Source organism: Papio anubis, chromosome 11, assembly GCF_008728515.1.
Source record: "Papio anubis isolate 15944 chromosome 11, Panubis1.0, whole genome shotgun sequence".
Lineage (NCBI taxonomy): Eukaryota > Metazoa > Chordata > Mammalia > Primates > Cercopithecidae > Papio > Papio anubis.
The window spans coordinates 95932658-96076836 of record NC_044986.1 but is presented as its reverse complement, the minus strand read 5'-3'; the positions used below and the strand labels follow the sequence as shown (position 1 = coordinate 96076836).

The 144179-nt window shown below is 42.7% G+C and overlaps 2 protein-coding genes, 1 non-coding gene and 2 pseudogenes across 5 annotated transcripts; 1 reads left to right on the top strand and 4 right to left on the bottom strand.

Annotated features, from left to right (window-relative positions):
* Positions 1 to 12691: 12691 nt before the first annotated feature.
* Positions 12692 to 12795, bottom strand: LOC116269566. The gene has a single exon (XR_004177191.1). It is a non-coding gene; the product is annotated as a U6 spliceosomal RNA (small nuclear RNA).
* An 11305-nt stretch (positions 12796 to 24100) lies between these two features.
* On the bottom strand, positions 24101 to 62320 carry MTPAP (mitochondrial poly(A) polymerase). Of its 3 annotated transcripts, none has more exons than XM_003903512.4 (9): positions 61376 to 61582; positions 53713 to 53885; positions 52454 to 52678; positions 48693 to 48917; positions 38076 to 38287; positions 34105 to 34331; positions 27340 to 27432; positions 27185 to 27258; positions 24101 to 25242 (listed from the first exon to the last, which is right to left on the bottom strand). In XM_003903512.4, the coding sequence occupies exons 1-9, from the start codon at positions 61530 to 61532 to the stop codon at positions 24880 to 24882; spliced, it is 1749 nt and encodes a 582-aa protein (XP_003903561.1). In that variant the 5' UTR covers positions 61533 to 61582; the 3' UTR covers positions 24101 to 24879. The 3 variants fall into 3 exon arrangements, with proteins under 3 accessions (XP_003903561.1, XP_031508284.1, XP_031508283.1); XM_031652424.1 differs by lacking the exon at positions 61376 to 61582 and adding an exon at positions 62299 to 62320 and having other exon boundaries at positions 24880 to 25242; XM_031652423.1 differs by lacking the exon at positions 61376 to 61582 and adding an exon at positions 56547 to 57003 and having other exon boundaries at positions 24880 to 25242.
* Positions 62321 to 76995: 14675 nt separating this feature from the next.
* Positions 76996 to 87842, bottom strand: LOC101025654 (golgin subfamily A member 2-like). The gene is given in 16 exon segments (XM_031651931.1): positions 76996 to 77212; positions 77371 to 77381; positions 77467 to 77622; positions 77711 to 77811; positions 77893 to 77995; positions 78084 to 78302; positions 78564 to 78655; positions 79086 to 79161; positions 80511 to 80591; positions 80802 to 81178; positions 81181 to 81186; positions 81572 to 81656; positions 81849 to 81956; positions 82064 to 82150; positions 85368 to 85405; positions 87566 to 87842. Coding segments are annotated over 16 exon segments (1839 nt in total). The 3' UTR covers positions 76996 to 77190.
* Positions 87843 to 93256: 5414 nt separating this feature from the next.
* On the top strand, positions 93257 to 94923 carry LOC101026004 (annotated as a pseudogene).
* A 41293-nt stretch (positions 94924 to 136216) lies between these two features.
* Positions 136217 to 136964, bottom strand: LOC101026342 (annotated as a pseudogene).
* Positions 136965 to 144179: the final 7215 nt, after the last annotated feature.

Below are 144179 nucleotides of genomic sequence, written 5' to 3'. Positions count from 1 at the left end.
TGATCAATGAAAGCAGATCTCAATGGAAAGGGGAGCTGGAAGGGAGATGGCAAGGGCAGGTTGCTCTCCCTTGAAGTCAAGTTGCCTCTTTGACATCCAGCTGCTGTCTCTGAAGTCAAGTCACCTCTTCCCAATGTCCAGCTGCTTCTCCGCTCTACTGGCTGAGCCTGGGGTCTTTGTAGGCACAGGATGAGGGGTAGGGCAGGCCATAGGTAGCTTTGGAAAAGGCAACATTTGATTGGAAAAAAGACATTATTCAGAAAGAACCAATCAGGAGAGAGCGGGCAAAAAGGGATGGAAGTTCTCACTTTGGGCCGCAGGTTTCAGGATTTCCAGAAGGTGGGGTTTTGCCACAGACCCACCCCTGTCTGCCTAGAATTTCTCTGCCTCTTGCCTCTATGAAGATAGCTCCTCAAAATGAGAGGTAAAAGGAAGATGTAAACACCTTGGTAATGAAGTCTCCAACCACAGCACAGTCATTGGATGTTTTTTCTTACAATTTTTTGTTTTCAGAGCTATAGTACATGAAATAGTTACTTGAATTATCAAAAGAATAGCAGTTTTACACAATGAGAAACATACATGCCAAGCAAAAATATAATAGCACTTGGGCATATAGTCCAGGGACCCCTCTTGCACTCAATAGGGGAGCCCAGGGCCTCAGTAGGTGTTGTGGGGGTGCTGGAAGGAGGCCAGTCATGCTCCCAGCTGATGCCTCATCTCAAAGCACAAGAGCAAATACTAGAAAACAAATATATAACACCATGCCAATAATATTAGCACTATTTTAATAAGTGTTATAAAGAGACATGAAATAGAACCAGGAGCTCAAGCAGTGGGACTCAACCTGGGCCCAATGCTGTAAACACCCAAGGGCTTTAATACATATTGTTGCCTTGGTTCTACTTGGAGACATTCTATTCCAATTGGTCTGGAGTTCAGCTTGGGAATCTGAATGTTAAGCACTTTGGGTGGGTCTAATGTATTGATGAGCAGTGACTGCCAATAAGGGCACACTGGCACTTGAACTTTTCACTCACATTTCATTGGCCAAAGCAAGTCATATTCCTAACTGAGCTCCAGGCAAGAGGGCAGTGCCATTCCAGGTGTGCCCTGGAGAAAGGGAATGTGCTTGAGGCCCCTTAATGATGACCACAAGCTCCTCCTCCCTCGTCTCAGTGCAAGTGAAGAACTGTTTCTCTATTAAACCCAATTCTATGACTTTCCCTAACACATTCACACACAAAGTAATGCAATACAGACCCACACACCGGCAGATCGCTACTAGTTGAGTGTGCGACCAGTTTGAGTATCTGGATGGGTCAGATGTTCACAATGGCCACACTTAACCACAAAACACAACAGCCTTCAATGTCCCAGCCTTTGGCCTAACCATCGTTGTTCTCCAAGCATGTGGAGGCTTCAGCTTTCTCACTTCTGGAGCCGAGGTGACATTGTTATGCACTGGCTAGTTTAGCTTTTTTGGATGCAACATCTGGAACAAATGTGTAACTTGATATTGGTCACTTTTACACAAAAATAAATAGTCTGTATCCAACAGGCCCAGTGAAAGGTGCTGTTTGTTTAGACAGTGGATTTGTTGTACATTTCATTCAGCTAATGGGTCTTGGAACTCTCAACATAAACAATCAGGAAACTTAAACCCTTAAGGAGCCTAAGAGATAGGAACGTTTTCTTCAGTGTGAATCATGAGCTAATTATTGCTCCTAAAACTGTAAACCAAATTAATTATGCTTACTCAGCAGCTAGAGAACATGAAGGATCCAGCATCTGCCTTGTGTTCAAATATGGACTATTTAGAGACAAGAGGTGTGTTCAATTTTTCTGCTTGCTAGAACATATTCTCTTTCAAGTTTCTTCAAGTAGCAGGGGTCCCTTGTAAAGATGTACATATGAGTTAAATAAACAGGGATCTCATGGGAACCTAAGAACAGAAGCCGATGGACACTCAGTTTACATATAATTACATATATAATTAATATTCTCAGTGACATAAGAGAAATCTTTGCATCCATGACACAGGAACAGAGTCTTTTAATAAAGGATCATTCAGACATTCAGAAATCAAAAAAGAGCTTTTGGAAATCTAAAATATGATTGCAGAAACACAACAACGACAAACTCAATAGAACAAACAAAAGTAAAAATTGGGCCAGGCGTGGTGGCTCACGCCTATAATCCCAGAAATTTGGGATGACGAGGCGGGAGGATCATCTGAGGTCAGGAGTTCAAGACCAGCCTGGCCCACATGGTGAAACCCCGTCTCGACCAAAATATTAAAAATTAGCCAGACATGGTGGTGGGTGCCTGTAATCTTGGTTACTTGGGAGGTTGAGGCCACAGAATCGCTTGAACAGAGGAGACGGAGGTTGCAGTGGGCTGAGATCGTACCATTGCACTCTGGTCTGGGCAACAAGAGCAAAACTGTCTAAAAAAAAAAAGTTAAATTTGAGGAAATCTCCCAGAGAGTAGTCAAAACCACAAAAAGATGAAAAATAGAAGAGCAAAGATAACAAAATTTGAGGACCAGTCCAGGTGGTCCAATGCTGATATTTAATAGGTATTCCAGAAAAAAATGAGGCAAGAAAATCATCAATGAAATGATTCAAGAAAATTCTCAGGATTGAAGGACTTGAGTAGCCAGATTGAGAGAGCCCACAGAGATTCACACCAAAGCCCATCACGTGAAATTTCAAGTCCTGAGAGGCATGAGATGATCCTACAAGTTTCCAGAGAGTAAAACATAGGGCATGCATAGAATTAACATTCATGGCTTTAGACTTTTTGAGACACCAGAAGATCTTGCTTATATCTTAAAGGAAAATGTCTGACCTATTATTCTATACCCAACAAAACTACTAATTAAATATGAGGGTAAAATAAACACATTTTAACATATGCAAACCCTCAAAACATGTATCTCACATAGATCCTTTCTCAGAAAGCTACTAGAGGAAGCACTCCACAAAAATGAGAGCAAACCAAGAAAGAAGAGGAATGGGAACATGGGAAATCCCACAAACAGAGAGGCAAAGAGCATCCCTGGCATCACAAAGGGAGGTCCCAAAATGACCAGACAGAGGGAACATAGTCCAGACAGAAGCACCATCATCCAGGGATGTCCTGGGAGGTCATGAGCAAGATCCACACTGCCATTTTTTAAAACTAAGGGTCACATGTCCAATGGAGCTCATTGACTACCTTGTCTATGTACTGAGGTTTCTTTTTTCTCCTCTATGACCTGCTACTTGGATCAGCTGAGAATCCTCATTTCACCCTCACAGAAATGTTCTTCTTTGACCTACTCTTGGGAGCTGGAGGTAGATTATGGTAAGTTTGGACCCAGGAAGTTCTGGGTAGCCTACTTGCCTGACCACATCACTGCTGAATCCAGACCCTGCTCCACAAATGGATGCCTCAGTGATGTGCTCCCATGTTTCCAGGTTTCAACAATGGCCTTGTCCCTGACCTTTCCAGAAGGGATGCTCTTTCACATCCAGGGAATTTAAACCCAGAGATTCAGTTGAACTTACCTTATCCCAGGAACCTACTGGCAATTAACTAATTTTATTGCAGTTAAGTTTGTATTTGCTACTCAGTCAAAACTGAGCAATGCATCCTTTGAGGATACAAACATGAGTTGGAAATCTATAAAGAAAGGCAAAGGAATCACTAACACAAAAGTTTGGAGAGGAATTTCCTTGGGGTGGAGGCTCGGGGCTGTCATACAGAAGACTATCAAAGGGCGCTTCTAAGCTACTGACATGATTCTTCTAAGCCTGAGAGAAGTGTATGCAGGAATTAATTTTATTCTTCTTCTGCTCATACATAAATGTTTTCTATTCTATTATGCATGATACATTTCACAAAAAAATTATTCTTTTAATTTAAAAAACAGTCACGGCCAGGCATGGTGGCTCACACCGTAATCCCAAGACTTTGGGAGGCCAAGGCAGGTGGATCACTTGAGGTCAGGAGTTCAAGATGAGCCTGACCAACATGGTGAAACCCCATCTCCACTAAAAATACAAAATTAGCCCGGCATGGTGGCGGACGCCTATAAGCCCAGCTGATGCTGAGGCAGGAGAATTGCTTAAACCCAGGAGACAGAGGTTGCAGTGAGCCTAGATCACACCATTAAACTCTAGTCTGGACAACAAGAGCGAAACTCCGTCTCAAAATAAATTAATTAATTACAAAAAATCAAGTAGCAGTTAATGTTTTAAAAAACAAAGACTGAGGAAGTTCTGTGTACTGATATGGAATGATCTCCAAGATATTTTTCAGGTGAGACAAAAAGGATGTTGATGAGACAATGCGAAGTCAAAAAAACAAAAAAGCACACACACACACACATGCACATGCATGCAGACACCCTTGCCAGTGTCCACATAAAATACCCATGTAAGATTCCATTAGGAATTTTTACTGTAAACTGTAAATGGGCTGCCTGGAGATCAGGGTCAGATCAGGGTCATAGCATGCTCATGCTCATGTTCTATTTTTTTTTTTTTTTTTTGAGATGGAATTTTGCTCTGTCTCTCAGGCTGGAGTGCAGTGGTGCAATCTCAGCTCGCTGCAACCTCTGCCTCCCAACTTTAAGAGATTCTCCTGCCTCAGCCTCCCAAGTAGCTGGGATTATAGGTATTCACTACCATGCCCAGATGGTTTTTGCATTTTTAGTAGTGAGGGGGTTTCATCATTTTGGCCAGGCTGGTCTCGAACTCCTAACCTCACGTGATCCACCCATCTCAGCCTCCCAAAGTGCTGGGATTACAAGCATGAGCCACTGCTCCTGGCCTACATTCTATTTTTTTTATAGTTTTGAATTTTGCAGCACTTGAAAGTTTTACCCAGTCAAAAAAAAAAACTTTTTTTTTTTTTAATAAAAGAAAGAAGCCTGACAGGACCAAAGCAAATGTTATGGAGGATGCAGAATCATATCCTGCTGATAGGAGAGCAAATTGGTAAACCTCCTTGGAAAGCAATTTGGAAATATCTCATCAAGTTGAACCAGCAACTGCTCTCCTAGGCATATGCTCTAGGAAAACGTCGTTCATATGTGCATCGGGAAACATCTACAGGAACGTTCCAACCAACCTTCCATATGATAACTAAAAAGGAAGAAAGAAAAAAGAGCTGCAATATAAGATCCCAAAGAAGAGATTGTATTTAAAGAAATTCTATTATTTCCTTGGTCTGTGTGTCTGCTTTTACTGCAATACCATACTACTTTGATTACTATAGCTTTGTAGTAGATTTTGAAATCAGGTAGTGGGATGTTTTGCTTTGGCTATTCAGATTCTTTTGTGTTTGCATAAAAATTTTAGGATGTTTTTATAGTTCTGTGAAAAAGATTATTGAAATTTTGATAGAGATTACATTGAATCTCTAAATCATTTTGAGTAATAGGGACATCTTAACAATGATCATTCTTTTAATCCATGAACACAGGATCTTTTCATTTATTTGTACTTTAAATTTCTTTAATCAGTGTCTTATAGTTTGTAGTGTACAGATCTTTCATCTCCTTAATTAGATGTATTCCTATTTTATTGTTTTTGATGCTGTTGTAAATGGGATTGTTTTCTTAGTTTCTTTTTTGGATAGTTCATTGTTAGTGTATAAAAACACAACTGGGCAGGGCGAGGTGGCTCACACCTATAATCCCAGCACTTTGGGAGGCTGAGGCAGATGGATCACCTGAGGTCAGGAGTTCAAGACCAGCCTGACCAACATGGTGAAATCCTGTCTCTACTAAAAATACAAAAATTAGCCAGGCATGGTGGCACAAGCTACTTGGGAGGCTGAGGCAGGAGAATCGCTTGAACTCAGGAGGCGGAGGTTGCAGTGAGCCAAGATTGCACCACTGCACTCCAGCCTGGGCGACAGTGAGACTCCATCTCAAAAAAGTAAATAAATAAATAAATAAATAAACATAAAATAAAATAAAAACACAACTGATTTTTCTATGTTGATTTTGTATCTTGAAACTTTACTGAACTTGATCATTCTAACAGGTTTTTTGGTGGAGTGTGCTGGGTTTTATATATTTCAGATCATGGCATTTCATCTGCAAACAGAAATAATTTAATTTCTTTCCAATTTGGGTGTCTTTTATTTTTTCCTCTTGCTTAATTATTCTGGCTAAGATTTCTAGTACTATGTTGAGGAGAAAGCATGAGAGTGGGTACCTTTGTCTTGTTCATAATCTTAGTAGAAAAACTTCCACCTTTTCACCATTGTGAATGATTTTAGCTGTGGGCTTGTCATATATGGCCTTTATTATGCTGGGGTACATTCTTTCTATATCCAATTTGGTGAGAAGTTTTTTTATTTTTATTTTTTATTTTTAGCAGGAGTCTCGCTCTGTCCTCCAAGCTGGAGTGCAGTGGTGTAACCACGGCTCACTGCAACTTCCGCCTCCTGGGTTCAAGCAATTCTCCTGCTTCAGCCTCCCGAGTAGCTGGGATTACAGGCAGGCACCGCCAGGCCCAGCTAATTTTTGGCTTTTTTAGTAGAGACAGGGTTTCATCATGTTGGCCAGGCTGGTCTCAAACTCCTGCTCAAGTGATCCACCGCCTCGGCCTCCCAAAGTGCTGGGATTACAGGCATGAGCCACCGCGCCTGGCCAGGTGAGAGTTTTTATCGTGAAAGGAAATTAAATTTTGTTAAATGCTTTTTCTGCATCTGTTGAGATTATTAAGGCAAACTAAATATGGCCTGAGAAGGACTCCGTACTTCTATATTTGAGTCCTTGTAGATGAACTGTAACCTAATTTAATAGGTAGACAACATTGAAAACCTAACTTAGGAGTATGCGCCTGTAAATATAGCTGAGTATTGGCATTGTACTTCAACACTCATACACTGCCAAGTGTTCAAACTGTGTTCAAATAAGGCAAACGCCAACCTGTAAGCAATCCAGCTGTTTCTGTACCTTGCTTCCGATTTTTGTATGTCAGTTTACATTTTTGTCTATAAATTTGTTCTGACTGCAAGGCACCCCTGGAGTCTCTCTGAATATGACTGTGATTCTGGGGGCTGCCTGATTCGCAAATCATTCATTGCTCAGTTAAACTCCTTTAAAAGTAATTCGGCTGAAGTTTTTCCTTTAACAAGATGATCATATAATTTTACCCTTCAGTCTGTTATTGCAGTGCATCACATTTATTAATTTGTTTACATTGAAGCATCCTTGCATCCCAGGGATAAATCCCGCTTGATAGTGGTGGATGACCCTTTAAATGTGCTGTTGAATTTGGTCTGCTAGTATTTCAATGGGAATTTTTGCATCTGTATTCATTAGAGATACTGGCCTTTGATTTTCTTTTTTTGTAATGTCTTTTTCTGGCTTTGGTATCAGGGTAATGCTGGCCTCATAAAATTAGTTGGGAAGCATTCTCTCCCCTTCAATTTTTTGTTAGTGTTTAAGAAGGATTGACATTAATTCTTCTTTAAAAGAGTGATGCAATTCACTAATGAGGTCATCTGGTCCTGGGCGTTTCTTTGTTTGGAGGGTTTTGATTACTGATTTAATCTCCTTATTTGTTATTGGTCTGTTAAGATTTTCTATTTCTTCATAATTTAGTCTTGCTAGTTTGTACGTATGTTTCTAGGAATTTGTTCATTTCTTCTAGGTTATCCGATTTGTTGGCATATAATTATTTATACTAGTCTATTATCCTTTGTATATTCTGTGGCATCAGTTGTAAGCTCTCCTCTTTCACTGCTAATTTTATTTGTTTGAGTCTATAATTACCATTTCCCTGAGTCTGGTAAGACAGAACAAACACATGTTATATGAAGCAGATGGATTGCTTCCAGATAGACAGCAAGGGGCCAATCAAAAAAGCCTAGGATCCCTTGTGAGCCAGTCCCCCAACATTCATTAAAGCTGCATAGGATGGGATGGATAATATCTGGACTGCATGGTCCTCGTTTGCACCACAGCTGAGGGACCTTGAAAGGCAGCCCACCTCAGGTTACATATCTCAAGGACCACATGACACCCTGGGCAAAGCTTTGAAGGACATCCTGATTCCAGGGGAGGGAGGAAAAAAGTCCAGGCTGTCCCAGGTACTTTCTCCCTAATTTACAATATTACATTCCCTAGGAAGGACAGGACTAAGGTGCAGATTGTTTCAGGCAATTTCTTCCTGCCTCGGGGTAACGCATTCCTACCACATTCTCTAATTATTCTTGAGAACTGCAAGTGAGACAGGGAAAAAACTGGGTGGTTCAAGACCACTCTGAAGAGGCCACTGTCCTGCAAAGTCCTCTCTTTTTCTTAGTCTAACTAAAGGTTTGCCAATCTTATTTCGATTCTCAAAAGACAACTCTTAGTTTCACTGATCTTTCCAATTGTTTTCCTCATCTCGGTTTCCTTGATTTCTGCTCAGATTGTTGTTTCTTTGCTTCTGTTGACTTTGGGCTTAGTTTGTTCCTTTTCAATTTCTCTTAGGTGTAGAGTTAGGCTGTTTTGTGAGATCTTTTTTTTTTTCTTTCTTTTTTTGAGATGGAGTCTCTCTCTGTCATCCAGGCTAGAGTGCAGTGGTGCAGTTTCTACTGACTGCAACCTCGGCCTCCTGGGCTCAAGTGATTCTCCTGCCTCAGCCTCCTAAGTAGCTGGGATTACAGGCACACACCACCACGCTCTGCTAATTTTTGTATTCCAGGCTGGTCTAGAACTCCTGACCTAAGTGATCCGCCCGCCTAGGCCTCCCAAAGTGCTGGGATACAGGGTGCGTCACCGCACCCAGTCTCTTTTTTCTTAATGTAGGCATTTATAGCTATGGACTTTCCTCTTAGAACTGCTTTTGCTGTATCCCATAAGAACTTTATTCCATACTCCTTATCAAATATAAAAATCAACTTCAGATGAACTATAGACATAAATGTAAAATGTAAAACCATAAAACATCTAGAAGAAAATAAATGAGAAAATCTGTTGCCTTGAGTTAGGCAAAGATAGGACCCCAAAATCATGACTTAGAAAAGAAAAAGATGATAAACTGGACTTCATCACAATTAATAACTTCTGCTCTTCAAAAAACACTGATAACAGACTTCAAAGATAAGCTACAAATGGGGAGAAAATACCTGCAAATTATCTATCTGATATAGGACTTGCATTCACAACATACGAATAATACTCAAAACTCAGTGAGAACTCATTTTTTTATTTCAATAGTTTTGGGGGTACAGGTGGGTTCTGGTTACATGGATAAGTTCTTCAGTGGTGATTACTGAGATTTTAGCATACCTGTCACCTTAACAGTACCAATATGTAGCCTTGTATCTTTCACTCCCCTCAACCTTCTCCCTACCAAGTTCCCAAAGTCCAGTGTATCATTCTATGGCTTTGTGTTCTCATAGCATAGCTCCCACTTGTAAGTGAGAACATATGATATTTGGTTTTCCATTCCCTAGTTACTTCACTTAGACTAATGGCCTCCAGGTCCATTCAAGTTGCTGCAAAAGACATTATTTCATTACTTTTATGGCTGAGTAGTATTCTGTGGTGTATATAGGCACCACATTTTCTTTATCCATTTGTTGGTTGATGGGCACTTAGATTGGTTCCATATCTTTGCAATTGTGAGTTGTGCTGCTGTAAACATGCATGTGTATGGGTCTTTTTCATATAATGACTTCTTTTCATTGGGTAGACACCCAGTAGTGGGATTGCTGGATCAAATAGTGGTTCCACTTTTAGTTCTTTAAGGAATCTCCATACTGTTTTCCATAGGAGTTGGACTAATTTACATTCCCATCAGCAGTGTAAAAGTGTTCCCTTTTCACAACATCCATACCAACATCGACTGTTGTTTGACTTCTTACTTATGGCCATTCTTGCAAGAGTAAGGTGGTATCTCAGTATGGTTCTCACCTGCATTTCCCTAATAATTAGTGATATTGGGTGTTTTTTCGTATGCTTGTTGGCCATTTGTACACCTTCTTTTGAGAATTTTCTATTTATGTCCTTTTGCCCCTTTTTGATAGGATTATTTGTTTTTTCTTGCTGATTTGTTTTAGTTCCTTGTAGATTCTGGATACTAGTCCTTTGTTGGGTGAATAGTTTGTGAATATTTTCTCCCACTCTGTGGGTTGTCTGCTGATTATTTCTTTTGCTGTGCAGAAGATTTTTAGTTTAATTAAGTTCCATTTATTTATTTTTATTTTTGTTGCATTTGCTTTTGGGATTTTAGTCATTAGTTTTTGCATAAGCTGATGTCCAGGAAAGTTTTTCTGATGTTATCTTCTAGAATGTTTACGGTTTCAGGTCTTAGATTTAAGTCTTTGATCTATTTTGAGTTGATTTTTGTATAAGGTGAGAGATGGAGATCCAGTTTCATTCTCCTACATGTGGCTCACCTGTTTTCCCAGCACCATGAATTAAATAGGGTACCCTTTCCCCAATTTATGTTTTTGTATGCTTTGTCGAAGATCAGTTTGCTGTATGTATTTGGGTTTATTTCTGGGTTCTCTACTCTGGTCCATTGGTCTATGTGGCTATTTTTATACCAGTAGTACCATGCCATTTTGGCAAATATAGCCTTAGTATAATTTGAAGTCAGGTAATGTGATGCCTCCAGATATGTTCTTTTTGCTTAGCATTGCTTTGGCTATGTAGGCTCTTTTTTGGTTCCATATGAATTTTAGGGTTTTTTTTTTTTTCTAGTTTTGTGAAGAATGATGATATTTTGATGGGAATTGCATTGCATCTGTAGATTGCTTTGGGCAGCATGGTCATTTTCACAATACCGATTCTTCCCATCCACGAGCATGGGATGTGTTTCCATTTGTGAAATCTATTATTTCTTTCAGCAGTGTTTTGCAGTTTTCCTTGTAGAGATCTTTCACCTCCTTGGTTAAGTGTATTCCTAAGTATTTTATTTTATTTTATTTTATTTCAGCTGCTGTAAAGGAGATTAAGTTCTTGATTTGATTCTCAACTTGATTGGTCATGTAAAGCAATCCTACTAATTTTGAATCCTGAGACCGAATTCATTTATCAGATCTAGCTTTGGATGAGTCTTTAGGGTTCTCTACATATACAATCATATCATCAGTAAACAGTGACAGTATGACTTTCTCTTTTCCAATTTCGATGCCTTTTATTTCTTTCTCTTGTCTGATTGCTCTGGCTAGGACTTCCAGTACTATGTTGAATACAACAGAATAGAAGTGGTGAAAATGGGCATCCTTGTCTTTTTCCAGTTCTCAGAGGGAATGCTTTCAACTTTTCCCCATTTCGTATGATGTTGGCTGTGGGTTTGTCATATATGGCTTTTATTACTTTGAGAATTCATTTTTTAATGCAAAAGATTTGACCAAACACCTCAATAAAAAAGATGTAAATATGGCCAGTAAGCAGGTGAAAAGATGGTAAACATCATTAGTTACCAGGGAAATGCAGATTAACACCAAAATCAGACCCCATTACATGCTCATTTGTAATAAAGTATCTGACTTCAATTTTGATTCTGGTAGCTAGCTTTGAAGCTCACCTCTCCCTCTCCTGCCAAACACTGGGACAGCTGATAAGAAAACTGGAGTTCCCTTCTTTAATGCCAGTGGGAAGTTTAAACCACACAACCCTGACCTATGTTTAAGAATCTTCACTTCTAGGCCGGGCGCAGTGGCTCAAGCCTGTAATCCCAGCACTTTGGGAGGCCGAGACGGGCAGATCACGAGGTCAGGAGATCGAGACCATCCTGGCTAACACGTTGAAACCCCGTCTCTACTAAAGAAAAATACAAAAAACTAGCCGGGCGACGTGGCGGGCACCTGTAGTCCCAGCTACTCGGGAGGCTGAGGCAGGAGAATGGCGTAAACCCGGGAGGTGGAGTTTGCAGTGAGCCGAGATCCGGCCACTGCACTCCAGCCTGGGCGACAGAGCCAGACTCTGTCTCAAAAAAAAAAAAGAATCTTCACTTCTTCACCCGCCTCTTAATCACCATTGAATTCCCAAGCTAGTCTCCTTCCCTTCTCTCTCAAGCCATTTTCTTTGTGGTTGTTGTTTTTGAGATGAGGTCTCACTCTGTCACCCAAGCTGGCACAATAGTGGCTCACTGCAGCCTTGACCTCCCTGGCTCAAGTGATCCTCCTGCCTCAGTCTCTTGAGTAGCTGGGACCACAGGCAGATGCCACCATGCCTGTCTAATTTTTTAAAATTATTATTTGTAGGCCAGATACAGTGGCTCACGCCTGTAATCCCAGCACTTTGGGAGGCTGAGGCAGGAGGATCATTTCAGCTCTGGTGTTCAAAACCAGCCTGGGCAACATAGCAAAACCCCATCTCTATTAAAATTCAGAAAAATTAGCCAGGCATGGTTGTGTGTGCCCATAGTGCCAGCTACTTAGGGGTACTTGGGGGGCTGAGGCAGAAGGATTGCTTGAGCCAAGGAATTCGAGGCTGCAGTGAGCCCTGATCGTGTCACTGCACTCCAGCCTGGGCGACTGAGCAAGACCCTGCCTCAAAAAAAAAAAAAAAAAAAACACACACATAAATTATTATTTGTGGAGACAGGGTCTGTTACCGAAGGTGGTCTTGAACTCCTGGGCCCAAGCAATCTGCTTGCCTTGGCCTCCCAAAGTGCTTGGATTACAGGCCCCAGCCATCGCACCCAGCCTCTCAAACCATTTTCTTTTTATTTTCGTTTTTTAAAATATGGAATGCTTCACGAATTTGCCTGTCATCTTGTGCAGGTCTATACTAATCTTCTCTGATCACTCCAATTTTAGTACATGTGCTGCAGAAGCGAGCACTCAAACCGTTTTCAAACCAGCTGGGAAGCCTTCCCTGATCTTCTCAGAGACTCATTATGTAACAAGGCCTTTCACATCTTTTGGGGTGTGTGTCTGTGTGTGAGCGTGGCATTATCAATATTGGAATCTGAAACAAATTCTGGGTGAGGGTCCATCCTTCTTATAAAGAGTGACTATAACATCTTTAAATGGCTAAAATTTAAAAGCCTGACGATATTAAATGTTGGTGAAGGTGAGGAGGAAGTGGAACTATTAATATACATATCATAAGAAAGTGAAATTTAAAACCACTTTGGAGAACAATTTGACAATTTTTTGAAAAGCCAAATATATATATACTATGTGATGCATTACTTCCACTCCTAGGCATTTGCCCAAGAAAAAGGAAGCACATGTTCATATAAAGACTTGTATACGATCGGTCACAGAAGTTTTACTTATAACAGCCCCAAACTGGAAACAACCCAAATGATTAATAAAATGGAACAATATTCGGCAATAAAAGATTGAACTATGCCATTATTATGCCACTACACTCCAGCCTAAGCAACAGAGCAAGACCCTGTCTCAAAAAAAAAAAAAAAGAATTATCAATATATGCAAAAACATGGATGAAACTCAGTTAAGCAGATTAAAAGAAGTCAGACAGAATACATACTGTATCTTCCCCTTATAATATTTTTTAGAATATACAAATATCTATGGTTATAGAAAGCAGATAAGTGCTTGCCTAGGGCCTGGGTTGGGAATGGAGCAGAGGCAGAAAAGAAGAAGAGGGAGGGATACAAAGATGCATCATGAAAACTTTGGAGGTGACGAACATATTTAGTATCTTGATTTTGGTGATTGATGTACACGTCAGAACTTATACGACTGTACATTTTAGATATGCATAGTTTCTGACATGCCAATTATACTCCATTTGAAAAAAGGTAATAATTTCATGGTGAGTTGTTGTTGATAGAAAAGAGCTTCATCCATGGTATCCATGGGGATGGTAAAAATAAAAAAATCAATAAGAAAAAAAGAAAAGAACTTCAAGGACTGTTCCTTGGGCATTTCAGAGATCTCCTATCATATGATATTCTATTCAATTTCCTCCTTTTTTTTTTCTGAATTCCATCTTCCTCTTTCTTGATTTGCTCTTTCATTTTGATGGAAGACACCCCTCAGTGAAATAATAAGGGTGCTTCTGTAAGAATATTTTTTCCTGCATCAATTTATGACAGTTTGGCTAGGTATAGAATTCCAGGTTAGAAGTCTTTCTCCACCAGAACTTTGAAGGCACTGACCATTATCTTGCTACTCCACGATGATGTTAAAAAGATCAAACCTATTTTGATTCCTGATATATTCCTTTTCATACGCCCTTTGGTTTCTTTGTACATAATCTTTCCTTCTCTCCCCATCCCCCATCTTCCTGGAGACCTATAGAATCTTCTAATTGTACCCACCAAAGTTCATGGTAATGTGCTTTAGTGTGAGTTTATTTTTACACATTGTGCTGGTTACTCAGTGAATGTTGTCAAGTTGACAGTGCATATCCTTCAGTTCCGGCAAATTTTTTGTTGATGATTTCCTCTGTTATTCAGATTTTGGACCTACTGCTCTGCTCCTTTAATTTGCTTACTTTTTCTTTCTTGTTTTCTCTCTCCTATTATCTTTCTTTAATCTTTGCTTGGGGGAAATTTCCTTAACTTTATCCACCAGCCCTTATATTGTATTTTAAAATTCCATTATTATATTTCACTTTTCAAGAATTTTTTGTTCTGAGTGTTTGCTATGTATATGTATGATTCTATTCTTTAGTGGATGCATATATTCACTTGTTTTTGCAAGTATATTGTCTCTCCAAGTATAGGAAAAGTTTTCATCCTTGAGAGGTTCTTGTTCTTGTATAGTTTCTGTCCTTCGAGTTACTTTGTTTTGGTTTCTTCCATGTTAAGAGGCTCTTCTGATGTTGAGTGCATTATTTCTCCATTGCTGCACTAATTCTCACAGACTTAGTGGCTTAAAATACCACAAATTCATTATCTTACCATTCTGGAGCCCAGAAATCCTAAAAATCAGGGTATTGGAAGAGCTGTATTCCTATGGAAGCTCTAGAGAATGTTTCTCTGATGTGCCCATAATCATGCTTTTTTAAAAGTCTGTTTTGGAGCATCAATGATGGTTACATAATACTTGGTGGCTCCAATTTCCACAGGGGTTAGCAACGGTGAAACCTTGCTTACATCCAGCTTTCAGTTTTTACAAGACTCAGACATACTTGAAGGAGCCCTTTTCCATCTTGGCAGCCTCCCTCTCACATTTTTTGATGGTTCTTTTGTCGATCAGACGGTGGGCTTGCCTGAATCTACATATCCAATAACAGCAATGTTGATATGATTCTTTGTTTTTCCCATTTTAGCCTTAGCCCATTTATGCCAAAGGTTGCAAATTGGGGGTGGGGGGAGGGGCAGGGAATCAGACCTTGGCAATGACCTTCAACAGGATATAAATAACTCCCACAAGCTTAGCATTCCAGTAATGGAACATTAGGCATAAATGGGTTTAGTGGTGGTTTTCACAATACATATATTTTGGTGGCAAACTTGTTATGAATAAAGCTCTCACAGTCTCCTTTTGGCTGGGACTGATAGCCCTGACTTCTTGTTGGCTGTCAGCAGGAATTGCTCTCAACTTTTAGAAGCCACCCTCAGGTCCTAGCCATATGGCCCTCTTAAACATGGCAGTTTACTTCTTCAAAGCCAGCAGGAATTTCTCTCTCCAGCCTACTAAGAAGGAGTCATATTATATAATATAATCACAGAAATAATTATACCATCACCTTTGCAACCTAATGCAACTCAGTCAAGGGAATGACTATTCCATCAAATTCAGATTGCAATCACACTCACGGGGAGGAGATTTTCCGGGGTGTGTGCTCCTGAGGATAGAAGTCTCAGCGGTCGGTACAGAATTACGCCTAAAACATCATGCGTTAGTTTGAATCTTTCTTTTAGAAAAAGAAGTTTAAAGATTTAGAATGGGGGCCGGGCGCGGTGGCTCAAGCCTGTAATCCCAGCACTTTGGGAGGCCGAGGCGGGTGGATCACGAGGTCAGGAGATCGAGACCATCCTGGCTAACATGGTGAAACCCCGTCTCTACTAAAAATACAAAAAACTAGCCGGGCGTGGTGGCGGGCGCCTGTAGTCCCAGCTACTCGGAGGCTGAGGCGGGAGAATGGCGTGAACCCGGGAGGTGGAGCTTGCAGTGAGCCGAGATCGCGCCACTGCACTCCAGCCTGGGCGACAAAGCACGACTCCGTCTCAAAAAAAAAAAAAAAAGATTTAGAATGGAAGTTGAGCTCCTAAATTTTTCTTGCAATCATTTCTCAATACCTTTAGAAATCAGTAGCTAAGAACATGATAAGGGAAAGAAAGTAATGTGTATTGATTACCAAATATATACCAGGCATTGTGCTAGGTCCTTGACATTACAGTTTATTCAATATCAGAAAAGAATTACATTTGAACCAAGGAGGTACTATAAGAAACATGTAACGAAATCAGAGTGTTCTTAATACTGGTAAGTGCAGCTAAGAAAATTAAACAATAATCATCATCATTACGTTGAAAAGCTAAATCTAATATTTTGAAAATTTCCTGAAAGTATGATTGGGTATAATTTTGATGGTCTTGGAAAACAAATACTCTACATTTCCCAGTGAAATTTGAACATTTTTTCTTTTTAAAGCAAAACAGATTTTGGTTGCACAGAATTTAAAACAGACTGTAGCTTATGTAACTAAATTTAATGTCCTAAAATATTTTCTCCTAAATCATGCTGCACATATTTTATTAATCTATGAATAAAATCTATTCCAGGATGGCACTGTACATATTTAATCATAGTCAAATCTTTCATCTAGAAGATCCAATATAGCTAATATTGCTTAGAAAATAGAAACTACAAAAAGCTTTAGAATTAAGAAACATTTTAAACCACATTTAAATTCAAGTACTGTTTAATGCAACTTTTATCCTGAAGCATCAAGATGTAAATACTGTCTTTGTCCAGAGCAATCAAAATTAAAACATCAAATAATTTCAGTTTTTAACATAATTTTATTAAATATTTAAAGACTTGAATTAAGGTCTCTGACAATACAATAGTGCTAGAATGTATTCAGCAAATTAAAAATACAAGTTGAAAATTAACTCAAAATAATGACAGCAATTTTTGTTAATTTTGTTACTAAACAAGTGTGGGCTACTGAATGTAACTGAAAAACACAAATATAAAAGTCATATATTATAGAGATAACTGACTTATACAAACACCTAAATTATTTCACCTATGTAAAAAATTTGTTTTGTTCATGAATAAGACATCCTAAAAATAACATGCTTAAAGTCCAAAAGAGATTTTTTCTAAAGTCATAAATCATAAAATTTTCAAAAAGCATTTTGGCCTAAAATGCTCCATTCTTGGTCTCAACTCAAATAAGTATTTTGGAAAACTGGAAGAAAAACTGTATTTCATAGCTGTTTCAGGTATCTCAATGTGGATGGGAAAAGGAGATATTTTTCTCATTCTTATTTGGGCATTTTGTGCACTTATTCACACATGGCACAAATTTAAACTTTGAATTGGCATATACAAAATCCTCTCTGAGGAAATCACAGTCTAGATATAAAAGCTGGCAACTTCTGATTTTTGAAGCACAGCAGAACATTTGCAGTGCCCAGCTTTCATTAGTGGTGAACTAGGCATTCACGTTGGCCAAATTTTGTACTGTTATCCAAAGCTTAATTGAACAGGCACCAGCAAGTGAGACATCTGAAAGCTTCTTACAAGGAAGCAAACTAAATAGTACACATTCCTATAAGATAAAATATATATAAAGATCAGAAGCTGGAGTCAAAAAGAATGATGTCCAGTAATGGCAGACTAGGTAATATCCATCAACTCTCTCACTGAATGAAAACCACCAGAAAAGCTTGGCAAAATAGGCCAGGTGCGGTGGCTCACGCCTGTAATCCCAGCACTTTGGGAGGCCGAGGCAGGTGGATCACCTGAGGTCGGGAGTTTGAGACCAACTCGGCCAACATGGTGAAACCCTGTCTCCACTAAAAATGTAAAAAATTAGCTGGGTGTGGTGGTACATGCTGACAGAGTGAGTCTCCATCTCAACAGAAAAGAAAAGAAAAGGAAAAGGAAAGAAAAAGAAAAGATGGAGGGAGACATAGAAAGAAAAAGGGAGAGAAAGAAGCTTGGAAAAACAAAACAGCTGCTTGAAAGCATCAGAATGCTAACAAGGCAGTGAAAAATTACAAAACTGTGAAGGAACAGACTTAAACAGGTGAGCCTGGTATTTGGGGTTGCTTCCCCCGAGGGACATCTGCTGATGAGGTAGATCAGACGGAGCAGAGGTTTCAAAAGACTTGCAGGGATAGGAGACAAAAAGGACTTCAGGGCCCGCCAAGGAAAAGGGGCCCTGGTCAGCACTCCAGGCTTTGGACTGAGATCTTCCCCAACACAGTGCGAGTAACGACGAACTAGAATCTGGAATTGAATCCAACTTGAAAATCTCAAACCCTTTCCGGATTAAAGTGATCCAGGATCATAAATACCCCTACTCACCTTCCAGAAACAGAAGTAAATCCTTTCTGAAGGAAGAGAAAACACCATCCTCCCTCGAAGTAATTCCTACTATTTCTCCCAGCCAATGTCAACATACAAAGCCACCACTGCCACCACCAGGTATACCAGGAGAGAAGTCAAATCATGAAAAGCAGAAACAGACCCACAGGGGAACCACATGATCAAGTTATCAGACACAGGCTTTAAAATAACTGTGTCACACTGAAAAAAAAAAATACTGAAATTGAGAATTCAGTAAGTGGATTTTTAAAATTAGACACAGATGAAAAAAACTGATAAACTGTTATATAGGTCAGAATTCTGGCCGAACACGGTGGCTCATGCCTGTAATCCCAGCACTTTGGGAGGCCAAGGCAGGTGGATCACCTGAGGTCAAGAGTTCAAGACCAGCCTGACCAACATGGTGACACCCCATCTCTACTAAAAATACAAAAATTAGCTGGATGTGGTGGCGGGCACCTGTAATCCCAGCTACTCAGGAGGCTGAGGCAGGAGAACTGCTTGAAACCCGGAGGAGGAGGTTGCAGTGAGCCGAGGTCACACCACTGCACTCCACCCTGGGCGACAGAGCGAGACCCTGTCTCAAAAACAAACAAACATACAAAAAAAGTAGTAAATTCTTGGAATGGAGAGAGACACAAGAGTAGAAAATACAGGAAAATATAGAAGAGACATAGGGAATTAAGCAAAAAGAACTAATAAATGTTAAGTGGAATCCCAGAGGAACGAAGGCGAATATAGCCAAAGCAATATTTGAAAATTGTTTTCTAAAACTAATAAAAAATATTTTCAAGTCATTAAGTAATGTTGAACAGCTCATGTGAACAATGTTGAACAATCATATGTGCTGACATCATCAGCATAATCTATGTTGTAGAACGGGTCCCTAAGACAATCCCCTATCTTCAATAAATTGTAAGCGAAAAAAGAGATGAAGTAGAAACCTGGAGTGTAAGAGAGTTAAGAAACAGACCATCCAATCACAATATGTGCACTCTAATTGGATACTGATTCAAACAACTGCACTAGGAAAAAGCCATTGTGATATCCACAAGACAATGGGGAGCTTGAACAGTAATCAAATATGATTTTATTAGAGAATTACTGTTTTTGTTTGTTTCATTTTGGTCTGACAATGATTTTGTGATTACATTAGAACAAAAGTTATCTTTTAGAAATATTACATATTTACAGATGAAATGGCAGAATGGAATTTGCTTAAAATAATATAGAAGTGGTAAGTTAATAGGGTTATAAATTAAAGGCAATTTGTCATGAATTGTTGAAAGAGGTGATGGATGTGTGCCAAGTTCATTATGGTTTTGTTTACTTTTGCCTGTGTTCAAAATTCTCCATAGTAAAGTTTCATACAATTATTAGTGAGCTTGCTTTCCTTGTTAATCAGCCAGTTTCATAACCCACCTTTTACTCCAGTTTTCAAGACAGGGTAGAACTAGAGAGAAATGTCATATGCTCAGCGACATGGAGCATGATGTAGGCTTAATGTGGAATCTTTTCATAGTTTGCTCCATTTTATTTGATAGCATCCATTACAGTAACTTTTCAATGTGCCACACTTCAAAATAAACCCAGGCAAAAATAACAACCTACAGTTTTTTCTCTAATAATTAAATGTATTTATTTTTGAGACAGAGTCTCACTCTGTCACCCAAGCTGGAGTGCAGTGGAGTGATCTCAGCTCACTGCAACCTCTGACCCTCAGGTTCAAATGATTCTCCTGCCTCAGCCTCCCGAGTAGCTGGGATTACAGGCGTGTGCCATCACGCCCAGCCAATTTTTGTATTTTTAGAAGAGACAGGGTTTCACCATGTTGGCCAGGCTGCTCTTGAACTCCTGACCTCAAGTGATCTGCCCACCTCGGCCTCCCAAAGTACTGGGATTACAGGAGTGAGCACTAGGCCTGGCCAACTTTTCATTAATGTAGACTTGGCCTGTTCCAAATTAGGTATTTTCCCCATGCCATGTATTCATCAGAGTATAGTATCTAGAGTTTCAAGTTAAATGTTTTTCTTTTCTCTTTTTTTTTGAGGTGGAGTCTCGATGTCACCTAGGCTGGAGCGCAGTGGCACAATCTCGGCTCACTGCAACCTCCACCTCCCAGGTTCAAGTGATTCTCCTGCCTCAGCCTCCTGAGTAGCTGGGATTACAGGTGCCTGCCACCACGCCCAGTTAATTTTTGTATTTTTAGTAGAAACGGGGTTTTACCATGTTGGTCAGGCTTGTCTTGAACTCCTGACCTCCACTGATCCACCCACTTTGGCCTCCCACAGTGCAGGGATGACAGGCGTGAGCCACCGTGCCCAGCCAAGTTAGACCTTTTTAATACTCTCTTTAAAATATGCCTTAGCACCACATTCTAGAAGCTTAGAAACTCTGCGATGGGGGAAAATTTTTTCAATATATTCATCTTAGAAACATGAATAATGCTTTTAATCTAGCTTTGACTCCACTGAGTACTGAAAGGGCGTGGATACACACACAGATAACATAAAACACGAGCAATTACATTTAAAAGATAAAGTACCTTTTTAAATAATTTGTGATTTGATATATCCTGTATCACAGACACTACAGATTAAAGATTCTATCCACAGCAGATACTTTCTGAGAGTTGCTACATGGGAATTCCAGAGGAACAATGTAATGTTTATATTCTTTGGAATCTGTATCCACAAGTAATTGAATTCATTGTGGAAACCCAAATAAGTCTTTCAAGTATTTAAAATAAATATTCCAACCTCATACCAAGATGAAAAGTGATTTCTGGTCAAGTTTTCATTTCTTTCCAAGTATATATGTAAAGAATTTTTCATAATAAGGCTTTACATACAATCATACGTAAGCCATGAGCTGTTACTTCCTGCTGATAGCTTCAAACTGCTTAAGCTTTACTTTCTTATTAAACACTAAGGAGAAAGACTCTTCTGAGGCATATGAGAGACAGTCACCTTCTGGCTTTTTGTGGAAAATTTAACAGCCAAATTTTATCTAACTTAATGACAAAACCTATACTCAAGTAACTCAAGTACTCAAATTTGCTTTTTTTTTTTTTTTTGCCGAGATGGTGTCTTGCTCTGTCACCCCAGCTGGAGTACAGTGGCGCGATCTCGGTTCACTGCAACCTCTGTCTCCCAGGTTCAAGCAATTCTCCTCCCTCAGCCTCCTGAGTAGCTGGGACTACAGACACCTGCCACCACAGCTGGCTAATTTTTGTATTTTTAGTAGAGATAGGGTTTCACCATGTTGGCCTGGCTGGTCTTGAACTCCTGACCTCATGATCTGCCCGCCTCGGACTCCCAAAGTGCTGGGATTACAGGTGTAAGCCACTATGCCCGGCCAAATGCATTATTTTCAAAAGAAAGGAATCATGGCTGGGCATGGTGGCTCACACCTGTAATCCTAGCACTTTGGGAAGCTGAAGTGAGCAGATTGCTTGAGTCCAGGAGTTCAAGACCAGCCTGAGCAACATGGTGAAATCCTGTCCCTGTCTCTACAAAAAAATACAAACATTAGCTGAGAGTGGTGGTGCACTCTTGTAGTCCCAGCTATGCAGCAGGCTGAGATGGGAGGATAGCTTGAGTCTGGGAGGTGGAGGTGGCAGTGAGACTGAGATTGTGCCACTGCAGTCCAGCGCAGTCTGGGCAACAAACTGAGACCCCATCTCAAAAACAACAACAACAACAAAAACCATGATCTAAAACTACTAGGTATCAACAGATCAATCATCTAAAAGCATTGCTTTTTTATTATCCCTTTGTACAAAAACCATCAATGGGCTGGGCGCAGTGGCTCACGCCTGTAATCCCAGCACTTTGAGAGGCTAAGACAGGTAGATCACTTGAGGTCAGGAATTCGAGACCAGCCTGGCCAACATGGTGAAACCCCGTCTCTACCAACATACAAAAATTAGCTGGGCATGGTGGCAGGCACATGTAATCCCAGTTACTTGGGAGGCTGCAGCAGGATTATTGCTTGAACCTAGGAGGTGGAGGTTGCAGTGAGCCGAGATTGCACCACTGCACTCTAGCCTGGGTGACAGAGCAAGATTCCCTCTCAAAAAAAAAGTCTTTGTAGATTTAAAGTTAATCACATAATTAAATCTGATTCTGAAAAGTAAAACAGCCTAGTGTCAAGGTTGTCCTACAAATTACCAAAAAGAAAAGAAAATGCTAACACATACACATACTTTATGTGCTTAAATAACCATTTTATACCTAGCACCAACCTAAAAAAGGAAATATCTGACTAAATATCTGTGAACAGAAAAAAAAAAAATTCATTTAGAAACCCTTAAGTGGTTAATGCTTTTTAAGTTTTTTAAATCAATATGGATTTCTAGCCCAACAAAATAAAGAACAAATGGAAAATGGCTTTTAAACACATTGCCTGTACAGAAGAACACTGATATTTGTTTGCTGGTGTCAAATGTGGAATCCAGTAGCATAGACACAAGGACACAGAATTCATTTGCTTCATAACAATGCTGAGTTTCTTAAAATATCCCAAGCAGAACCCATTATAATTTTTGACATAAAATCTAAATGGGAAAATTTTTTAAAGTACTATAAACTCTAAATCTGAATTTTGAGTAGCAAAAAAGGTAATAACATGCCACAAATACCGAAAGGCAACAGTTAGAGAAGTAACATTTACTTCACGCCAGGAAAATGCTCTGAGCTAGCATTTTCCTACATCCCTCGCTTAATCCTCACGTTGATCTGATCATGATCCCCATTTTACAGATGAAACGGGGGCCCCAGGAGACTGAGTACCTCGTCATGGAGCCAGTCTGGCTCAAGTCTGTTTTTAAGCACTATGCTACTTCTTTTTTTTTTTTTTTTTTTTGAGAGAGTCTCGCTTTGTTGCCCAGGATGGAGTACAGTGGTGTGATCTCAGCTCACTGCAGCCTCTGCCTCCCAGGTTCAAGCAGTCCTTGTGCCTCGGCCTCCCAAGTAGCTGGGACTACAGGCGTGTGCCACTATGCCTGGGGCTTACTTGCTTCTTAAATAGAAAGTTACTCCACAGAGGCCAGGTGTGGTGGCTCATGCCTGTAATCCCAACACTTTGGAAGGCCAAGGTGGGCAATCACCTGAGGTCAGGAGTTCGAGACCAGCCTGGCTAACACGGTGAAACCCTATCTCTACTGAAATTACAAAAATTAAAATGCTGGGTGTGGTGGCGGGTGCCTGTAATCCCAGCTGAGGCAGGAGAATCGCTTTAATCCGGGAGGCAGAGGTTGCAGTGAGCTGAGATTGTGCCACTGCATACTGGCCTAGACGACAAGAGCGAAACTCCGTTACTCCACAGAGAATGTAATGGAAATTAAATTTCAACATATAGCTGCCCCTTGAACAACATGGATTTGAACTGCAAAGTTCATTTACACACAGATTTTTTCCAACCAAACTTGGATTGAAAATACAGTATTCTCACCGGATGCAAAATCTGCTTATGCGCAAGGTGGAATTCTCCCATGCACGGGCTCCACAGGACTGAAGGAGTGTGTGCAGATTTGGGTGTACGTGGATGGTCCTGGAACCAATTTTCTGCATATACTGAGAGACAAGTATGTCTACTTCCTACAGGAAGCGGGGAGTTCTCAAAAGAGATGTGAAGGAATACTGGGAATATCACATTTTAGTTAGAAACAGGATTTTATTTTTGGAAACAGAAAAATCAAACAATATTTTTAAAATGCAATCCATTGATGTCATCATATTTGGTTTGGAATACCTAAGAATGCACTGACCGAAATGTCTGTTCTAAAAACAAACATTTTTTGATATCAGTATCAACCCACTTTAATGTATATGTAAGAGAACTTCGCTTGAAAAATACAAATATACATATTCAAGAGCACTACCAAATTTTGAAGCTTAATGTATTCACTGCCAACGTATTGTACATAACTAAAAGTCGTTTTAAATGTTTTCTAAACAGGGAGTGATGTGGATATCAACAACAGTTTCATCCTAAAACTGAGTTTTAGCATTTGTTTAGTATAGTTTACCTATTTAGTTAAAGCACATTACAATAATCTTTCACCCGTTCCTTGTGGCTTATGTTTATTTTCATTTTTTTTAGAGAAGGAATCTTGCTATGTTGTCCACGATGGATTCAAAATCCTGGGGTCAAGAGATCCTCCTGCCTCAGCCTCCCGAGCAGCTGGGACTATAGGTGTGCGCTGCCACACTCCACAGCTGATGTTTTAATAAAGTGCCACTGAGCATCAGGCTGATCAGACTGAAAACATCCCAGAGCTTCAGACCAGGTTAAGGGGGGGCCAATGAGAAGATCATGAAAAGTGACATCAGATGAAAGCTGAGATCTGTGACAGTTTCAAACCAGTTTTTCCAAGTAGTCCACAGACAGTTTGATAGGATAAGCCCAGTTCTTTACATAACGTAGCAGTCATCATGTCTGAGTACTAATTGTTCTCTTCTCATTGGTTTCTGTGAAATTTGCTGTTCTGTTACTTTTTAAAGATTCTAACAAGTTTTTGATGCTTTCATTTGCAGACCTGTTTCTTTTCTTCTTGGTAAGGGACCTTCTGTTTGGAACAGATGGTAGCAATATGGCTGCCAGCCCCCAGGGCTGATGACTTGATACGGAAAGTCGGTCTGTATCTTTCTGTTGTAAAATCCAGGCACTTTCTTGGGCCAAATCTACAAATTTTTGCAGCTGGCTTTGACTTACATTTTTGCTTATGTTGAGAGAAGTTTCAAATGGATTCTGAATGTACAGAGGAGAAGAGTCAGGTTTGTTTTGCTCCCTTCCCTATAGATCATTACACAGAAGAAAAAATGAGTTACTGTACATGAAGGGCTTAAATATAAAAACCGTTAACTCAATAAAATGTCAAAACATATAAAACACCAGCATTAACTTTACACAGTAAAGAATTTCTTTTTCAGGGGACTGAGTATGTATGCATGCTGGGTGTGTGTACTTCTCATTTTTTGTGGTTTTCTTTTCCCAGTTGTAGTTTTATGAGTGTTCTTTGGAGAAATAACTTAGGCTTATCATCTATGGATGATGATGTCATTGCTCAGAGAAGAGGTATCTGGACTAAGTCAACTGACAAAAGCATTTTTAAAATAGTATAACTTTTACCTGACAAGGTAGAGCATGAAAAGAGAAAAAAATGATTAAAAATGTCAGAAAGTAAGATGAAGACATATTTATTTCTGAGACTTGCTAAAAGCATACCAATTATGGTAGAAAAAGAAACACACAAAATTAGAAACCTTAAATTAAATATATTAATTAATGTTTCCCAAGTATGAGATGAGGAAAAAAGAGCAGGAACAAAGGATTATTATTTATTTAAAACACTAAAAAGTTTCCATTATCTTCCTAGAGATCCAACAACAGGGCTCTGCCACATAAGATAGTATCTCACAGAAATAAAAAAGACACCTGTAATCCAAGCATTTTGGAGGCCGAGGGAGGCAGGTGGAACACCTGAGGTCAGTAGTTCAAGACAGGCCTGACCAACATGGTGAAATCCCATTTCTACTAAAAATACAAACTTAGCCAGGTGTGGTGGCGCGTGCCTGTAATCCCAGCTACTTAGGAGGCTGAGGCAGGAGAATCACTTGAACCCAGGAAGCAGAGGCTGCAGTGAGCCAAGATCGTGCCACTGCACTCCAGTCTGGGCAATGGAGTGAGACTCTGCCTCAAAAAAAAAAAAAAAGAGAGAGAGAAAGAAAAGCTAAAGCTATGAATCATATGACCAATATAAGTCATTAGTCTACATATCTTTTCCTCTTTCAAATGATACCATAAATATTACTTAATTAACTATTACAAAGCCAATGGTCAAAATTCCCCAATGTGAGCAGCAACTATTTATTCTCTAACTTATTTCATGCTTAATATCTCTGAGCTTTGGAGTACAAAAAGGGTGACAAACTTTGTATGCTTATGACTTTTTCCTTCTAGATTGCATTTGCAAAGCTTTCTGAATGAATCCTTTCTCCTCTCCCCAATCTTTTATTTTAACAGAGTCCATGAGCAGGGTAAGAGGGAAGGATGAAAAGAGAGGTGAAGAAATAAGGAGAAAGTATATCTGGGTTTGTGTTTTATGAAGCCAATCTTGTAAGATTTGTAATCAAGTAGCCAAATGCTAAACAAAATAAACCCAAACAGAGGGCTATGCCAAGTTATCTCCCACTTGTAAAGAAATTTTGTCTAGGCTTCTGCCTTGAGTTTCTTTTTTAAAAGAAAAAATGTCTTTCATCCCAGGTGCTCAGAAGAATCCAAATCATAAGTTCATTTGCTCTAAAAAAAAAAAAACAAACCTAAATCCTAAGGGCTCAAATTGAGGGAATCACTGAAATCTATCTTTGGGACTTAAATTTATTCCATAGACACAAGTCCAGTTTAAAAACAGCTGTATGTAAATAATATTTTTCAGGAAACTTTCTGGAATGTATTCCATATTGTGAGGGAAACAGTATTACACACTAAGTGAGGACAGAAGTCCCATGGCATAATAAGAAGGCAGATGCTAAAGAGCTAGCTTTTGCTCTTTGGCATAAAGGGATGACTGATCTTAGTCAAGTCATGTAACTTCTCTGGACATCAACCTCCTTGTTACTAGCAATTACTACAGAAAAGAAATAAAATAACATTCATTAGAGTGTTTTGAAAACAGTTAATTAAATATTACTACGGTGGAAGACCAGATACTAATAACTAGTGAAGCATTATTTACCTGTCGAATATTTATGGAATTTTTATTGAAAGCAAAATTGCCGAAGTACTCAAAAAATTCCTTCAGTAGTAATTCTGTAAGAAAATAAAACAAGGACAATCAGAGGAAAGCCTATTTCAATCCAAAAAGGATCAAGTAAACAGAAAGACACTTACCTAATGTTTCCGTGTTCCCTGAAGGTTTAATTCTATTCAAGTCACGAACAAATGTGCAGTTGTTGCCTTCTATTATACATTTATCTTCTGCATCTTAAACACAAACAAAAAACATTTCACATATTTCCCTTTTTTTTTTTTGCCTGAGACAGAGTCTCGCTCTGTCATCTAGGCTGGAGTACAGTGGTATGATCTCAGCTCACTGCAGCCTCCACCTCCCGGGTTCCAGCAATTCTCCTGCCTCAGCCTCCCGGGTAGCTGGGATTACAGGCACATGCCCCCACGCCCAGCTCATTTTTGTATTTTTAATAGGGATGGGGTTTTACCATGTTGGCCAGGCTGGTCTTGAACTCCTGACCTCAGGTGATCCGCCCACCTCATCTCCCAAAGTGCTGGGATTACAGGCATGAGCCATGCGCCTGGCCTATTTCACATATTTCAAAGATATTTCCTACCTCAGAATAAAAATCTATGATTTAAATAAATTTAAGACCGGGCACAGTGGCTCACACCTGTAATCCCAGCACTTTGGGAGGTTGAGGCGGGCAGATCACCTGAGGTCAGGAGTTCGAGACCAGCCTGGTCAACATGGTGAAACCCCGTCTCTACTAAAAATACAAAAATTAGCCAGGTATGGTGGCATGCTCCTGTAATCCTAGCTACTGAAGAGGCTGAGGCACGAGAATCTCTTGAACCCAGGAGGCGGAGGTTGCAATGAGCTGAGATCACACCACTGCACTATGGCCTGGGCAACAGAGCAAGACTCCATCTCAAAAAACAAAACAAAACAAATAAATGTAAATAAATTTCTACTCTATTCTTTATTTAAATCATAGATTTTATGAATGATTAAATAATTACGATTGAATGATTTAATAATGATTTAATCTATAATTTCTTGTCTATGATTTAATGATGTTAATTTCCCTATGGGATAACTGATCTCAAATCTTTTTATCTTCTTTTAATTAAGTTAAATTTAAAAAAAGATTTGAGACTAGTTATGCCACAGTGAAATTAACATTACATTTAATTTAGCAATCTAGAATTATTATCTTTCAACAACCCAATGATTCCTAATCAATTTTTGAGGTAATCAGTTTTCTAATAGTAGATGAAAATATAGGGAGTTTCTCCATCTTTCACCAAACCAAATTTCAGCACTATCTCTAGTCAATACTTCATTTACATACCCAATTCCACTCTTACCATCTTCATACATGACACAAACTGAATGCTAACAAAAAAAGCTTCAGGTAATTTCTAAAATGTAGCACTCTAGAGTAACTGGAATTCAGTAATTAAGCAAAACGAACTCAATGACAGCACATTAGACTCAGGCATTCACCTCTTCTACTAGTATTTATACCTTTAGAGGTAATCATTTTTATAAATATACAACCACCATGAAATCCCTGGCCCACACTATCTGCAACAGATAATATGTTGTTTACAAGAGCAAATTCCCACTTTTCAGAAATCTCATGAATGGCTACTTCTTATCTGAAAGCATTTCATAATTTCAAACTGGTTCTCCATCCTTTTTGTTCCATTCACCATCTGACTTATCTGACTGCATTCTGACTGTCTGTATGCTGTCTACCCCTCTGCCCCAGTCTGGAACTACAAAGGCCACTCTCCTATTCATTACTGCCCAACTCCCCACCGCCGACCCGCCTGCAAGGAGCATCTAGCATATAGCAGGCATATAATCAATAATCTGAATGATTGCTGATATTTTATTTTTTATTTTAATTTTTTTTTTTTTTTTTTTTTTTTTTTGAGATGGAATCTGGCTCTGTCACCCAGGCTGAAGTGCAGTGGCGTGATCTTGGCTTACTACAACCTCTGCCTCCCAGGTTCAAGTGATTTTCCTGCCCCAGCCTCCTGAGTAGCCGGAACTACAAGCAAGCACCACCACGCCCAGCTAATTTTTATATTTTTAGTAGAGACAGGGTTTCACCATGTTGGCCAGGCTAGTCTCAAACTCCTGACCTTAAGTGATCCACCCACCTCGGCCTCCCAAAATGCTAGGATTACAGGTGTGAGCCACCGTGCCCAGCCCAGATATTTGATTTTAAATGCCTACAATCACCAGAGAGATAAATAAGCCTCCTATAAATTTGTCTCCCATTTTTTGTGTTTTTTGTTATTTTTTTGTCAAGACCTGGTTAATTTCTCAAAAATTATTCTAGGTTCTAACATTTTAATAGCACATTTTATGTGCTCTACTATACAATTTATAATATGTTGAAGGAGCTATATAAAATGTGTGTGTGTGTGTGTATATATTTCTACTTAGATCTATTTTTAAGGAACCTGGGCACATGTTTTACTACTTCAAATAATTAACAGTTTATGTTTTTTGTGAGGCAGTGTCAGTCATATATATTCATGCTCTTTTAGCTGCTGTGTCTTTTTTCAGGAAGGAATCTTCAATGAAAGCACTAAGCACAGAAGTAAATGTAACAAAAGTAGCAAAGTCAGAAAGCATGGAAAACACAAGAAAATGAGATGTGTGAGAGAACACAGTGGAAATTACAAGAAAACACAAAGAAACAGGGCAATTCAAGAGGAACCAAATATGAAAGTTAACATCATGGTCCATCTCGCCCAGTACAAACAGCCCTCAACTTTAAAATGTTATCCAATCATTTTGAAATCTATACAGTGAACTCTTACTATGAACCCAATACTATGCGAGGAACAGAAGACGCAGAGATGAAGCAAAGACAGCCAGCCCTAGAAAAGCTTGACAACGCTGGGGCAGGCACATAAAAGAACTACAACAATCTAACAGTTGTTACAATACAGGTGTGTACCACGGGCTTGGAAACCAACAAAGCACTACCCATTGGGAGGCAGAGAGGACGGCGAGAAAAGACCTGACAAATGAGATCCTGTACTGGGTTTGTCTGTCTTTTCTGGCTTAATCTTGAGATTCTCCGTAAAAAAAAAAACCAGGGCCAGGGGGAGGCTGGGAGAAGGCCATTTCAGGCAAAAGCATGGAGCAATGAAAAAAAGCACAAAACATCAAGCATCATCAAGGAGTTCAAGATTGGCTAACGCTCCCCACTGGTACACAGGAATCAACGTTAAGAGAAGAGGATGAAAAGGAAGCTGATAAAGGGCACTGCACACAATGTGAAAAAGTTTGGTCTTTATCTTAGCTTAGGTTCTAAATAGTAGTTTACAAAGTCCTAGAAGTTCTGGAAGGTATTCTAGGAATTCATGCTGCCTTCTATTAATAAACAAGCAAGGAAGCAAACAAAATATTGTTTTCTTTTAAAAAAGAACAGGATACTTTATTTGTATATCAAATGAGAGGTACAGTTTAGAAGAAATGAAATGATTGTACACAAGACTCAAGTCACTTAGATGATTACACACCGAGACTCAAGATGGTTTTGATTGTTTCACAGTTTAAAATTATTTTCTCCCTTAGGTTTAATGTCCACCAATGTTGAATTACTGGTCAAAATTAGAAAGTATAAAAACCATGGATTTTGGAGAAAAAAAAAAAGATAAGGAAAATGTTGATAAATTCTCCTCAAAATGATCTTCACCCAATTCTTAATATTCATTAATCTAAGACAAGTTATTTTGTAGCAACTTCAAAAACCATAGGTGATGGAAGGCAAAAATGTATCAAATTTTGCTTGGCATTTATTGGCAATTAGGCATCTACAATGTGCTGTATGCCGAGACGCAACTGTAAAAACTAGCCTGAAAAATTATCTTACCATATTTTAAAACTACTGCAAAAATTTAAAAACAATCAAATTTGATGTTTCAAGTGAAATATTAAAGAATTCCAAGCTAGTTTTGCCTGTTTTGATGCTATAAGATGTGAACATATTTAAATGTATTTTAAAGTAGATTTGGAATTAAAAACTCACCAGGTCGTTTAAAATTTGTCCACGTATCATATTCTTCTCCTAAAATAATTAGTGGAGGCTAGGCACGGTGGCTCACACCTATTATCCCAGCACTTTGGGAGGCTGAGAAGGACTGCTTGAGCCTAGGAGTTTGAGACCAGCCTGGGCAATATAGTGAGACCCCATGTCTACAAAGTTTTTTAAAAGATTAGCTGAGTGAGTGGTGGCACAAGCCTGTATATAGCAGCTATTGAGGAGGCTGAGGTGGGAGGATGCCTGGGAGGCAGAGGCTGCAGTGAGCCAAGATTGCACCACTGTACTCCAGTCTGCCTACAAAGTAGAGCACAGTGGCTCACGCCTGTAATCCCAACACTTTGGGAGATCAAGGTGGGAGGACCCCGAGTCCAGTTCAAGACCAGTCTGGGAAACATGGCAAGACCCCATTTCACAAAAAATTTAAAAATTAGCCAGGTATGGTGGTGCATGCCTATAGTCCCAGCTACTCAGTACGCTGAAGTGAGATTACCTGAGCCTGGGAGGTCAAGGTTATAGTGAGCTGAGATTGTGCCACTGTAATCCAGTCTGGGCAACCGTGCAAGACCCTTTCTTAAAATAAACAAATAAATAATAAACAAAATTTTAAAAAATTAGTGGACATTTAAAAAAAAGATAATAGAAAGTTACTGAAGGACTGCAAAAAAGAATAATACTATCATATGTATTTGTGAAAATCACTCTCTTAACTAAGAATAGATTAGTGGGAACCAAACTGGAGATAAGGGAGAAAGACAATATAAGTCTTCACAGGCAGAGGACAACAGGGCCTTGACATGGGCAGGGGTACCAGTACTTGTAAGACTGAAGGGAGCAATCAAGATGTTTAGGAGTAGTCTATACCAAGTTCAACTTTCTTCCACTCCTCCTTTTATAGCTTCTACTGTTGCTCAGTTACTGAACTCCAAAAGTTCCGTGATTTTCCCCATGATGGTTTCTATGAGAGTAGCATTAAGCATCACTGCACACAGCAGGAGTGGAAAAGGAAGTGCTACTTACAGGTAGTTTAATGGTGAAGATCTGCCCCATATCTTATGTATTGCTTACCTCTCCACTAGATTGTGAGTTATCTGGGAACACTGTTCATATCCCCACTGCTCTAATAACACCTGATACATAGGAAGTAATCAATAAATACTGAATGACACTAAGGGATGAAATGAGCACAGATATTGATGCTGCCCTTTATTTTAATCTCAAAAGTGAGATAAGTGACCACCACTCTACCCCACTGAAAACTTCCGTTTTCCCTTAACCTATCAAATCTAGCTTTATTTTATTTTATTTCATTTTATTTTATTTCTTTAGGCTAGTCAAGTGAAGCAGTGGGAGTGGAGAAGAAGCACAGAAATTTGTAACTGGCTGTGATCAATTAGTTGTAAACACAAATCAAGCTTTTTTTGAGGTCAATTTCAAACAATATCAACACTTACAGTGCTGACAGGAAGAGATCACTTCTAATATGGATAAGGGAAGGTAGCATGGAAGAAATAATTTAGACCGAGAGAAGAGAAAGCAGATTCCAGGCAGAAAAACAGTGTGAACAAAGAGCTAAGATGAAATGTTCCAAGGGTAATCACAGCACTGGCTGGAATGTGGGACACATAAAGAGGAGTAGAGAAGAGGATGGAAACTGGGCCGTGTCTAGAGATTTTAAACACCAAGCTACATAAATACTTTGCCTTTTAAGGTCATTTTAAACAGGAAGATTCAAGAAAGCACTCAATCGAATTATCAGGCAGCAATTACATAAGATGGGTAGAAGACACAGTATGCATTTGTATGTATGTGCCCCTTAATTACCTTCCCTTTAGCGTTTACAATTGCAAGATTTCATAACATAACTTCTCCAGCAGGCCTCAGCGAGGCTGAGGCACAAGAATCGCTTGAACCTGGGAGGCATTTATAAAATCATTTATAATACCAACGATATAGTATGTCAAATTTAAAATAATGCACCTAAGACTGCTTATAAGCTTTTCATTAAAAACACATTTAGAATCTTTGAAACATCATGAAACAGTTTTAGTATCTCTAATACAAGTTTAAACATAAGTTCCAATTTGAAAGTCATCTCTGAGATTGTGATCCAATCAAAAGTTGTATCTGAACAAGTTGTATCTGAAAAAGGTCATTCTAGACTTGGTCAACTAGGGGGGAAGCTCCAGCTATCACACAACTGCTGTAAACACCTTGCCAACTGATACACAGAAAACAGAACTCTCAAAAAATTTACCTAAAGGTATATAAATTTAGCTAAAGGCATATAAAGGTATATAAATAAAGCTTAAAAAGCTAGCTAGGCCGGGCGCGGTGGCTCAAGCCTGTAATCCCAGCACTCTGGGAGGCCGAGATGGGCGGATCACGAGGTCAGGAGATCGAGACCATGCTGGCTAACACGGTGAAACCCCGTCTCTACTAAAAAAATACAAAAAATTAGCCGGGCGAGGTGGTGGGTGCCTGTAGTCCCAGCTACTTGGGAGGCTGAGGCAGGAGAATGGCATGAACCCAGGAGGCGGAGCTTGCAGTGAGCTGAGATCCGGCCACTGCACTCCAGCCTGGGTGACAGAGCGAGACTCCGTCTCCAAAAAAAAAAAAAAAAAAAAAAAGCTAGCTAAAGGCCCTGGCTTCCCAAATCATCTGTTCTTACGACTCCGGTAGGCTTTAAAAAATAACAATAATAATAATAATAAGTTTAGATTCATAAGGCTTTGAAAGTCAAGACAAATTTTATGACTAATAAACAAATAGATGGGGCTTTGGTAACACATGGTAATTATATTTACTCATAACATCGGAAAAAGAAAATGGAGAAGTTTCTTTCTGGTCTTACCTGCTAGGGTTTTTAAGGAATCTAGTGTTGGAAGAATAGGGGGTGATCTTCTCTGGAGAAAAAAGATGACCATCATTGTAAGGGAGAAATTTGTAATCCATGCACCAGGAATACTACTTGTTAGCGAATGTGCTCGAGCCCAGCATCGTATACCGAACACCAAGGCTCTCACTCTTGAGTCTAGGGTACCATATATATAAAGGAGTTCAGAACTTGTCAAGGCAATCCTTCAAAACATAAAAATAAGAAAAATTTTCAAATCCCCAAATTATAAACCAAGGGTAAAATTAAACATATACCAAGAAACATATCTAAATATCCTACTATATCTGAATGTATTCAGAACATGATTAGATAATCAAAAGCATTATGAATTTGCAATATAAAATTTAATATGAATGGCTGAATATCAAATACATTCATTCCCATTAAAACATCCTCTTAAAATTGATAATTAAAATGTAAGCTGGGCGCAGTGGCTCATGCCTGTAATCCCAGCACTTTGGGAGGCCGAGGTGGGCGGATCACTTGAGGCCAGGAGTTAAAGACCAGGAGTTCAAGACCAACAAGTGAAACCCCTTCTCTACTAAAAATACAGTAATTCAGCTGGGCATGGTGGTGTGCCACTGTAATCCCAGCTACTTAGGAGGCTGAGGCATGAGAATTGCTTGAACCCGGGGGGCAGAGGTTGCAGTGAGCCAAGATCAAGCCACTGTACTCCAGCCTGGGAGATAGAGCAAGACTTTGTTTCAAAAAACAAAAAAAAGAAAATGTGGATCTAGGGCCAGGCGTCGTGGCTCATGCCTGTAATCCCAGCACTTTGGAAGGCCAAGGCAGGCGGATCACCTGAGGTCAGGGGTCGAGACCAGCCTGGCCAACACGGTGAAACCCTGCCTCAAACAAAAATACAAAAATTAGCTGGGCGTGGTGGCGCACGCCTGTAATTCTAGCTACTTGGGTGGCTGAGGCAGGAGAGTCACTTGAACCCGGGAGGCAGAGGATGCAGTCAGCCGAGATAGCGTTATTGCACTCCAGCCTGGGTAACAGAGCAAGACCCTGCCAAAAAAATAAAGAAAAAAAGAAAGAAAGAAAGAAAATGTAGATCTAGAACTTACAAGTTTTATTTATTTATGAATTTTTTTTTTTTTTTTGAGACGGAGTCTCGCTCTGTCACCCAAGCTAGAGTGCAATGGCGCGATCTTCGCTTACTGCAAACTCTGCCTCCAGGGTTCAAGCCATTCTCCTGCCTCAGCCTCCCGAGTAGCTGGAACTACAGGCGCCCGCCACCATGCCCAGCTAATTTTTTTGTATTTTTAGTACAGACAGGATTTCACCGTGTTAGCCAGGATAGTCTCAATCTCCTGACCTCGTGAGCCACCCGCCTCGGCCTCCCAAAATGCTGGGATTATGGGCGTGAGCCACCGCGCCCGGCCTAGAACTTAGAATTTTTAAATCAAAGTTTCTAAACATGATTTAAATAATAAGTAAAACACACAAAGGCTCTTTATACTTATTAGTAAATAGCTGGGCACAGTAGCTGACACCTGTGATCTCAGAACTTTGGGAAGCTGAGGTGGGCAGATGGCTTGAGCCAAGGAGTTCAAGACCAGCCTGGGAAACATGACAAGACCCTGTCTCTACAAAAAATAAAAAAGTTAGCTGGGTGTGGTGTCACACATCTGTAGGCCCAGCTACCTGGGAGGCTGAGTTGGGAGGATCACCTGAGCCCAGGGAGGTCGACGCTGCAGTGTACCAAAATTAAGCCACTGGACTTCAGTCTCGGCGACAGAGTAAGGCATCATCTCAAACATACATACATACATATATATATGTATAATTGATAAAGACAAAAAGGCATTTATTGGCTGGGCACTGTGGATCACGCCTGTAGTCCCAGCATTTCAAAGCAGGAGGATGGCTTGAGCCCAGGAGTTCAAGACCACCCTGGGTAACATGGGAAGACCCTGTCTCTATAAAAATAAAATATATATATATATAAAAGAAAAACAAAATTTAAAAAATTTAATTAAAAAAAATAGGCGTGGTGGCATGCACCTGTAATCCTAGCTACATGGGAGGCTGACAAAGGAGGATTGTTTGAGCCCAAGAGTTCGAGGCTACAGTGAGCTATGATCACACCACTGCACTTCAGCCTGGGCAATAGAGTGAGACACTGTCTCTAAAAAAGTAAAAATAGAATTAAATTAAATTTAAAATATTAATTTCCTACTGATCAAAACGTGTCTTGTAATTTCTCCAAGAACCAACACATGGTATAAAAAATAAGTTAACAGCATCAAGTTAAAACTGTCTCTAAAATGGCATTTACATCCTGAGTTTAAAAAGAATAGAAGAAAAAAGGCCAGGCGTGATGGCTCACGCCTGTAATCCAGTACTTGGGAGGCCGAGGTGGGCGGATCACCTGAGGTCTGGAGTTCAAGACTAGCCTGGCCAACATGATGAAACCCTGTCTCTACAAAAATACACCAGCATGATCGCATGTGCCTGTAATCCCAGCTTGGGAGGCTGAGGCAGGAGAATTGTTTGAACCTGGGAGGCGGAGGTTGTTGCATGGCAGTGAGCCAAGATCCTGGCACTGCACTCTAGCCTTTGCGACAAAACAAGACTATGTCTCACAAAAAAAAAAAAAAGAAGAAACAGCAACTTAGAAATTCATGGTGATTAAGTGTTTTATGTATGAAAATGAAGCCAAATTAAGCTAAAAATAAATATCAAAAAGTATAAGGTATCTGATATAAAGAAAATAACATTAATTAGAAAGATAAATGCCATTTTGTCCTATTTTACATACTATAAAGAAAATATAATAATGATAGAAAGTACAGTATTATATTTTTATATTAAAGTTTGGCAAGAAATCACAGACTTTACTCCATGAGTTTTACTTGAGAGAAATCGACAGGTACTTAGGATTGCTTCGTTGGTGAAGATTCGAGTTTAACCAAAACTGCTCTAGTTTTGATTTTCTGAATCTATTTTCAGTAATGATTATTTATCTAACAAATAACATAGTGAAAATGAACTCATGCAATGAGAAGTTAAGAAATAAACTTCTCAATTAAGAAATTTTCCCTACTGTGGGCCAGGCTCAGTGGCTCAGGGCTATAATCCCAGCACTCTAGGAGGCCAAGGCAGGCGGATCACCTCAGGTCAGGAGTTGGAGACCAGCCTGGCCAACAGGGTGAAACCGCACAAGAATCACTTGAACCCGGGAGGTGGAGGTTGCAGTGAGCCAAGATCATGAGCCACACTGCACTCCAGCCTAGACAACAGAGCAAGACTCTGTCTCAATAGCAATAATAATAAAAAAATGAAATAAAGAAAATTTCCCTGTTGTGAGTCCAGGAAAGTCATCAGTACAAAAGAACTTATTCCCATCCCACTTTTTGAAGCAAACAAATCACTAGGATAATACAATACATATAGGATGAACAAAAGCCATCCAGTCTTGAGCTCTTCCAACCACTTGTGGACCTAAGTAAAGAGGACATATGTCTAGTACACAATATATCTGGAGGCAATTCAAAGGTCAACTTCAAGTTGTTCTTTTATTTTCTAAGTATTCTTAGAAGACTTGTACTATAAATAGGCGTCTTTCTTTCTTATTTTACTTTTTTCTTTTTTCGTCATCAGAAATTTCTTCTAAAAAGCAGGCATATTTCACACTACACACTACCAGTCTCCACAAGTAAGAATAATGAAATACATTTCTTCTCAGAGGTTAGATACGTGAACATTTTAACACAATATCCTAGCACTGTTTAGGAACACCAAATTATCAACAGGTATAATATAAAAGATTTTTTACTTTTCAATCCAAGTGTTCAAATTTTTAAAAAGTTGTTATTCAAGCATGTTTAAGATTACAAAGCCACTGTTTCTGTATGAGAAAAACCAAGCTATTACATTAGAATATTCATATTTAAAATAATAAACGTAAGAGATCATACCTATTGTTTGTAGTCAAATCACACTGAAATCCAGAGGCCTGGTGTGAGAACCTCACGAGTGGACACCGAGCATTTAATATTTTTTGCACACCCACACAACCAGGGCCGAAGTGGTCAAGGCACTCTCCTATCACAGACAGGATCTTCTGAGTTGCAATTCTTTCTGAAGGAACATTTTTCACTTGAAATTCCATCAGAAAATTTCCTGAGGTCTGAAAAATAAACACATTTCTAAATAGGAGCTTTTGGTAAAAAACGATTTTTTAATAAGCTTTTGTAAAAGGATGCTCTAAATCATTGCTGGCAAAGCAAAACAAAATAAGAAAAAAACAACTCACAAAACAAAAACACTTCAAGAAATCACAGCCCAAAGCAAACTTAAAAGATCCCCAGTTGCCTTTTGTTTCTCCAGAATACAGAGAAATACGAAGCACTAACTTGAACAATCACTGGTTTTTGTAATTAACTTATGAACTACAGTATATGAATCATAAAGTAATATGCATAGAACCATTCACTCTATAAATTCAGTAAACATATACTTGCCCCTTCCTAGTTGGCCATTATATTTTAATCTATGCTATAAACCCACAGTAGTAGGTAAGTACAGGCACAAGAATAGCGTATCAGTAGAAGAAAAGAGACTAGGCAGTATAAATGGGCTTGTATATAGGAATTTAATATTTAAGGCTGCAAATTACTAGGCGAAAATTCCTCTTCAACAAATAAGTGGCCATCAAAAAAAATAAACCAGATCCTTTAATACTAAAACTTGCTGGGTGCAATGGCTCACGCCTGTAACCCTAGCACTTTTGGAGGCCAAGACGGGTGGATCACTTGAGGTCAGGAGTTCAAAACCAGCCTGGCTGACATGGTGAAACCCCGTCCCTATTAAAAATACAAAAAAAATTTAGCTGAGTGTGGTGGTAGACACCTATAATCCCAGCTACTTGGGAGACTAAGGCAGGAGAATCACTTGAACCTGGGAAATGGAGGTTGCAATGAGCCAAGATCACACTACTGCACTCCAACCTAGGCAACTGAACAAGACTTCATTTCAAAAATAAATAAATAAATAAATAACTAAAACTCAAGTAAATTCACTGAGCATGGTGGCTCACATGTGCAATCCCAGCACTTTGGGAGGCAGAAACAGGTAGATAACTTGAGGTCAGGAGTTCAAGACCAGCCTGGCCAACATGGTGAAACCCTGTCTCTACTAAAAATACAAAAATTAGCCAGGCATGGTGGCACGCACCTGCAAACCAAGCTACTCAGGAGGCTGAGGCAGGAGAATCACTTGAACCCGCAAGGTGGCGGTTGCAGTGAGTCGAGATCACACCACTGCACTCCAGCTTGGGCAACAGAGTGAGACTCCATCTCAAAAAAAACAAAACTTAAGTAAATTAAACATGGATCAAAGACTAAAATGTAAAAAGTTCATCAGTAAAGCACTACAAGACAATGAGTGAATGCTTTTACAATCTTAGAGTAGCAAAGGATTCTGTAAGCATGACACAAAAGAAGTAATATGATTGCATAAAAAATTAAAACCACCTTATCCCAGCACTTTGGGAGGCCGAGGCGGGCGGATCACGAGGTCAGGAGATCGAGACCATCCTGGCTAACACGGTGAAACCCCGTCTCTACTAAAAATACAAAAAATTAGCCAGGCGTGGTAGCGGGCGCCTGTAGTCGCAGCTACTGGGAGGCTGAGGCAGGAGAATGGCGTGAGCCCGGGAGGCGGAGCTTGCAGTGAGCCGAGATCGCGCCACCACACTCCAGCCTGGGCGACAAAGTGAGACTCCTTCTCCCAAAAAAAAAAAACCACCTTAAGGCAAAGCACACATTACTACTAAAGAACAAAACAAAACAAATAACACATGTCATACAAATGGGGAATGTATGACAGTTTTAGGCAAATGAAAGGGGGAAACCCATCAAATTCTAAAAATGGGCAAAAAAGACAAAAAAAATGAACAGAAAAAATAAAAATGGCTAAAAGCCATAGTAAAAGTTGTACATGTTTTCTAGAAACTAAATAGAAATTAAAACAGCAATTAGATTTTTTATTTTTCAGCTCAGCAAAGACAAACAGGTTGGTGACCACAACTAACAGGTACAGGAAAACATGTATACACTGTTGATAGGAGTGTAAACAAGGGACATACTTCTTAAAGAACTTGTCCATATCTACTGAAACTTGTATACACTAGCTAACTATTAAAATGGTTAGAAATTATGTCAAAGGAATATCTGCATAAATGAGCCAATTCACAAAGACGTTCACTCACTGCAGTACTATTCATGTGGCATACACCTTTTGGGAGCTGTATCTAGTTTAATAAGGTTCCCTATCAACTACTATTCCCTCTTCTAGAATTCATTCCTCCTAAAAGGATGAAGGCTGCAACAATGTTTATCATGGACATCTACCCCCTTCATTCCGGCTGAATGGACTGGGCTAAGACAGCTGATCTAAGCACTATAGGAGTGTACCCCACATTGATTTGGAGATCTCTTCTGGGAACTGGTTACTGGGAACCGGAATTAAAGTTCAGAGGCAACCATGTGGCTAAAATATCTAACTCAGAAGCTTTGGGGCAGCCATATCTATACAAGCATGAAAAAGAAAAGAAATTAGTGGGGGTGGGGAGGAAGGAGTTAAGGACAGAGAGAAAGCAATAAATGAAGCAAAAACATGTAGACAGAAACAGAACATATCCTAGGTTGTTTTGTTGTTGTTTTTGAAACAGGGTATCATAGGCTGCCTGTGGTGGCTGTAGTCCCAACACTTTGGGAGGCCGAGGCAGGTGGATCACTTGAGGTCAGGAGTTTCAGATCAGTCTGGCCAACATGGTGAAACCTCGTCTCTACTAAAAATACAAAAAAATTAGCCAGGTGTGATGGTACATGCCTGTAGTCCCCGTTACTTGGGAGGCTGAAGCAGGAGAATAGCTTGAACGCAGGAGGTCAAGGTTGCAGTAAGCCGAGATCGTGCCCCTGCACTCCAGACTGGGTGACAGAGTGAGAATCCAAAAAAAAAAAAAAAAAGAAGGTATCACTCTGCCACCCAGGCTGGAGTGCAGTGGTGCAACCATAGCTCACTGCAGCCTCAACCTCCTAGACTCAAGCAATCCTCCAGCCTCAACCTTCAGAGTAGCTGGAACTACAGGTACACACCAGCACACCTGGCTAATTTTTTTATTTTTAGTAGAGATGCGGTCTCACTCAGCCTATGTTGCCCAGGCTGGTCTTGAACTTCTAAGCTCAAATGATCCTCCTGCTGAGCCTCCCAAAGTGCTATGATTACAGGCATGAAGCACTGGGCCCAGCCACTTCCTGGGTTCTTGATGGTTTACACTTCCTACTTCTAGTCTTTTCCTAAGACTCATCCATATTCCTGGCCCTGGGTTCTATGATGCCTCCTCTACTTCTTTATTTGTTTAAGCTAGTTCCTGTTATTTCTGTTATGTATAATCAAAGAATATTCACTAACATATAGTTGGCAATAAAGAGGGGAAAAGTTCCCTAGTGGTCTAGTGCCTAGGATTTGGCACCTTCACTGAAAGAGGAAAAAAAAAAAAAAGATACCACCCTCATTATCTAACAAAAAGAGTACTAGTTAAATAAATTATGGTACACCCATTCAATGGAGTATTTTGCAGCCACTGAGGGTGATACAGTAGATTGAACTGCCAAGACACTACTAATGGGGAAAAAAATGAAGTTATAATTTGTGTAGATAAAGTTATTATCTGTAAAGATTATGTTCTGGGTTTCTTCTTAAAAAAAAAAATTTATATACACAAAGGAAAAAAATCCAGAATATATTAAATTATTCGCCAGGTTATCTCTGGAGGCAGTGGGACCATCAGAGATACTTACATTATATATTTCTATATCACTTTATAATCAGAAAAAAAAACAGATTAAATAAATCACTGTATACAATTCCTACAAATAAACGTGGTATTTTCTCTATTGATTTGTCATTGATTTTTATATTAAAAGGACTAAAAATAAATTTCCTTTAAAAATTAAAATTTCAAGATTCTTCCTTAGCCATTTTGTTATAATTTACCTTCATAACCTATTTCCCTGTCCATTCTATTTTAAAATACAAACACACACAATTTATGTTAGGAATAGGAATCCCAACAAAAGCAAAGACGGATTTGGGGTCAGGAAGGCAAAAGGAGGTCAACTGAGAAAGCAGTATTAGACTACATCAGGAGGAGTCATGGTGGACTCAATCTCAGAAGCAACAGAAGGATTAGAATCACTCAGAAGAAAGGTGATAGAGATTTTTTTAATTAAGTACTATAAATGAGAGAATAAAATCCTTGAGGTAACAGAAGTGAAAATGACAAAAAGAAACAGCTCTGAATAATGGAACCAGGTGCAGGAAACTGGTGAACTGTGAACCATGAGTAGGAGTGCGGTAGTTATTGAAGCTGCTCACCAAATGTTCTGTATCACCTTTCTCGGCATTTGGAAGATTCCATGTTCTTGCCCCTCTAAGGTTAATCAAAGTCATGTGATTTGCTTTGGCCAGTGAAATGTGAGCAGGGTTTTAAGTATCACTTCCAGGAAGAAACTTCAAGAGCCAATGCTCAATTCTTCACTTTGCCTTTCCACTGTTCAGTGATGGTGTGCAGGTGGAGATGAAACACTGGTCAGCCTGGGTGCTTGAACTACAGAGTGCCCCTGCTGACCTGCTGTGACATATAACCTCAGCCACAGATAAACAGGTGATGTGGCAAGCCACTGAGATCTGAGAGATACGAGGGTTGTTACCAAAGCATCACTAAGCCTAACCTGACTAAAAATGCAAGCCACGAAGAATCACAATGGACTCAATACAGAAATAAAACACTGCTTTCAGGTAAAATTTAGGTGAAAATTATACTTATTATGAGCAAAAGAAAGATATTCTCAAAAATGACTGTCCTCTATTAAATAAATAAAAACTAGAAAAACTCTTCAGAGACAGATCCATAAATAATTCCTATTAATATGTGCTATTCCTATAGCACTATCTATTAGCAAATCATCTGATAAAGAAAAAACAGAAGCACACTGTCCACAGCAATCATTCAGATAACAGAAAGCAGTACTCAAGACTTAGGCATTTAATTATTACTTTTATTACCTAAGTCCTCTAAGACACAGAACCCTGTAAGAAAAAGCAAAACTGAAGGAAAGACCAAAGGCAGATTTTAGTTTAGTATTTTGTGCTAACATAATCTTTGTGATACGTCAGGTGACATATTTCACATGTAAGCAACTTTTACACACCAAACATTTTATGAACATTAAAATTACTATTTCAGTTAGCGAATAACTTTCCTTCTTTTTTTTTCCTTTCTTTTTTTTGAGATGGAGTCTTGCTCTGTCGCCCAGGCTGGAACGTAGCAGCGCAATCTCGGCTCACTACAACCCCGCCTCCCGGATTCAAGCAATTCTCCTGCCCTCAGCCTTCCGAACGGCTGGGATTACAGGCACCTGCCATCATACCCGGCTACTTTTCGTATTTTTGTGGAGAGGGGGTTTCACCATGTTGACCAGGCTGGCCTTGAACTCCTGACCTCAGGAGATCCGCCCACCTTGGCCTTTTCCCAAAGTGATGGGATTACAGGCGTGAGCCACCACGCCCAGCCGTAAGTAACTTTCATTTATTCATTAGCAAATAATTTCAGTCCCTATTGTGCATAGGATATCATACATAGTGCCATAAGACATGCAAAAAAGTCTAACACACTCTTCCTAACTCCCCTCAGATTGGGTTGAGGAATAAAACACACACACAAAGAATTATAAAGCAAGGTGTAGTGCAAAAAGATACCAAAGAACCAAAAGGTAAGAGAAGAGCTCATGAATGCAGAAAGTAGTCAAAGAAGTTTTAATGAATCTGATGAATGTAAGGTGCTTATATTTTTTAATTGTATTTTATTTTTAATATTTTTACTAGCAAAGCTATTATAATCTTGAACAAAAACATATTTCCAAAAAAACTTTAAATAAGCACATGTATGTTCAGAACAACACTTTCCTAATTTAAACCAACATACAAAATGCCAAATTCTGGTTATTTTTGTGTGTGTGTGACAGAGTCTTGCTCTTTCGCCCAGGCTGGAGTGAGGTGGCGTAATCTCGGCTCACTGCAACCTCTGTCCACCCTGGGTTCAAGCAATTCTCCTGCCTCAGCCTCCTGAGTATCTGGGATTACAGGTGCCCGCCACCACGCCCAGTTTTGTATTTTTAGTAGAGACAGGGTTTCACCACATTGGCCAGGCTGGTCTCGAACTCCTGACCTCAGGTGATCCACCCACCTTGGCCTCCCAAAGTGCTAGGTTACAGGCTTGAGCCACTGTGCCTGGCCGAAAATGCCAAATTGTTTAGTAAGACTGGAGCACTGTCTTTAAAACATCTTTTTCTAAATACCTCTATACCTCAGAAATCTAAGAGTAATAAGACTCAACTAAAAGTTTCTAGGCCAGGTGCAGTGGCTCACACCAGGTGCAGTGGCTCACACCTATCATCGCAGCACTTTGGGAGGCTGAGGCAGGCGGATCGTAGCTCAGGTATTTGAAACTATCCTGGGTACCATGGTGAAACCCCATGTCAACAAAAAATAAAAATAAAAATAAATTTAAAAAAAAGAAGAAGTAAGTTTCTAACTCCTCCCCGTTTCCACCAAAGAAAAAATTTTGCTTCCCACTTACATAACAGTAAAATTAAATTGCTGCTGATGGTGGTCACTTACTATGTGCCATAAGCACTGTTCTAAATGCTTCACACATACTAACTCAATAAATCCTCTCAAACATTGTATGAGATATGTGCTATAACACCATTCCAATTTTATAGTTAGGACAATTGAGGCAGAGAGAAGGTAAATAACTTACCGAGGATCACATTACTAGTAAGTAGAATTAAAATTCTGCAGCTTGGTGCCAGAACCCAGGCTTTTAAAACCATTACAACACACTGTTATGCTCCTTGATTATTCAGTTAGTCCTTTATTTAAGACAGCTTAACATAATTGAAGTGCCCCTGCCAGGAACTTAATACATTTTCAAGTACATGTTAGTCTTAATCTGATCCAGGCCGGGTGCGGTGGCTCACGCCTATAATCCCTGTGATCCCAGCACTTGGGGAGGCCAAGGTGGGTGGGTCACTTGAACTCAGGAGTTCGAGACCACCCTGGGCAACATGGTGAAACACTATCTCTAAAAAAAATTAGCTGGGAGCAGCGGTGTAAGCCTGTAGTTCCAATTACTCAGGAGGGTGAGGCAGGAGAATTGCTTCAGCCCAGGAGGCAGAGGTTGCAGCGAGCTGAGATCATGCCATTGCACTTTAGCCTGGGCGAAAAAGATCTCATCTCAAAATAGTAATAATAATAATAATAATAATAAAACTGACCCATTTAATTTTTATCTCTTTCCTACTCCTGGCTAGTTTCAATTCAATAAGCATATGGTGAGCAAATTAAGTACACAGTACTGTGGAACAAGTATATGAACAGACATGATTCCTATCTGCCCAAGTTTATGATATAGTGGGAGACATACACATCAGCTACTCACTAAACATGACAGAAGAAATTTGAAGACAGATAGACATACCAGCAAGATACTACAAAAAAGGAGTGATTACTTTTGGCTAGAGTGGAGAAAAAAATCAAGGGTGGTTTCAAGAAGGCAGAATTAGAACCAGACCTTGAAAGCTGTGTTAAGAATGACAGTTGGGGAATGGAGGGAAGGTGCACTCCTGAGTGAAGGCACAGAACAACTGTTTGATCATTACGATATTTACAAGTGCCTTCTATTACTGGAAATGGTAATTAAACAGTGTGGTTGGGGCCGGGCACGGTGGCTCAAGCCTGTAATCCCAGCACTTTGGGAGGCTGAAGTGTGTGGATCACCTGAAGTCAGGAGTTCCGGACCAGCCTGGCCAACATGGCGATACCCCATCTCTATTAAAAATACAAAAATTAGCTGGGAGTGGTGGCACGCGCCCACCAGCTACACATGAGGCTGAGACAGGAGAATTGCTTGAACCCAGGAGGCAGAGATTGCAGTGGGCCAAGATCATGCCACTGCACTCCAGCCTGGGTGACAGAGCAAAGCTCTGTCTCAAAAAAAGAAAAACAAAAACAATGTGGTTGGAAAATTGGCTATGTAACAATATATACTGAGAAATGATGACTAAAATTAATTAAGAGACAGAGGATTTCAATACTATGCTAAAGAAAAGAAGCATTCTAAGTTTGTGGGAAAATTCAAACTGTGAGTGAAGGTAACTCCAACAAAGACTGAAGGTTGAAATACCAAGGCATGACACAAGGAATGTAGTTATAATAATCTAAGTGAGAGTTTATAAGGGACTGTGAAATTATGAATACAAAAGATAACAACTTAGAAGCAGAATTAAAAGATGGTTAGCAAAGCTAAAATGCCATTAATTAACATGTGAAACATACAGAACTGTTATAAGAACTTAGCACATTTGTAGGAAGATGAACATAAGCTGTTTCAAAACATTGTTTGAAGTATCAACTGGACATCCACATAAAGACTGATGTTCATTACTAGTTTGAAAGATGTAAGGAAAGATAGAGCCATAGAAAATAAACATTGTATAAAAACACATAGCCTTGGCTGGGTGTGGTGAGTCACACCTATAATCCCAGCACTTTGGGAGGCTGAGGTGGGTGGATCACCTGAGGTCAGGAGTTCAAGACCAGCCTGACCAATACGGTGAATCCCTGTCTCTACTAAAACACAAAAATTAGCCAGGCATGGTGGGATCTGCCTGCAGTCCCAGCTACTTGGGAGGCTGAGACAGGAGAATTGTTTGAACCCGGGAGGCGGAAGTTGCAGTGCGCTGAAATCATGTCACTGTATTCCAGCCTGGGCAACAGAGCAAGAGACTCCATCTCCAACAAAAAAATAAAAATAAAAATAGGATGAGTTCATGTCCTTTGTAGGGACATGGATGAAGCTGGAAACCATCATTCTCAGCAAACTATTGCAAGGACAGAAAACCAAACACCACATGTTCTCACTCATAGGTGGGAAATAAACAATGAGAACACTTGGACACAGGAAGAGGAACATCATATACCGGGGCCTGTTGTGCAGTGGAGGGAGGTGGGAGGGATAGCATTAGGAGACGTACCTAATGTAAATGATGAGTTAATGGGTGCAGCACACCAACATGGCACACGTATACATATGTAACAAACCTGCACGTTGTGCACATGTACCCTAGAACTTAAATTATAATAATAAAAAACAATAAAATAAAAAAAAAATAAATAGCTTTTTCAACAGTGTAATTAAATTAAGGCGTCCTTTATATCGTTTGGGAGGATGGAAGAGATACTGGTTACTTTTACCGTTAGACATGCATGCTAAAGAGAACATAAATGGAAGAAATAATATCCAAACTTGCAAGAGAAAAAAAAGGGGTAAGAAGGAAGTACAGGAATAAAATAGGAGTAATCTAATAAAAGGAAGAAAGAAAGTGAAAAGTTGCTGGGCATGGTGGCTCATGCCTGCAATCCCAGCACTTTAGGAGGCCAAGGGGGGTAGATCACCTGAGGTCAGGAGTTTGAAACCAGCCTGACCAAGGATGTAAAACCCCATCTCTACTAAAAAACTACAAAAATCAGCTAGGTGTGGTAGCAAGCACCTGTAATCCCAGCTACTCAGGAGGTTGAGGCAGGACAATCACTTGAACCTGGGAGGCGGAGGTTGCAGTGAGCCCACATTACACCACTGCACTCCAGCCTAGGCAACAGAGCGAGACTCCGCCTCAGAAAAAAAAAAAAAAAAAAAAAAAACAGTGAAAAGCAAAAGCACAGAAAATAGGAAATAAAAAATAAAACAGGAGAAATTAGTCTAAGAATGATCAGTAGTAACAATAAACATTGAACTCAAAGACTGATAGACTGGAGTAAAAGCATACTGCTATTTATAAGAGATACGCCCAAACTAAAATAACATATATAAAGGCTGAAAATAAAGAAACAGAAGATGTGAGACAAATATCAAGTGGCCATATTAACAAATAAAATAGAACTTAAGACAAAAGCATTTATAGAAATGAAAAAAGCAGGTGTGAGGGATACAACAAAACAGTCCAATAAGGAAATATAATAATCATGTACCTATATGTAGCTAATATAGCCTCTGGATAAAACAAAAATCAAAAGAATTTTAAAAAGAAATTAACAAAACCAAGAATCATGAGATGTAAAAACATCTCAGTAACTAGATTACGAGGTTAAAAAGAAAAAATTAGTTAAGATACATAATTGAATAACAAAATAGGCAACTTAGACCTAACTGAAAAATTTCTGAACCCTTGAAAAGAATTAACTCTCTGATTGCATATGTACAGAATATTCACAAAAATGATCACAAAGAACAATACAAAGAAAGACTTTACAATTCCAAAGACTCAATAACAAATATACCTTATTCTTTAACGACAATGTTTAATAAGTTTAGAAACCAACAGTTTTATTTTATGAAGTTCAAAGATTTTTCTTTTTCTACTTTCTTAACTTTAAATGATTATAGTGGTCAAGAGAAACACACTTACCTTGTGAGTGCTGAGGTTTCGGGTTTCATCTAGATCCAAAAACATGTCCAAATCACACCCTAACTTCCCGAAAGTATTGACTGAGGAGCCAAAGGGTCTGACTACGCAGTCCGGAAAATATGCGGCGGCTATGTCTTCAATGAGAGAACAGGTGAGATATCGGAGCTTAGTGTTCTCCTCTGTTAGCTGGAACTCCTTCAAGAGAGTGTTCAGCTGATCGTCTATCTAGCTAGCCGAAACAAAACCAACAAAATAGAGAAAAAGTACAGGTCATATAAAAGAGTTACCATTTTACTTTGAAAGATTTAGTGGCTTTGGAGACCTAACCTAGAAATATGCAAAGCCTGGCGCGGTGGCTCACACCTGTAATCCCTGCACTCTGGGAGGCTGAGGCAGGTGGATCACCTGAGGCCAGAAGTTTGCGACCAGCCTGACCAACACGGAGAAACCCAATCTCTACTAAAAATATAAAATAAGCCGGGTGTGGTGGCACATGCCTGTAATCCCAGCTACTCAGGAGGCTGAGGCAGGAGAATCGCTTGAACCCAGGAGGCAAAGGCTGTGGTGAGCCAAGAACGCACCATTGCACTCCAGCCTGGGCAACAGCAGCAAGACTCTGCCTCAAAAAAAATAGAAATATGCAACATTTTCTTGTTCAGTCTTAAAAGTGGAGTAAAAAAAATACTCTTAAAAAACCACTGAGGATGCCAGGCACAGTGGCTCATGCCTGTAATTCCAATACTTTGGGAGGCTGAGGTGCATCACATGAGGCCAGGAGTTTGAGACTAGCCTGAGCAACACAGCAGGACCTCGTCTCTATTTCATTAAAGAAATAAATGATATAATATTTTAAAATTTTTAAAAAGCTCTGAGGAATGCCACTAGCAAAATAAAAGTCGGCTAGAATTAAAACTTTGTAAGCTTTGAGTATAAAGTATTGTTTTAAGAAAATGAAAGTAGTAAAGTACTCCAGAAGAGGTTAAAACCACATGTTAGACATTTTAAACCCAAGGGGATGAAAAACCAATGTTAAAGGTCAAGAAAAACTAGAAATATTCAAGTAATGAAGGCTCAAGACCTCTCAGTTTCTCAGAATAACAATCCTGTCTATCCATTAGAAGACTGGCATTAAAACGATCACATACTGAAACTGTGTACTGGAGTATCTGAAGTGGAAAAAAGCTTCAAATGCTCTTACTTGAAACCAACATTGAAAATATCAAATGGCTGGGCACAGTAGCTCACACCTATAATCCATTGGGAGGCCAAGGCGGGAGGATTGCTTGAGCTCAGGAGTTTGAGACCAACCTGGGCAACATGATGAAACCCTGACTCTACCAAAAAAAATTCAAAAACTAGCTGGGCATGGTGGAATGCATCTGTAGTCCCAGCTACTCAGGAGGCTGAGGTGGGAGGGTCACTTGAGTCCAGGAGTTTGAGGCTACAGTGAGCTGAGACTGCACCACTGCACTCCAGCCTGGGCAACAGAGCAAGACTCCGTATCAAATAAAATAAAATAAAACACAACAAAACAAAACAAAACAAAACAAAATAACTGAACTAAGCATTCAACTCAAAAATAATAAAAGAGGCCAGGCTTGGTGGCTCATGCCTATAATCTTAGCAATTTGGGAGGCCAAGGCAGGCAGATCACATGAGATCAGTTCGAGACCAGCCTGGCCAACATAGTGAAACCCCGAATCTACTAAAAACACAAAAAATTAGCCAGGTGTGGTGGCGCATGCTTGTAATCCCTGCTACTTGGGGGGCTGAGGCAGGAGAATTGCTTGAACCTGGGAGGTGGAGGTTGCAGTGAGCCAAGATCATGCCACTGCACTCCAGCCTGGGCAACAAGAGCGAAACTCTGTCTCAATAATAATAATAATAATAATAATAATAATAATAATAATAAAAGAAAGGGAAATAGACTAGAAACAAAAATTTTCTTATTAGAAAAGTAAACCTTGAAAATAGTATTTTGATAAATAAAGTCATGAGTAGATTCTTTGGAAAGACTAGCAAGGTCTGGCAAGTCTAAGTAAGAAACACCAAGACAGGTGGGGCGCGGTGGCTCACGCCTGTAATCCCAGCACTTTGGGAGGCCGAGGCGGGCAGATCACGAGGTCAGGAGATTGAGAACATCCTGGCTAACACAGTGCAATCCCGTCTCTACTAAAAATACAAAAAATTAGACAGGCATGGTGGCGGGCACCTGTAGTCCCAGCTACTTGGGAAGCTGAGGCAGGAGAATGGCGTGAACCTGGGAGGCAGAGCTTGAAGCGAGCTGAGATCGCGCCACTGCACTCCAGTCTGGGCGACAGAGCAAGAGTCTGTCTAAAAAAAAAAAAACAAAAAACAAAAAAAACCCACCAAGACAAATACAAACAATATTTGAACAGAGAAAAGAGACAGAATCTTGGGCCTGGCATGCTGGCTCACGCCTATAATCCCAGCACTTTGGGAGGCCGAAGTGGGCAGATCACCTGAGGTCAGGAGTTCGAGATCAGCATGGCCAAAGTGGTGAAACCCCGTCACTGCTAAAAATACAAAAGTTAGCTGGGCATGGTGGTGCGTGCCTATAGTCCCAGCTACTCGGGTGGCTGAAGCATGAGAACTGCTTGAACCAGGGAGGAGGTTGCAGTGAGCCAAGACCATGCCACTGCACTCTAGCCTGGGCAACAGAGGGAGACTCCGTCTCAAAATAAAAAAGAGAGAGAGAGAGAGAATCAGAAAGAAGACATTTTAAAATTGACAGAAAATCATGTACAATTTTATGTCATTATGCTGGAAACAGAAAGAAAACCTAAATTGTTCAAAAGGCCCAAAACTGGCCGAGCGTGGTGGCTCAAGCCTGTAATCCCAGCACTTTGGGAGGCTGAGATGGGTGGATCACGAGGTCAGGAGATCAAGACCACCCTGGCTAACACGGTGAAACCCCGTCTCTACTAAAAAATACAAAATATTAGCTGGGCGTGGTGGCGGGCGCCTGTAGTCCCAGCTACTCGGGAGGCTGAGGGAGGAGAATGGCGTGAACCCGGGAGTCAGAGCTTGCAGTGAGCTGAGATCTGGCCACTGCACTCCAGCCTGGGCGACAGAGTGAGACTCCGTCTCAAAAAAAAAAAAAAAAAAAAAAAAAGGCCCAAAACTTCAGAAGAACGTGGTTACCTGTGAGTACAAATGGGGCATGGCGGGGAAGGAGCAGACAAGGATTACTATCACTTTTCATTCAACATATCCTGCAGTTTGAATTTTTTAAATACAATCCCATTTATTTATAGAAATATTAAAATTGTAATAAAAATATTAGCACAACAAATGTAATAATGCATTTTTTTAAATACACCTTGACTAAATAGGGTTTATTCTGTGAATGCAAGAATGACTTGACATGAGGAAATCTACAGTGAATCTACAATTCACTACATTAAGACATTAGGAGGGGAAAGAAAAGTCATCAGGAGAAAAACCATATATAATTGCAAGATTATATGCCAGTCATCAAGATAATCTCAAATGTCAAAACTCAACATCTACTCAATGTGTTGAGCATGATGACATTCTTAGAAAGCTAGAAATAGAAAAACTCTTTCATCTCATTATGCATCCACCACCACGATTCATCTCTGTAACTCTTTTCACCTTGTAAAACTGAAGATCTATATCCATTAAACAATAACGTAACTTGAATATTTTATACGAATCTTTATTGTTCATTAAAAAAATGCATATTTCTCAAAGTTGAAGTATACCTAAAAACTTACACTTTCTGCATAACAAAGTAATTCAAAGAGCTTCCTGTTTGAAGGTGGCAACTGATTACTCGACTGTATGCATGACTGTTCAGAAGTCTGGTTTTTCAACTTCAGACTGAGGAAACGTGATCTGAATGGAATTGCAGTCTCCATGGCCATGCTTGGAGTACGAGCTCCATTTTGCAGTGAACCTACACTTTCCTTTCGGCAAAATTCTACAACAGCATAGAGACCCTATACCAAAAACATAAGAAAAAACAGAACACATTTCACAATATATCTAACATACTATTTTAGCTCATATTTTAAAACAATTATAATGCTACAAAATATCAAGTTTTTAAAATTTACAAATGATATGATTCTAACACAGCATTAGTTTTATTCAATTTAAGTAGATTAAGAAAAGGAACACTGGGCCGGGCACAGTGGCTCACACCTGTAATTCCAGCACTTTGGGAGGTAGAGGTGGGCAGATTACCTGAGGTCAGCAGTTCGAGACCAGCCTGGCCAACGTGGTGAAACCCTGCCTCTACTAAAAATACAAAAATTAGCTAAAAGTGGTGGCAGGTGTCTGTAAGTCCAGCTAATTGGGAGGCTGAGGCAGAAGAATCGCTTGAACCCAGAAGACAGAGGTTGCAATGACCCGAGATCATGCCACTGCACTCCAGCCTGGGCGACAGTGACTCTATCTCAAAAAAAAAAAAAAAAAAAAAAAGAAAGAAAGAAAAGAAAAGGAACCTTAAAACGATGTTAGTTAAGAGAAGCTGAAGAGACTGAAAAGAATGAAGCAGAAAAACCCAAAGGCAAAACAAAGATCCCCTCCCACTGGCCTTCATCCGCAAGTTAAAGGGACTCTCTAAAGTATTCAAGCTGGGCGTGGAGGTGCAGGACTGTAGTCCCAGCTACTCCAGAGGCAGGAGGATCACCTGAGCCTAGGAGTTAAGGCTGTAGTGCACTATGATCCTATCTGCCAACAGCCACCACACTGCAGCACAGGCAACAGAGTTGGACCCCGTCTCTTAAAATTAAGCATCCAAATAATGAAACCAGTCATAAATGACTTATAATCCTAAAATACTGCTATAAGAATTTGTAGTCTCATATGGAAAACAAAACTCATTAAAGAAATCCAGATAAGGAAGGTGCAGTATATCAAAGAGAACCTAACTATCATATTGCAAAAGGCAACAGCAAAGAACAACTAATGGAGACCTCCACCCTTGAAAAGCATAAACGTTAAGTTAGATTGTTTTTCAAATACTTACAAAGCTTTCATAGAAGAAATGATTATTAATAGGTCCATGTTGGGATAAATATTTAAGAAACTTGTTTTCACTGAATTTCTCTGGACAACGTATTAAAACAGTCCGCTGTGCCTGTTCTCGTCTTTCATTCTGCATCTCAGAGAATCTCTTTCTAGGAATCTTGTCTTCAAAGCCTATGAATGAGACAAAAACATTTCCACCACACGCACACACATAAAATTTTTAAAATATTTTGATAATGTGTTTTAAAGACTTTATATAGGACTAAAACCAACTTCACGTAATCTATTCTTTTTCTCTTCCTTTATAAGGGTTAAACTATACTACGGTAGTCCCCCCATTACCCACAGGGGTTATGTCCCAAGATGCCCGTAAATACCTAAAACCTTGGATATTACCAAGCCCTATATATACAATGTTTTATCCTATATATAAATTAGGCACAGTAAGCAATTAATAACAATGGGACAGGCTTGGTGGCTTATGCCTGTAATACCAGAACTTTGGGAGGCTGAGGTGGGTGGATCACCTGAGGTCAGCAGTTCAAGATCAGCCTGGCCAACATGGTGAAACCTCATCTGTACTAAAGACACAAAAATTAGCCGGGCATGGTGGCGCACGCCTGTAGTCCCAGCTACTTGGGAGGCTGAGACAGAAGAATCACTTGAAACCAGGTGGCCGACATTGCAGTGAGCCGAGATTGCATCACTGCATTCCAGCCTGGGCAACAGAGCGAGACTCTGTCTCAAGAGAGAGAGAGAGAGAGAGAGAGAGATTAACAACAACTAATAATGAAATAGAACAATTCTAACAATACACTGTAATAAAAGTTATATGAATGTGGTCTCCCTCTCTCAAAATATCATATTGTACTGTGTTCACCTATTTGTGGACCACGGTTGACTGTGAGGAACTGAAACTTGGACAATGGAAACACAGATGAGGTGGAATTACTGCACTTTCAGTGTTCGTTTGGCTACTCTCCCATGACTACTATTAAAACTGCCCACTTTCTCTGTTTTGATTTACTACGCTTGATGCAAAGTGCTGAAAACGGAGTTCCACAAAACTTTAAAAACAAAACCGGGAAAGTAAAATCACTTATTTAATACTTACACAAATAAGCACATACAAAATTGTGCAAATTGTAACATTCCAAAGACTAAAAGAAATTATTACAAGGCTGATTGTAACGAGACAATGAGCTTGGAAATTTGGTGTTTTGAAGTAAGCTATTAAGGCGTTTTTCGTTCTCAAGGGTCTCGATCTGGCTCAAACAATTAACAATGAGTTACCAACTATCATGTGCTCTGTATCAGGGAAATCAAAGAATTTAAAACCTCGCTGCTGCCCATGAAGAGCTCATTGATAATTTCACTAACGAAAGAAAGAGGCTAGGAGTTTTACAATCACAGGGAATCAAGACAAAAATTGTGACAGTCAAGAATTAAATATTAATAACCCACTAGCCATGATGGGAAGGCCAACAAATGAACTAAGCATAGAGAGAAAAAAATTATTCAAGTTCTAAGAGAGTATTAAAGCGCAAACCTGAATGTTAACAACTAAATTCCCCCAAGATTTTAACTTCCAGTTAAGTAGTCTAAGGTGTTTCTTTAAAAAGTCTGGAATGGTAGACTCTAGAGATCATAAACCACCAAGTCTGATATCAATACCCTTAACAAGGCCAGATGCGGTGGCTCACGCCTGTAATCCCAGCACTTTGGGAGGTCGAGGTAGGCGGATCACCTGAGGTCGTGAGTTGAGACCAGCCTGGCCAAATTAGCCAGGCGTGGTGGCGTGTGCCTGTAGTCCCAGCTACTTGGGAGGCTGCGACAGGAGAAACACTTGAACCTGTGAGGTTGCAGTGAGCCGGGATTGCACCATTGCACTCCAGGCTGGGTGACAGAGGGAGACTCTATCTTAAAACAACAACAACAACAACAACAACAACAAAACCCTTAAAATTCCAAAAAAATTAAATAGAACAGAAAATGTAAATGATGGATAGAAATCAGCAGAAACTTTTAGTCTCATTTTCTTCAAAAAGGCTATGAAACTGATGGATCAAGGAAATACTCCAAGCCCACTATCTTATTATTATTTTTTTTTAAAGAGACAAGGTCTCCCTCTGTCACTCAGGCTGGAGTGCAGTGGCACACTCCCGGCTCACTGCAATCTCTGCCTCCCAGGTTCAAGTGATTCTCGTGCCTCAACCTCCCCAGTAGCTGGGATTACAGGCATGCGCCACCACGCCCAGCTAATTTTTGTATGTTTAGTAGAGACGGGGTTTCCCCATGTTGGTCAGGCTGGTCTTGAACTCTTGACCTCAAGCAATCCTCCCTCCTTGGACTCCCAAAGTGCTGAAATTACAGGCATGACACCACCACACCAAGCCTGAAAATACAGCTTTTAACTATGCGCCTTCACCTCCACTCCCAATGACAATTCTTTAACATCAATCTCTTATTTCAGGCCTGTATCACAATAATCTGACTCCCAAACTAGTCTCATTCACTCCAGTTTTGTTTTTCTCAAGCTATCCTCCACATAACTGCCAAAGTGTTCTTTATAAAATGGTCTTTTTTTTTTTTAAGTCTTATTCTTTGGCTTCTCTGCTTAAATCCTTTAATGATTTCCCCACTGCCTTTAAGATCACATCTAAACTCCATAGCATGACTATAAAGTGCTTGTACCATGTCCCATCTCCCCTCTTTCATGTCACTTATACCATTTCTTTCTGTTGCACTTTTCATATATGGTACTATACACACACAATACTATCACATGCTCTGAACTATCTATGTCTTCTTCCTTCTGGTTGGAATGCCCACCTTCTCATTTTCTGTCTGGCAAACTCCCATTCATCCTTCAAATCTTGCTCAGGTCTGTGAAGACTTATGACTCTCCATGGCAGAATCTCTTCCACCTCTGTATTACCTTACTTTAACAACTATGAAAGAATGTAATTCATAGTGTTATATTTATTTAACAATACGGAAGAATACTTTTTTCCATATTGAGGACAGAGGCTATTCTTTTCAATCAGACCTCAGTCTACCAACTGTCCTTCCTCCAAGTGGTCCTTATTTCCTTCTCTTATGCTATAGGCTTTGCCTAGACCACCTTACTACTTTTTCAGTTGTGACTGACACCTACACACTCTTGTCTCTGATTTTTTACCGAGTCTAAACTGATGTCCAACTGCTTAATGCAAAAGTAAAGTCGAACAGTGTAGAATTTTCTTTTTTCTTTTTATTTTTTATTTTTCAGACAGAGTCTCGCTCTGTTGCCCAGGCTGGAGTGCAGTGGTGTGATCTCGGCTCACCGCAATCTCTGCCTCTGGGGTTCAAGCAATTCTCCTGCTTCAGCCTCCTGAGTAGCTGGGATTACAGGCACATACCACTGCACCAGGCTAATTTTTGTATTTTTAGTAGAGAAGGGGTTTCACTATGTTGGCCTGGCTGATCTTGAACTCGTGACCTCAGGTGATCCTCCTGCCTCGGCCTCCCAAAGAGCTGGGATTACAAGTGTGAGCCACGGCGCCCAACCCAAACAGTGTAGAATTTTCTAAAGTAGAAGCATAAATCCTCTCCCAGTCCTCTTACCCTAACAGCCAACCATTAAGTTGTGGTACTTATCTTTTCAGACATTTTCAAGGTATATGTAAACATATACGCTCATATCCATAGATACACATCTTTTACACAACTGAAATCTTACTATATATTCTGCAACATGTTGTAAGATATTTAATATACTGGGGACATTTTCCCATATCAGAAGATACATATTTACTTTATTTCTTTTAAAAATTACATACTCTTAAATATGTATTTATCACAGTTTAGCCAAATCTCTACTGATAAATATTTAGGTGGTTTACCACTTTTTCACTATTATAAACAACACTGTAATGTCATCTGTATGCAATGTCTCTGCACATTTATGCAAATACATCCCTGCAGGTGGACTGCCAGCAAAGAGCAGGGATTACATTTGAGAATGAGATAGAAAAGTTTCATTAAAAAAATGGAGCATTGTGCTTGAGAAGATGAAAAAGGCAGAATCTAAAGCCTTAAACAACAGTAGGTTAAGAATGATGTAGACACAATGACAAAGTTGTGAAGGCGGGAACAGAAAGTTGAGGTAATTTATTGCCTCACCAAAGGTTTATCAAATCTATAACAAATTAAAATGAAGAACTAGTAAGTGCTAATATTTTATCACAGATTGAATGTGCAATGTTCTTGATAATACAATATGGTAAGCACAAACTAACATTAAGAAAGGACTGAATAGGCCAGGTGCAGTGGCTCATGCCTATAATCCCAGCACTTTGGGAGGTCAGAAGTTCGAGACCAGCCTGGCCAACATGGTGACATCCCATCTCTACTAAAAATACAAAAAAGCCAAGTGTGGTAACCGCACCTGTAATCCCAACGGGATTATCGCTTGAAGGCAGAGGTTGCACTGAGCCGAGATAGCACCACTGCACTCCAGCCTGGGCTACTGAGAGACTCCTTCTCAAAATAAAAATAAAAATAAAAAAAAAAGAAGAAATACCATCCTGTATTTAGAATTAAAAACAAAATAAAGATGCATGCATATAATGGGGGAAAAACTAACCTAGCATAGTTTTATAAAAGAGGCCTGAAAGTTTGATGCATCAAAGGAATGTCTTAACTTCTGGATTGAGGATAGAAAGAGAATGAATTCATATAAAGAACTTCAGGCCTTATTAAGACAAATGTTTTTAAAAATCCAAATTTAAGGGGTAATAGCACCTCTTTGCTACTTACTAATCAGGCCACATATGGAGTATATGTTCTGCTCTGGACGTAATGGATATGAAAGATATTAACAAGCCAGACAGCAACCAGAGAGGAATAACAAAAAGTCTAGAAACTCTAATACACAGTTACTACAAATAAAAGAGGATTTACAGTCTGGGAAAAAAATAATAAGAATCTGAGAGCTGAGCACTGGCTTTAAACATAATACATAGCATCTTCTCTTAATAGTTTTCCAAGCACTGTCACTCTTCTGAAACGCACAATAACCTTTTAAGATAGACAGGGTAGGTATCACCGCAGGTGAAAAAACTGCCCAAAGTCAAACACCTAATAAGCTGGGTAGCCTCCTGCAGTTTAGCTGTTGTTTGTTTGGCTGCTGGCATCCAAACAACAGCTAAACCTGTTCAGGTAACAGTTCTGGTAACAGCACACCCCTGCGAGTAAAAAACCACTCTATGTGGTTGTGGTGGAACTGTCACACTTATCCCCTGCCCCATGAGATAGGGATTATCAGACTATTTTGGACACCTCCTCTTCATCCAAAGGGTGGGCATGTGATCAATCAGAAGTTGCAAGCATGTGAACGTGGAGCTGCTGGTGACCATCACCCCCACCATTAACATCCCATGTAGAAGAGCCCAAGACTGTAAGGGCACCAAAAATAGCTAAGGAAAATGAAAATACCTCACACTGACCACGTCAATCCAATTGACCTTGAAGTATAATATATGTCTTTTTCTGGAGTTTGGCTACACAGATTGGTATAGTCTCCCTTTTCTACTTAAGCTATTTTGAGTTATTTTCTGTTACCTGTATCAGAAAGAATCCTGAATAATACACTACATACTTTTTCTCTTTCTACTACAGCTCTTTCCACTACTCACACGAAACCTATGTCAAAACTGAACAACGTGGAAACGGGAAATTAACAGATTTTAGCTCACCATAAATATTTTTCAACCATTAGAGCCTGACCAAAAATGGAATTGACTGATTTATGAAACAATGTTCCTTATTGCTATAAACTGTTACTAGGAATGTTTTGGTAATGAATCTGCACACTGAATGAAAAACTGAACTGGATTATTTCTCAGTTACCTTCCAATTATAAAATTACATGCTTCTAGGTGAATATAAGGTGTAGTTACCTGTCCTTTATTAAAATGGTGAAGACATCCAAATGAGCATTTTGTTATTTGTTATTTCCTGCAAGAATCCCTAAATATTTAGTCATATTATTCTAAAGATACAAAATGAAACATTTGCTTAAAAAAGAAAAAAAAAACAGCAAAGCTACAGTAAATGAAGAGTACAGCCTTGGAATTATAAGTGGGTTTTACTGGCTGGGTGTGGTGGCTCATGCCTGTAATCCCAGCACTTTAGGAGGTCAAGGCAGGCAGATCACCCGAGTACTGGAGTTCAAGATCAGCCTGGCTGGCATGGTGAAACCCTATCTCTACTAAAAACACAAAAATTAGCCAGGCGTGGTGCCACGTGCCTGTAATCCCAGCTACTCGGGAGGCTGAGGCAGGAGAATCACTTGAACCCGGGAGGCCGAGGTTGCAGAGCCCAGATCTTGTGATTGCACTCCAGCCTGGGTGACAGAGGAAGACTTCGTCCCGGAAAAGAAAAAAAAAAAAGTAGGTTTTTTATACTTCTTTTGCCACCGAATAGCTGAGTTTAGCTTCAACTACTTAAGCTACCGTTGGACTACCCTGTTCTCTCATCTAGAAAATGGAATGACAGTATTTTCTTACACACCTAGGCTACGGGGTTGTTTCATGTATCAAAGTGCATATGAACACTCTCAAATATAAACTCCCATACAAATGTTAAATTACAATAGCTTTTTTGGCAGAATCCATACTCAGATTTTCAGCGTTACTTAGAAATTTTCAACAGAAGTAGCTTCCACTAAATACAATCCAATCAATATTTCAATTAAGCATTTTATAAAGATTTCTCACTGCCTGTCAATGTAAGTCTTTTATACAGTCTGATAAAGACACCAGTTTATTTTAGGGAAAAAAATAGCTCCAAGGAATCGTAGAAATCAACACATTTTGTTTAATAATTTGACTAAACGTCTAAATTAACTGAGCTAGTGACCTTGCCTAAGCTATTTACCTCTTTGAGCCATTTTCTACATCTGTAAAATGGACACAGTGATATATTTCTTGCAAGATTGTTTTAAGAACTGTAAATAGAATACACAAGCTCTTGAGTCACAAGAGAGGTTCAATAACACTGGCTTCTCAATACACAAAGAAGCACATAAATGTAGAGCGAACGCGGGACAACAGCCTGTTGTAGTGAATTCAAATCTGTTACCAGATTGATTTGGTTCAAAATGGCCAAAAAGAATAAAGTAAACGGCAGTACTTTATTGGGCAGAACCCCATGTCTAGGAACCAGGAAGCCTCTTGATCCATCAGGCTACACTGTAACTCGGCCTCCAGCAACAACTTCATGTATCAAAATCAGAAATGTACGTAAATGATGCAACGACTGGCTCAGATGTGTAGCATTACTATCACTGGGAACACTATTTCGTCAAACTGTAAAGTGCTAGCAAACTGGGTTCCTGATCCGAATTTCATGGAAGTCTAAACAATTCCATTACTGTACACAGGAGTCGCCCCGAAGAAACATCACACATCTCACTTCTGCCTCAGCAACAGCGGCGACCCTGGGTTCCCCTAGAGAGATCAGAGGAGAGGAGGACAGGACACAGCCCCACTCTCTTGCCAAAGAGTCCACGGCCGTTTCCACAGGCCACGTGTTCCCCCGTGATCCCAGACTCTTCCCCCTTCCTCGCCCGCTGTGGGAAGGAGCTACAGAGCAAACCGAGGCCACGGCGCCATCACCTGTCTCCACGCTCCCTGAAGGCTGCTCGTTCCTCCTGAGGTCTTCGGCCACAGTTCCTGGGCAACTCAAAAGTCTGAGGATAGGCCGCTGGACTCGAGTTCTTCTCTGGGCACACAGGTGCAAACGGGTCAAGAGCCCCACGCCGGGAACCGCCATGGTTAAAAGCACGAGCGCGAAGCTGAAAGGTCAGCGTGTTTTCGCGCATGCGCCCGGGGGGTGGGGGTGGGGCAAAAGAAATGGGAAGCCTCGAGGGTCAAACTACGCGAAAGAAGTTCGGTTTTAGCGGAAGAAAGGAAATTGAAGCCGAAAAGAAGATGCCTGAGATTTCAGACATGGTTTACTTCCAGAGTGGTACAGTTTACCAAATGAGAAGCTCCACAGAAGGAGCGCTCCACGTACTCTTGTAAATAGCGTCATGAAAATAGAGCCAGAGCCCGGGGGCGGTGGCTCATGCCTGTAATCCCAGCACTTTGGGAGGCTGAGGCGGGTGGATCAGCTGATGTCAGGAGTTCGAGACCAGCCTGGCTAACATGGCGAAACCTTGTGTCTACTAAAAAATACAAAAAAAAAAAAAAAATTAGCTGGGCGTGATGACACGCCTGTAATCCCAGCTACTTGGGAGGCTGAGGCACGAGAATCACTTGAACCCGGGAGGCGAAGGTTGCACTGAGCCGAGATCGCGCCACTGCACTTAAGCCTGTGCAACAGAGCTTGACCCTGTCTCCAGAAAAAAACAAACAAACAAACAAAGTTAAAATAATGGAAAGGCTTTTAACCTCTGAAAGGGGCACCAGGAGCAAGCAGGGCATCATCTTTTCTTTGAACCATGTGAGGACATTTTACAACCTCTGCCAATATGCCTCGATTCAAATTAAAATTCAAGTGGTTTTGCCACCCCCTCCTCCAAGTGAGAAGTACGTACCTCATCTTAAAGGCATAGGAAAGGTATTGGAGAGGACTGGTTCAGTCTTCTCATTTTGAACATGAGAAAGTGGGGCACAGATCAGACAAGGACTGGCTATAGGTCACACCTGGGGAGTCAAAGCTTAAAGTCAGAGCTCTGCCCTCGATTCAAGGCTCTTCCTCAGTGCCTGTGTCATAACCAGTGGCCCTTGCTCGGGTGCCTGGGAAAAGGACATACCAAACAATGCAGAGAAACCTGCAACTGAAGGCAGCCCCCCGGGGGTACACACTGCTGCTGGAGGCGAAAGGAAAGCAAGGGGCCTCGCAATCGGAGTGTGAGAGAGGACAAACCAGCACTGGAACTGACTAGCCAGCTCTGTGTTAGCGTGGTGCTATTGCCTTGCAGCTATTTTCTTTTTTAATCATCTCAACAACTCTGGGTGATTAAACCCATTTCATGGATGAGAACACGGAGGCTCAGAGACAGTAAGTAACTAAGGTGGCCTCATTAGAAGTTGGCTGTGCTGGCTGGGTGTGGTGGCTCACACCTGTAATCCCAGAACTTTGGGAGGCCAAGGCAGGAGGATCACCTAAGGTCAGGATTTTGAGACCAGCCTGGCCAACATAGTGAAACCCTGTCTCTACTAAAAATACAAACATTAGCCAGGTGTGGTGGTGGGCACCTGTAATCCCAACTACTTGGGAGGCTGAGGCAGGAGAATCACTTGAACCCAGGAGGCAGAGGTTGCAGTGAGCGAAGATTGTGCCACTGCCTGCCAGCCTGGCAATCGAGCAAGACTCTGTTTCAAAAAAAAAATGTTGGCTGTGCCATTTGACCCCAGGTTGGTCCCCAGATCCTGGGCCTTCCACTCGGACACACACTCAAGGCCACCCTCAGGCCACACAGAGTCCTGCCACTCCCACATGGATGTTGAAGAATCTCGAAGTTAGGTAGAAGTATATTTTATTTTGACACTTCCAAGGAAAGCCCTATGTAAACAATGAGTTTGGGGATGGATGTGAGGACTTTTTATTTTTTGTGGGGGATATTTAATCCCTTTAGCAGAATAAAATGTTCTCCAGCCACTGGCAGTAGCTACTTTTTTTTTTTTTTTTTTTTTTTTTTGAGACAGAGTCTTGCTTTGTCACTCAGGCTGGAGTGCAATAGTGCAATCTTGGCTCACTGCATCCTCCGCCTCCTGGGTTCAAGCAATTCTTCTGTCTTAGCCTCCCAAGTAGTTGGGATTATAGGCACCTGCCATCATGCCTGGCCAATTTTTGTATTTTTATAGAGACAGGTTTTCACCATGTTGCCCAGGCTGGTCTTGACCTCCTGAACTCAGGTGATCCACCTGCCTCGGCCTCCCAAAATATTGGGATTACAGGCGTGAGCCACTACACCCAGCCAGAAGTAGCTCTTTTTATAGAACTATTCTGTTATTAGGTATTACTTCTAGCTCACTGGCCTGCATCTTCCAGAAAAGAAAACTTTGCATTTAATGTTTAAAATGAAATAAATGCTTATTTTTGTAAGGTTGATATGGTTTGCATTTGTGTCCCCACCAATCCATGTTAAGATGTAATCCCCAGGGCTGGCCGTGCAGCCTGGTGGAAGGTGTTTGGATCATGGGGCTGGATCCCTCATCAGTGTCTTAGCGCCATCCCCTTGGTGATAACTGGATGTGTTCTCTGAAACCTGGTTGTTTAAAAGCATGTGGCACTTCCCCTCCATCTTGCTCCCGCTTGCTCCATGTGACTTGCCTGCTCCCCCTTTGCCTTCTGTCATGATTGTAAGCTCCCTGAGGCTTCCTCAGAAGCAGATGCCAGTGTCATGCATCCTGTACAGCCTGCAAAACCATGAGCCAATTAAACCTCTTTTCTTTGTAAATTACCCAGCCTCAGATTTTTTTTTTTTTTTTATAGCAATGCAGGAAGGGCCTAATGCAAAGATGTACTGTTTTGTTTTGTTTTCAAGCTAAGGTATATTGTTTATGCCTTATTACAGATTTGAGGGATATCAGAAACTGGGGGATGCTGTAAGCCCAGCAAGGGGAGGAATATTCTATGGCTTCAAGCCTGGGCTCTCCTGCATATGGGGTTTCACAATGGGAATGGTGCTTAATGTATTCAACTAATACCTTATTTGTAGACATCTGTATCATTTTCAGCTTTTAAAATATGATCAGCTGCATTGTAGCCAATATCCGCAGGTAAGTCATAGCTGATGTACAACTTTATTTCCTTATAATAAAATACTAGAAGTTACTGGTCAGATTTAAGATGTTCAATACAAATTGCTCTCTAGAAAATTTGCTCCAGTTTACCTTCAGACAGCCGTTATGAAAGGCTCATTTTTCCAAACCCTCATGGACATGGCTTGGAAACCATGAGGAATACCTTCATAAAGTGGGAATACCCACACTGACATACTTCATTATATAAAAATCAAAACTTCTGTGTGTTGCAAAACACCAGAAAAAACACATGAAAAGACAGAAGAATTTATTGAGAAAAATCATATCCATGGTTTCCAAATCTCATGTGTCCCCACCAAATCTCATGTTGAATTCTAATCCCTAATGTTGGAGATAGGGCCGGCTGGGAAGTAATTGGATCACAGGGGCAGATTTCCCATGAATGGTTTAGCAACATCCCCTTGGTACTGTCCGCATGATTGTGAGTGAGTTATCATGAAATCTGGTCATTTAAAAGTGTGGCACCTGCCCCCTCACTCTTGCTTCTGCTCCCACCGTGTGAGACGTCTCACTCCCCCATCGCCTTCCACCATGACTGTAAGCTTCCTGAGGCCTTCCCAGAAGCTGAGCAGATGCCAGCCTCATGCTTCCTGTACAGCCTGTGGAACTGTGAGCCAATTAAACCTCTTTTCTTTAGAAATTCCCCAGTCTCAGATATTTCTTTATAGCAATGTGAGAATGGACTAATACACTCACTAACACTGAGTTTGCTTTTTCTTTTTTATTATTACTAGATAAATATTATTTTATATATTCATTGCCCGTTTGTATTTCTTCTTTTCTGATTGCAGGTGTACTTCCTTGACTCATTTTTTTCTATTACTGTGTTTGTCTTTTTCCCATTTGTTGATGAGTACCTTCATATAGTGGGAATACTCACACTGATATACTTAATTATATAAAAATCAAAACTTCTGTGTGTTACGAAACACCAGAAAAACAAATGAAAAGACAGAAGAAATTATTGAGAAAAACACATTTACGATGAATAGAACAATTTTTCTTTATACCTTCTGTACAGTACTGAGCATCACGCTTAGAAAGTCCTTCATAATCCCCAAGATCATGGAAATACTCATTTCTGTTTTTGTTATTTCTTAGTTTGTTAGTATGTTTATAGTTTTATTTGTTAACATCTTTACAACCACTGGAATTAGTTTCTGGCATGAAGTTTAAAGCAGTAATAATTTTAACTTGATTTTTTCCCAGGCAGTTAATGAATTATTCAAACTTATTGAATAATTCTTTGCTCAATGGGGTGTTAACACCACCTTTATCACATGCTAAAAAGTATGTTCTTATAAAAATTCAGATTTGTTTCTGGACTTCCTATTCTGTTCCATGATCTGTGATCTTTTTTAAATTCTAAAACTGTCCCTATTCCAACAAGGGCTCCCAAATTCTCAGAAATAGAGTTTGCATTGCTTTGGTGATCTGTGTTCATATTCTTATCTCTTATGTTAGACTGTGAGTTCCCTGAGGGACGGGAAGTCTCAGTCCTCTTTGTACCCTGAGAGCCAAGTGTGGTGTAATGAAGGGAGGGCAAAACAGCACATGGGGAAATGAGGAAGCCCCAGGATTAGGGTTGCCAGATTGAGCAAATAAAATAGGCAGTTAATCTACAATATCAGATAAACCACAAATAGTTTTTGTATGTGTATGTTCTTTGCAATATTTGGGATATACTTCTCCTAAAAGTTATCCAGACATCTCCACTGAAACACTCATCCTCCTCAGACCTCGAACCTCCACCTACCTTGAGATCCAAGCTGGAAAACCAGGAATGCATCTTTTACATGCCAAGTGCCGCAAGTGACACAGGCTCAAGTTAGAAGGCACCCAACAGGCTGAGCATGAGAGTGGCAAATATGACCTTCCACGCTTGCAGAGGCAGCGTCCCAGGCCAAGAATGAACTGACTCGCTGCTGTTCCTCCAAAAGCCCCCCCTCAACCCCCTGCACCCTGCCTCATGTCCCTGGTCCCCAGGGGCCCTGACCTGAGTGGGGCAGGGCAGACACTGTATGATCCTACAGCTGACTGTTCATCGTCGCTAATCTTTCCTTCTCATGTAAAAGAAAAGCAGGGCTCTCCTCTGATGCTACCCAGCATGTGACACCTGCCTGGACACACCCCGTAGGCACTCAAGCCATGCTGGGGAGGCAGTCATTCTGTTTCTCGTGGCTTTTTGTTGTTGTTGTTGGTTGTTTTTGAGACAGAGTCTCGCTGTCTCACCAAGGCTGGAGTGCAATGGTGAGATCTTGGCTTACCTCTGCCTTCCAGGTTCAAGCAATTCTCCTGCCTCAGCCTCCCAAGTAGCTGTGATTACAGGCACCCACCACGATGCCTGGCTAACTTTTTGCATTTTTAGTAGAGATGGAGTTTCACCATGTTGGCCAGGTTGGTCTCGAACTCCTGACCTCAGGTGATCCACCAGCCTTGGCCTCCCAAAGTGCTGGGATTACAGGCGTGAGCCACCACACCCAGACCTCTCATGTTTATCCATACACTTCCACAGGGGTTGCAAGCCTACACAGCCTATGTACTTGGTCCAAATGGCCCCTAGTTTGTGTCAGGCACAGTGCTAAGTATTGGGGTTACAATGGTGAACGAAAACCAACCTGGCCCTTAATGTCATGGAGCTTACAGTCTAGTTAGGGAGATGACCATAAATCACATGAGCAAAAATGTTTTCATTGAAAAGGTATAAGGAGATATAGGAGGGTATATTGAGGGTCCTAATCTGATGGGGCGGGCAGTCAACACCCCAAATGAGGAATATTTGAGAAGGCATTCACTGTCAAAGAGAAGTGCTTCTGGCAGAGAGAACAGCATGTGCAAAGGTCCTGAAGCAGGAGAGAGAGTGCCTCAGGGATCTGAGGTGAGTGAGAGAGTGAGAGAGAAAGAGCAAAGCAAGAGGAGGCTGCAGAAGCAGGCAGGGGCCAGATCCGGCAGGCCACTGGTGAGTCAAGGCCATTGCAGAATTTAGCAAGAGAGTCACTTAGCTCGGGGGAGGGTGGTTAACCTGTGAGGAGAAGCAGGGCTCTTAGCCACAGAGAGAGTGAGGAGAAGGAGCAGAAGCAAGAGAGCTAAAGCTGAGAACTCAAAGGACCAAGGGAGATGCTACAGGGCCGGCTCACAGAGGTGGGGCAGAAGGCAGTCACTTGTTGCCCAGCTTTCTCTCATTTCAGTCTCAAAAGGATCCCACCTGCTAGGGGGAACTTTCCCCACTTTGCAGGGTAACCAAATCAGATCCTTTCCTAAAATCACAGAGCTGGGACATGAATGCAGGTCTGTGTGACTATAAAGCTCACACTCTCCTCTCTCCCAAAAGCCCCACTTCTGCCTCCTGATCCCTGGGCTGATGAGTTTACATCGAGGCCTATAGCCAAAAAGAGGGCTCAGAGATTCCCCAGCACGGGAGGAAAGTGGCTGGGTGGGAGGGCTAATTCTCAATTCTTGTAGTTCTCCCAGAGCCTGGAGCCTGGGGAAATACGGGGAAAGCAAGGCAGACACACATGGAGACAGCAAAGGGCAGTGTTTCTCAACTTTGGCTACATGTTGCCATCATCAGGTGAGCTCTGAAAACTCTCGGTGCCCAGGCTGTCCCCCAACCAATTAGCTCAGAATCCCTAGGGTGGGGCTTGGGCTCTAGAGCCTCTGGGGAGCTGGGTGTGTGTTCAGGCCAATTGCTTCTCTCTGTGCCTCAATGTTCCAGGTACCGTTGGAGGGACTGAGATCCTGGGGATTCCTGGAGCCTGGCTGCATGGTCTGGCCACCTGATGCCCTTGTGTTCTCCATGGCAGGCCAGCAAGGCTGAGGAGAATGCCTCCGACAGCTTCATGCACCCCACGGACCCCACTGCTGGAGCGGCAAATGGATACCACCCAGAACCTGGTGGACTCCTACATGGCCATTGTCAACAAGACCTTACTGGACCTCATGGTTGGTCTCATGCCTGAGACCACCATGCACATTATGATCAACAACATGCATGCACCGCCTCATGGGGGAAAGGGGCTCCTGTGGCACTGGGGATGCAGGGGGCCATGTTGGCCTGGGGGAAACGCCAACCAGCCCTATGAGACCAGGTCCAGGAAGGGAGGCACCGTCCAGACCAGAGCTGTCCCATAGAAATATAACATGGGACTGAGCACAGTGGCCCATGCCTGTAATCCCAGCACTTTGGAAGGCTAAGGCGGGAGGATCACTTGAGCCCAAGAGTTTGAGACCACCCTAGGCAACATAGTGAGACCTGCTATCTACACAAAATTTTTTAAAATAGCTGGGCTTGGTGCCTGTAGTCCTAGTGACTCAACAGGCTGACATTGGAGGATCGCTTTGAGCCCAGGAGGTTGAGGCTGCAGTGAGCGGTGATCTCGCCCATTGTACTCCAGCCTGGCGACAGAGTGAGATCCTATCTCCAAAAACAATTTAGGAAAAGCTGAGTAGACAGATGTCCTGGTGGCATCATAGGTCCTAGGTCCCCTCCCAGATCTGTGACCTTGGACAGGTGACTTTTCCTCTGGACCTCAGTGTCCTCATCTGAATAAAAAAAGGCGGTGGGGAGGCAGATCTTTGAGTCTAAGCAGTGTAGAAGCCGCATCTGAAAAGCCATACTCAGGGCTCCAAGTCCAGCACACAGTCCCAGCAGGGCCCGACGGGGCAGCCAAGGTGGCACAGGCCATCGGATCCCAACCTCCTTCCCTTTTTGCCCACTCCCGGACCAAGGAGTTCATATTCTCAGAGCTGCTGGCCAACCTGTACTCATGTGGGGACCAGAACGCACTGATGAAGGAGTTGGCAGAGCAGGCATAGCAGCTTGATGAGATGCTGCGCATGCAACACATGCTGAAGGAGGCACTCAGCATCATCAGTGACATCAGCACAAACACCATCAGCATGGTCATGGGGTCCCGTGGACAACTCCTGGCTGCAGGTGCAGAGCGTCCCGGCTGGATGCAGGTACCAGGGCTGAACCCCACAGCCCCACAGCCCACCAGCCTCCATGGCTAAGCCTGGGGTCTCTTGGAACTGACTCCGTGCCCAAGCTGGCAGGCATGGGTGCTTTCTGGAACTATCAGAGAGGGCAGAGAGCTCATGGTTTATGGTGTAGGGGCTGGGAACTTGGAGGGGGTTGTGTATGTGGCTGGACTCAGAGGCGGCCAGAGACCTACGAACGTCATCCTGGGCACACCTGTCGTGCAGTCTGAGTCATGCTGGCAGGGCAGGGGCATCCAGCTCCCAGCCTGGGAGTGCAGAGCAGGGGTGATAGTCAGGGTCCCACCTCCTCTATCTGTCGGCAGTCCAGTGGTGATCTAGGATAAAACCTTGAGAGTCCCATACACATGGTCATCCCACAACACACCTCACAGGCCAGGCAGGGACACACAGCCCCCTTCCCTCCCTTCCAGGTACCATCATAGCTGCTAGCATGTGACTGAAGGCAGGGTCCCTGGCTCCCGCTGAAGCACTATCGCCAGCCAGCGGGCTCATGCACCTTGGCCTGTTGCTCCTAGGGGTCACCTATGCTATCCAGCCAAGGGGACCACAGTGCCTGCTGGCCCAGCTGAGCTCCGCCCTGTGAGTCCACCTGCCTTCCCTGCCATGGACTCTCCCTCTTCTGCTTTTACCAGCAGGAAGGGCCCAGTCTCACCTATGCAACCTGCAGCCCCCCAACCAGCTGAGGCTCCCCTCTTAGACTTACAAGTCTATGGCCAGTGGCATCCGGCTGCCTATTCTCCCTGCCTCCCCCAAGGGTCCCTTCAGAGGGTCCTGGGCTTTCTGACCACCCAGAGGGGCCTCAAGTGCACCCTCCAGCCATCCATCCCTTTAGCTTCACCACCCCGATTCAAGCAGTGTTCTTTCTCTTTCGGGCCTGGTGGCTGTTGTGTGGGGTTCCCCAAGATGAGAGGCGGCCCTGGGCCAGTGGGTTCGAAGACAGGGTGACCAGAGAAGAGGGAAGCTGGAGGGGGTTGAGCATTGGCCTGAACTGTGGGTGCACTGCCTGGGTGCAGGGGGAGAGGCCAGCGTGTGTAGAGTGCGGAGGGCCACCACAGCCCCCAGGACCTACCTGTGAAGCTCTGGCTCCTCCCTCCATCTTCCTCCCCTTTCCCTTCCAGCCCCTCTTTTCCAGGAACCTTGCCACACCCACACCCACGCCCTCCCCTCCCCATCCCTCCCACAGCTGCTGTGGCTTTGCCCCTGCTCTGCGCTTGCCTCACCAGCTGTCTGCTCACTTTTCTCCCGTTTTCTCTCTGCTTGCTCTCCAACTACCAGCCAATCAGATCAGGCAAATCCGTCCCATCCTGAGAGCCTCAGGCCCCACTTCAACCTCTAAACAGATCCTTCCTCTTCTCAGAGACCTCCCTTTCCAAGCCTGCCTGGGCGGCTGTTCTGTGACTTGACAGTGGCTCCCGCAGCCCCAAAGCTAGCCCCCTACATCTGTGACTTAGTCTGTTGTAGTGGAGAGCTGACACATCCAGCTGTGACTGTCGCTGAAAACTTGTGCCCTCTCTGTGGTGTGCCCCTGCCCTGTTCTATAAATATCTATAAATAGGCTGGGCGCGGTGGCTCACGCCTGTAATCCCAGCACTTTCGGAGGCCGAGGCAGGTGGATCACAAGGTCAGGAGTTTGAGACCAGCCTGGCCGATATGGTGAAATCCCGTCTCTACTAAAATTACAAAAATTAGCTGGGTGTGGTGGCAGGTGCCTGTAGTCCCAGCTACTCGGCAGGCTGAGGCAGGAGAATTGCTTGAACTCGGGAGGCAGAGGTTGCAGTGAGCCAAGATCATGCCACTGCACTCTAGCCTGGGCAACAGAGTGAAACTCCGTCTCAAAAAAAAAAAAAAAAAGAGAGAAAGAAAGAAAAAAAATACTCATATGTATATATATATTTATAGATTTTATATATATGTATTTATACACACACACACACACACACCTGGCCAACTGCCTCACCTCTAGTGCAGGGAATCAGTCAGTGTGCTGTCCCTGTGGAGTCTTGTGGCCCAACAAAAGAAAGCTGTCCCCTGACATTGCCCCTCCACAGTGCGCCACCTCCAGTGAGCCTCCTGTCATGCCCAGCCTGTGGACAGCCAGCCCCCACCATCCCTCCTGCCCGCTACCAAGCATGGGGGTGCTGTGCAGGCAGCTGTGTGGCCTGACAGTCTCTACCAGTTCTGCTGTCCCTCAGCTGAAAATAAAACCCATTTCTGGATGACAGGGAATATATCCTCTGCTGGCTGTATTCTCTGCGGAGCTCTGGGGAGGGGAAAGTTCAAGCCACTTCTGGGGTGCTGTTGGGAGCTGTTGGGAACAGGCCCCCCAAAATCTGGCCATAAACTGGCCCCAAAACTGGCCATAAACAAAATCTCTGCAGCACCGTGACATGTTCGTGATGGCCATGACACCCATGCTAGAAGGTTGTGGATTTACCGGAATGAGGGCAAGGAGCACCTGGCCCACCTGGGGCAGAAAACCGCTTAAAGGCATTCCTAAACCAGAAACAATAAATAGCACGAGCCATCTGTGCCTTAAGGACATGCTCCTGCTGCAAATAACTGGGCAAACCCATCCCTTTATTTCGGCCCATCCCTTTGTTTCCCGTAAGGAATACTTTTAATTAATCTATAATCTATAGAAACAATGCTTATGACTGGCTTGCTGTTACTAAAAACATGGGTAAATCTCTGTTCGAGGCTCTCAGCTCTGAAGGCTGAGACCCCTGATTTCCCGCTCCACACCTCAATATTTGTGTGTGTGTGTGTGTCTTTAATTCCTCTAGTGCCGCTGGGTTAGAGTCTCCCCAACCGAGCTGGTCTTGGCAGGGAGTGGTGAAAAGGCCACACCCTTTCCAAGGGACACTTTTCCTGGAAAGCCCCTGGAGCTTAGGTGGCTCTTATCCTGGGAAGCCGGCTCTGGCCACTAGAGGGCAGGACCATGAACTCAGCCTGGAGGGAGCCTATGGGGCAGCTGGCACTCCGGAGGAACAGACAGAACAGGCCACCAGGTGCAGACAGGAGAGGGGGGCAAGGGGACGGAACGGAAGACGCCTGGGCTGGATGGAAGTCAGTGTCCTTGGATGTTGGTACTTGCCTTCCTGGTCACCACTAGATCAAGCTTCTGAGCCTGTTGGCTGTCAGGGCCAGACTGTGACCCATAGGTGTCATGGCAGTCCCCGTGAAATCCCCCAGGTGTCACCAGGCAGCATACAGGTAAGAGGCCTGGAAGGTCCCAACAGCCCAGCTGGACATGCTCAGACACTTTGGGGCTCCTCGTTCAGTGGAACAAACTCCAGGACCCAGTAACGGAAACAGGAACACACCAGGCCAAGCAGTATGGCTAAATCCATTTATTCCAAAATAAAAAGCAAAATAAACAGGAGTCACATCACCAGGGAACCACGACCCCATCCCCACCTCCTTCCTCTGTCCTGTGCTATCAATAAATAAGTTTCCTAGCCACAAATCATTATTAGAACCTCCTCCCCATATACCAGGTCCAACTTCTGCTAGGTACAATACAGGAGGTGGCCCTACACCCCAGAATATACAAAACGTTACACAGATACAACATGTACACTGGGGAAGGGGGGCTACCCTGGCAGCCTGTGCCCTCACCTAGTCTACGGTTAGCCCCACTGTCCTGCCTCAGCTGTGCCTCGAATGAGAAGATGGGAGCCTGCCTAAGGGAAAAGTTGCTTCGGTGAGAATGAGGCCATTAGGCCTCTTCCAAACAAACCAACTCCACCAGCCTCTGGCTCTTAAATAACAATCATCGTCATCCGGAAATGTAAGGACTCAGCCCTGGCCAAGGTGGCAAAGGGTCTGTTTGTTTCCCCCATTAAATAGGGGTGTTGTCTTGCTACCCTAATGGTAAAGGGGTGACTGGGAAGGGGTGGTAAGGATGTGGTGGGGGTGGAGACTCCAGCCCCACTTCTCCAGGCTTTGCTGACAGGGGCCTGCTTTTATTTATTTTTATTTTTATTGTTATTATTTATTTTTTATGTGTTTTTTAATTGTTTATTTTTATTTATTGTTTATTTTTTATTGTTATTGTTATTGTTTATTTTTATTGTTATTTTTATTTTATTTATTGTTTATTTTTTATTTATTGTTATTGTTATTGTTTATTTTTATTTTTATTTTTATTGTTTTTTAATCCCATAACTTCTTTTTCATAACCTTTTTTATAACTTTTCATAAGACTTTTTTCTACTTTTTTTCCACAATTTTTTTTGCCACAACTTTTCCACAACATTTTTTATCCCATAACTTTTTAATCCCATAACATTTTCAATCCCATAACTTTTTGTTAGTTTCTGTTCTTTTAATAAACACACTTGCATAGTTATATTACAATTTTGTAAAAATAAAAACATATTATCTCATGCCAAGCGTTCCCAGCATTTGCAGTCTCAATTCCTTTAATACTATAGTTTTCAAGACACACAAAATAAAATGTTAAGGCAAAAACAGCACTTTGCAATAATTTAATAATTTATTACATTACAGTAGCATCACAGCAGCAGTCAATAATACCAATTAACGCAAACGTCTTTCAGTATTTCCATTATACATTCTGTTTACAAGAATTCATAAGTTGGTAAAAGTCATTCTAAGAAAACTTGGCAAATAAAGCTTTGGACTGGAGTTGGCATTTCTTTCTCTACTTCCAGCCCCCCGCCTCCAACCCTTTTCTTTCTTTTAAACCATAGTATTCATATTTTAAAATGTTTTAACTAATTTCAAAACACTAAGATAGCAGTTACATTTTTTAATAGTTATATTATTTTAAAATGACTCTTTAAGATAAAGTTTTAGAGAAACTGCTATGTGGATAGGGCTGATTTACATTTTCAAATTTTCTAAAAATCAGCTTTGGTTTTAGAACTGGTATTTTTCATTTCTGGAAAACCTATCAGGTTTAATCAAATATTTTTAAAATGATTTTCATATATTGCAATCTTTAAATAGGTATTTTGATTCTTCCTACAGAAATTCAAATTTTTTCAGTTGAACTCACATTTTAAAATGCTATGTTTCTGATGAACTCTAACCTTCTAATGTTGCCTTCTAAGCAAATTGAAAGCTGCCTTATGCTGAGTGAGGCAGAGAATACTTGATTGAATGAGATATTGCAAAAGACTGCGTGCACTTTGAAGAAAGAAAGTTATCGTCATACAATTTTCATTCTCTTTAGCTTTTCCTTAAATATATGACAAAATACCTACACAGAGTGGTATTTCCATTAATACAATAAATTTATTTTCCAGACTGACATCCAGCTTAAATATGCCAGTATGTGATTTAATCCATAGGTACCCGAGGAACACATTATTGTTAGATTGGTTACAGATGCTAAATGCTATCTGAGGGTCGTTCCCAGTCATTTATATTTATCAGGGTAAAAGTGAAGTGATTTGAACCATAAAAATACCTTTGAAATAATTTACCAATGTATTAGATAAACCCAGTTTCAGAATTATAAAGAAAAAATGTTAGATCAAATAGTGTGGCTAATTAACAGTGATATATACAATTTCTAGCCCAGGGGTTTAAAATGAACTTAAAGTAACTGTCTTTAAACTGAACTCAAAGAATGCAAAAGTGGCAAGTTCAGAAAATAAAAAGCAAGAACAGGACTTTAAGTCCATTTTAAACCCTCGGGCTAGAAATCGTACCACTGTTAATTAGCCACATTATTTGGTCTAACATTTTTTCTTTATACTTCTGAAACTGGGTTTATCTGATACATTGATAAACTTATACAATTTGGAAGAGTCAGTTGAAGTCACAAGAACCCAGTATTTGCATTCTTTCAGTGAATGCAGGCAAATCTGTAATTCCATCTGTAAAATCGTATATTTGCTCTCCTATTAAGGTCATATTTATCAAAGAATCATGAGGATGCCAAATGCTAAAAATAGAGACGGTCTAGTAACTAGAAATCTCCACCCCAGGGAGCACACATACATATCTCCCTACATCCTAATAACGTGATGTATTTTGGAACACAGACATTAGAACTTCATAAAGTTTAACTGTTGATTCTTTCCCAAGTATTATGAAGTCATACATTTAGGCAATGTACAACTGAAATCATTCATAATGTATAGGCACATAAACATAAATATTGCGCAAAATATGTCTCTAAATGAAACTGAAAGGTATAAAAATGTATTTAACTCTTCGTAAAGAACTTTGTGTGGAAATATAACTCTGATTGTATAGATGCTTTTCTTGATAATACTTAGACATTCACAAACAGTAGACTTCAGTTTGTAAACATTTTAAGTTGCAGGAACTTCTTGATTTTCAAATATAGTATAATACTGTCTACTAAAACTCCTTTTTGTTTCAACTAAGTGCTTTGGCATGTATTAGTTTATAATAATGTTTGTTATTATTTTTTAAAGTGTTTTCCATTCAAGGAAAAGAAGTAAATTCCTATGTCAGAGTCTTTAACCAATGTGGTTGAAGACTAGGTATTAGCCAGAGAGGTCTAGATGGTAAAATCAATCTTCTAGCCTCAAAAAAGCTCCATGAACAGAGAGGAATGCCAGGCGTCACACAGCTGTCCTTCACTCTAATTCATTCTTGACTAGAGCCTGTATGCCTGTTTCAGGGACATTGAAACTCTTAAAGAATTTCTTATAATCTTTACTAAATACCTTAAGAAGAATGCCAACCAGTGCCCTTTTGTTTTCTGGGACATGCAGTCATGTGATTGAAACAGGTAACATGAACTCTGACTTTAAAATGTATTATAGATATAGATGCTCTAAGCTTGGAAAGGTTTTCCACATCCACAGTCAATGATGGAAGCCTTTCATTTCTCAGAAAGAATCCCTTTTTAGATCATCAAAAAAAGGGTACAACGGCCGCAGCTCATGATGCAATATCGTCATGAGCCCAGAGCACATACAAATCCTAAGGGGACTACCATAGTACAGCGCTCACTCTTGGCACCGGAACAACCGAAACATACTCTATTCTGCACACACCTGCCAGAGCAGGCCATTTTCCTCCTCTGTGAGATTTTAAAAGCTCCCCAAAATGTTATTACTCCCATCCCCAAGACACAGAAAATAAGGGAAGGGCTGTTTACAGTTCTTGGCCTTTAAACAACTCTAAATGTCAGTCCTCAGAGTGGCATATTACAAAGTAATAAACAGTGCACGCTTGAGGGCAAACCACATATTGAGCTAATGAAGACATCACCGTGATTAGAATTTGATCAAACATAATAGCAGAACATAAGCCAATTTTACCTGAATTCTGTAATGAATGTACATGCTGCAATAACATTAAAAAAGCATGGCGGCCTATTCCAAACCCAAGAATAGTTTTGTGCAAATAGTGAGTCTTTGCGTGTTTGAATTCCCACCATGTAAGGGCAAACTCAATATGCATTCTCATGACCTACACTTATCAAATTAAAAAAGAAAAATGCTAAGGGATGCCAGAGTGAACATCAGGGAAAGACCCACTCTCCTTTAATTTTTTACAAATAAATGTAAACTATACATTAGAAACACAAACAATCATGAGTTGCTCTAACGTTCGAATGAAGTAAATGAATTGTGTAGGAGATTAACCCCATCACTTTTTTTTCTTTTTTAATTTCTTGGAGAGCTCTTAGATGATGGTGATGTTTAGCTCCCTGTTCTTGGCAGCCTGAAAAGAATGGCATGAAGGGGTTGCTGTCCAAGTCTGGGTGCTCCTGGGGGTCCTGCATCTCAGGAAGCAGCTGCATGAACTGCTGTGCAGTGGGGTCGTCGTGGGGACAAACCTCCCTGGCCACTCCTGGTGCAGGCTCCAGGCTGTCAGCTCACCTCACAAAAATCTTCGGAGAGAGGAGAGTGGGCATCTGAGTGCAGTGGAGCCTCCCCTGCTCCTGCCTGCCCGCCCCGCCTGAGGCCTCTACTCACCCCGCTGCTTGTCAGCAGCCCCAGGCTCCGGGGGGCTTGGGCACCTGGAGCGCAATCATCAGCAGGGTTCTGGGCAGCGGCCAGGAATTTGCCATGCCCCTCGTTGTGGTTGCCGCTAAGCCGCAACACCAGATCCTGCAGCTCCAGCAGTTTCACCTGAAGGGAGGGGTGCTCAGCTGCACGCCGGTGCCAGTGTCCTCGCCCACGCCCACGCCTACCCCCGCAGAGATGCTGCACACCCTACCTTCATCTCCTCCTTGTCCTGGGCCAGCCTGATGATGTCCCCCTCCTGGTGCTGCATCTTTGGCACTGCCCTCTGGCTCTCCTATGTTGTGATGTACTTTCCTGCAGGAGGACAGGGCTCAGATGCTGGGGCCCCTCCAATGGCCTTACAGCTCCCCCTGCCTTCCCTGGCCTCTCACTCACTGATGGTGTCTGTCTTTCCCGCTAGGTGGACGAATCGAAGCTCTAATTTCTCCACCCGCTCCTTCACGTCCGCTTTCTCCTTCAGGAGGTCCATAAAGCCACTCTGGGGCCAAAATAATGGGGTCACATCTTGAGAGCAACCTGCTCTGCCCTGCCCCCACCCTTCTTGGCCCATGTCAGGACTCACTCACCTGCAGCTTCTCCATGGCCCCCTGCAGGGCCTGGTGGGTCTGCCCACACACAGACTCACCCTCAGTCCCTGGGGCTGGGGCCACTGCCTTGGGCTCCTTCTGGGCCAAGGCCACAAGGTGAGTCAGGCACTGGCACCACACCCTTTGCTCCTTCAGCTGCCCACATAGCCGTGCCTGTTTCTCCTGGGCACTGGCTCCAGCGGAGTTGAAAAATGCCACCTGAAGGCAAGAGGTGAGTATTCTTGTAGGGGCATCTACAGAAAAAACGGGGCAGGGAGGTGGAGCGCAGCCCCTTCCCTTGGGGCCTCGGAGAGTGCACCTGTTGGTGAAATGCATAGGTGAAATGATGTCTGACCACTGGCACCCGGAAGGGGTGAGGGCCCACAAAAATCAGAAGGTGGGGAAACCAAGAGCATAAAGGGGTCTGGGAGGGACCACAGAGGAAGGTGGCAAAGCGAGAGCAGGGGGAGTCAGTCTCACCATTACCTCCCGGCTCTCCAGGTCCTCCAGGATGCTCAGCATGGGCCGAGGCACCTCCTCTTCCTCATTGTCCAGATGTCCTCCTCCATCTCCTGTGGAGGGCGGACAGAGGGGTCCTCAGACAACCCGACAAGGGAGGTACTGCGAGCCCACCTCTGCCTTCACCCTCACTGTGTAACCCTGAACCAGCCCCTCCCCAGAAGGGAATGAGCTGCTGTTCTTTATTTTTACTTTTAAGAACCAAGATCTTGCTATACGGCCCAGGCACAGTCCCACTACTGTCAGTGTGGCAGTTCTGACCTGCTCCCTTTCTGACCTGGACCAGTTCACCCATCCTTAGGCAACCTGGTGGCCCCCCAATCCTAGGAGGTCACACTATTGATGCCGAACTTAGTGCAGACATCTGGTGAGCATAATGACCAGCTGTTCTAAGGGTCTCTTCCAACTCCTCAATCCTATGCTGCTAACAGTCCCCCTTTCCTTCTGGGGCTCTCTCCTCTTCCTCTGAGCGGTCTCCTGTACCTTGCCCAGGGAGTGCCATGAGGCTCAACTGGGCCTGAAGCTGCTGGTTCTGCTGGCTGGTAGCTTCCAGGCGCTCCTAAGGGGTGAGGAACGAGAGTGAGAAGGCACGGAGGTTGCCAGGTCATCCCCCTCAAGGCCTCATCCTCAGCAGTTCCCTCTCCTGGGTCTCCTGCAACTTTCGGCGGGCCATCTCAGCCACCGCTTTGCCCTGAGCTTCATGCTGCTGCAGTTGGTCCATGAGCTGGGTCTGCAGCAGTAACTGCCTGTGCAGCGCCTCCTTCTCAGAGACCAGCTGCTGACAGGCAGCCACATACTGCCGCAGGTGACCCAGGAACTGGTCTCCCTGCTGCTGCAGACTCTGAGCCTCTTGGTTCTTCAACTTCACCTGCAGGAAGACCGTGGGCGTAAGGGTACGCGGTGGCTGGCTTCCAGATTCTGGGCCCATTAATAGGGTACTGAGGACTCTGTGGGGCTCTGTCACCCACCCAGGCCCCTGGCCCCTTGCTCCAGGCCTAAGTGACTGCCTCCCTTTCCTAGAACCCCATGCCTCCTTCACCAGCCTCAAATCTTACACACTTCTTCCCACCATTTAAACCGTAGGCCACAGGCTGGTGGAAAAGCAGAGGGAGCCAACCACCATCTGCTAAGTGTGCTTACATGCCTAATGCTTTCCATGTATTACCTCATCTAATCCTCAGCACCTCAGCAAGGAAAATGCTAACTTCCTTTTGAAGTTAAAGGAACAGAGATTTAGAGATGTAAAGTAGTTGAATGGTGACTAGTGGAACCGAGGCCAGAATCCAGTTTGAATCTAAGGAGACTTTTTTGTTTTTGTTTTGTTTTCTTTTGAGACAGAATGTCACTCTGGCCCAGGCTGGAGTGCAGTGGTGCAATCTTAGCTCACTGCAACCTCCACTTCCTGGGCTCAAGCGATTCTCATGCCTCAGCCTCCTGAGTAGCTAGGATTACAGGCATGTGCCACTATGCCTGGCTAATCTGTGTGTGTGTGTGTGTGTGTGTGTGTGTGTGTGTGTGTGATTTTAGTAGAGATGAGGTTTTGCCATGTTGTCAGGGCTGGTCTCAAACTCCAGACCCCACGTGATTCTCCAGCCTCAGCCTCCCAGTGTTGGGATTACAGGTGTGAGCCACTGCGCCTGAAATAAGGAGCTTCTTATACCACTGACTCTCCCCCTATGATTGGGGAGCTCCATGCCTAGCTGGGATGATGATGTCCACACCTGGGAGGAGCCCAAGGCTACCCATCTCTAAAAGTCAGAGGGCAGGAAGCAAGAAACAGTCACAGGACTGCCCTGGAGGGCACTGGGGTCACCTGTCCCCAGGCTGGAGCTGCCTTTGGCCTTGCACTTCCCCTCCCCAGAGGCTGGTGCTCACTTCCCAGCCCTTCTTGGATGGATCAGAGGTTACCTTCTCCTTCAGCTTGCTCAGCTTCTCCTGCAGCTCCTTTACTTGCTGCTCCAACTGCAGTGCACTCTTATTCTGGTTGTTCTGGACAGAGAGAAGCAATCAGCAGCCACCCACCACAGCTGGAGACCCCAGAACTTGGTGTCTACCTCCCATGGCACCAAGAAGCATGGAGGCAGGTGCCTTTAGAGTTACCATTTCAAGTGAGGGCTACACTTCCCCATTTTACAGGAGGGGAATCAAAGGCCTGGAGGGTTACGGAGGAGGGCAGGCACCCCAGGTGGGGCAATGCACCAGCTCCTCAAAGCTGCTCTGTGGCTCAGCCAGCTGCTCATAGAGCTCTTGGTTCTGAGAGAGTGCATAGTTGACGGTGGTGCGATTCTGAAAGGTTTGCATGCGTGTCTCTGCCTGCTCCTCCCAGAGCCTGGCTTTCTGCTCCAGCTCCAGCAGCCTCTCCTCCCGCTCCCACAGCCTCTCCTCCCGCTCCCACAGCCTTTCCTGTTCCAGCAGACTCTGCTCCTGCTCCCAGTTCAGGTGACTCAAGCCTTGACTGTTTTGCACCTGAGCTTCGACCTGTCCTGCCAGACCCTCCAGCTCCTTCCTCACGTGCTCGGCCTCAGCTTGTAGGTGCTGTTCCACCACAGAGGGCCCTGCTGGGGGCTCCGGGGGTGGGGTTCAGCTGAGAAAGGAAGCAGACAACAAGGTCCTCTGGATTCTCAGAAACAAAACAACAAATAAAAGCCCTTCTCTTGGTGCACAGCTCCTCTCAGGCTCCCCAAACTTGGCCTCACTGCTAATTATTCCTCGCACTGGGATGGTAGCCCATCTTGCAGGCCACTTTCAGATAGCGAGCCCTGTGGGTGGCTGACAATGGGCAGTCCTCCCTGTTTGCTGATGGGGACACTGAGGCTCATGGAGATTACAAGACTTGCCGTCTCCTGGCACAGACCTCTTTCCCTCTGCCTCAAAGCCCTTCCATCCACCCACCTCCCTGGGGCATTCTAAGCCACCCCCACATCCCTCTGATGCCAGTCCTGCTCCCAGGCCATGACAGCCCATCTTACCCATCTAGTTTATGAGTTCAGCCAAGCTCCCCTCCAGCTCCTGTACCCGATGCGTGTCATGTTTCTTCTCCTTCCATGTGCAAACCTGTCCAAAGCATGGGGGAAAGGGCCCTGGAGAGAGGGACCGGTGGCTGGACAGGCTACCATCTCCCTCTCTGCATCCACCTCCACAAAGCCCAGACCCATGACCGTACTGGCTGTACTATTCCTATTTTACAGATGCCTAGAAAGATCCAGTGACCTATCTAAGGTGGGGGGCTTAAGGGTCAGGCCTCACCTCCTCTGACATTTTCCATACCCTCTGCTGCCACTGGGCCATCTCTCCTTTTAGATGTGGAGCATATTCATCTCTCTCTAGCTGGGCTTGTTTAAGTGATTCCATTATCTGCAAGAATGGGCACAGAAGTTAGGAAGGGCTGTCCCTGCTCCTCACCTGCTTCTGGCCACCTGGGGTCATCTTTCTTCCACATACCTCCCTGTGCGAAGCCTCACCTGTGTCGTGTGTGCTTCCAGCTGTGCCCGCGCCTTTATGGACTGCTGTAACTGCCGCTCGAGAACTGCTTCACGGCGGCTTGAGGACTGGATGGTGAAGAGTGAGAAGTTTCTGCCTGGGGAGCCCGGGCTGTTCTACCCAGTGCCCCTTAAAAGAGCTAGGGCTACGCTCAATATACAACTTGGTCAGTAAAGGGTCGAGGCATTTCTAAGCCCATGGCCTGGTTTTTAAAAGAACTCAGTACAGTTGGAAGGGACAGGGAAAAAGACTGAATTTACAGCTGGCTGACAGAGGCCCAGAGAGAACAGATAATATTGCTATTGTTGTTACTACCACTATTTGAACCATTATTGAGTGCTTCACCAGGCACCATGCTAACGATCCCATTCAATCCTCACAACCACCATATGAGACAGTTACTATGATTACCTCTATTGTGTAGATGAAAAACATGGAGTATTAGAGGTTAAGTGTTTGCCTAAGATCACTTAGACAGAGCTGGGATTTGAATACCAAGGTCTATCCTATTCTCTAAGCCCATTTTACTTACTGGGGGTGGGGGCACAGATAGGAGGAAATTAATCTTTTCCTCACTTTTTGAAAGGATGATACATTCACATAGTCCAAAACTCAGAAGATACAGAAGGAAAGTATCTCCCAGCCACCCTGTTGCTCTCTGTTGAATTTTTTACAAATCCTTGCAGATATGTTTTATGTATATTATCATAGTATGCGCACACACACACGTTCCCCCTCTCTACACAAATGGTGACATACTAAAAGTACTCTTCTGTACCTTCACAGTACAAGTACCCAATCTCCCACCTAAGACTTGGTCAAGGCCACAGCCAGGTAAGGGCAGGGTGGGCACTTGGCTTCCAAGCTCTGCATCCAGTGCTCACTCCCACAGTGCCCCCCAACTAACCCACAGCAGCTGACTCAGCCCCACAAAAGCAGCAAGAAATGGCCATGCTGCCTTCTGGGCAGGACTCCATCCTGCAGCAAAGAGCGCAGTAACAGAAGAGCCGTGCTGCACACTCTGTGCTCTGGGGTCCCTCCAGGTGAAGCCTGGGCACCCCAGCTCCCCATTTTCCCTTGGCACCAGGGGCCCCCAGGCCCTTTCTTCAGGACCCCAAGGGGAAACTGAAGCCCAGGATTGGTGGCATGGAATGAGGGGGTGCCACTGGACTCTTAGCAATGACTCAGTGTTTTCACTGACTTGACCGATTGTTGTGGAGCTCGAGTCCAGGGCTGCTGCTAGTTCTTGGTACTGGTTCTGAGGTGCACGCAGAGAGGAGAAATTGGAAGAGGATTGTGGGGAGAGGTAGAGAGAACAATCATTATGGCTGGGATGTGTGTGGGCTGTCTCAACTGGCAGAGGGGCACCCAGCCCCCACTGTGGGAGGAGGTTGGGGGGCTGGCCTACAGAGTCACTGCACCTTGGCCCAGGGCCTCTTACCTCCAGATCCTTCAGAGTAGCAGATGATGCAGGGGTAATAAAAATAAGAAATTAAAAAAAAAAAAAAACTTACATGGGAAACAATTATGGCTATAGAGAAAGTATAAAAACAGCAAGGGGCCGGGCACAGTGGCTCATGCATGTAATCCCAGCACTTTGGGAGGCTGAGGTAGGTGAATCACTTGAGGCCAGAAGTTTGAGACCAGCCTGGGCAACATGGTGAAACCCCGTCTCCACTAAAAATACAAACAAATTAACCAGGCATGATGGTGCTTGTCTGTTTTCTGAGCTACTGGGAAGACTAAGGCACGAGCATCACTTGAACCTGGGAGGCGGAGGCAGTAGGGAGCCAAAATTGCACCACTGCATTCCAGGAGAGAGAGTGAGACTGTATCTCAAAAACAAAAATGAAAACAGAAACAAAACAGCAAGAAGGAAATATGGGGATCTGGGCCTTTGTTTCCGGAACCTGGGCTGGGCATGGCTGCAGGATTCCTCTAGGCCTGTGCTCCCCACCGTATCATTCAGTGTCTCTTCTGAGCAGGCAAGGTGAGTCATAGCACCTGGACAGACCTGACCTACTGGGGGTAACAGGTGTGATGACTGAACAACTCTCTAACAGCAGCCAAGAGTGCTCTGTCAGTCCCCTTCCCCATGCCCATATCCAGCAGGATCGGCCTCCATTCTTGCCCTGCTCCTTTGGCTTGGCAGGGGACTCCCAGGCAAGTTAGATATGGAGGAAATGCCAAATCACAGCCAGAGGAGGTCATCTCCAAGCCCCATGTGTCCCTATGCCCTGCCTCCCACCAGGCTATTTGTGCTCCTGAAAGGTGCTCTGTGAGTTCATAATCACGGCCATGACCTCACTGCTCCCCTTGCCTCCCCCACTCCCCATATGGATGCATGTTACCCACCTTTAATCTTCCAGCCAACCTCAAATGTCACCTCCTCCACCCTTGAGTCCATTCAGAACCAACCTCCCCCTGAGCTGAGCATTTGGAATGTTCCAAACTTCTCTCTTGCCTCCTTCAGAGGAGTCTGCCTCCCTCAGTCTGCACCCTACATTGTTCAGCTATTCTCTCCACTGTTTATTTAGCAAAGTGCCTTCGTTGTCAAAAGCCCAGTAAATATGGTAAGTGTCCATTTGATTTTCAAGAGATTAGGGTCTTGGTCACTCATCTGTTTGGTTAACCTCACATCTTTTATGGTTAATTCCTCTGAAAAAATAGCTTCAACCCTTCCAACTATAATATGAACTCATTTTCTCTTAACCCTATGTTTCCTATTCTTAAACCAAAATGAGTTAATGCAAAATAAGCACAAACATTTATGTGGTCTATAGATCCTTGCCTTTAGGGCAAAACCTAAAGGTTGTTTTTTTGTTGTTGTGTTGTTGTTGTTTTTTCATCTCTCTTAGTCTAAGAGTACCACACTGGGCATTCAAAAGCCCAAGTCCCAGGCCAGGCATGATGGCTCACGCCTGTAATCCCAGCACTTTGGGAGGTGGGGGCAGGTGGATCACTTGAAGTCAGGAGTTCAAGACTAGCCTGGCCAACATGGTGAAACCCTTTAGTAGAGGTGAAACCCTCTACTAAAAATACAAAGATTAGTTGGGCATGGTGGCCAGTGCCTGTAATCCCAGCTACTCAGGAGGCTTGCCTTAGTCTGAAAATCACTTGAACCCGGGAGGCAGAGGTTGCAGTAAGCTGAGATCACACCACTACACTCCAGTTTGGGTGAGAGAGTGAGACCCTGTCTCAAAAAAAAAAAAAAAGCCGCAAATCCTACATGCCTGCTCTGTACATTATTCCCAAATTACTTTTAAACTTTAAGGCATATCTCACCTTCTCCAAGATGGTAAAAGATGCAGGGAAGAAAAAAACTCAATCGAGCAGGTGAAGAAGCAGACATAAACAGGCTGAAGGTTAATGGCAGCAACATAAAATAAACCAAAGTATCCCCCAAAGCAGAGAAGCCTCAGGGACATGCACAGCTGGAGAGAACAAGCCAGAGAGGTGTCTCAGCACTGCTTCACCTTGCATTTGTCCAATGGGAGAGCGCTACCCCATTGGAATGGTTAAGGATGAACACCAGCACCTTCAGAATGTCCTGAATCTACAGGAGGTAAAAAGAGAAAACAAGGGCAGGGGGAGAAAGACAGAAGTGGCTTAGAGAGAAGCAAGAAAGTCAGGGAAGGAGGAAAACGTGGGTTCAGGGAAACAAACGGCCAAAGGAGAGCCGAGATCAAAACCACGGCCTGTGCCATTCTTCCAAATGGCCACCCGCTGCCTTGCCGGGGCAGGAACAAATGGATAGAAGAGTCTCCTGAGCAATGCAGTCAGAGTGGAGTCACCCGACCAATGCAGCTCTTAATCTGCTCACTAGACCCCTCTCCTCAGGCCCAGGACCTGGGCGATGAATCTAGTAGAGCTCCACACCACCACCTGCATTTAAAAAAAACAGACTTCTGAGTAAAGGGTTCACTTGAACAAAGGGGGTTCCAGCTAAAAAACAAGATTTAAAGACACTGATCTTATCCAGTATCTTCTTACAGAGGAGGAAACTGAAGCCCAGGGGAAGAAGTGTTTATTTTTCTATGGTCACCCAGCAATCTGGTGGTAAGTTAGATCTTCTCTTAATTCTAGTGCCTGGGGCCCTCCTTACTACACCCTGGGGCCCTTTCAGTGACTTCTAAAGGGACAGCCTGATGGCAAGTGGCTGTTCTCATTGGCCTGGCTTCCCCTTGAGACTGGGGAGAAAAATCAAACAACAACAACCATTTCCTGGCTGTCCTGGGTATTTACAGCAGGCCATGTACTAGGGATTAACATAAAAACAACAGCAATTACAAATCTCATTTACACTTCACAAATGGAAGTCAAGCAACACCATTCTATTTTACAGATGTGAAAAGAGAGGCCCAAAGAGCTCAAGCAACTTGCCCTAAATCATATCCCTAGCAGATGGAGAGGCAGGATTCAAACCCAGAATTCTTAATCAGTACCCAGCAGTTCTTCCACAGTCTTAACAATTACCCTCTACTGCCCCTTGGGCCCACTATCCCCAGGAGCCTGGCCAGCCAAGACTCATATCCCCAGGTGAGTGGCAACCACCAGAAGTGGTTGTCTCAGAGCAACTGCTATTTTTTTTTCTTTTTTCTCTTCGCTCCTGCTGGAACACCAGGGCTGTTCCTCTGCTGTTATTCTTTTAACTGTGGGAAAGAAGAGCAGTAACACTCATGGGAACTACAAGCCCCTACAGTCACATCCTCCTTTACAGGTTTTACAAAATAATCTTATACACCATCTGATTTAATGCCACCAACAACTGTACAAAGTGTTGCCACAATCACTTAGTGATTGAGAGGGATTGATATCATGGCTAAAAAAAAAAAAAGGGCAATACTGGAACTTAAACTCAGTCTTCTGACTCCAAGCTCTGGGGTTTTGCCATGAATCAGCAGCTGCCAGGGACCAAAACCAGAGGTAGAGGTAGAAAAGTAAACATTAAGTGGTCAGGGACTCTACACTGCGTGGTTTAGAGTCATATATCCTCACACGTCCGTTAGTGTTAAGAAGTGCACCAGTACCTCTCAACCTTTTATATCAATGTGTCCTCATGGCAGAAGGCAGCCTTTCTGTTAAATCTAGGAATTTATCAGAAAGAGAACAACCTAAGCCTCATTTCAGAGAGGTCTGGTATACTCTTAGAAACCTATGTGACTGTCATCTGTAAGTACACTAATGTTTTTTTCTCTCTCAAGAGAATCAAGGGAAACTGATGCTTCAGAAAGATGTCCCACATTTATCCTGTGGCACTCAAAGCATCCCAGGTTGAGATGATATGAGGAAGATTCAAGCTGTCAAGTTCAGTTTCTCAAGATCTGTTACACAGAAGATGAGCAGATCTCACTCCAGAGACCACTGACTGAAGGGCAATCTGGTCCCAGAACCATGGAGAATTAGAATATGAGGTAGAAAACTCAGAAAAAATTGTAAAGTCTTTCTGGAGAGTAGAAGCTTGGGAGAAAACCAAACCAAACCCGTTCTCCTGTTGCCACCCAGAGACACTGTTAACGTTTTGAGTTCATGCAGGAAGTGTAGGCTTTTCACACTGTCAATGTCTATGTTAAGGGAGTAAGGCAGCCTGAAAACTCTTGCTCCCAGGTCCCATAGTCCCCATTCCCCTTCCAGCTGGAAATTTGTGCTGCAACCAGAGGAACCAGAAATGGGGTGAGAACGCTGGGTCCTAAGATCAAAGGCTGGTCTTGGAGCAGTAATGACAGTTCCTAGGGGCACTGTGACATCACTACATTCCATTCCTCCTGAGGAGGAGAACACATCAGCATGATGGCTGAGTCACCACTCCATGATGTGGGAGGGGAATGCAGGGCTGGGACCCAGGTCCTTGGAGATGCCAGCCCAAAGAGCCCAGGGAAGTTGGGCTTGGGGCAGCAGAAGGCAGAGTCTGCAGCAGGAAGCCCTAGGAGTCACTAGCCCAATGTCACTCAGAGTGACTGACGAGGGCAGAGGCTTGGGCAGGGGACCCAGGGCCTTGGAGATGTGAGCCCAAAGAACCCAGGGAGGTCAGGCTTGGGGCAGCAAGTGAGGGCCGAGTATGGACCAGGGAGCTCCAGGAGTCACCCGCCTAAAGTCACCCTGGGGTGACTGGTGAGGGCAGGGGCTGGGCTGCTTGCCAAAGGGGTAGGGCTGACTGACAAGACTTTGGTTGGGGAACCCCAGAGGTGCTGGGTTTGGGGGGCCAAGCCTGGTGTGCCTCAGGAGTTGTATGGTCTTGGTAGTGGTTTTGCCATTGGAGGGGATTTGTGGCTGGGTTGGGGGGCCATGACCTGGTGTGTTTACCTTTTTCTTGGCTGTGGCCTGTTTACTTTGTCAAGTTTCTTCCAACATCGTGGGGTGGGGAGGGAGGCAGTGTTGGGGCCACATCAGTGAAATCCTGGCAATGACCACAAAATACCTCCCGTCACCTACCAGGCAGCTGTGCGACTGAGCCAGAGGAGGTGTAACCAGGGCACCACTAGAACTCAGAATAGGGGTGTGGCCTTAATGATCCAAGCCCATTGGTCAATGAGAAAGATGAATGTGAAAGGAGGTGTGGCCAGGCAGTAGCATGTCCAGAGGGACCTGCGGTGTCACAAGGAAAGCTGTCCATGCAACCACTGACCCCGCCCACTCTGGGAGAGGGGAGGGGCTGCCCACTCCAGGAGAGGGGAGGGGGTCGACTTTTGTTTTAAAAGCTTTAAAACTTTAAAAAAGAAACTTAAAAAAAAGTGTGTATACTTTATAAATATGTGTCTATGTGTGTGTATCTGTGTGTTCCTCCAGAGCTGTCTTCATTATCCAGCTTCTATGCAATGAGTTTGGCCTATATTTTTCATCTTCAAATGGAGTACAAGAATTACCAGTATTACCTCAATTGAGATACAAATCCTATAAAAATGGAAAATCTATAGCATGCTTGATGATTAATAAAGCAGACTATATTACTCAACATTCCAATAAGATAAAATAATCACAGTGATTTCCCTTTTTTAGAAAAATGTTTCTCTTATTCTCCTACATTATTGTTAAGATATTTTTGAAACAAGAAACATGTCTACTATCTTTAAAAACACTAAGCATTTGGGCCTGGTGCGGTGGCTTATGCCTGTAATCCCAGCACTTTGAGAGGCCGAGGGAGTGGATCACCTGAGGTCAGTAGTTCAAGACCAGCCTGGCCAACGTGGTGAAACCCCATCTCTACTAAAAATACAAAAACTATCCAGGCATGGTGGTAGATGCCTGTAATCCCAGCCACTCGTGAGGCTGAGGCAGGAGAATTACTTGAACCCAGGAGGCATAGGTTGCAGTGAGCCAAGATCATGCCACTGTACTCCAGCCTGGGTGACAGAGCAAGACTCCATCTCAAAAAATAAAATAAAATAAAAAATAAATGAAAACACAAAGCTTTCAATTTAATAAGCACTCAAAGCTCTTTACCAGTTTAAAACAAATACACAGTCCATTTTTCTAGAATCACCTGGCCTCTCTAAGCTTTGCGAATGCTACTGAATTTCTCACTTGACACTTGGCTATGATTCACAATCATGAAGACCAAGAATTGTGTTATGTCACTGTGTATTGCTTGTTACCTGAATTCCACAGTAGGCTGGGATCAAGGGTTGAATCTTTCATGATTTGCTCCATAACCTGTGTGCTTCTTATCCCAGACCAAACTAAGCTTTTCTCTAGAGTTCTACAATTTACAGTTAGTAGACAAGAGTGGTTCTCAAAGATGTAGTCTCTGGACGAGCAGCACCAACAGCACCTGAGAACTTTTTATAAGTGCAAATTCTCAGGCCTCGCCCCAGACCTGATGAATCAGAAACTCCGGAGTAGGGCTCAGCAATCTGTGCTGCAGTAATCCCTCCAGGTGTTGAAGAACCTCTGGCATACAGCAGGTAGAAAAATGTGTTTCTTTCTGTAGGTTCAAAGCCAGGGATACTATATGTTCTCTCTTGATATGAAACAATGACATGCAATTAAAAGACATAAATCTCCTTCCTACTCCCATCCTGCATCCAATGTGTTTTATTTTTATGAGTTAAATAAGAAAACAAGTGGCAATCAGAGATTTCATCTAAAAAGTATATTTATAAGTATCAGTTCTCATCCAGTCTGATCTCATACAATACCATTTGCATCCTCTTACATCTCAAGTTTTTAAAAAGTGTCTTCACAATGTAAGTCTCAGGCACACTAGGAGTTCTATAATAAAACACCAAGGCTGGGCACGGTAGCTCACGCCTGTAATCCCAACACTTTGGGAGGCCGAGGCAGGTGGATCACCTGAGGTCAGGAGTTTGAGGCCAGCCTGACCAACATGGAGAAACTCCGTCTCCACTAAAAATTCAAAATTAGCCAGGTGTGGTGGCACATGCCTGTAATCCCAGCTACTTGGGAGGCTGAGGCAAGAGAATCACTTGAACCTGGGAAACAGAGGTTGTGGTGAGCCAAGATCACACCATTGCACTCCAACCTGGGCAACAAGAGCAAAACTCCATCTCAAAAAATAAAATAAAATAAAATAAAATAAAATTTAAAAAGTAAAATAAAATAAAAATAACACAGCAAGCAGATCAGAATGTCCAAACTTACTAGAGAAGAAAAGTGGAATCATTGGCTATATTTTCAAATTGCATTCAACAGGAAATGTAAGTTTTGAATTCTTTTCATCTTCCTACTTCCAGGTTAATAGAATTAAACCAGAATACTCCATTCTTTCAAAGCCTCTAGCCAGGCAAAGTTTTACTGTCTTACTTCTTGCTTTCAATGGATAGAAAGCAGAGTCCTGGTAGGCACATTTTGTATACCTGCAAAGATGCAGAACTAAACAGTACCATTTGTTCAATATTAAAACAAAAGTCCTGTAAACCTCAGATGGTGAGTGTAATACTTTAGCACCAGCACCAAAGCCTCAAACATGAAAGGATACCAAGAATACCACTAGCAAACAAAAGTGAGCTCTTAGCTGGGAGCAATAGTTCATGCCTGTAATTCCAGCACTTCGCCAAGCCAAGGTGGGAGGATTACTTGAAGTCAGGAGTTCAAGACCAGCCTGGGCAGCATAGCAAATTCGCATCTCTACAAAAAAATTTAAAAATTAGCTGGGCGTGGTGGCACACGACTGTAGTCATGGGTACTTGGGAGGCTAAGGTAGGTAAATTGCTTGAGCTCAGGAGTTCAAGGCTGCAGTAGCTATGATCATGTCACTGCACTCCAGCCTGGATGACAAAGCGAGACCTAGATAATTACAGTCTGTCCTGCTCCTGTTTACATTAAAATCATCAAGTTAAAATGCTTTCAATGAGCAGGATAAAAATTAAGTGAAATGTGACTTTGGAGTCTAGCCAGAAAATAGGCAATGGAAAAACAGCCACTTCCCACAGGAATAAAAATCAGGGAGAAGTATTGTTTTCATTTATTTATATTTAAATTTCCTTTCTTTTCCCTATTTTTTCTCATGTATGTATCACATGTAGTCTAGAGAGCTTGAATCCCTGCCTTTTAAGGTAAATCAGCCCATTTCTGTCTCTATAAATTTGCCTTTTTTGGACATTTCAAATCAATGGAATTATACAACATCTGGTCTCATGTCTGGCTTTTTTACTTAGCTAATGTTTTTGAGGTTGTTCTAGGATACACAACATGTTTTGGTAGTTTGTTCCTTTCATTATTGAGTAGAAATCCACTGATGGATATATCACATTTTGTCAGTAGAGAGCCTTTTAAACTCAGATTCCAACTTCCTGTGGTCTAAATGAAACCCTCCAAACACAGGACTTACAGGGGAAGCTGCTGTGCATGTCAAAATAGCTACTTATCGGAACCAGCTTTGTCATCAGGACCCTGAATTGCTGCAGAAATTTTTATTATTTTGCAACCTCTTTTTTACAAGGAACTTTTGTGCTACTACACATCAGGATTTTGAAGCATCCGATACATCCATTTAATAAGTACAAGCATGTATCTGAGTGGACAAGAAAGTGAAACCATCCATCATACACTGCATACTTTTTCCTTTTTTTTTTATTTTTTCCTCCCCCAGACTGGACCAGGGAATCTCTCAACTTTCTAGAGTATCCTGTCTCCATGTACAAAGCCAAACAGTATTAAAGATTCTGCTGCCTTTGTTAGGCAGATTTGGAGGGGAGGCCCAATAGCAAGGGTGGAGAGGAAAAAGAGAGTGGAACTTGTGGAACAGGAAGCCCCGGGGGTCTGTACTTGGCTCCCAACTGTTGAGGATGTTGTGGATGGTGAGGTGCTGATGGTGTGCTGAGGCAGCCTAGCACTTCCAGTAGACCCAGAAGGTCTTGATTTGGACCCTTACCCGTGTCACAAGTGTTTAAAAGCTGTTTTTGCTTTTGTTATTTTCCTACATAATCATTACTTGGTAGTTAGTTATTAATCTTTCTTTGGGAGAGAGACAGGGCTTTAAAACTGAAGGACATAATTTTCATTAAAATGTCAAAAATGGAAAAAGATTACTTTGTAAACAATTTGCTATATAAACCAAATGGCAGCTGTTGAGAATCTCAATAAAATGTTAAATGCATGTGCTGCTTTTAGAAGAAATAAAGAAGAAAATGCATTTGCTGGCAGTGGTACCCTTTTGCCTAAGGTTGGGTCACTGTGTCATCATACTGTGGTGGGGAGTATGTGTGGTGTATATGTGTGAAACTTTTCATCTCAGGATAGATCAAAATCTTAGTTGGATTTTTCCTTCCAAATAGGGTTACAAAGTAGTAAAACATGGGCTTGGAAGTGACAGACCTGAGTGAATCAGGACAACTTAAAAATCCAATAAAAATAATTTTTAATAATCCTGAGGTTGGTTTGTGAAACAATAGATACAATTATTTATTCTAAGCATCTGGTTATAATTTTGAATCAGTAATACATACTGTCTCCACCTTTTTTTTTTTTTAATGGAAACAAAGTTTTCATCCAGAAAACCCCAAAATAGTGACTTTTTTTTGTAAGACAAGGTCTCACTCTGTCACCCAGGCTGGAGTGGAGTGGTAGATCTCAGCTCGCTACAGCCTTGACCTCCCACCTCAGCCTCCTGAGTAGCTGGGACCACAGGTGCCACCACGCCTGGCTAATTTATTGTATTTTTTGTAGAGATGGGTTTTTGCCATGTTGCCCAGGCTGGTCTCAAACTTCTAGGCTCAAGCCGTTCACCCACTTCTGCCTCCCAAAGTGCTATGACTACAGGCGTGAGCCACTGTGCCTGGCCTGAAGGGACTTTTTAAAATGTAAGTTCAACCATCTCATCTGAACTCTTTTAATTGGAGGTATGTCTTCTCTATTCTCCTCATCTTTGATGTTCTCCTGAGTTCACTGCTGACTGGGATGTACAACATATATTTCAAAGTCAAGCCTGGGTGCAGTGGCTCACACCTATAATCCCAGCACTTTGGGAGTCCAGGGCAGGCAGATTGTGTGAGCCCAGGAGTTGTAGACCAGCCTGGGCAACATGGCGAAACTCTGTTTTTGTTAAAAATACAAAAAATTGGGAGTTTCCTAGACCGCTGCCTGGAGTTGGTGTTCGCTGCTTTTGGCATGGCGGCTTTTTCCAGCCCGGCTGGGCCAATCCCGTTGCTGAACCTGCAGGTTTCAGAAGGAAGTGGCGCAGGTTCACAAGCCCATCACCGGGCCAAAAAAAAAAAAAAAAAAAAAAAAAAAACGAGAACAACTTTCTCCTGGAGTAGTCTATGTGCACCACCCACCTAACCTGCTTAAGGAAATCCAAATCCTTTCCTATTTCTCCCAGTGTGGCACTGTTACAAAGTTCAGACTGTCCAGAAAGAAAAGGACTGGATATAGCAAAGGCTATGCATTTGTGGAGTCTGAGTCTGAGGATGTTGCCAAGATAGTTGCTGAAACAATGAACAACTACCTGTTTGGTGAAAGACCCTTGGAGTGTCATTTTCTGTCACCTGAAAAAGTATAGAAAGAACTCTTTAAAGACTGGAATATTGCCGGGCGCGGTGGCTCAAGCCTGTAATCCCAGCACTTTGGGAGGCGGAGATGGGCGGATCACGAGGTCAGGAGATCGAGACCATCCTGGCTAACACGGTGAAACCCTGTCTCTACTAAAAATACAAAAAACTAGCCGGGCAAGGTGGCGGCGCCTGTAGTCCCAGCTACTCGGGAGGCTGAGGCAGGAGAATGGCGTAAACCCGGGAGGTGGAGCTTGCAGTGAGCTGAGATCTGGCCACTGCACTCCAGCCTGGGCGACAGAGCGAGACTCCGTCTCAAAAAAAAAAAAAAAAAAAAAAAAAAAAAGACTGGAATATTCCATTTAAGCAGCCATCATATCCATGAGTGAAATGGTATAATCAGAATCGGCACTTAACACAAAATCTACGAATGGAGGAGCGATTTTGGAAAAAAGAAAGATTACTCGGGAAGAAATTAGCTTACAAAGGAATTGATTATGATTTTCCTTCTTTGATTTTACAGAAAACGGAAAGTATTTCAAAAATGAATCGTCAGACGTCTACAAAAGGCCAGGTTTTCTGTGAGAAGAAGAAAAAGGTTTTAGGCACTCCTGACACTCTTGAGAAGACTGTGGATAGCCAGGGCCCCACACTGGTTTGTACATCAACATTTTTGGAGAGATGAAAATCTGAAGTGGCTGAAATGAATGACGATGATAAACATAAGGAAATAGTTTTCACACAGCCCATTTCCTGTATAAAAAAAGAAATACAAGAGACTCAAACACCTACACATTCACAGAAAAAAAAGACGAAGAAAAAGCAATCAGTATTTTTCAATGTATTATATATATTTCTTTTGAAAAAGATAATATTTTTATGATAAAAAATACAAAAAATTAGCTGGGTGTGGTGGCTCATGCCTGCAGTCCCAGCTACCTGGGAGGCTGAAGTGTGAGGATCACCTGAGCCCAGGAAGTTGAGGCTGCAGTGAGCCGTGATCACCGCACTGCACTCCTGCCAAGTCAAGTCATTACATTTATCTTAACCTGTTCTAGGCTGGCTTATGAGAGATTTGTATTAAGAACACAATAGGCAATCTCACAGACATCTAAGTACAGAACTCAAAATATAACCCCACCATGGAAGGACTGGGCTGGGAGGTTTTTTTCTCTCCTGCGTGCCTTCACTCTGGACTTCTGCTCCATACTTGTGCTTTGCTCTGCAGATGGACATTCAGCACGTGCTCCAGGTTTCTCCAATCTCTGAGGCTTTGGCCTGCCCTGGCAGCACCCCTGGTCCCAGTGTTACTGGACCTTTCCTTACAGATGCTCCTCTGCAAAAATATCTATCGAACACTCTCTGTTTAATTTTCAGTTAGCAAGACAGAGAATCTGATCTGTCTAGCGGGGGGGTGGGGGTTCGCTGGTTGTCCCTGGATTTGTAGCGCTGCCCTTTCCAAAGACTCGAGGAGGGACCAGATATCCAAAAAGTGGGTGTGGGTGGGAAATCAGTAATACAGTCTACTTCAACAAGAAAGCATAAAGTAGAGGCGGTGGCTCACGCCTATAATCCCAGCACTTTAGGAAACCCAGGCGGGTGGATCACTTGAGTTCAGGAGTTCAAGACCAGACTGGGCAACATGGCAAAACCCCATCTCTACTAAAAATACAAAAAATTAGCTGGGTGTGGTGGCGCATGCCTGTAGTTCCAGCTACTTAGGAGGCTGAGGTGGGAGGACTGCTTGAGCCCAGGAAGTCAAGGCTGCAGTGAGCCAAGATCACTATGTCACTGCACCCCAGCCTGGGTGACAGAGCGAGACCCCATCTCAAAAAAAAAAAAAAAAAAAAAATGTATAAAGTGAAGCATCTGTATGCATGATTGAAGTCATGCTTTCCATATATTTTTCCCCCTTGCCTTTTTTCTCTCAAAAACACTGTATCTTAAGCTTTTGCCTATGTTATCAAGTACTCACAAGCATTATTTTAATGGTTGTATCAGAATCCATTATCTGGACTCATTATCATTTATCCATCTACAGTTGCTGGAGATACTGCCCTTTCTGCCACACTCAGTCACCCTTACTGACCTTGCTCTGTGTCCACTTATCTACTAATATACATACTGCTATTTAGGAATTAAAGTTAATAATAAATAGTTATCATAGTTCCTAACACTTCAAAAAAAATGTATCTTCCTAAAAATAGAATGACTTGGTGGTTAAGATAATTTTAAAGTAAAATGGATAAATTGATATTGAAATTAACATTGTGTTTTCTTCTTGTATCTATTCTTCACTTCTCTGTCATTTTGATGGGTAAAGTTTCATTTGGAAGGATTTTTATTTCAAAATAGTAATAGCATATGACATGAGAGTGGGAACTCTGAAAGGTTCAATTTTCTAGTCACTAGTTTCCTAAGATTTTCACAAAAGCTATGGATAGTCAATCGTGATTGGCCTGTATTGAAAGTGAGTTGACATTATGTACAACTTATGCATATACTTTCTATCAGATATAGAAAAATAGGTGGTGTGTTTGGAAAAGTATTGGGCTAGGAGTCAGGAAGCTTGACTGCTGGTCCCAACCCTGCTTCTTCAGTTGAGCACCCCTAGACAGTCATTCAGCAGCTATTTCTTAAATACCTAATGAGTTTCAGATTTTGTAGTTGGGCTGGGAATATAGACAGTCATGCACTCATGATTCTCCAAGGCTTTCTTTCTCACCCAAGCTCACTGTGAGCTTTCTTATGCATTGTGTAAATTTGTCTCCTAACAGGCGCCAACTCTCTCTCCAACTGGCTTCCCAGGGCAGTTGTGTGGATCAGATGAGAGAGAATATGTGTGAAAGCAAATTGTAAGTGATTTTAAAATGCAATAAAAATATGACCCATGGAAAATTATTTAAAGATCCTTAGAATTTTAAATAAACAGTACATTAACCTGAGTTCTCTATGGTTTTTATTTTAAATAGATATGAAAGTTTTACAATGGACCATACATATGGTTGAAAATCTTGGCTTGATTATTCTCCAAGAAAATGATACAGTGGTTTTTGTGATTAATTTTCTAAAATCGCCAGCCAAAAAAAAAAAAAAAATCTTTTTTGAGTTGAGTGACTGTATCAGTCAAAGGAACATTGACTGTATAATGGAGAAATGTTTTCTGTGTTCACTATCAGCTTGCCTTTGTTTGATTCCAGCTGCAGCATATCATGAGTGATGAGATCTGTGTGCAGGTGACTGACCTTTACCCGGCAGAAAATAATAATGGGGCCATCGGAGGCCAGCTGAACACACAGAACTCAAGGAGCCTCCTGGAGTCAACGTATCAGCGGAAAGTTGAACAGCTAATGTCAGATGAGAATTGCTTTAAGGAGAGAGTTGCTCATGTAGTCAAAGACCTTGCTGGTGACAATGTAAGTTGTTAGGATTCTCTGAACCAGAAGTTAAAGCCAGGGTACTTTGACCCTGTGATTCTACTCCTGGAACTTTTTAGAGTTCCTAATGAACTCACCAGAGAAATACAAAGGGGAAGTAACTATCTTCCTGGACAATCTACTTTGTTTCTTTCTTGCCTTTAAAAAAAAACAAACAAACTAGTTATATACGATTTTTACAAATTTGTATTCTTCATTTTCTCTGAACAGTTTTCATGGTATACTTTGTAAGTATTATCGTTAGAAAAATGTTGGTACATTAAATCCATGGTCATGGTCATTACAGAAAAGAAAACATAGGCCTGGCACACATGGCTCACACTTGTAATCCCAGCAATCTGGGAGGCCAAGGTGGGCGGATCACTTGGGACCAGCTTGGGCAACATGGCAAAACCCCATTTTTGCAAAAAATACAAGAATACAGAAATTAGGCAGGTATAGTGGTGTGCACCTGTAGTCCCAGCTACTCAGGAGACTGAGGTGGGAGGATCGCTTAAGCCTGGGAGGTTGAGGCTGCAGTGAGCCCTGATCGCATCACTGCACTCCAGCCTGGGTGACATAGCAAGACCCTATCTCAAAAAAGAAAAAGAAAAAAAAAATGTAGATAACCAAAAAAAGTCACCTTAGAATTCTTCCCTGAAATTACCATTGATGACATTTCTAGACTTTTCTATGCTTGAGTATATGTTTGAAAGAATTTATACTGGACAAATGGTCTTTAATTTTTTTCTTTTCTTTTCTTTTCTTTTTTTTGAGACAGGATCACACTCTGTTGCCCAGGCTGGAGTGCAGTGGTGCGATCTTGGCTCACTGCAACCTCTGCCTCCTGGGTTCAACTGATCACCGTGCCTCAGCCACCCTAGTAGCTGGAATTACAGACATGTGCGACCACACCGGCTAATTTGTGCATTTAGTAGAGATGTGTGTCAGGCCCCAGGGTCCAGGTCCAGCCCATGCTGAAGTCTGAGGGGAGTGGGTGGGTGATCAGAAAGAACATTCGGGGGGCCGTAGGCAGATGAAAGATAGCTCTATTCAGCAGCAGCTCTCATTAACAGCTTTCTTACACTGGCTCTCTTATTATCAGCTTCGTCTTACACTGTTTGCTGTGTATCAGCTGCCTGAACCAGCTGCCCCCCCAACAGCTGTGCAGCTGGCTCTCCCTTGCTTTCAGGGTCAGCAGCTTAACTCTTTCTCCCTCTGGAAACGAGCAAGGCCAGCTGTGTCCTGGGTCCCCTCCCGTCCATCTGCAAGAGAGAACTTTGGCTCTCTCTCTTTCTCCGGGCACCAGTGCACTCATATGTCAAGCCATTTGGAGTAGAGCCGAGCCAAGCCCCCAAGAGCCATGTATCTTATGCACAGCATCAACAGGGCAGTTATACCTTTTACAGACAATAGTGGCATAAAGTCAAGTATGAACTTACACAAACAGGTTATATTACAAGCAGAGATGTGCACTTGCCCACCAAACTTGTGAGTCACCCAGGCCTGGATATCCGCCTCAGTCTATTCCTTGACCAAAGCACATCATGTACCTTATAATGTGGTTTTGCCATGTTGGCCAGACTGGTCTCAAACTCCTGGACTCAAATGATCTGCCCGCTTCAGTCTCCCAAAGTGCTGGGATTACAGGTGTGAGCCACTGCATCTGACCTGAAATGGCATATTTTTGCTCAATTAGCAACACTTTTGAATCTTTAATGTCTTTCCTATGGCTATTTGATATTCACTTCATAGAGAATTAATGCCTGTATTGGACATTTAGGTCGTTTCCAATTTTTCACCATTATAATGGATAATTATAAAAGCAAATAGTTGGAAACAACCTAGATGTCAACCCACTGTGGGGATTGGTTAATGACATCCTATTGTGAATACTGGAGGCATATTTTGCAATTCTTAAAAATATAAGTTGTAAAAATGCAGCGTCCATCCCCCCACCAATCTATTTTGGAAATAGCTGTATTTGTGTGTATACATTATGTTATTGTCAGGTTGTAAGCTTTACTAGCAGAGGGGAATTTTGAAGGCTTTAAAAGAACACTGAGCTAGATCTAGCTTCTGGCTCTGTGTATTTATTGACTAGTAGTGTGCCTTGAGAAACTAGAACTCTCTGAATTTCAGTTTTGTCTCTGTGTAAAATGAAGAAGTTTGAAATAAAAAAATTCTCGGTCGGGCACGGTGGCTCACGCCTGTAATCCCAACACTTTGGGAGGCTGAGGCAGGCGGATCACGAGGTCATGAGATCAAGACCATCCTGGCTAATACGGTGAAACCCCGTCTCTACTAAAAATACAAAAAAATTAGCCAGGCATGGTGGCAGGCGCCTGTAGTCCCAGCTGCTCGGGAGGCTGAGGCAGGAGAATGGCGTGAACCCGGGAGGCGGAGCTTGCAGTGAGCCGAGATCAGAGATCACGCCACTACACTCCAGCCTGGGCGACAGAGCAAGACCCCATATCAAAAAATCTCAAGTTTCCTTCCAAGCTCTGATCTTCTCCATGTGATTCTGATAGTCACCTTGTCTGCCGAAAGCCCTTAGGGTAAGGGCACTGAGAATTTCAGGGTTCTGAAAGGGGACATCCACGTGCTATCACCATTGATAGTTGTTTTGTGCAAAACATGGTTTGCTTGCGTCTATTGGTGTGTTGCTTTTAAGTATGGATTTTTTTTTAATCACACAAATAATATTAATGGAACTCAGAATTTCAGGAACTACATATACACTTGGTGCCATTATAACAACACTTTTCTTGTTTTGTTTTTGAGAAAGGGTCTAACTCTGTTGCCTGGGCTGGAGTGCAGTGGTTTGCAAGCATGCCATCAGTTTTTAGCCAATACGACAGATCCCTGGAGGTCAAGGCATCCAGGATATCACTCTACTGTTCCTACCAATCAAGTTAATTGCATCCACTTTGTTGTTGATGGTGAAGTGCCACCACCTGGCATCTGCTGTGCTGGCCTTCCACCATTCCCACTGACACCAGGACGCCTGGTCTCATGGCAGCATCTCCTGTTATCAATCCTGGCCTACAAAGGATAGTGCCACTGAGTCTCTCAAATATTCAAGTGCTCTTCTCACTAGTGCCTTCCTTGTTAACCTAGAGAGGAGAGTTCCTGTGAGCCCTCCGGGGCACATAGTCAAGTGGTAGATTTTGAATCTGCTGGCATATAATGAACCATTCTAACATTCCGACTTCCCTGTACTTTCCGGCTTCTTTGACGCTTTATGAATGCAGTTGTATATTCTCCACCTAATTCACTGCGGCGACTGTTATGTCCACATTTCAAGGAGCCACTCCAGCAGTGTGTTAGAGCCCCAGGTGTCCTTGCCAAGCCGTTCAATCCTGAGAGTGTGTCCAGGTCAGTGTATTCTCTCGTACACAGCCTTTAGTGTCCCTCTGGTCCAACACCCTTATGTCCACTCTTCCACCGCCTCTCCCAGATTCTGCCAGTACATGCTAGGCAGCTCCAGAAACATTTTTGGCAAAAAAAAAAAAAAAAAAAAAAAAAAGAAAGAAAGAAAATAAAAGAAAAAAAAATTATTCTCCCAGAGCAGATTGTGCTTGTGACCTTGGGCCATGATGAGGAATGACCATAGCCTGGTGTCAATGTGGGGCAGCAGTGACGACACACCTCATCCTGCTGTGAGGCCGTGTTGGAGGCTCTCTGCCTAGTCTCCAGGCAAGGGGCAGCTGCCCTGCTCTTAGCAAGGAAAGGGGGTTACTTCTTTTAGCCCAGAGCATTCAGTGGAAACTGGAGGCTCAAAGTTCTCAGATGTATCCGCTTAAGTTTTCCCATACCAGACCAGGATCCCATTTCATTCCTCCCCTCCCCTCCACTCCCCTCCCCTCCCCTCCCCTCCCATTTTCTCTTTCTGTGTCTTTTTCTCTATTTCTTTCTTTTTGAGATGAGATCTCACTCTGTCGCCCAGGCTGGAGTACAGTGACACGATCTCGGCTCACTGCAGCCTCCGCCGCCCAGGCTCAAGCGATCCTCCCACCTCAGTCTCCCAGGTAGCTGGGACCACAGGCACACGCTACCACTTCTGGCTAATTTCTGTATTTTTTATTTTTTATTTTTTTATAGAGATGAGGTTTCACCATGTTGCTCAAGCTGGTCTTGAACTCCTGGGCTCAAGTGATCCTCCTGCCTCAGCCTCCCAAAGTGCTGGGATTACAGGCATGAGCCACTGCACTCAGTTCTCCTTTTCCTTAAGTAAGTCTAAATAAAAATAAGACTAAATCATCAAATAAAATCTGTGGGTTTTTTTCAGGGAAATGACACAAAACTTCCATGACAGCTGAAATTATTATTATTTATTATTATTATTATTATTATTTTTGAGACAGAGTCTCACTCTGTAGCCCAGGCTGGAGTGCAGTGGTGCAATCTCGGCTCACTGTAAGCTCTGCCTCCCGGGTTCAAGCCATCCTTCTGCCTTCGACTCCTGAATAGCTGGGACTACAGGCACCCACCACCACGCCTGGCTAATTTTTTGTATTTTTAGTTGAGATGGGGTTTCACCGTGTTTGCCAAGAACATCTTGATCTCCTGACCTCATGATCCACCCGCCTCGGCCTCCCAAAGTGCTGGGATTACAGGCGTGAGCCACCGCGCCCGGCCAACAGCTGAAATTCTGGTAGTTTATTTCTAGATTTTGTGCTGTGCGTGTGTGTGTGCTCACATGTGCACACTTGGCATTGGTTGATGCCCTATGTGTGTACTTGCTGTAGCTACGGGGTCAATCTGCACAATGTCTGACCACACAATTTCCAGCAAACAAAAGCTCTACACAGCCTAATTTTCAAGCAGTCGAGACTGAAGCAGCAACCTCCTTCTGGGTTTAATTTGAATTTAACCGCCAGGCTGTACTTGTGCAGGAAACCGACAATTTTCAGCAAGAAATTTCTAGGTGAGGCCTGTCACCCTCCAGTGTCACTCTAGGCCCTGCTTGGCAGGGGGACTGGCTTTGGCTGGAGACAGGGTCAAAAGGGCTCTCCTGGAATGGCACATTCCCATCCCAGGGAGGGAGCTCTGTTGGGAGCATGAGATGGACCAAGAAGATCCATCCATTAGGAAAGTGGCCCTTGGTCTGTCCAGTTTTAACGGAGGAGGGGGCTTGGTGCAATGACCACTTCTGATGGGGAAACTAGTCGGAGACATGGGCATTCATTGTCTTTCCCACATGTGCCGCACAAACTTGAGGGGTGGAAATTTCCAGGAGACAGATCAAGAGGGGTATGAATGTCATGGCTGCCCAGGCTGGGCTCCTCCCACCACCCCTCGGTCCTCCCCTCTGGAACCCTGGGCAGGCTGGCAGGAGCCCTTTTTGTGGTCTGGGCTTCTGGCCAGGATGCCTACAGCTTCCTAACACCTACTTGGTGCAGTCTAGTCTGAAGATCCTGAAAGTAGGAGAAGAGCAGTTGATCAAGTGAACCCAAGATGTAACTAAAACTGTCTCTGATGGCAAAGCCTTTGATGCTGAAGAGTCTGGCCCACAGAAAGATGGCCCTGAGCATGGCACCTCTGGTCAAATCCCTCAGGCTGACCTACTGAGCATATGAGCCCAGCCTTGCCCACAGTCGGGGCTGGAGGAGGACCTCATGGAGGCCACTCGATAACTGCACTTCCTGTCACAGCTGATTTCACCCACACCATCCTCTGCCCCAGCCAGCCCAGCCCTGTCATGCCCTGCCATTGCAGTCAGGGCTCTTTGGGGTGAGTAACAGAAAATCCACTCGAGTTGGCTTAGGCAAGAAGGGAAGTTCACTGGTCATTAAGTTAGCCACAGGCAGGGCAGGGAACAGTTGGGCCTCAGGAATACCTGGACTCAGAGACACCAGCACTATCAGGATTTGCCGGCTTCTTCCCCTGTCTCTGTCTCCACCTCAGGCTGCAGATCAGTTTTGTGCTCTCAGAGCAACTTTCCCCACAAGGCTGGGATCAGACTGTTGGCATCACGAGGCTTCCATCTTCCTGGCTTTGGCCCAAGAAAGGATGGGGTTCCCCTCCATTAGTTCCTGTTCAGAAAATTCCAGAAGAGAGCTTCTGTTTGGTCTGGTCTGGGTTGGCTGGGTAGCGGGGACACTAAACCTTCCAAGCACTCTAGCGGCATGTGGTGGAAGTAAGGTGGGGAGATGTATTAGTCAGTTCAGGGTGCCTTGCCAAAATACCACAGACTGGGTGGCTTAAACCACAAACATTGATTTCTCACAGTTCTGGAGGCTGGGAAAACCAAGATCAAAGTGCCACCAAGGTAGGTTTCATTCTTAGGCCTCTTCTCTTGGCCTGTAGGTGGCCGCCATATTGTGTGCTCATGTGGCCTCTTCTTTGCATTTGTGCGGAGAGAGAGTGAGTGCACTCTCTGGTGTCTCGTCTTATACAGACACTAATCCTATGGAATCAGAGCCCCACCCTTAAGACCTCATTTAACCTTAATGACTCCCTGAGAAGCCTCATCTCCACATACAGCCACACAGAGGGTTAGGGCTTCAACATATGAATTTGGAGGAGACAGAGACATTCGGTCTGTGGTGGGAAGAAAAACTATTCATGAGAAAAGGGGTGCAGTGGCCAGAAAAGGGGGCAGACAAAACTATAGATGCTCTCCCCATTTCCCCCAATACATAACACACACACAGACACACACACGGCCCTGCCTTTCCTCCTTCCCCACAAGGCCACTCCCCATTCCATGTTTATTTACCTCCCTCCTATCCTGCTCTCTGGAGTTTCCCCTTCCCCTGAGTTGTCCTGTTGCTCACTGAACGCTACACAGAGGTAGGTGCGTGTAAATGTAACCCGAGACTACATGGTCCTCCTGGACCATTTGTGTTCTGAGCCCCACCATGGGACAGGTCAGGAAGTAGGTATCACCCATGTCTGTTGTCCTCAGGCAGAGCCTAGCCCTGGGACATGAGCTCAGTGGGTGCTGGAGCTTTGTTGGATTCACCTCAGGCCCAGGGGAAATAGAGGAAAGAAATGAAACAATTTCAGGGCAGGACTTGGCTTAAGAAACAAAATTTAGATATCTACAAGAATGCAAATGCATTTGATTTCATAAGATTGTGATCCAGTCAAATTGGTAGAATGGAGGCGAGGAAATTGTTAAGACCTCATAAGGGAGGTAAGCCCTATACTCTGTTATGCCAGGAAGTCGACAGATACTGAGGAAAACAAATCAAGAAATAGCAACCTAAGCATTATTTAGAAATATGATGATACCAGAGGAAGTAGCAAAATGAGTTTAAAGTGATGGCCTCTGGGAATTAGGATTCAAAAGCAAGAAAGGAAAGGGCAGAGGAAATGTTTTCTGATATAAGCCTTTTATTACCATTTTGGTCTTTTTTTTCCTTTTTTTTTTTTTTTTAATTTTACTGAGAATTTCTTGCTCCAGATACCATTTTGTTCTTAACTCTGTGGATCTAGTACTTTGATTGGAATCAAATACAATGTTATAAGTTCTGGAGATCTGTTGTACAGAATGATGACTATAGTTAATAATAATGTATACTTGAAAATTGCTAAGAGAGAAGATTTTTTGCTTTTATTCTTATTTTTAATTGACACGAGAATTGTACATATTTTGGGGGTACAGCATAATATTTTTATACAATGTGTAATGATACAATCAGGGTAATTAGCATCTCCACCACCTCAAACATTTATCTTTTCTTTGTTCTGGGGGTATTCAAAATGCACTCTTCTAGCTATTTGAAAATATATAATAAATTGTCATCAATTATCATGACCTTATAGTGCTAAAGAACACTAGAACTACTCCTCCTATTTGGCTGTTTTGTTTTTTTTCCAGGCAGGGTCTCACTCTGCCTCCCAGGCTAAAGCACAGTGGTGCGATCATAACTCACTGCAGCCTTGACCTCTCGGGCCCAAGTGATCCTCCCACCTCAGCCTCCAGAGTAGCTGGGACCGCAGGCATGCACCAAGATGCCTGGCTAATTTTTTTAAAGAGATGGGATCTCCCTATGTTGCCCAGGCTGGTCTCAAACTCCTGAGTTCATGTGATCCTCCCACCCCAGTCTCCTAAAGTGCTAGGATTATAGGCATGAGCCACCAAACTCAGCCAGGTACTCTTGTATCTGTTAACCTGTTAGCCAACCTTTGGCTACCCCCTCCCCCTTACCCTTCCTCGCCTCTAGTAAACACTACTCTAAGCAAATAGATCTTACATATTCTTACCACAATAATAATAATAATAATAATAAAAGTATGTGAGGTGATGAAAATGTTAATTAACTTTATTTAATCATTTCATAACACATGCATATATCAAAACATCACATTGAACACTGTAAATATACACAATTTTTATTTACCAATTATACTTTAATAAAGATGGAGGAAGAATTGAATATAACGTTAAAACAAAAAACAATTGCAGGCTGGGTACAGTGGCTCACGCCTGTAATCCCAGCACTTTGGGAGGCCGAGGTGGGCAGATCACCTGAGGTCGGGAGTTCAAGACGAGCCTGGCCAGCGTGGTGAAACCCCATCTCTACGAAAAATACAAAAATTATCTGGATGTGGTGGTGGGCGCCTGTAATCCTTGCTACTCGGGAGGCTGAGGCAGGAGAATTTGCAGTAAGCCGAGTTCGTGCCACTGCACTCCAACTGGGCAACAAAGTGAGACTCTGTTTAAACACACACACACACGCGCACACACACACACAACATCAACAACAACAAAAAAATTGCAAAACCTAAAGAAAATCATTGATCTAGTCCAGACCAGTCTTTTACAGATGAGTTCACTGAAGTGCGGAGAGGCGAACTGACTTGCCTAATCTTACACAGCAAGTCACTGGCAAAACTTGACCTGAAATCTAAAGCCAAGCGTTTTCTATGACCTCCAGGTTTTTCAGTCCAGCCCTCCCGGGGCTCTGCTTTGGGAATTGGTATTGGTGACAAAGGGAATAGAGAGGAACATGCATAGAGCTCTCCCTTTAGATTGACATTTTCACACTGTGCCAGGTCATCGGCAAGAAACAGCGCAAGTTCCAAGAATGCTTGCCCCGACCCTTTCCCCCTCCCCAACCTCTCTCATTATCAACTTCAGCTAAAAGGTCTGAGAAGAAAAGGGAATCTTAGATGACTCTCACTAAGGTGTAAACGACTCCCACCATGATTTTTATTTTATCGAGTCATAACTCCAAAAGCAGTGGAGTTTTGAAGGATGTTTTGAAGGAGTTTTGAAGGAGTTTTGAAGGATGATCAATCTTTTGAAGGATGTTTAGGAGACTGTTAAGTGTCCCAAACATAGGTTGGTTAGGATGAAATAGGATGTCATGAATAAGGTGAAGGCACTGAGGCCCTGAGTAATTTCATAAAGAACACCTTAGAAAATGTCCAGCACCATGGTTTCTTACCTTCACTTAGTACCCACAAGGCCCCACATTCTGACAGATTTTGTTTATCAGAAAATTGCACTCAGTCTGTCTTCATTCATTTTCTTCAGAGAGTTCCCAGGTTACACAGAATTGCAATAATCTCCTGGCTCACCGTCACCCCCACGAAGACACTCCATGTTTTTGTTTGCAATACAGTCTTATATGGATCAATATAAAACTTTCATGGTGTTCTTTGCATTTTGCAACTATTGCTCAAGCTGGAGACCCAAAAAGAGCCCTAGCTTTAGAGTCAAAGACCCCTAGGTTCCAATTTCAGCTGAGATACTGTGAGCACATCACTAGCCCACTCTGATCCTGTATCCCGGTTGTATAATCACCTATTTCCCATCAATTGCGAGGCTGGAAATAAAAGTGCCTACTCTGCCCAGTACACAGTAGGAGCTTAGTAAGCTTAAGTTCTCTCGCTTCTCCACTATCCTAATGTTTTAGGGGAAAGACAGAGACGTGGGGAATGGCACCTGGGAGGTTCCAGCTGTATGCTTCACAATCCTACCAATGAAAATTCTGAATTAGGCTTCAGTTTCCCCTCTACAAAATGAGACAGGACAGGAGTGGGTAGGAAGAGGAAGAGCTTGGCTTTGTTGATTTAAGCTGGGCCCGTCAGATTCTGTAACGCAGGCTTCACTGCGGGGTGCAGCCCACTCCCCAGCCAGGGCTTCGCGTGCTCTGAATGTCTTTTGGCCAAGTCCAAGGCTGTCCAGGATCAGGGTGGGGAGGCGGGGTGGTGGGTAGTGGGGTGGAGAGAAGCAGTTCCCCCGTATAACCTGCAGGTGGCACCAGAGCAACGTGGGAGCCCAGTGTTCCGCTCCAGCGTTCCCGGAGACTCACCCGGCTACTGCGAGGTAGGGCGAGGCAGAGGTGGTGCACACCGCTCAGCTGGGCAGCGGCATGAGCGCGGCTGTGGATCCGTCCACATCGTTTGAAATCGACACATGGGTCTTCTTGCTGGCTATTTTCCTCTCTTTGGTAGGGTGATCATATGATTTATCATCGAAATCCGTGCACTATTATAATTGCACCGGGACAGCAGACATAACCTTAGCTGTACTTTGCAAACCAGAACATATGGTCACCCTACCCTCTGGCCACTTCTTTCTTGTTTCCATTCTTTCTTTTGATTTTTTTTTTCTTTTAAAACACACAGCATTCTTTTTCCCTGCGCACCATTGTCTTTGAAAATGCCTTCGCATTCGGGATATTTTCCACCATGCAACATCTGCTTTTGCATCTTGAGTCTGGACAGTCTCTCTGAAGTCACCCCAAAGGCTGGTTTTAGTTTCCAGTCAGAAGACTCTGTTCCCTGGCTTACCATCCCCATGACTCAAGAATTAAAGATGTGAGACGTGGAACAGTGGTCCTTCTCTCAACTTTGGTGCCTCTTTGCTAAATTTATTCCTGTGATTTTGTTCTGAGTGCTCTTGTCCTTTATCTCTTTGAATTTACACATATTAGTTTATTGAATTGCAAGTAGACAAGCCCCATTAAGCAAGATTCTTATATGTCCAAGATCATCCCATTACTCCATTCAACCCCAAGTTAGCATGCCATTTATCCCCTTGTTTCTGAACCCTCTTCACTTAATAGTCTCATAAACATTCATCCATTGCAAAAAGGATTCAAACTGTTCTCACTTCCATTTTTAGTTGATTCATTGCTAGCCAAGTAATGATTTGTCTGGGAGAGTCATTAATAGAGAATTGTGCCCTTAAATTTATTTTTATAGTTGGATTCTGCTAGTTAATATCTCTCTTTCTGTCATTCTCACATTACAACAAACGACTACGTCTTAACCTAAAATCTAGGTTAGAAATTTGATCTTATCTGAATAAGATATTAATGGATAATGTGAGATTTTTTTTTAATTTACTGAAACTTTTCTCAGCTAAGAAGGATCATCACAAATATGTTTGTAAGCAAGTGGAAAATTGGGCTGTAAATATATAAACTCTTAAAATATCATGTTTAGAGACAAGATTTTCCTTTTCTTTTTTAGTAAAGTAAATTTGCTATGGTTGGAATGTTTGTGTCTCCTCCAAAATTCATGTGGGAACTCAAACCCCAATGTGATAGTATTAAGAAGTGGAGTCCTTTTATTTTCTTTTTTTTTTTTTTTTGGACGGAGTCTTGCTCTGTCACCAGGCTGCTGGAGTGCAGTGGCATGATTTCGACTCACTGCAACCTCTGCCTCCCGGGTTCAAGTGATTCCCCTGCCTTAGCCTCCCGAGGAGCTGGGACTACAGGTGTGCCACGCCTGGCTGATTTTTTGTATTTTAGTAGAGACGAGGTTTCACCATGTTGTCCAGGATGGTCTCAAGCTCCTGACCTCATGATCTGCCTGCCTTGGCCTCCCAAAGTGCTGGGATTAAAGGCATGAGCCACTGCGCCTGGCCCAGGTAGAGTTTTTAGGAGATAATTAAGTGGGAGGGAAGAGCCCCCTCATGAATGGGATTAGTGACCTTATGAAAGGGCTTGAGGGAGCTGCCTAGCTCGGTTTCCTTCTTTTGCTTTTCTGTCCTTTCCACCATGTTGGGACACAGCATTCCTCATCTCTGGAGGACTCAGCACTTAAAGTGCCATCTTGGAAGCAGAGAGCAGCCCTCACTAGACCACAAACTTGCTGGCACCTTGATCTTGGACTTCCCACCCACCAGAACTGTGAGGAATAAAGTTTTGTTTTTTACACATTACCCAGTCTCAGATATTTTGTTATAGCAACACCAATGGACTGAGACAGTATCTTACATATAGTGAGGTGCATATACCTTAAATTACCACTCCATACTATTTACCTATGTGCACATTCATGTGACCACCACTCAGCTCAAGATACAGAATGCTTCCATCACCACAGAGGGCTCCCTCTTGCCCCTTCTCAGTTGCTATCCTCAAAGTTAACCACGATCCTGACCTCTGTCACCCTGGATGAGTTTTGCCTGTTCTTGAACTTCATATAAATGGAATCATATAGTATGTGCACATTTGTAGGCTGGCTTCTTTCATTCAACACAATCCTATGAGATTTAGCCATGTTTTGGATACTGGTAGTTGTTTATTTTTCTGGTTGTGTAGTTTTCCATATTTCATTTATTACTCTTCTTTTTTTTCTTTTTTCTTTTCTTTTTTTTTTTTTTGAGACAGAGTGTCACTCTGTCATCCATGCCAGGCTGGAATGCAGTGGCATGATCTCGGCTCACTGCAACCTCCACCACCTGGGGTCAAGTGATTCTCCTGCCTCAGCCTCCTGAGTAGCTGGGATTACAGGTGTGTGCCAGCATGCCCAGATAATTTTTGTATTTTTAGTAGAGATGCGGTTTTACCATGCTGGCCAAACTCCTGACCTCATGATCCATCCACCTCGGCCTCCCAAAGTGCTGGGATTACAGGCGTAAGCCACCGCATCCGGCTATTTATTACCCTTTTATTTTTATGTTTAACTCAGTGTCTTGTGGGGTCTATTGGTCCTTTTTAGCTAGATTGATATTAAACATCTTCTTATCAATGGAGCTTGGGACATTTTTAGGAAGACGGAAGCCCAATAAACCCAAGCCCTCCAATCTTAAGCCAAGTTTGCTTCTCACGCCTGCTTCAGTTGCTCTTCTTCGTGTGGTATATTTTTCCTCACAAAGCTGATGGAAAACGGAGGAACTCAGAAGTTCTTCATCATGTTATCAGCTCAGGGACGCTTGCCATCAGAATAACAGGGTAGATATTTATAATCTGAAATGTTAAAATAACAATAGCAAACACTTACATAGCATTAACTGCTGTTCAAAGTGCTTTATATATCTTCTTTTCCTCAAAACAACTCTGTGAAATAGATACTAGTATTGTCATCCCTACACTTTAGATGGGGAAACTGAGGCAGAGAGATGTAACTTTCCCAGGAGGGTAAAGCCAGGACTTGAAACTGTGTTTTCTTGTTTTAGAGCTTGCACAGTTCACCACCACACCATATTGTGTAGCATACTTCATGTGGTTAAAGTATTTTCTCCTATTAGCTTGGGAGCATTTTCTGAATAATTCAAATCTTATAAACCTGCTTCAAAGAATATAAGTGAATAGAAATGGATGATCTCATGTAGAATGTGTGGCATTCATGAATGCATTATAGGACACTCCAGTTTTACATAACAATGATTTGCTTATCTTGTGACTTTTGTCAGTCAGGGCTGTAATGTGCTCGCCTCGTTTTCCTTCTCTTCAATAGGAGAAGATGGACTCAGAGACGGGCACAATTTATCATCAAATCTTATCACACTTTCCCTCACCATCTGGAAGCTGGAGATAGGTTTGTGAAATCTTTGTTGAGAAAGAGTGGAATGACAGTTGTAGCATAGTGAGTTTAAGAAACATGGTTTTACTTGCCAGTTCTGTTGCACAGGGTCCTGCAAGTTTTGGCAATTAACATATGTGACCAACAGTTTTCTCACAAAGATTATCAGGGTTCTAGAGGAAATTATCCTCCAGTTTTATTCTGCTGCTAATGTGCTATAGTTCTTTATAAATTCTTGGCCACTTGTTTTTCATTAGACATTTTTCTGCCTCTTTATGCTGTGCTTTATGTCTCTTTATGCCCAGCCCCAGGTTTTTCCTTCTATCTGCAAGAGGAAGATTATTGAAATTTTCTCTTTCTCAAACTCCCAGGCTCAAGTGATCCTCCCCCGTCTGCCTCCTCTGTAGCTGGCATTACAGGTGTGCGGCACTGCACTCTGCTGATTTTCTCTTTAACCTTCCCCCTGAGCATATGTACACACACACAAACATGAATACAGACACCCAGACGTACACATGTATACACAAACACACAGAGACATACACATATCTACACATACTTATTAGATATACATTTACACACACACATATACACACCTTCCTTCTATCTTCTTCTCAGGACTCAGGGTTCTCAGAGAATGAAAAGAGTATTGCACCACGAGTCAAAGATAGACTGTGCAACTTTGCCCAAGTGTCTTTCCTTTTGAGATCTCGTTTACAATAATAAACATCCTTACCCACTAATTAGGGTTATTGTGAAGATAAAACAGAAAGGAAGAATAACAGAATGATGGCATGTTGTATAGTAAAAAAAAAAAAAAAAAAAGAATTAACCTTGACCAAAAAGAGGTCTGGCCTTTGTCCTTGACTCCTTATCTCCAACACATAATGCCTGATAGGAATATTTTTGCCTGGGGATCTTGGGTCACGATGGAGAGTCTAATAATAAGATTTAGGGTGGGGACTAGCCGGGCCCGGAAAACTATGTGATTTAGAGTCCAGGCTTTAGGTCACCCCTGAAAGGACTGGAGACTGGAAACAGAGCAGCCACATGGACAATCAAGCATGCCTCCGTGATGAAGTTCCGGTAAAAACCCTGAACACTGAGGCTTGAGGGAGCCTCATTGGCTGCAATACTCCATGTGTATTGGCACATATCAAAGCCAGGAGGGTAATGCACTCTGACTGCATGGGGAAGGGATAATGGACATTTCATATCTGGTGCCCTCCTGGACTCAGCCCTACGCCTTTCTTCCCCTGGCTGATTTTAATCTATATCTTTTCCCTATAATCAAACCGTAACTGTGAGTATAACAGCTTTCTGTGGGTTGTTTAGTTCTTAGAGGTTCTTAGAGGTAAGAATCTCTTACCAGTTCTTAGAGGTAAGCAAGCAGAGTTCATCTACTGCCTGCTGAAAAAACTATTTTAAAATTCCTAAACCGAAGAAGGCCAGAGCTCTCCTGAGATCCAGCAGATTTTGAAGCCAAAGCTGAGGGCATTTGAAGCCAAAGCCAGGCCAGACAGAGATGAGGCTCCTGGGAGGAAACAGGTTCAGTCCTGCCCAGGCTGCAGTGTCCCTTGGCTATACAGCTGGACAAGGACTCCCTCTGGGTCACAGCTTCTAGGGACAGAGTTTGGGGCAGGTCGACTGTCTGATTTGTAGGACTCTGGTGATGATCTCAACTGGGAAACTGTGTGGTAATGAAGAGAGAATGGTTTTTGCTTTTCCAACCCATCCACCCACTGCATGCTTTGATCCACATTGGAACTCAGTGTGGAAACTGCCTTTGAACAGCCTAAGCCTGAACTCTGGGTTGTGTGTCCAGTTTCCTGGCCTCCAGCTGTGTTCGCTCCTTACCCCTACACATCACTGATGCCAGATCCATCCTCCTAAATATCCTATTCATCATGTTAGTCTCCCCACCACCTCATGGCACCTTCTACACAATAGGAAATGTCTCCAACCTCAGCCTGGCATTCAAGGTTCTTTCTGATGTGGCCCACCTCTCACCACTCCACCACATCTTCCCGTGGGCCCTGCCAAACTGGATCATTTTTTTCTGTTCATAAGCTGAATTTTCCCACCTCCAAACTGTTGCTTACACTGAGTCCTTCCTCTGAATGTTCTGTTCCTCCTTCTCCCCAAGTCCAAATGCTATAGACTGAATTGTGTCTCCCCAAAATTCATATGTTGGAACCCTAACCCTCTATGTGATTGTATTTGGAATTAGGGCTCTTAGGCGGTAAAGTTAAGTGAGGTAGGAGGGGCAGAGCAAGATGGCTGAATAGCAACTTCCACCAATGATTCTCCTTGCAGGAAAATCAAATTTAACAGCTCTCTACACCAAAAAGGCATCTTCATAAGAACCAAAAACCAGGTGAGGGTTCACAGTACCTGGCTCTAACTTCATAACACTAAAACAGGCACTGAGGAGGGCAGGAAAGACAGTCTTGAAACACCGAGACCTCTCCTCTCTCATCCCCTAGCAGTGGCTACTGTGGTGCTGAGAGAGAATCTGTGCACTTGGGGGAGGGAGAGTGCAGCAATTGTGGGACTTTGCATTGAACTCAGTGCTGCCCTGTCACAGCAGAAAGCAAAACCATGGGGAACTCAGGTGACACCTGACCGTGGAGGGAGTATTTAGACCACCCCTACCCAGAGGACTTTACCCATTCTAGCAGTTAGAAGATTTGAGGCTTGAGTTTTGATAAGCCTTGCCATGGCAAGCTATCGTGCTCCGGGGCACTAAGTAAACTGGAAAGGCAGTCTAGACCATAAAGACTTCAATTCCCAGGCAAGTCCTAATGCCAAGCTAGGCTTAGAGCCAGTGGACTCAGGGGGCACACGACCTAGTGAGACACCAGCCAGGGCAGCCAACGGAGTGCTTCTACCACCCCTTCCCCAACCCAAGCACTGCAGCATACAGCAACAAAAGTGGCTTCTTCCTTTTGCTTGAGGAGAGGAGAGGAAAGAGTAAAGAGGACTTTGTCTTACAAATTGGATACCAGCTCAGCCACAGCAGGATAGAGCACCAGAGTCAAGAGACCCCCATTCCAGGATCTAGCTCCTGAATGACATTTCTAGATATACCCTGGGCCAGAAGGGAATCTGCTGCCTTAAAGAAAAGAAGCCAGTCCTGGCAGGATTCATCACCTGCTGACTCAAGAGCCCTTGGGCCCTGAATAGCCAACAGTGATACCCAGGGCCTGTAGTAAGACTCTGAGACTGAGACGTGCTGGCTTCAGGTGAGACCCAGCACATTCCCAGCTATGGTGGCTGTGGTGAGAGACTTCTTCTGCTTCAGAAAAGCAGAGGAAAGGTAAAAGGGACTTTGTCATGCAGCTTAGTACCTGCTTGGCCACCATGGGGTAGAGCACCAAATGGGCTCTTGTGGTCACTGATTCTAGGCCTTGGCTCTTAGACAGCATTTCTGGACATGCACATGCCCCAGGCCAAAGGGGAGCCCACTGCCTGGAAGGGTGAGTCCCAGGCCTGGAAAACCACCACAAGTGATTTAAGAGCACTTGGGCCCTAAGTGAACATCGACCGTAGCCTGGCAGTATTCCCTGTGGGCCTGTGGTGGTGGCCGCAGGGTGAGTTTCCGCTGCCTGTGGAAAGGGAAAGGCAGAGTGGAAATGACTTTGTCTTGTGGCTTCAGTGTCAGCTCAGCCGCCTTAGAATAAAGAACCAGGTAAATTTCTAAGGGTTTTTACTCCAGTCCCTGCTCCCACACAGCATCTCTGGACCCTGAGGGAACTCGTTGCCCTGAAGGGAAAGACACAAGCCTGGCTGGCTTTGCCACCAGCTGAATGCAGAGCCCTAGGGCCTTGAATGAACATCAGTGATAGCCAGGTAGTGTTTACAGTGGGCCTTGAGTGAGACCCAGTGCTTTGCTGGCTTTAGGTCTGACCCAGTGCATTCTAAGTGGCGGTAGCCATAGGGATGTTGTGTCAGCCCACCCCCAGCTCCGAGTGGCTCAGCAGAGAGAGAGAGAGAGAAAACAAAAAGAGAGACTGAGACTGTTTGGGAGAAATTATAGGTAGAGAATAAGAGTCTCTGCCTGGTAGACCAGAGAATTCTTCCAGATCTTATCTGAGACCGCCAAGGCAGTACCTCTATGAGTCTGCAAGCACCATAGCATTACTGGGCTTAGGGAATGTCCCCTAATCAGATACAGTTTAGATCACAACACCCACATCCTTTCAAATACCTGGAAAACCTTCCCAAGGATGAGTACAAACAAGCCCAGACTGAGAAGACTACAATAAACACCTAACTCGTCAATGCCCAGGCACTGAAGAACATCCACAAGCATCAAGCCCATCCAGGGAAACATGACCTCATCAAACAAACTAATTAAGGCACCAGGGACCAACCCTAGAGAAACAGAGATATGTAACCTTCCAGACAGAGAATTCAAAATAGTGGTTTTGAGGAAACTCAAAGAAATTCAAGATAACACAGAGAAAGCATTCAAAATTCTATCAGATAAATTTAACAACAAGATTGAAATAATTAGAATCAAGCAGAAATTCTGTAGTTGAAAAATGCAAATAACATAATGAAGAATGCATCAGAGTCTCTTAATAGTGAAATTGATCAAGTAGAAGAAAAAATTAGTGAGCTTGAAGACAAGCTATTTGAAAATACACAGTTAGAGGGGACAAAAAAATTAAAGAAGAATGAAGCATGCCTACAAGATCTAGAAAATAACCTCAAAGGGCAAAGCTAAGAGTTATTGGCCTTAAAGAGAAAGTAGAGAAATAGAGGTAGAAAGTTTATTCAAAGGGATAATAACAGAGAACTTTTCAAACCTAGAGAAAGATGTAAATATTCAAGTACAAGAAGGTTACAGAACACCAAGCAGATTTAACCTAAAGAAAACTACCTCAAGGCATTTAATACTCAAACTCCCAAAGATCAAGGATAAAGAAAGGATCCTAAAGCAGCAGGAGTAAAGCAATAAATGACATAAAATGGAGCTCTAATATGTCTGGCAGCAGACTTTCAGTGTAAAACTTACAGGCCAGGTGGTAGTGTCATAACATATTTTAAGTGCTGAAGAAAAAAATCTTTTACCCTAGAATAATATATCCAGCAAAAATACCCTTCAAACTTGAAGGAGAAATAAAGTTTCCCAGACAAACAAAAGTTGAGGGATTTCATCAACACCAGATCTGTGCTACAAGAAATGCTAAAGGAAGGCCTTCAATCAGAACAAAAGGACATTAGTGAGCAATAAGACATCATCTGAAGGTACAAAACTCACTGGTAATAGTAAGCACACAGAAAAACATAGAATATTGTAACACTGTAATTATTGTGTGTAAATGACTCTCATCTTAAGTCGAAAGACAAAAAGATGGACCAAATAAAAATAATAGCTACAACAACTTTTCAAGACATAGACAATACAATAAGATGTAAATAGAAGCAACAAAATGTTAAAAAGCTGAGGGAAAAAGTTAAAGTGTAAAGTTTTTATGTTTTCTTTTTGCTTGTTTATTTGTTTGTTTCTTTTTCCAGGCAATATAAAGTTGTCATCAGTTTAAAATAATGAGTTATAAGATAGTACTTGCAAGCCTCATGGTAACTGCAAATCAAAAAATATACAATGAATACACACACAAAAAAACCAAGAAATTAAATTTTACAACCAGAAAAAATCACCTTCACCAAAAAGAGGAAAGGAACGAAGGAAAGAAGAAAGAGAAGACCGTAACAATCAGAAAACAAATAACAAAAGGGCAAGAGTAAGTCCTTACTCCCTGTGGGCCTGATCAATAATAATATTGAATGTTAATGGACTAAACTCTCCAATCAAAGACAGAGTAGCTGAATGGATAAAAAAAAAAAACAAGACCCAATAATCTATTGCCTGCAAGAAACACACTTTACCTACAAAGACACACATAGATTGAAAATAAAGGGATGGAAAAAGATATTCCATGCCAATGGAAACTAATAAGGAGCAGGAGTGGCTATAGTTATATCAGAATGAATAGACTTCAAGACAGGCACTATAAGAAGAGAGAAAGAAGGTCATTATATAATGATAAAGAGATCAATTCAACAAAAGGATATAACAATTTTAAATAGATATGCACCCACCACTAGAGCACCCACATAAATAAACCAAAGACTATTAGAGCTAAAGAGAGAGATAGACCCAATACAATAATAGCTGGAGACCTTAAAATCCTACTTTCAGCATCGAACAGATCTTCTGCACTGAAAATCAACATAGAAACATTGGACTTACTCTTCACAGTAGATAAATGGACCTAATAGATATTTACAGAACATTTTATTCAATGGCTACAGAATACACATTCTTTTCCTCAGCACATGGATCATTCTCAAGAATAGACCATATCTTAGGTCACACAACAAGTCTTAAAACACCAAAAAAATTGAAATAATATCAAGTATCTTCTCTGGCCACAATGGAATAAAACTAGAAATTAAAACAAGAGAAAACTTTGAAACTATACAAACACGTGAAGATTAAATAATATGCTTTGGGTCAATGAAGAAATTAAGAAGAAAATTAAACATTTCTTGGAATAAATGATAATGGAAACACAACCTACCAAAATTTATGGGATACAACCAAAGCATTACTAAGAGGAAAGTTTATGGCTATAAACACCTACTTTTAAAAAATAGAAAAAACATCAAATAAACAACCCAGTGATGCATCTTAAAGAAATAGAAAAGCAAGAGCAAACCAAACCCAAAATTAGTAGAAGGAAAGAAATAATAAGAATCAGAGCAGAAATAAATGAAATTGAAATGAAGAAAACAATACGAAACATCAATGAAATGAAAAGTTGATTTTTTGAAAAGATTAACACTGACAAACTTTTAGCCTAACTAAGACTAAGAAAAAAAAAGACAAGACGCAAATAAATAAAATCAGATATGAAAAAGGAAACATCACAAATGATACCACAGAAATTCAAAGGATCATTAGTGGCTATTTTAAGCAATTATATGCATATAAATTGGAAACATCCTGCCTACCAAGGTTGAAACATGATGAAATCCAAAACCAATAACATAATGAGATTGAAGCAGTAATAAAAATTATCCCAGCAAAGAAAAACCTGGGACCTCATGGCTTCACTGCTGAATTCTACCAAACATTTAAAGAACTAATACCAAGCTTACCCAAACTATTCCAAAAATGGAGGAGGAGGGAGTACTTCCAAACTCGTTCTACAATGCTAGCATTACCCTGATACCAAAACTGAAGACACATCAAAAAAAGAAAACTACAGACCAATATGCCTGATGAATATAGATGCAAAAATCCTCAACAAAATATTAGCAAATTGAATTCCACAACACATAAAAAAGATCATTCATCATGACCAAGTGGGATTCAGTCCAGGGACGCAAGGATGGTTGAACATATGCAAATCAATCAATGTGATACATCATATCAACAGAATGAAGGACAAAACTACATGATCATTTCAATGAAAGCTGAAAAAGCATTTGATAAAATTCCACATCCCTTCATGATTAAAACCCCCTTGAAAAACTGAGTATAGAAAGCACATGCCTCAAAATAATGAAACCCATATGCAACAGACCCACAGCTAGTTTCATACTGAATGGGAGAAAACTGAGAGCCTCTTCTCTAAGATCTGGAACATAAAAGGATACCACTTTCATCACTGTTAATCAACATAGTTTTGGAAATCCTAGCTAGAGCAATCAGACAAGAGAAAAAAATAAAGGGCATCCAAATTGGAAGGGAAGAAGTCAAATTATTCTTATTTGCAGATGATACAATCTTGTATTTGGAAAACCCTAAAGACTCCACACACAGAAACACTATTAGAACTGATAACCAATTCAGTAAAGTTGCAAGATACAAAATCAACATGCAAAAATCAGTGGTATTTCTATTTGTCAACAGAGAACAATCTGAAAAAGAAATCAAGAAAGCAATTCCATTTACAATAGCTACAAATAAAATAAAATACTTACGAATTAACTTAGTCAAAGAAGTAAAAGATCTCTACAATGAAAACTATACACTGATACAAGAAATTAAAGAGGACACAAATGAAATGAAAAGATATTCCATGTTCATGGATGGAAGAATCAATGTTAAAATGTCCATACTACCCAAAGCAATCTACAGACTCAATGCAATGTCTATCAAAACCTCAGTGGCATTCTTCACAGAAACAGAAAGAAAATCCTAAAATTTATATGAAACTACAAAAAGACGCAACATAGCCAAAGCTATCCTAAATAAAAAGAATGAAACTAGAGGAATCACATTACCTGACTTCAAATTATACTAGAGAGCTAAGTAGTCAAAACGACATGGTACTGGCATAAAAACAGATGCCAAGAATACACATTGTGGAAAGAACAGTCTCTTCAGTAAATGATGCTGAGAAAATTGGATTTTTTAATGTGGCAAGAGATAGGGGCTTGACTTCATTCTTCTGCATATGGATATCCAATTTTCCTAGAACCATTTATTGAAGAGACTGTCCTTTTCACAATGCGTATTCTTGTCACTTTTGTCAAAAATAAGTTCACTGTAGATGTATGGATTTATTTTCGGATTCTCTATTCTATTTCATTGGTCTATGTGTCAATTGCAACAACATGAATGAAACTGGAAGTCATTATGTTAAGTGAACTAAGCCAGGTACAGAAAGACAAACTTCACATGTTCTCACTTATTTGCAGAAGCTAAAAGTTAAAATAATTGAACTCATGGAGATAAAGAGTGGAAGGATGGTTCCCAGAGGCTGGGGAGGGTAGTGGGGAGATGATAAGGAAGTGTGGGTTGTTAATGGTACAAAAATTAGTTAGAAAGAATGAATAAGACCTAGTATTTAATAGCACCAACAGGGTGACTACTTATACATTTTAAAATAACTGAAAATGTAATTGAATTGTTTGGATAAATGCTTGAGGTTATGGATACCCCATTTCCAGATGTAATTGTTATGCACTGCATGCTTGCATCAAAATATCTCATATAACCCATAAGTATATGTACCTACTGTGTACTCACAAAAATTAAAAATTAAAAAAATAAGTCAGGTCATAAGGGTGGGCTCAAAATCTGATAGGATGAGTGGCCTTATGAGAAGGTTCACGTACCAAGGAAAGATCGTGTGAGCACAAAATGAGAAGGTGGCCACCTGCAACCCAAGAAGAGAGCCCTCATCAGACACTGACCCTGCCGGCATCTTTATCTTAGACTTTCCAGCTTTCAGAACTACAAGAAAATACATTTCTGTTGTTTCAGCCACCCAGCCTATGGTTTTTTGTTATGGCAACCTGAGCTGACTGACACATCAGACTATATCTATCCTTCAAGGACCTTGCTTAAATACTAGGTTCCCAGAAAGAAGATTCTTTCTCTCTTTTCTGTCACCCCCCCAACTGTACTGGCCCTCTATGTGACTTACCTTGGACATTTTTTATAACCAACTTTGCATTACAGTTCCAATCAACTAAATTGGAAGTTCCTTTGGGTCAGGAACCTTGTCTGTTTGGCTTTGTAACTGTACACCACCCAGCACACCATAGGTACTGTGATGGTTAATATTAGGTGTCAACTTGATTGGATTGAAGGATGTCTGGTACAGTATTATTTCTGGGTATGTCTGTGAGGGTGTTGCCAGAGGAGGTTGACATTTGAGTCAGTGGACTAGGAGAGGAAGTCCCACCCTTAGTGTGGGTGGGCACCATCCAGCTGGCTGCCAGCATGGCTAGAACAAAGCAGGTGGAAGAAGGTGGGATAAGCTGGCTTGCTGAGTCTTCTGGCTTTCATGTTTCTCCAGTGCTGGATGCTCCCTTCTGTTCTTCCTGCCCTTGGACATCAGACTCCAGGTTCTTTGACTTTGCATTCTCAGACTTACACCAGTGGTTGTCCAGGGGCTCTCAGGCCTTTGACCACAGGCTGAAGGCTGCATTTTTGGCTTCCCTGCTTTTGACAGTTTTGGACACTTTTGGACTCAGACGGAGCCACTACTGGCTTCTTTCTTTCCCAGCTTGCAGATGGCCTATTGTGGGACTTTGCCTTGTGATCATGTGAGCCAATTTTCCCTAATAAACTCCATTTCATATATACATATATCCCATTAATTGTGTCCTTCTGGAGAACCCTGACTAATACAGATTTTGGTACTTGGAGTGGGGCATTGCTATAAAGATACCTGAAAATGTGGAAGTGACTTTGGAAGTGGGTAACAGGCAGAGGTTGGAATAGTTTGGAGAGCTCAGAAGAAGACAGGAAGATAAGCAAAAGTTTGGAACTTCCTAGAGACTTGTTGAATGGTTATGACCAAAATGCTCATAGTGATATGGACAATGAAGTCCAGGCTGATGAGGACTCCAATGCAGATGAGGAACTCATTAGGAAATGGAGTAAAGATCACTTTTGCTATGCTTTAACAAAGAGATTAGTGGCATTGTGCCCCTGCTCTAAGGATCTGTTGAACATTGAGCTTGATCTAGGGTTTTTGTCAAAGAAATTTTTTTTTTTTTTTTTTTTTTTGAGACAGAATCTCGCTCTGTCGCCCAGGCTGGAGTGCAGTGGCCAGATCTCAGCTCACTGCAAGCTCCGCCTCCCAGGTTTACACCATTCTCCTGCCTCAGCCTCCCGAGTAGCTGGGACTACAGGCACCCGCCACCTCGCCCGGCTAGTTTTTTGTATATTTTTAGTAGAGACGGGGTTTCACCGTGTTAGCCAGGATGGTCTCGATCTCCTGACCTCGTGATCCGCCCGTCTCGGCCTCCCAAAGTGCTGGGATTACAGGCTTGAGCCACCGCGCCCGGCTTGGCAGAAGAAATTTTTAAGCAACCAAGCGGTCAAGATGTGGCCTGGCTACTTCTAACAGCCTACATTTATATACATGAGCAAAGAGATTATCTGAAACTGGAAATTGTATTTAAAGGGAAGCAGAGCATAAAAGTTTAGAAAATTTGCAGCCTGATCATGTGGTAGAAAAGAAAAACACATTTTCTGGGGAGAAATTCAAGGCTGCAGAAATTTACATAGGTAAAGAGGAGCCAAATATAAATAGCCAAGACAAAGGGGAAAATGCCTCCAAGGTATTTCAGAGACCTCCTTTGGCAGCCCCTCCCATCACAAGCCTTGAGGTCTAGGAGGGAAAAGTGGTTTTGTAGGTCAGACCCAGGGCCCTGCTGCTCTGTGCAGCCTTAGGACATGGCTCCCTGTGTCCTAGCCACTCCAGCACCAGCTGTGGCTAAAAGGGATCTAGATACATCTCATGTCACTGCATCAGAGGGTGCAAGCTGGAAGCCATCAAGGCTTCCACATGGTGTTAAGTCTGCAGGTGTCAGAGGTCACGAGTTTAGGCTTGGGAGCCTCTGCCTAGATTTCAAAGGATGTAGGGAAATGCCTGGATGTTCAGGGAGAAGTCAGCTTCAGCGATAAAGCCCTTTTGGAGAATCTCTACTAGGGCAGTACAGAGAAGAAATGTGAGGTAGGGGCCCCTACACAGAGTCTCCACTGGGGCACTCTTTAGTGGAGCTGTGAGAAGAGGGCAACCATCCTCCAGACCACAGAATGGTAGATCCACTGACAGCTTGTGCCATGCACCCAGAAAAGCTGCAGGCACTCAATGTCAGTCCACAAAAGCAGCTGAGGGGGCGGTACCCTGCAGAGCCGTAGGGGCAGAGCTGCCCAAGGCGCTGGGAGCCCACCCCTTGCATCAGCATGTCTTGGATATGAGACATGAATGAAGTCAAAGGAGATTATTTTGGAGCTTTAAGATTTAATGACTGCCTTGATGAGTTTCAGACTTGTGTGGGGCCTGCAGCCCCTTTGTTTTGGCCATTTTCTCCCTTCTGGAAAAAGAGTATTTACCCAATGCCTGTACCCCTATTGTATCTTGGAAGTAACCAACTTGTTTTTTATTTTACAGATTCATAGGTGGAGGGGACTTGCCTTGTCTCAGATGAGACTTTGAACTTGGACTTTTGAGTTAATGTTAGAATTATTTAAAACTTTGGGGGACTGTTGGGAAGGGATGATTGTGTTTTGAAAGGTGAGAAGGACATGAGATTTGGGAGGGGCCAGGGGTGGAATGATAGGGTTTGGCTCTGTGTCCCCACCCAAATCTCATGTTGAATTGTAATTCCTATTGTTGGAGGAGGGGCCTGGTGGGAGGTGATTGACTCATGGAGGCAGACATCCCCCTTGCTGTTCTCATGATAGAGTTCTCATGAGATCTGGTTGTTGTAAAATGTGTGGCACTTGCCCTTTTGCTCTCTTTTCCATTTGCTCCAGCCATGTAGGACATACTGGCTTCTCCTTCCCCTTCTGCTGTGATTGTAAGTTTCCTGAGGCCTCCCTAGCTATGCTTCCTGTACAGCCTCCAGAACCGTGAGCCAATTAAACCTCTTTTCTTTAAAAATTACCCAGTTTCAGGTATTTCTTTATAGCAGTTGAGCACAGACTAATACAGGTACTCGATAACTTGAGTAGATACAGGAATGAATAAATGAAGAGAAACAAGAATGAATAAATGAAGAGAAATGATAATAAATACTATGGGAGATGAGAGGAGAGGACTTAATCCTAGAAGTCATCATCAGGGATGGCCTTCCTGAAAGGCCTTTGAAGGACGGGGAGGATCTGGACAGGCAGAGGAGGGAGATAGAAGTATCTCAGAAGTGGTAACCTAAATTGTCCCCATAAAAGGGGACAATGAAGATGCAGTCTGGTCAAAGAAGAGGATCTCCCAGAGAGACAAGAAATGGTCATATTTGCAAACTGGAGAGAAAGATTTTGTACTGTCGGTCCTAAAGGGAGGGGTATGGACTTGATGACATTTCAAAATGATTCAAAACCAAATGGCAAATGCCTAGTTTTTACAATGAAAGGTCCAGAACTGGCCCCCTGAAGGTAAGGCCTTGGGTTGAAAAGTGATGGTGCCGAGCCACTGTAACTAATAGAACAGGGTCTAAGAGAGGTGTGTACTCACTTGTTCATGCTGGAGAAGGAAGGGCTCTTAAATATGACCTGGTCAAACTCTTTTATTTGGCAGAAGGAGAAACGGAAACGAAGAGAAGGGAAGGCTGCCAGGTAGAGGTGGAGGCAGCACTTGAATTTGGAGTTCTGTGAGATGTGCTGGCCTGTGCTACCTGCTGACTCCTTCTCCCCAGGGCAGCCAGGAAGGCCCTTTGCATTTCTCAGTTCAGCTGTTCCCAAGGAGATGGGCCAACCCAGACCGCACAGTCCCTCTGGCAAACACTGAAGGTATTTTGTGGGTTTCAGCCCCATGGGCAGTATTCTGTCAATCTAGAATGTGTCTGACCTACAGTCACAGTGAGATCAGAGAAGGCCTTGAGTGCCTGCCAAGAGCTGGAGCTTCATCAGACAGAGGAAGGTCTCTGGGAAGAAGGAGAAATGCTGGTGCACCCTGCTGGTGAGGAAGCTGGCCTGTGGCAGGTGGTCTGGGGGCTCTCTCCTTGCACATCCAGCTGGGCCTAAAAGTGGTACATCCCATCTGATTTTCTCCAAGGAGAGTTTGATTTCCTTTCCCAGCACTGAGCTTGTTTCTGCTTGACACAGTGACAAAATTGTGTTTCTTTTACCTGGGGCTGGAGATCAGTCAGCATCAGGAGCAGCAATTTAAGAAGAAAGGCTGGTGAAGGAAGTGTAGCACTGAAATATCTGAAGGCCAAAATACTTTTTGTGACCTTCAAGGCCCCTGGTGTCTGGCTGAAAAAGAGAGCACAAAGACACGCGGCTGAAGATCTGCGCTCCCATCGCATCTCTGCTATCAAGCTACTATGTGCAAACACTCAACCTCTCTGAACCTCAGTTTCCTCATCTGTAAATTGAGGAGAATATCACCACTCTCCCTGGGCCTATGGGAGGTTCAAATCAAGTTCAGCTCTACACAGATATTTGACACTGATTTGCAGTCTTCCTCAGCTGCCCCCTGCAAGCTCTCAGTTCCTTATCTGCTGGAGCTGGAGGTAAAAGGATCAACTGGGAGGCAACTGAGGCATTCTGGAGAAGAGCCCCTGGGTAGCAGAATCAGAATATAATCAAAAAAGGATCTTCAGTGATAAAGAAGAATGACAGAAAGGAGGGGAGACAAGGAAGGGAGGTGGGCTTGGGGGTGGGATGCAAAAACTGTTCACTCATCTCTCATTTATTTGTACCTACTGTGTGCCAAGCACCATGCTGGGCCCTGGGAACTCAGATGAACAAGACTCTCATTCATTCATTCACTCATTCACTGTACAGTTATTAAGGGACTTCTATGAAGCTGCCAGGTTCTGGCATAGAGAGGGGGTCAGGCAAGTAAACGAGCAATTGAAATGCAGGCTGGTGAGTAGCCTAAGAGAAGATGTAGAAAGGGAGGCAAAGGGCATTCCAGATGGAGGGAGGTCTCCTATTCTGAGGCTGCAAGGAATTCCTCAAGGCTGGAAGGGACAGTATGTGTTGTGGTGAGAAGGGAGGCTGAAAAGGCCAAGAAACATCCTGAATGCCACCAAGAGTGTGGACCACATGTACACAGAAAGACACTGAGCACCTTCGCAAAGGGAAATGCCAGGCTCAGATTCTGATTTGGCTGCAGTGTGGCCAAGTGGAATGAAATTGGGGGATGAAGCAAAGAGGAGGGGAAGAAGGAAGAGATGAGACTCTGGAGATGGTTGAGAGGACTGGGTGACTGGTCTTTAGCAGGTAGGGAGAGGGGACAGGCAGCCCATGCGATCTGTATTCACTGAATGGAAGCAAAGCAGGGTGTGGGGGAACTTACTAACCACACGGGTTCCTAAGCCCACCCCAGGTGCACTGAATCTGAATCTCTGGAGTGGGGCCCAGCAACGTGTATACTGTAGCTCAGTGCTCCTGGTCTTGGTGGTTGTATAGAGGCTTCCTAAGACCAGCCACAGGCTCAATGATTTGCTATAAGGACTCAAAGACTTAGAAAAGCCATTATAATCTTAGCTATGGTTCATTACAGTGAAAAGATACAGATTAAAATCAGCAAAGGGAAAAGGGACAAAGTCCAGGAAAAATCAGGCACCAGCTTCCAGTTATCCTTTCCCAGTGGAGTTGGACAGACAGTGGTTAATTCTCCCAGCAATAATGTGTGACAGCACGTGCTAAGGGTTGTCTACCAGGGAAGCCCATCCAAGCAACCCTTAGTGTGCAGGATTTTTCTTGGGGGTCAATCGTGCAGGCATGTAGCTCCTGGGTGATTGATCCCAGCTTCTCAGGCGTCAGTCCCTAGAGAAGTCATATTGATACAGTAAAGCCCAAAGCCTCAGGCATACAAAAACATTCTTAGAAGGCAGAATATTCGGCCAGGTGCAGCAGTTCACCCCTATAATCCCAGCACTTTGTGAGGCTGAGATGGGCAGATCAACTGAGGTCAGGAGTTTGAGACTACTCTGGCCAACATGGCGAAACTCCATCTCTACTGAAAATAGAAAAAAATTAGCTGGCCGTGGTGGTGGGTGCCTGTAATCCCAGCTACTTGAGAGGCTAAGGCAGGAGAATCACTTGAACCTAGGAGGCAGAGGTTGCAGTGAGCCGAGATCGTGCCATTGCACTCCACCCTGGGCGATACAGCAAGACTCCACCTCAGAAAAAATAAAAATGGAGGCAGAATATTCAAAGGGCTCAGAAGTTATCTCCCCAGAGGTGGTCAAGGGCCAGTCCTTTTTCTGGAATGTGCAGGGTTGGAGTGACCCAAGGCTGCTGAGGAAACTAACACTTTACTGTCCAGTGGTCTATATTAGAATGCCCTGAGAAGCTTTCAGAACGCTCTACGGCCAGGCTGCACCCAGACCAATCACTGAGAGTTTCTAGAGGGTCTGTCCAAAGTCAAGACCCACTGCCATAGATAGTAATTGATACCAAAGAAAGGAGTGAGCTCATCCTACAGGGAATGAGGAGAGAGTGGTCACAGGTGGAAGAGATGGCCAAGAACAGTGGACTAAGGAGCAGCAGAGGCTGCAGACTGCAGAAGGGACAGTATACAGGGAAGGAGTGGCTAGAGAAAGGGCAGAGAACCAGGGTCTAGACAGCAAAGAGAGAGAGAGAGCAGGCAGTCAAGTCTTATAGTGGCCTGGTGCCTTATTCAGTTCAGGCTGCTATAACAAATTATAAAAAAATTACTAGGTGGCTTCGACAGTCATTTATTTTTCATAGTTCTAGAGGCTGGAAAGTCAGAGATCAGACTGCCAGCATGGTTTGGATTGGGTGAGGACTCTTTTCTTGGTTTCTCCTATGGACACCTCCTTACTATACCCTCACATGGCAGAGAGAGAGAGAGACAGAGAGCATGTTTGCTTATGTTTCTTCCTATAAGGGCATTAATCCCATCATGCAGGATACACTGAGTGCATAGCACCTGGGAAGGCTCAGTTAGGTCCAGGGGAAGGACAAGGTGCCAGGAGGAGCAAAAATTTCATCAATCTGGCACTCTCTTCCCCCTTCCCCTCCCCTTCCTCCTCCTGCTCCTCCTCCTCCTTCTGATCACCTCCCTTCTCTGCAGCTCTCTGCTCCCTTCCTAGACTGACTGACTTTCTTTCTTTCCCTTTCTTTCTTTCTTTCTTTCTTTCTTTCTTTCTTTCTTTCTTTCTTTCTTTCTTTCTTTCTTTCTTTCTTTTTTCTTTCTTTATTATACTTTAAGTTCTAGGGTACATATGAACAATGTGCAGGTTTGTCACATAGGTATACATGAGCCATGTTGGTTTGCTGCACCCATCAACTTGTCATTTACATTAGGCATTACATATGGCTAGCCAGATTTCCCAGCACCATTTATTAATGCTATCCCTCCCCCAGTCCCCCACTCCCTGACAGGCCCTGGTGTGTGGTGTTCCCTGCCCTGTGTCCAAGTGTTCTCATTGTTCAATTCCCACCTATGAGTGAGAACTTGTGGTGTTTGGTTTTCTGTCCTTGCGATAGTTTGCTCAGAATGATGGTTTCCAGCTTCATCCATGTCCCTGCAAAGGACATGAACTCATCCTTTTTTATGGCTGCATAGTATTCCATGATGTATATGTGCCACATTTTCTTAATCCAGTCTATCATCGATGGACATTTAGGTTGGTTCCAAGTGTTTACTTTTGTGAACAGTGCCTCAATAAACATACGTGTGCATGTGTCTTTATAGTAGCATGATTTATAATCCTTTGGGTATATACCTAGTAATGGGATCGCTGGGTCAAATAGTGTTTCTTGTTCTAGATCCTTGAGGAATCCCCACACTGTCTTCCATAATGGTTGAACGAATTTACACTCCCACCAACAGTGTAAAAGTGTTCCTATTTCTCCAGATCCTCTCCAGTGCCTGTTGTTTCCTGACTTTTTAATGATCACCATTCTAACTGGTGTGAGATGGTATCTCATTTTGGTTTTGATTTGCATTTCTCTGATGACCAGTGATGATGAGCATTTTTTCATGTGTCTGTTGGCTGCATAAATGTCTTCTTTTGAGAAGTGTCTGTTCATAGCCTTTGCCCATTTTTTGATTGGGTTTTTTTTTCTTATAAATTTGTTTAAGTTCTTTGTAGATTCTGGATATTAGCCCTTTGTCAGATGGGTAGGTTGAAAAAATTTTATCCCATTGTGTAGGTTGCCTGTTCACCCCGATGGTAGTTTCTTTTGCTGTGCAGAAGCTCTTTAGTTTAATTAGATCCCATTTGTCTATTTTGGCTTTTGTTGCCATTGCTTTTGTTGTTTTAGTCATGAAGTCCTTGCCCATGCCTGCATCCTGAATGGTATTGCCTAGGTTTTCTTCTAGAGTTTTTATGGTTTTAGGTCTAACATTTAAATCTTTAATCCATCTTGAATTAATTTTTGTATAAGGTGTAAGGAAGGGATCCAGTTTCAGCTTTCTACATATGACTGGCCAGTTTTCCCACCACCATTTATTAAATAGGGAATTCTTTCCCCATTTCTTGTTTTTGTCAGGTTTGTCAAAGATCAGATGGTTGTAGACGTGTGGTATTATTTCTGAGGGCTCTGTTCTGTTCCCTTGGTCTATATATCTGTTTTGGTAGCAGTACCATCCTGTTTTGGTTACTGCTGCCTTGTAGTATAGTTTGAAGTCAGGTAGCGTGATGCCTCCAGCTGTGTTCTTTTTGCTTAGGATTGTCTTGGCAATGTGGGCTCTTTTTTGGTTCCATATGAACTTTAAAGTAGTTTTTTCCAATTCTGTGAAGAAAGTCATTGGTAGCTCGATGGGGATGGCATTGAATCTATAAATTGCCTTGGGCAGTTTGGCCATTTTCACCATATTGATTCTTCCTATCCATGAGCATGGAATGTTCTTCCATTTGTTTGTGTCCTCTTTTATTTCACTGAGCAGTGGTTTGTAGTTCTCCTTGGTCCTTCACATCCCTTTTAAGTTGGATTCTTAGGTATTTTATTCTCTTTATAGCAATTGTGAATGGGAGTTCACTCATGATTTGGCTCTCTGTTTGTCTGATATTGGTGTAGAGAAATGCTTGTGATTTTTGCACATTGATTTTGTACCCTGAGAATTTGCTGAAGTTGCTTATCAGCTTAAGGAGATTTGGGGCTGAGATGATGGGGTTTTCTAAATATACAATCAGGTCATCTGCAAACAGGGACAATTTGACTTCCTCCTTTCCTAATTGAATACCCTTTATTTCTTTCTCTTGCCTGAATGCCCTGGTTTTTTAAAAAGATCAACAAAATTGATAGACCGCTAGCAAGACTAATAAAGAAGAAAAGAGAGAAGAATCAAATAGATGCAATAAAAAATGATAAAGGGGATATCACCACTGTTCCCACAGAAATACAAACTACCATCAGAGAATATTATAAACACCTCTATGCAAATAAACTAGAAAATCTAGAAGAAATGGATAAATTCCTGGACACATACACCCTCCCAGGACTAAACCAAGAAGAAGTTGAATCTCTGAATAGACCAATAACAGGCTCTGAAATTGAGGCAATAATTAATAGCCTACCAAGCAGAAAAAGTCTAGGACCAGACGGATTCACAGCTGAATTCCACCAGAGGTACAAAGAGGAGCTGGTACCATTCCTTCTGAAACTATTCCAATCAATAGAAAAAGAAGGAATCCTCCCTAACTCATTTTATGAGGCCAGCATCATCCTGATACCAAAGCCTGGCAGAGACACAACAAAAAAAGAGAAATTTAGACCAAGATCCCTGATGAACATTGATGCAAAAATCCTCAATAAAATACTGGCAAACCAAATCCAGCAGCACATCAAAAAGCCTATCCACCATGATCAAGTTGGCTTCTGCAAGGCTGGTTCAACATGTGCAAATCAAAAAACGTGATCCAGCATATAAACAGAACCAAAGACAAAAGCCACATGATTATCTCAATAGAGGCAGAAAAGGCCTTCGACAAAATCCAACAGTGCTTCATGCTAAAAATTCTCAACAAACTAGGTATTGATAGAACGTATCTCAAATATTAAGAGATGAATGTATCTCAAATATTAAGAGATGAACGTATCTCAAAATAATAAGAGCTATTTATGACAAACCCACAGCCAATATCATACTGAATGGGCAAAAACTGGAAGCATTCCCTTTGAAAACAGGCACAAGACAAGGATGCTCTCTCTCACCTATTCAACAGTGTTGGAAGTTCTGGCCAGGACTTTCTTCATAGAATCAGAAGGGGATGTCTGAATTGGCCTGGACTGCCCAGCCTGTACAGTTCTGGGAGTGGGGTGGGGTAGATGGAGTGAACTCAGCAGGCCCCTCCAGCTCTGCTCTTCTGTGGTTGTGACTGGATCTCCAGAAGGGACTTTGACTTTTCCAGGTCTAAGCACTGAAGATGCTTTGGTGCTTCTCTGCAGGGGAGAAAATTCAAAATAAAAACAAAACCATAAACCATGCAGCACAACTTTTATATGGATGCTAAAAATAAAATGATTTTTTTTTTCTTAACGTTTCCAGTGGCAAAAGTCTGAATATATGGAAGCTGAACCTCCTTTGCCCTCTTTTGGAGGATGTACTGGTGTTGTTGTCACCCCAAACCTGCCTCGGTTTACCTATGTACTGGATCACCCAGCCCTGTGGACCTTTTGAGTCTCAAGCCCGTGCACACCAGGCCAAAGGCTTTTGGAGCCCTAGTATTCTTCCTGGGGTGGGGGACACAGTGACTCCTCTGCATTGTCTCCCTCATCCCCACCCTAATGGGTCTGCAGGGGAGAAGGACTTTAATGCATTATTTAGGGATCTTCCGGGCCAGCTCTCCGCTGATTCCCAACACGTTACCCACTATGAGCTGGAGCTCAGCTGAGCTCAGGGGAGACCCAGGTAAACAGAAGCCATCCGGCCTGGACTGGGAGCAGCGGGAGGGTGCAGGACTCTGATCAGCATCAGTCTTGCCAGGCAGGGGCCCAGAAGCTCAGGGATTCTAGGGATGCCTTGGCCTGAGGCTCTAGGATCCTCCAAGATGGGTGTCCAGGAAGAGGGGAACATGAGCTACTGAAGCCGTAGCAGAGACCCAGGCCATGGCACATGATGGTATGTGGGATTCCTGGAACGGGGCCTATGCCTGGCATGTGGCAAGAGCTCAAAAACGAATGGTGGGATCAAGTTCCCACCAGCAGAGCCCATCCAGGGTCACCAAAGAGCCTCCTGCCACCCTGGCCTGTCTCACGGGTTCTGCCTTGCTGAAGCTGCTTACAGTAAGCAGTCGGTAGCCTTCTCCCAGCCTGGTCCTTCCTGACCTCAGGCCATGTACCACTTCCAGGAAGCCCTTGTCCACTGCAATGTGGCTTCCTCTGCTCTGAGTGTGGATCTGGTGGGAGCTTCCCATTGGAAGTGGCTCAGCTGGATTCAGACTCTAGGTCCCAGTACGGCAAAGTCACTCATTAACCGTGTGGTCTCAGGCAAGCGACTTAACCCCTCTGAGCCGTGATTTCCTCCTGCATAAATGAAAACTAATACTAGTCCCTATTATCAGAGCTCACAGAGTGAAGTGCAAAACACAGTGCCTGGCATATGAGAAGCACTAAGCATGTGTTAACTGGATGAAAGAATGAGGAAATGAAGGAAGTGGGGTCTGCCCAGGGATTGACCTAGGGAAGGGTCTCCTGCCTTCTTCCCTATAAGGATCTGGACCAAGCCCTCCGCATCACTCAGAAGGCCTCAGGGGCTAGCAGGTGACAGGGGAGGAGAGAGTGACAGTGAGAGGGACACCTCCAGACCTGGGAGGGTCCTGTGGGGGCCCTTCCTGGCACCAGGAGATGAGACAGAAAAGGATTAAAGGCAGGAGCTTTCCCAGGACTAATCAAGTCATTATAGGATTGGTTTGTAGATGCTCAGTTTACATGATAAAGCTCCTTTTGGAAGGGGTGGAAATAACATTGGTTTTAAGAAATGATTTAGCTTCTATGAAATGACTGCAAAGGGCAGAAATACATGTGAATGCCTAATCCAAATTCAGTCCTCTCCAAGAAGCATCCAACTCTCTGAAAGCTGGTTTTGAAGGAAGCTTCTTCCCTCTTCCCACCCAGACCCTGCCCCTAAAAGGTGAGGTGTCCAATCATCTGGAAGGGGAAACGGCTTCATTTCTGCCCAGCCCTGGTTGTTCTTAACGAAAGAACAACGCGGTTTTTTTAATTAACTCTTTGTTTTGTGATCTTTGTCACTCCATCTCTTTTCAAAAGCTGTAGGTTTTTGTTTTTGTTTTTTTGAGACAGGGTCTCACTCTGTCACCCAGGCTGGAGCACAGTGGTGTGATCTCAGCTCACTGCAGCTTCTGCCTCCCAGGCTCAAGCAACCCTCCCACCTCAGCTTCCTGGGTAGCTGGGACTATAGGTGCATGCCACCATGCCTGGCTAATTTTTGTGTTTTTTATTGTAGTGATGGGATCTCGCCATGTTTCCCAGGTTGGTCCCAAACTCCTGGGCTCAAGCAATCCTCCTGCCTTGGCCTCCCAAAGTGCTGGGATTACAGGCATGAGCCGCCTTGGCTGGCAAAAGCTGTGATCTTTATATGTTCGGGGGAACATCAAGAAAGTAGAAGCTTGCTTGGCTGGCCAGATCTTAGGAGATTTTGTTGGCATCCTAGGTCTTGGGCCTCTCTCACCTGGAGCTGCAGGAGACATTTCAGTCACATCTCACAATCCTGATTTCAGCTCTGCCCTCTCCCACTACATGACAGCCAGGAGCTTTAATAGAAAGCCTTAGCCTGACATTGTGACCTTCACCACGCATTGGGGTAAAGAACCAGATAGAAAAAAAGGTCTACCTAGTCCAAAATGTCACAGAGGCCAGGTGCAGTGGCTCATGCATGCTTATAATCCCAGAATTTTGGGAGGCTGAGGCAGGCGGATCACCTGAGGTCAAGAGTTTGAGACCAGCTTGGCCAACATAGTGAAACTCCATCTCTACTAAAAATACAAAAATTAGCTGGGCGTGGTGGTGCATGCCTGTAGTCCCAACTACCTGGGAGGCTGAGGCAGGAGGATCACCTGAACCCCGTAGGCGGAGGGTGCAGTGAGCCAAGATTGTGCCACTGCACTCCAGCCTGGATGACGGAGGAAGGCTCCGTCCCAAAAAAAGAAAATAAATAATAATAATAATAATAATAATAATAATAAAAGAAAGAAAGTAGAGTCAGAGAGCAAGCTCATGAGGAAGGAGCACTAAGTTAAGAGTTAGAAGCCTAGACACACACAAATTACCTAACGCTGACACACACAAAAAATGTAACGTGGTCAGAATTTAAGCATTTGAATGTCTCATTCAAAGCTTCTAGTAGTATTTGCTTGTGGGTTAAGTAGTAGTATTCCTGTTTCACAGACTTTAACTTACTTGTCGCAGTTTATTCTCACTTTACAGAAGAGGAAAATGAACGAGGCTCAGAAGTTAGACCCCAAGTCTACTTCCAATGTACTTGTTTTGTCCTCTACAAAAGATGGGATTTGAACACAAAAATGTTACCATCCTTATAGGTTTGGATGCATATACAATGATTAATATGACTGGCTCAGTTTTGTATTTGTCTTTTTTTCCCCCCTCTCCTGCACAATTTCTCCATATGTTTCTAGGAAGCATTACTAACTGAACTGACTACATTCCTTCACTCCAACTCATAAAAGAGGAAAGTTCTAAGCAATTTGTATAGATGCTGGTAATCCCAGCACTTTGGGAGGCTGAGGCAAGTAGATGACCTGAGGTCAGGAGTTCGAGACCAACCTGGCCAACATGGTGAAACCCCATCTCTACTAAAAATACAAAAATTAGCTGGGTGTGGTGGCACATACCTGTAGTCCCAGCTACTCGGGAGGCTGAGGCAGGATAATCACTTGAGCCCAGGAGGTGGAGGTTGCAGCGAGCCGAGATTGTGCCACTGCACTCCAGCCCGGGCGACAGAGTGAGACTCTGTCTCAATAAATAAATAAATAAATAAATAAATAAATAAATAAATAAAATGGCATCAGGAAAAATAATTGAACAAGGATTATGATTTAAAAATAAATATGGAACCTGATTTCTAGAAATCCATTGAATAATTCCAAAGAAAAGATAACTTTGTAGGGTTTGTGTCATTATTTACAATACTGGAGTCTTGGGGGCTGGTTGGGGGGGTGGTAAAGTATTTGTGCAGTGTCTTCTGTGGTAACTTAGAGTATAATAAGTGATGCAACCCCTCCCCCACTTTTTAAAACCAGGCACGGGTTCTGAGTGCTTTATGTATGCTGACTTTTTTAAATCTTACAACCCTGTAAGGTAGAAACTATTGTTTTCCTCTGTTTGTTTGTTAGGAAACTATATGGCACAGAGAAGTTAAGTAACATTCCTAAAGTTACACAGGCAGTCAGGAGCAGAGATGGGAATTAAACCTATGTTTTCTGGTACAGGGTTTCTTTTCCTTTTTTTTTCCTTTCTTCTTTTTTTTTTTTTAATTATACTTTAAGTTCTAGGGTACATGTGCACAACGTGCAGGTTTGTTACATATGTATACTTGTGCCGTGTTGGTGTGCTGCACCCATCAACTCGTCAGCACCCATCAACTCGTCATTTACATCAAGTATAACTCCCAATGGCATCCCTCCTCCCTCCTCCCTCCCCATAATAGGCCCCAGTGTGTGATGTTCCCCTTCCAGAGTCCAAGTGATCTCATTGTTCAGTTCCCACCTATGAGTGAGAACATGCGGTGTTTGGTTTTCTGTTCTTGCAATAGTTTGCTGAGAATGATGGCTTCCAGTTGCATCCATATCCCTACAAAAGACACGAACTCATCCTTTTTTATGGCTGGGGTTTCTTTTTCTTATTACTTTTTTGTAACAACTTTATTGAGATTTAGTTCATATATCGTACAATTCACCTACTTAAGGTGTACTACATTCAGTGGTTTGTAGTATATTCAGAGTTGTGCAAAAATCACCACAATCATTTCTAAGACATTTTCAACAACTCCAAAAGAACTCCTGTGTCCTTTAGCTGTTACCACCCACCCACAATGACCCCATTCCCTCCAGCCCTGAGCAACTGCTTATCTACTCTCTGTCTCTACGGAATTGCCTATTTTGGACATCTCATATAAATGAAGTCATGCTATATGTGGTCTTTCACGATTGGCGTCTTTCATTTAGCACAAAAATTTCAAAGTTCATACATGTTATAGTGTGTTTAGCACTTTATTCCTTTCTATGACTGAATAATATTCCATTGTTTTATGTTTTATTTTGTTTTATTTTATTATTTATTTATTTATCTACTTTTTGAGACGGATTCTTGCTCTGTGCCCAGGCTGGAGTGCAGTGACTTGATCTCGGCTCACTGCAAGCTCTGCCTCCCAGGTTCATGCCATTCTTCTGCCTCAGCCTCCCTAGTAGCTGGGACTACAGGCTCCCAGCTAATTTTTTGTATTTTTGGTAGAGACGGGGTTTCACCATGTTACCCAGGATGGTCTCAATCTCCTGACCTCATGATCTGCCCACCTTGGCCTCCCAAAGTGCTGGGATTACAGGTGTGAGCCACCGCGCCCAGCCTATTTTTTATTTTATTTTATTTTATTTTTTTGAGAAGGAGTCTGACTTTGTGACCTAGGCTGGCCTTGAACTCCTGGGCTCAAGTGATCCTCCCACTTTGGCCTCCCAAAGTGCAGGATTACAGGCGTGAGTCAGCATGCCAGGCCATATTCCATTGTATTGCTATATATCACATATGGTTATCTGTTCATCAGTTAATAGGCATCTGGGTTGTTTTCACAACTGGATGGTGGGTACATGGCAAAGGTGTAATCTGTAGCAAAGGAGGCCAAAAAGATCTGGGCATGCTTTTTGACCAAGGCCTGTTGGTCACGGGGCAGAGAGAGCTAGTGCAGAATAAGGGCCAAGAAGTCATGAGCAATCGCAGCAGCCAGGTCCCACTTGAGCTTCCCCAGGACCATCACCTCCCAGTCCGGCAACTGGTCGGTGTAGATGCACATTTTCTCGATGGTCCTGGGCCTGGTCTTGCGCAGCTTTGAGGCCAGCAGCATGCAGACCGCATCCAAGAGCTGCAACTGCGCCTTTCGGGTGGGTGGGGATGTAGGACAGGTAGCGACGCAGGTGGCTCAGGGTCAGGGGAAAGACTTCCTCCTCACAGCGCTGCTTGTCATACACCTCCAGCATCCAGTAAACCAGCATCTTCCGCATGTGCGGCTTGCTGTTCCTTAGCACGCACTGGAAGTAGGAGGCGCAGTGCACATAGCACTACTCCAAGCGGAGCAAGGTCTGCAGGACAGGCTGGTTCCCTGGAGGCTGCGGGTCCTGGTGCCTTCGCAGCACAGCAGCTCCATACGCGGGCAGCGCACAGGCAGGGTGGGAGGGCGGGCTCGTGCCCATCATTTGTTTCTAAGTATTGTCATTCTTTGTGATACTATTATAAATAGAATTATATTCTCTGTTTCGTTTTGGGGTTATTCATTGCACATGTACAGAAATTGAGTTAATTTTTGTATATTGATCTCATAGTCTACAACCTTGCTGACTAAGTTATTAGTTCTAATAGGGTTTTTTTTGTAAATTCTTTAGGATTTTCTATATACAAGATTGATATGGCGGGGCATAGTGGCTCACACCTGTAATCCCAACATTTTGGGAGGCCGAGGCTGGCAGATCACCTGAGGTCAGGAGTTTGAGACCAACCTTGCCAACGTGGTGAAACCCCGTCTCTACTAAAAATACAAAAATTGGTTCACACCTGTAATCCCAGTACCTTGGGAGGCCAAGGCAGGTGGATCACGAGGTCAGGAGATCAAGACCATCCTGGCTAACATCGTCAAACTCCGTCTCTACTAAAAATACAAAAAATTAGCGTGGTGGTGGGCACCTGTAGTCCCAGCTACTCAGGAGGCTAAGGCAGGAGAATGGCTTGAACCTGGGAGGTGGAGCTTGCAGTGAGCCAAGATCCCCCCCTGCATTCCAGCCTGGGTGACAGAGCAAGACTCTGTCTCAAAAAACAAACAAACCAAAAAACAAAAATTAGCTGGGTATGGTGGCAGGTGCCTATAATTTCAGCTACTCAGGAGTCTGAGGCAGAAGAATCGTTTGAACCCAGAAGGCGGAAGTTGCAGTGAGCCGAGATCACACACCACTGCATTCCAGCCCAGATAACAGAGTGGGACTCTGCCTCAAAAAAACAAAAACAAAAACAAAAAAACAGAAGAAGAAAAAAATTGATGTGGTTTGACTGTGTCTCCACCCAAATTTCATCTTGAATTGTAGCTCCCATAATTCCCATGTGTTGTGGGAGGAACACAGTGGGAGATAATTGAATCATAAGGGCGTTTCCTCCATACTGTTCTCCTGGTAGTGAATAAGTCTCTCAAGATCTGATGATTTCATAAGGGGTTTCCCTCTGGCTTGGCTCTCATGCTCTTCTTGCCTGCCACCATGTGAAATGTTCCTTGCTCTTCTGCCATGATTGTGAGGCCTCCCCAGCCATGGAGAACTGTGAGTCAAACATCTTTCCTTTATAAATTATCCAGTCTTGGGTATGTTTTTAAAAGCAGCATGAGAACAGACTAATACAATGATCATGTCATCTGCAAATGAAGATAATTTTACTTTTTCTTTTTTAATCTGGAAACTTTTGTTTCACTTTCTTGCCTAATTACCTTGGCTAGCACCTCTAGTACAATGCTGAATAGAAGTGGTTGGAATGCAGCTCCTTGTATTGTACCTGACCTTAAAAGAAAAGCATTCAGCCTTTCACCATTACACATGATGTTAGCTGGGGTGATCTGTAGATGCCCTTTTCCAGGTTGAAGAAATTCCTTCTTTTCTGTTTGTTAAGAATTTTTATCATGAAATTTTGGCAATATGTTCAGCTTACACTGAGATGATCATATGGTTTTGTCCGTTATTCTGTTAATAAAATGTATTATATTGGTTAATTTTCAGATGTTAAACCAACCTTGCCTTCCTGGGATTAATCCCAATTGGTCATGATATATCACCTTTTCATATGTTGCTGCATTCAGCTTACTTATATTTTTGTTGTAACTTCTTAACTGGTTTGCATCTCTATCCCATGCTTCTTATATTCTAGTCTCAGCACACTGGTTAGAGTTTTGTGATCATGCCACACTTCTTTTTTATACCTTCCAGGGGCTTATTTCCCACTTGAGTAAAAGATAAATTCTTTTCTTTTTTTCTTCTTTTTCTTTCTTTTTTTTTCTTTTCTTCTTTTTTTTTTGAGACAGTGTTTCCCTCTGTCACCCAGGATGAAGTGCAGTGGTGTAATCTCGGCTCACTGCAGCCTCCAGCTCCTGGGCTCATGCAATTCTCCCACCCCAGCCTCCCGAGTAGCTGGAGCTACAGATGTGCACCACCACACTCAGCTAATTTTTGAATTTTTTTTAGAGATGGGGTTTTGTCATGTTACCCAGGCTTACAAGCTAAATGCTTGCAAAACCAAATGTGAACACACTTCCTACATCCTTTCTAGCACATTTCCTGGAACTCTCTGCCTCAACTACTTTGCTCTTGCTATAGTAATTTCCTTTCTATTTCTCAAACATCCAAGAAAATTTCCACCTCAGGATGTTAGCGCTTACTGTATTCCCTTCCTGGACGTGTACTCTCCTGTATGGCTTACTGCCTTTCTTCCTTCAGGCCTCAGTTCAAATGTTGCCTTATTAGAGACGCATTTTCTGATCACTCTAAAAAATAGCAACCCTTTTACCTGTAAGCATGGCATGATGTTCTCCATTCTCCTAACTGCTCTTTTTCCATAGAATGCGTTACTATGACATTCTATATATTTTTACATGTTTGTTTGCTGTCTGTCTTTCCTCAAGCAGAATATAAGCATAAATTAATTCATTTAACTATATATGGGACAACTATTACTCATTTGTCAGGCAGGCATGGTGGCTCATACCTGTAACCCAGGCACTTTGGGAAGCCACGTTGGGTAGATAGATCACTTGAGCCCAGGTGTTCGAGACCAGCCTGGGCAACATGGTGATGAAACCCTGTCTCTACCAAAACTACAAAAATTAGCCCAGCATGATGGTGCATACTTCTTTTCCCAGCTACTCAGGAAGTTGAAGCAGGAAAAATCACTTGAGCCAGAGAGGTGGAGGTTGCAGTGAGACACGATCATGGAACTGCGCTTCAGCCTGGGCAACAGGGCGAGACCCTGTCTCAACAACCATGACAAATTTATTACTATTGGCAATGCTGTAGATTCTGGGAATACAACGATGAAAAAAAAAAAAAAAAAAAACCAATAAAATCATTCTTCTTATAGAGCTTAACCTATAGTGAAGAGAGAAATTCAATAAACAAATCGAAGTAAAATATATAGTATGTCAGTAGTGATAAGTGCTATAGAGAAATTGGTGCAAGAAATGTAGAGATTGGGGTGGGGAGGAAATGGGGAGATGTAGGTCAAAAGATACAAACAAGCAGGCCGGGGGCAGTGGCTCACGCCTGTAATCCCAGAAATTTGGGAAGCTGAGGTGGGTGGATCACTTGAAGTCAGGAGTTTGAGACCAGCCTGGCCAACATGGTTAAATCCTGTCTCTACAAAAAATACAAGAAATTAGCCAGGCATGGTGGCATGTGCCTGCAGTCACAGTTACTTGGGAGGCTGAGGCAGGAGAATAGCTTGAAACCAGGAGGCGGAGGTTGCAGTAAGCCAAGATCGCACCACTGCACTCCAGCCTGGGTGACAGAGAAAGAGACTCCATCTCAAAAAAAAAAAAAAAAAAAAAAAGATACAAACAAGCAGATATGTAGGATAAACTAGAGATCTAACGTACAGCAAGCACTACAGTTAGTAAAATTAGGGACTTTTGTTAAATAAGCAAATTTTAGCTGCTCTTGCCACAAAAAAAGGAATCGTGAGATGGTAGATGTGTTAATTTGCTTCACTATAGTAAGCATTTCACTGTCTATATGTATCCTAGTACATACAGACTTAGTAGAGTCAGGGTTTCCCCATGTTGGCCAGGCTGGTCTGGAACTCATGGCCTCAAGCGATCCACCTGCCTCGGCCTCCCAAAGTGGTGGGATTTGAGGTTGTAAACCTCAAATATACACAATGAAATTTATTTTAATAAAAGAAATATAGAGGTCACTGTTGTTCTTTTTTAAAATAAATAGATAAATAAATTTTGTGTAGAGATGGGTCTCACCATGTTGCCCAGGCTGGTCTCCAACTCCTGGTTTCAAGTGATCTTCCCACCTCAGCCTCCCGAAGTGCTGGGATTACAGGTATGAGCAACCACCAGCAGCCTCTGATTTTTTGTTTGTTTGTTTGTTTGTTTTTATTGTGTAGGAGACTGAAGTTTTATTATTACTCAAATCAGTCTCCCCGAGCATTTGGGGATCAGAGTTTTTAAGGACAACTTGCTGGGTGGGGGGAAGCCAGTGGGCCAGGAGTGCTGATTGACTAGGTAGGAGATGAAATCATAGGGAATTGAAGCTGTCCTCTTGCTCTGAGTCATTTCCTGGGTGTGATGTTCTTAATAAGAACATTTTCGATGGAGAAATGGGCATTTAAACCTTACTGGAGTAGATTCAAATACAAATGAAAGGAGAGAAATTAAAACAGAGCACTGAAAATGATTTTAGGGATCTTACTATAAAGGTGAATAAAGAAGTGGGGTGTGAAGAAACACCATGTTTGTATGTTGATCAAAATTATCCAGGATAAATAGAAAGTAAGTGATATTGAAGAGAGAAGAGAAAGCTGCTGAGCTATGTCTTTGTGTAAGTCTTGGAAAGGGATGGAGTCTAGTTCCCAAGTAGAGGAAATGGACTTGATATAAGGCCTAAATGGGATGATTAGGCAGGTGGTATATTTGTTAAATGAATCACTCACAGTTCATCATAATAGTAAAGTATTTGCCCAAGGAAATTCCACCCGATGGCATGGCATCATAGGACTTCCCCTCATCTTCTTTTTAAACAGAGTCCATTTTTGTATGGCACATACTCAACAGGGTTGTAGTCTATAATCAAAAATTAAAGTTCAGGTTCAACTGTTGACTTGTTATGATTCCCTGAAGACTATTGCAACAGTTATTTTACTTGGGACCTTTTTTTTTTGAGACGGAGCCTTGCTGTGTCATCCAGGCTGGAATGCAGTGGTGCGATCTTGGCTCATGCAACCTCCGCCTCCCGGGTTCAAGAATTCTCCTGCCTCAGCCTCCCAAGTAGCTGGTATCACAGGCACCTGCCACCATGACTGGCTAATTTTCGTATTTTTAGTATAGATGGAGTTTCACCATGTTGGCCAGGCTAGTCTCGAACTCCTGACCTCAGGTGATTCACCTGCCTTGGCCTCCCAGAGTGCTGGGATTACAGATGTGAGCCACTGTGTAAGGCCTATTTGGGACCATTTTTAATGTGATATACTAGGAAGCCACTGAAAATCACGTAAATTTTGTTTTTTTGTTTGTTTGTTTGTTTTGAGAGTGTCTCGCTCTGTCACCCAGGCTGGAGTTCAGTGGCACAATCTCAGCTCACTGCAACCTTCTCCTCCTGGGTTCAAGCGATTCTCCTGCCTCAGCCTCCCAAGTAACTGGGATTACAGGTGCCTGCCACCATGCCCGCCTAGGTTTTTTTTAAAATGGGATCTGGCTCTGTCCCCAGGCTGAAGTACAGTGGCACAATCTCGGCTCACTACAACCTCTGCCTCCCAGACTCAAGTGATCCTCCCACCTCATCTGCCTGAGTATCTGGGACTACAGGCACAGGCCACCATATTCAGCTAATTTTGGCATTTTTGGTAAAGATGGGGTTTCGCCTGTGTTGCCCAGGCTGGTCTTGAACTCCTGGGCTTGAGCAATCCTCCCACCTCGGCCTTCCAAGGTGCTGAGATTACAGGTGTGAGCCATATCACCCGGCCTCTAAACCATGTAAATTTTAAATACATATTCATGCCTTTTATCTAACATTTCCATTTCTAGGAATTTACCTTATAGGCAGACTTTCACAAGCATGCAATGGCATATGTAGAAGGATATTCACTGCAGCATTTTTTTGTGTGTGTGTGTGATGGCAGAAGAATGGAAACAATTGAAACATAAATAATTCACTATATAAACTTTCGTAAAGACATGTTACAGAACTCTCTTCCCTATTCTAAGGAGGGATGTACTTGTCTAGAGAGTACTTGTGGCATGGGAAGACTTTAAATTTTTTACTCCATATAAGTCTGAATTATAAATATTTTTAAAACAAGCATGTATCAATGTATTATTTTTGCCATTAAAAATACATATAAGGCTGGACGCGGTGGCTCACAGCTGGAATCCCAGCACTTTGGGAGGCAAAGGAGGGTAGATCACTTGAGGTCAGGAGTTTGAAACCAGCCTGGCCAACATGGTGAAACCCTGTATCTACTAAAAATACAAAAAATCGCTGGGCATCATGGCTTGTGCCTGTAATCCCAGCTACTCAAGGGCTGAGGCGGGAGAATCGCTTGAACCTGGAAGGCAAATGTTGCAGTGAGCTGAGATCGTGCCACTGCACTACAGCCTGGGCAACAAAGCAAGACTCTGCCTCAAAAATAAAAATGAATAAATACATAAATATATTGGGCCAGGTACAGTGGCTCATGCCTGTAATCCTAACACTTTGGGAGGCTGAGGCAGGCAGATCACTTGAGGTCAAGAGTTTGAGACCAGCTTGGTCAACATGATGAAATCCCATCTCTATTGAAAATACAAAAATTAGCCAAGTATGGTGGCACACACCTGTAGTCTAAGCTACTTGGGAGGTTGAGACACGAGAATCACTTGAGCCGTGAAGGCGAAGGTTGCAGTGAGCTGAGATTGTGCCACTGCACTCCAGCCTAGATGACAGAGTGAGGCCCTGTCTCCAAAATAAATAAATAAAAATAAAAGCTAAATACATAAATAAGTAAATATATTGGGCCAGGCACGGTAGCTCACGCCTATAATCCCAGCACTTTGGGAGGCAAAGCAGGTCGATTGCTTGAGTCCAGGAGTTTGAGACCAGGCTGGGCAACATGGCAAAACCTCGTCTCTCTACAAAAAATACAAAAATTAGCCAGGAGTGGTGGCGGATGCCTGTCATCCCAACTACATGACAGTTTTGAAACACATGAACTATCACAATCTTGCAAATTCTGGGATACTGTGTTATTTTTAAAATCATGAAAATTTTGCATTTTCTCCATTATTTCTATGTTTGTTACAGTATAACAATGACACTTTTCCTAACTATACAGTTAAATTACTTTACATTTCTTTTCAAATTGGCTGAGTAAAATTGAAAGTCCTATACTCTCATGCCTTCCCCCAGCCCTGACTGCCAGAGATTCCTTCGCTCTTATGTGAGATGCACAGCTCTGATGCTGGGGACTTCTATATTTCGTCTTTTTAAGATGGATTTTTGCTCTTGTCACTCAGGCTGGAGTACAATGGCTCGATCTTGGCTCACTGCAACCTCCGCCTCCTGGGTTCAAGCAATTCTCCTGCCTCAGCCTCCCAAGTAGCCGGGATTACAGGTGCATGCCACCACACCCGGCT

What these genes read in the sequence shown, in the direction of transcription:
- MTPAP (XM_003903512.4), bottom strand. Translation starts at nt 61,532, where the DNA reads ATGGCGGTTCCCGGCGTGGGGCTCTTGACCCGTTTGCACCTGTGTGCC. An exon ending in TTCAGGGAGCGTGGAGACAG is followed by an intron (nt 53,886 to 61,375) that starts GTGATGGCGCCG and finishes TCTCATTCATAG; the next exon opens with GCTTTGAAGACAAGATTCCT. An exon ending in GAAACCTCAGCACTCACAAG is followed by an intron (nt 38,288 to 48,692) that starts GTAAGTGTGTTT and finishes TTTATTTTTCAG; the next exon opens with ACCTCAGGAAATTTTCTGAT.